Below are 137,769 nucleotides of genomic sequence, written 5' to 3' on the forward strand. Positions count from 1 at the left end.
CTCTGATGGCACTCTTCCTCTTCCTCCTGTCAAAACCAGCCGTGGCCATTTTTTTTTTTTTCCACAAAACCTCATAGACAAAGGAACAATCCAAAAGAATCGTTCCAACTCGATTTTATTAATTTGGAGAGCCAAGAATCGAAATCGTTATCAAAATTCGATTAATTGCACAGCCCTATTGTATAGCTTCATATTCATGCAATATCTTTAAACTCATTGATGCTAGGTCATCTTTTGCTTGTATAACCTAGAAGAACACTGACACAATATTAACAACTCCTTTTTCTCATTCAGGGTCCGTATGGACGGCAAAACGGGAAACTTCATCTTCGCACCATGTAATGGTAAAGGTAAAGGTCAACGTCAAGTTTTCAAAATCTCAGGCATCAACAGAATTATCTCTCGAAGCAAAGAGAAGGGAGATGAGCTACACACAATCTTAGCATCTCGTGTTGCTTCTGAGGGAGACAGTCTTTCCATTCATGCACATAAAAATAATAAAAAACTCAGTCAATTCTGAGTCATGTAGGCCAGCAATCGAATAATCTCTAAGATTTGTAGCAGAGGAAATGAAGGGAAACATGCAGGAGACGTGGACCATGTGTGAGTTGTATGAAATATACAGCACAAACTTAGGTGCATTGAGTCAGAAGCAAATGTTTGCAAATTGATGTGAATATTTTGGTAAAGAAATTGTAGTTCTGAATGTGGAAGGCTGTTAAACTGTAGTTGGTTTTGAGAATTACATAGCTAAAACACTGAAAATGGTCAAGCGGTCAAAGATGGATGATGAAGATGAAGTTGTCAAGCTCATCAGGAGGATCAAGTCAGAAGTGGCCAGCATACCTAAGCCAAAAGATTATGATCTGAGCAATTTCTGCTTCACAAAGATCATAAAGGACACAAGTGCTTCCTTACTCTGCTTTGTGTCAAAACTTGTTTCTGGGGGAGCAACGACTAAGGCTTCACTCACCCTGACACAATCCATCCAGCAGCACATCAGTGGCACACACAATCATACAACACTAGGACTCGCCGTGAAACTCCACCATAAGTATGGTAGCTGTACATTGATCGAGACCCTCAATGATCATGGCCTTGTAACCAAATATGATGAAGTTATACGCTTCCGCAAATCTGCAGCTCAGTTTGTTTCAAAGAACCCTGCTGATTATCACAAAAATCTTGGTCTGACTACTGAGTTGGGCCCCATATTCAGCTGGGCAGACAACTATGACCTCTACATCGCCGAATGGAACCAAGAGCACACATGCCATGGTTTCTGAGTTTACACAACATCCAGCACCCGGCACCATCATGACAGGAAACATTGGAGTGATGCAGCTGAAGATCCCAAGGCTAAAGTGGTCTGAGGATAGGTCTTTACGACTCACTCACCAGTCTCTACAACTGGAGCACTACACTGGTCCCCCTAAGTTGAAACCACCAGCACTTCCCGTGAAGATTCTTTCTCCAGAAGAAGCGCACCAGGTTGCCGCCAGCTTGACACAAGCAAAGAAAAGAGACCCTGCTTGGCTATCACAGCTCTTCTTCCACTCAAATCCAGTGGACGGGGCTGGCTATAAAGGTACGGCCACACCAGACGCGTATCTCGCGTAATTTTTACGTGCGTAACGCAGCTAAAATGTTGCTTGCCCATTTTGTGTAAAAAATGGGCATACGCTCCAACGCGCCTACGCTCCTAACGCGCCTAGATGAGTCCATGTCCATGCAAGTGAACGGAGCGTTCCCTCTTCGTCATAACTATCAAACCAAACATCCTTCACATTCACCGAGCGAACATTACGAAAGTAAAATGCACATTTCTCGCTAAAATTTTTTCCATAAACGCATTTAATGGCGTAACTATGTTACTATTTCCACCCAGAATAAAGAAAGTTGTCGGCCGTGGCTGCGCTGGAGTCCGAGGTAGGAAACCCAAACGCCGCCGTGTTTGGGTGATAGAGTTTAGATCGGGTTAGATTAAATAATCTCGGATATAAATAACAATAATCGGGTTAAATAACTTCACATGGTATGTCTGGTGTTTCCAGCATTCGTAGTGTTGATCAGCAGATATATAGTCCGCCAAGACGTTGAGGTTGCTTAGTAACCAGAGACTCTGTCCATGCAAGTGAACGGAGCGTTCCCTCTTCGTCATAACTATCAAACCAAACATCCTTCACATTCACCGAGCGAACATTATGAAAGTAAAATGCACATTTCTCGCTAAAAATGTTTCCATAAAAGCATTTAATGGCGTAACTATGTTACTATTCCCACACAGAATAAAGAAAGATGTCAGCCGTATGCTTCTGTCCAAGCTCACTACTCTCTGCCAGTGACGTCGGGTCAAGCTCAACGCTGATTGGCTATTGCGGCGCTTATGAGCGTAAAAAGTTAAATTTTTTGAACTCCTCGCGTACGCGCGTATATGTACGCGCGTATATTTACGCGCGTATATATACGCGCCTCATACGCCCCTAACGCGAGTAAAATGTTGCTTATACGCATGTGACGCGTGTACGCGTCTCATACGCGCGTAAACCAATGGTTCCCTATGGAAAAAATGGCGATTTTATACGCGAGGTACGCAAGATACGCGTCTGGTGTGGCCGCACCTTAACGCGTGTACGCGTCTCATACGCGCGTAAACCAATGGTTCCCTATGGAAAAATTGACGATTTTATACGCGAGGTACGCGGTTAACGCGTTTGGTGTGGCCGCACCTTAACGCATACGAAGTTAGAAAATCACAAACTACTAGTGGTGCAACGGTTCACGGGTTACCTGTGATCCGTACGGATCAACCCTCACGGTTCGGGACCCAAGTGATCGGGACAAAAAAAAAGTTGTGCGTTCACGTGATCAGCGCATGTTGGACAATTCCAGTATTAACAACATCATCTAGTATCGCAGCGAAAAACTGTTTCTGTTGTGTTTTATTTGGCGTTCCATAAATCCCATTGAAACGGAAACCGGAACCGGACATGTTTATATTTGGTTGTAGTCTATTCGCTCTGTTCTCCGTATCAACAGTAGGGATAGAACCGAGCGAAAAGACTACAACCAACCTCCCTTGCAATGAGCATGAGTCTTCCAACCGAAATCAATGGATTTACAAAATGCTTGATATTGGAACACGGCGATGTAATCATGAAGCGGACGAGGTCACGGCGAAGTCTGGTGTGGGACCATTATGATTAAAAAAATGACTTCTTGGGGAGCACTATACCACTCAAGGCAAGGTTAGCATCGAAGCAGAAATAAGGAACTTTCTGAGCCCCTGGATTGTGGAGAGTTGTTCCCCCGCCTTGCCAAGTTAGCACAGAGGTATTTGTGCATCACGGCAACGTCGGTCCCCTCAGAGTGGGTGTTTTCGGCGGCTGGACTGACGGTCACCAGGCTGCGGTCGCGTCTGACCCCAGAGCATGTCAACATGCTTATCTTTCTGAACAAAAATCCGTAGACTGGTTGGTTAAGTTATAACATGATTGTTTTTTTGATATTATTATTGTTATTATTTTGGGAAGAAACTAGGGTTGTGTTTATTTTTAGTTATGTTTATGATCACCATGCATGCTCCGTTGCTTAGGGCAGAGTAGCGCATAATAACTATTGAACGGATCTGGTTTAACTGAGTTGTTCATCTAATAATAAAGATCCCAATGAGGAAAACACGCAGCATTTGTATTTTAATTTCATTTTAAATATATATATATATTTTTTAATGTAAAATATTAACGATTAATCGACTAATTGATCGTTAATTCTCCCGACGATCGACTAAGACTTAATCGAATGCCCATCCCTAACGTGCATATCGGATGCTTATGGCTGTACTCCTGCAAGATCTTCTGCAAGATGGACCACAGACTGATGCTGCAATCACAGAATATCTTGACACACCCTACAGGCAGGCTTTGGGTGGACTGCCTGATTCGTCCCACCTCCATCGCACTTAAATTCCTTCGTGCAGAGAGACAGGGAGACTTACTCCTACAGCAGCACTGTCTCGGGCAGATGATCCCATACTTCTTTGCTGCTGGGCACCATAATTATGGGCGGTATATCACTTGATACCTAAGGATGGCAGAACCTTCCACACGACGCCAAGGAGGACCTCTGAGCAGGGGCTCACGTCTGACACCATTCTGATGGTGGAACTGCTGTACCTGCTGACCAGTTTGGTGAGCAGACCTACATTAAACAAGGGAAAGGACAAGGTGGACTGGAAGGCATCTCAACCAATGAAGTGCAAGTTGCAGTGTGGATCAATTCCCATCCCATTTGCTCCAACCTTTCCCAGACAGTGGAAGAAATGTATGTAAATCAGGACATTCCAGAAAATTCAGAGGAGGAGGAAAATGGAAATGTGAATGGAAATGTGAAGCAGAGTAGATGGAAACATAAGGAGGAAGGTGAGAGAAGACAAGGAATTGATCGAGGAGATCGCAATAAAATCATGTAGAAGTTCCAGCAACATTCTCATCCGTTAAAAGAGAACCAGCAAATTCTTTACAAAATCGTGAATGGACAAGGGGCACCAGACTCGGTGAACGTGCAGAATGCTCTTCACATTGGTGAACAGCAGAGCAAAGATTTTGCAGATTCTCTTCTTGAAGGCTTCCATAGCCCCATTGGTAAGAGAATCACAACCATGGAGTTGATGAAGAAAACTTTGACTGTGAAAGGCAAGCCTACCTACGACATGGAAGCCCTCTCTGCTCGACTCTTAGGCCCCGTCCACACGAAGCCGATTTCATGGCGAAACCGCAAAGGTCTTGTACGGTTCGGCCTTCCGTCCACACGAAGCCGGCGAATCCGCTGACCGAAACCGTAAACTTCTGAAACCGCCCTCGGAGAAAATCTACCCGGTTTCGTTTTAGATTAGTGTGGACGCCTTAAACCGACTGAAACCGTAAACCATGACGTCATCGCCCCACCCCTCGACCCTTTAGCCAATGTCTCAGAACTCGCAACAACAAAGATGATGGCGGACTACAGGCTTGTAATCGTTCGGCAGCAGATCATGTCCCTTGTTGGGTTGCTAAGCCATTATTTATTGAGACTGTTGACTGACTATTTGTTTGTCAACAAACAGTTGACAAACTTTGTGTGGACGGGGCTTCAGTCGTGGGGCAGCAGCGTGGCATAGAGTTGAAAGATGTTTTTGATAGGGATTCACCGAATATTCGGCCACCGAAAATGTTCGGCCGAAAATGACCCAAAACATAATTTTCGGGTTCGGCCGAACGAGTAGAAAGGCCGAAAAAAATAAACCGATTATTTTATTTTTTATTTAAAAAAAGAAAAAAAATGTTTTACTCATTTATGGAATGTTAGAAAACGTTCGGTATTCAATAAATATTTTGTATCAAATTTGGAATTGATTTTTTTTTGACATTTAATTGTTTGATTTATGCAATGGTGAAAAATTAAAGCAAAATGAATGAAAAACAGCAAAAGCCAAATTCGGTATTCGGTTTCGGCTTTTGGCCGACTGTTTCAGTAAATTCGGTTTCGGATTCGGCCAAGAATTTTCATTCTGGTGCATCCCTAGTTTTTGATCATGAGCTCAGTCGAGTTCCACCATCACTCATTCATGAATTTGGTTGCCCATGAGGAAGGGTGACAAGTCTGTCCTTGTCAAAAGATTGGGAGTACCTGTTGAAAATGCTCCACTTCCCAATTAGGGCTTGGACAACGCGTCGACGTAATCGATGACGTCGATGCATAAATTACGTCGACGCGAAAAATGCGCGTCGAAAAACCCAAAACAAAGATGGAGGCGCCGGAGCGTAGTAGCAATGCGAGTGGCTCCTCAGACTTAGACTAAGTGCAAGGCGCGTTCCTCTAAAGTATGGGAATTCTTTAATGTAAAAGGAAACGATTCCGTGAAATGTCGTCTTTGCAAAATGGAGATGGCTTTCCATTCTAGCAACACGGCAATGCACAAGCACCTGTAGAGGGGCCACCCGGGAGCAGCTGCAGATGACCAAGCACCGTAGAATTCTAAGAATGCATTACTTTGCACTTTTATTTTGGAATTTAAAGGCAATAAACATGCACTACAATGTTAAGGAATTCATGTATTTTTCATTCAGATATGTAAATCAACATGTATAAATTGCAATTAGTCAATTAATGGGGAGATAATCGATAATCAAATCTAAATCGAATCGGACGGAAAAAATGAATCGTTAGATTAATCGATGCATCGAAAAAATAATCGCTAGATTAATCGTTTAAAAAAGAATCGTTTATCCCAGCCCTATTCCCAATGTTGTTCTAGTTGATGGAAGTCAGTTGCTCCATCACATTGTCTGGCCAGTGGCAGGTACGATTAAGGACATTGCCTCAAGCATCAATTCACGCCTCTCCAATGCCTATACTGCAGCTGGAGTTAATGAGACCCCCGTCATCTTTGACCGGTACAATGATGAATCCACTGCTAAGGATCATGAGAGGAGAAAGCGAGGAGGAATTGGTGCAATTGATTATAAGCTGACAGTCAACACACCCCTTCCTTGTCGAGAAGCTGTGATGAAGAGCACATCAACTAAGACCCAGTTATCGCGCCTTCTGTGCACATTTGATCTCACCACTAATAACATCTTATTTGTGCACCACACAGACTGCATTGTGAAGCATGAGGAGGCTGACATCACCCTCATAAGCTACATGCTGCAAGCAGCTGAAGCAGGGGCTCCGACAAGGGCGTCAGTTTGTTTTTAGAAGTGGTGGGGACAATAACCATAAGCTTGAGTGTGGTTTGAAAACTGCTGGGTACCCTTATGTAAGCTATTCATCCATTCAACGCTGCATTACAATATGCTCTACAGTGTATTGTCAGGTAAAAGTGTCAGGTGAAAATCCTATTCGAACAATAAAAGTTGAAAACCACAGTTTGTGTTTTGGCTTGTTTTGCAAAACAGCGTTGGAAACACCAGGGTATTGGCTCGGGATATGTAATACTAATACACACAGGACAAAGAACAGTGTTGGCAATTTAACAGTTATCTTGACATCAACTAAGTTTACCAGACCAACAATGCCAGACTGTAAAGAGGGTACGAAACGAAACGAGGTACTGAGCATCAGCGTTTTGAAGACGAGCAAGGGCTGCTTATAGCATATATGCTGCATTAAAAAAAGAAAAAAAAAACAAGCGCCCAGAGGAGAATTGCATCTGCCAAATCCTGACCACCAGTAAACACTCGCGAAGGACCAATGTAGATTTCAAGGTATGGCCACACCAACCGCGTTAAGGCCTAAATACACCGGCGCCGCAGCGGCGCGTCAAAAAGTCGGCCCCCATTATTCCGGATGTACTAGCCCACACCGGCGCCGACTAGCAGCCCAACTAGTCTTCGAGCCAATGTTCTATTCCCTAGCGTCGCCGCCCCTGAAAAAGCGCTCTATAAAAGCTGGTTTATACATCCCGGGTCCCGTAGGCACCTCCATATCTACCCCTCACCCCTGGATGTCGCCCTCTTTCGTTTGTGAGAATGGACGATGAGAGAGTGGTCGTCGAGGTGGAAAAATATGTTGAATTGTATGACCAATGTTCCCGTCATTACAAAGACAACTCCAAAAAGGACATTGCCTGGCGAGCCATAGCTCTGGAGATTGGCTCTTCAGGTGAGAAATCAACAATGGTGGACTAAGTACCCAAACCATTAACCATAATGGGAAATAGACGAAATCAAGTCACATATAATCACACCATGTAGGTAGAAACCAGATTACTTGTAATATATATTTTTTTATTTAAGGCAAGGCAACTTCATTTATATAGCACTTTTAATACATGAAGCAGACTCAAAGTGCTTCACATAGAAATACAATAAATATACAATACAATAAAATAGATAGGCTAAGTAAAATAAAACACAGGCAAAGTTCAAAAATGCAGTATTAACTGTCTCTCTGGGTTTAAGGAAAAATCACATTAAGTGTCTCGAGCACTCAAATAAAATAGACTGGCTACTGAGTCCAGCACAGCAATAACATCACTGTATTTATTCCGAGGGATAAAATATATGTGTATATATATATATTATATATATAAATATATATGCAAAAGAGTATACCAGAGAGTGATAATAACTAAATTATAGGTCATCATGGCTAGGTTACACCATACGGTTCTGCCATTGCACACTTCCTATTGGCGAATTGAAATATTGGCGGTGCCTCTCTGCACGGAGCTCCTGGACCAGATTGTGGTATACCCCCTGTTCTTGTCTCCGTTCATTGATGGGGTGCACCCAAACCCTTCGTCTTCTCCTTGCCCGCCTACGGCGCAGCAGAAGAAGGGCAGCCACCCTCTGTCTGGCAACAATTGTTCTGTTGAAATAAAAAAAACTCAATCAAATGTGAAATAACTTTCGTGTTCAATTATAATGGATAACTCCTGGCTGCATACATGTAAATGTGTGGCTCTGTTGAGCCGCTATATAGATGGATAGATAGATAGCTACTTTATTGGTCACAATGGGGACCAATAAAGCCATCCAGTAGCTCAATACAATAAATACACACAATAACAATTGGCCTTAAAAGGTGACTGCACTATATACTAAAAAGGCTTCATTCTCTCCACCCTCACCAACTGCCTCACCGACATAAAAACCTGGATGAACCACAACTTCCTCAAACTCAACAGCAATAAAACTGAAATTATAATCTTTGGCCCAAAATCCACACTCCCCACCTCCCAGAACTACTCACTCTGCATTGATGGTCACTCTGTCACTCCCTCCGCCCTGGTCAGAAACCTTGGCATCTACATGGACCCTGCACTCTCCTTCAACTCACACATAAACCACGTCACTTCTTCCACCTCCGGAACATAGCACGCCTTCGACCCACTCTCTCCTTCTCAGCTGCTGAAACACTAATTCATGCCTTCATCACCTCCAGACTCGACTACTGCAATGGCATCCTGTATGGTCTCCCCTCCACTGTTCTTCAAAAACTGCAATATGTTCAAAACTCCGCTGCTAGACTGCTCACCCACACTCCCTCCAGAGAACACATCACGCCCGTCCTACGTCAACTTCATTGGCTTCCAGTAAAACAACGCATACATTTCAAGATCCTCCTCACCACCTACAAAGCCCTAAACAACCTTGCCCCCTCATACCTGACAGATCTCCTCCAACGCCCCATTCACCCACACCGAACACGCTCCACTGTTGCCAACACCCTCATCCCCATCACCAGGACCAAATACCGCACCATAGGGGACAGAGCCTTTGCCATTGCCGCCCCTACCCTCTGGAACTCCATCCCCCTGGCCATCCGTAACTCTGATTCACTGCAGTCTTTCAAAAGTCATCTCAAAACACATCTCTTCAACATCACTTACAACACCTGACAAAATTTTTTTCACCCTCTCTCTTTCTCATTGTCCTATCTTCCTCTGTATTGTTGTTTTTGGAGTATTTGTATGTATGCATGTATGTACTGTACTGTTCATTTGTATCCTTTTTGTTTTGTGTTTTTTGTAAAGCGTCTTTGGGTACCGAGAAAAGCGCTATATAAAACCTATGTATTATTATTATTATTATTATTATTAATAGAAGGTGCTGCACTTGTTGAGATTGTTGATGCAGTAGATGAATAATTGCAAAATATAAAATAAATAAGATGACAGTAAATAAAACGATAAAGTGCCCTACAAACTAAGTTGATCTGATGCTTGAAAACATACTTTCACTGCGCAGATTATACTTTTTTCAAATTACTCAGCCAAAAAGATGGAAAATAAATAACAAGGCTACAATAGGCTACTCACCCATTGCGTTTCGTCTCTGTGCTGCGGTTGATTGACAGGTGACTTCCTGCTTTTATACTGCAGCGCGGCCGTCGCGCCGCCTCCTGTTGGTGCTAGGGCTGGCTTTTGACACGCGTAAAATGTGTGCTGCAGCGGCGCCAGTGTATTTAGGCCTTTTCTCGCGTTAGGGGCGTCGAAAATCGGCATATTTGCATAGGGAACCATTGGTATAGGCGCGTAGACGCGTTAGGTGCCGTGTCCACCAAAATCCTTTTTAAAAGGCGGAGCGCCTGTCTGCAATGCATTCTCTATGGCAGGACGCGCTTGCAGCGCGCCTTTTAAAAAGCCGCCCGGGGCGGTTAAACGCTCCGCGCGCCTCGCGCTTTTAGACGTGCGGTCGTTCGATTGGTTTCGAACGACCAATCAAAATCGAGGAGGAGGCAAGGCTAAAAGTATCAACAGAACACAAACTGAAAACAAACTGAAACATGTCGGACGAAAGTTTAATAACAGCTGTGAGTGAGTGTCCGGTCCTGTACGACCTCACGTTAAAGGTGGTATTTCCCGTACTGCCTCCTGCCACGATTAATGCTGTGGACCAACACTCTCCTCCGGGCAACCACGACAGGCGCAGGGGATCGTCCGCAACCTCCGCTGCCACGGCAAGAAGCGCTAAATCTTGCGTTCATTTTCTAATAAAATTGTAGGAGCAACCAGAGAGGACGTTCAGGTGTCAGATGCCAGATGATGGAGCCAACGGATAGAAGCTGTATATCTATGGATACAAGCGATGATGCGTATTAATGACGTAAACGAAAAACGCTCCGTGCGCCTTTTTTGAGCGGCGCGCACAAACGCGTTGAAAGCAGTACACGGAGCGCTCCGCCTTTTAAAAAGGCTTTTGGTGGACACGGGCCCTTACACGCGTTGAAGCGTCGCGTTAAGGTACGGCCACACCAACCGCGTTACTCGCGTTTGGGGCGTCGAAAATCGGCATTTTTGCATTGGGAACCATTGGTATAGGCGCGTAGACGCGTTACATGCGTTGAAGCGTTGCGTTAGGGGCGTTAGACGCGGCAGACGCACGTACTTACGCACGTAAACGCAGTAACGCGCCCAACGCACCAACGCCCGGAGTTCAAAAGATTGAACTTTCAACGCTCCAACGCGTGATGCTTGGCCGCGATAGCGAATCAGCGTGGAGCTTGACCCGACGTCACTGGCAGAGAGTAGTGACGCTTGCACAGAAGCATACGGCCGACATCTTTCTTTATTCTGGGTGGAAATACAGTAACATAGTTACGCCATTAAATGCGTTTATGTAAACATTTTTAGCGGGAAATGTGCATTTTACTTTCATAATGTTCGCTCGGCGAATGTGATGGATGTTTGGTTTGATAGTTATGACGAAGAGGGAACGCTCCATTCACTTTCATGGACAGCGTCTCTGGTTGCTAAGCAACCTCAATGTCTTGGCGGACTATATCGCACCTGATCGGGGCCTGCCTGTAATTCAGACAACACATTGATCCGACGTCTCAATGGTCCGAAATATTTCCCATTAGATCGACATGCCACTATGCCGACGGTTCAATGTTCCAAAAACGGAACCCATTGGTCCGTTTGTCCGACTTTTCAAAAAGGAGGCGCATTAGGCCGACGGCCGAATAGGCCTACATATAAAGAGTTTTTTTTTGTTTTTCACTCACCGTTTGACTTCTTTACGGGAAAAGTAGTCCTTGTATAACGTGCGCTTCATAAATTCACCTCTTGTGACCGTTCAAGCCCACAGCAATAGTCTGGATTGGTGAAGTGCACTGCTGGAACTTAGCCTACATCGTCTTTTATTTTTGGTTTCATAATCACACATGTGGAATTGCCTCCTTTTTGAAAAGTCGGACAAAACGGACCTTCGGACCAATGGGTTCCGTTTTCGGAACATTGAACCGTCGGCATAGTGGCATGGGAAATATTTCGGACCAATGAGACGTCGGAATTACGGCATGGCACCTGCTGATCAACACTACGAATGCTGGACACACACCAGACACACCATGTGAAGTTATTTAACCAGATTATTGTTATTTATATCCAAGATTATTTAATCGAACCCGATCTAAACTCTATCATGCACCCAAACACGGCGGCGTTTGGGTTTCCTACCTCGGACTCCAGCGCAGCCACGGCCGACATCTTTCTTTATTCTGGGTGGAAATAGTTACATAGTTACGCCATTAAATGCGTTTATGGAAACATTTTTAGCGAGAAATGTGCATTTTACTTCCATAATGTTCGCTCGGTGAATGTGAAGGATGTTTGGTTTGATAGTTATGACGAAGAGGGAACGCTCCGTTCACTTGCATGGACATGAACTCATCTAGCTGCGTTGGCGCGTTGACGCGTTGGAAGCGTTGAACCACCACACACTGATCAAGCGTCAGGTTAGGCGCGTCGCGTTATCCAACGCGAGTAACGCGGTTGGTGTGGCCGCACCATTAGTTACGTCTTTGTTGCATATTCTCGAAGAAAGTTGTCCAATCCCGGGTTGCTTAAACTCACTTCATTCATTATAAAGTCGTCGGCATGTTTCGGCATGGTAAGTGAAGCTATACGGAGGGAATTGTATCTAACACGTGGAGAGGAAAATACCGTGATCTACTTCAAGCCCCCGGGCCTAAGCCCGGGGGCTCTCTGCGCCCTCTACCTATTGAACTCTTCTCTTCTTCTGGCGATCCCCACCTCGTGTCCTCAGGTAGAGACCGTCAAGTGGGCGTGGCCTAGTGGGCGTGGCCGGGGTGCCGTACTGGCTTCGGCTTCTTCGTATATATAAAAGCGCTGCTATCTGTGGCTGGAGCAGCCTCCAATAAGCTCTTGCTCCCCTTGTGGCTATGTATAGTATTTACGGCTTATATGTTTGGTCCTGCTTCATTTTGGTCTATGTGTGGGTAGCTTAGATTCTTAAAATACGTAACATCTTGAACAGTTGAAGTACGAGGCTCTGCCGTCCTCCCATTGACTCCCATGTTAAAAAAAAAGATAGTATTTTAAAAGTAGAATAGGCTATCTTAAAAAGTATAGAATATTTAAAAAATCTGAAAAGAAGCAAGCGATTCCAAGCTACTCTGAACATTTTAATTTGAATGGTGTCTCTAGGAGATAGGTCCCAAAGTTTGTAGAGAATAGAGGAAAGAAAGTAATAAGTAAACTTATGAAGAACAATAGTTAAGCGCTGCATGCAGCACTTACCTAATTACGATGGAAATATATAGCAGAAAATTAGTTTTCCTTGCATGCGTATGCTGTGTACTGTTTGAATAAAGTATAGCCTTCCAGTGCATTACATCCCAGAGGTGGATAACCGCTCAAAAGCAGATGTACTTGGGGAAGTCCAGCAGGGACGTTCAAGTGGGTTGATGATTCAGTAAATCATCTGCATTGAGCTGGTGAACCAACCTTTATTTATCATTAAAGAAACTCCCAGTTTAGAATTTTTTATAAAGGGCAGATCTGCCAAGTTCTGCAGGGACCCGCGGTGGTTTCTGATAACTCTACTACGGGCCAACAGCCTTTCCCTAACAATCCAGCGGCTGTGTTTGCCTCTGAGTCACTCAAAGGCAAACAGCTTCTGCAGTAAACAGATCCATTCCGGGGGTTCTTGTCGCTACTTGGATCGTTAAACTAATAGTGGACCGTGACGCTACCGGCGTGTTTATGCTCATAACGTCGGTGCCCGAGGGGGGTCTGGACCTAGAAAGAGTCCCAAGCCCGGCCATTGAACAATGGCTTCTCGAGATTATATTTAGGAAAGCGAATTCAATTTACAGACATGGTCACATCACATGCCTATAAAATTCAAATTACACAGTTAGGAATTCCCTCAGCTAGGCTTCTTGCTGATGCTCGCTTCTTAGAAGTAGGTCTAAATAGATATAAACAAAATAAGACTTTTGTCCACTAAATAGCGCCTTAAAGGTAATTCCTGTTCAATATTGATCTTTATTTTACAAAGATATCAATAAATGCCATTTGATGATTAATCAAACTGCACCTAAATAATGGAACTATTGGGTTTGCTTCAACCAGCCTCACCATATCGACAATGAACTCAATTAGTTAATTGTCGATATGGTGAGGCTGGTTGAAGCAGCCTCACCTTGCCCGAGTCAGACGGATTGGACTCAGGCTGGGTGAGGAAGCACCCCTGTGGTGCGTTGACCAATCAATTCACACAGGTTAAACCAGCCATCATCACACACATAGCAGCGTACTATATGGCGTGGAGGAGGAGGGACCATTGCTACAGTATAGTGATGCATTTACGGAAGCACATTTGAAAAAAATATATATTTAAATGTTTAATAACCAGCATGGTTGAACAATGCATGTTTATAAAAATATATGTGCAAATGTATATATTCAAGATACACTTTACATCACCTAACCTCTACTCAGTATTAAACATTGACATAAATCTGTTCAGGCTGCCACAACACTCAATGCAGATCCATGGAAACAAAATAATCATCTGTTGAGTTTATGAAATATGACACAGAGCGGCGGGTTGCAGAATCGTTCTGAACAACTTATTTTAGATATAATTGTTAATATAGCCAATATCAGGACAAACTGAAGTGTCTTAATAGTTTACATGTCCAAATTTTTTTGTATGAACCGAGAACCAACTCCCCCCACTAGATTTGTTTTGGCGATTCTTGTTTGGGAAAAGAGCGAACTGTTGATAAGACAGATGGACTCTATAATGTCTATAATGTTAATAACTATTATGTCCTCTACTGGAATATTTTGGATGATAAGAACCTGTCTCCATCAATACATCTGTGCACAATTGCTTGCTTAAATATAAAGTCTGATTGCATTTTATATTACTATAGTAAATCACATTAATATCAGATTTTTCCATTGATTAGTTTAAGAGACATTTAATTTCGTAGATTTGTTTCAGACAGACCGACCACAGAACATGATATCCGCGATGATGAATTAGTTTGACCTTTAATATCCCCCCCCCCCTTTTGCTTCCTATTCTCAATATTTCATTGAGAGATTTATTTCAGATAAATCGTTAGAGAATCTTTCATATTATCCCATGTCCAGTCTTCAGAAAGCTGTCCTATTTCAACTAGCTATTTTGTTTTGTTAGCGTTGTCAAACAAAAGTCACTGCGGTGCGCTTCTATCTAAACCTTCAATAACCTTTTAAAGGCAACAAAGTTATGGGAATGACCGAATCATAGCGAATCAAGCTATTGCGACTCTAGCCATAATCTGCGTGCATGGCGATGCGCCTCAGGCACAAGAAACACAGTTTATTGTGTTTTATATCGGTCTATATATAAATATATATTTTATAGCTCTTCAATTTGAGAGACGACTTCTCGCTCCCATCAGCAACCAGGGCTAACGTCACCGCAGGGTGGGGGGGGGGGGTCAGACGCTGACGAGGGGGCAGACGGTCCATGTTGAGCGCGACGCAGCACGCTTAAACTGCTCACGGAGACGCAAAGGATACGTCATGGTCTGACTCAGCACGGCAATGATGATCCCAGTTTTGGTCACCATCAGTTCACCATCAGGCATAAATGATTTGGATTGCTTTTGAATTTGGAGTAAAATATTCAAGAGAGGAATCAAAAAAGAGGAAATCTGTTTCTCCATATTTGACTTAAAAGAGGTTCAACTCAAACAACATTGGCTGTGTCCATAGCTTAACAAGTCGCTGGTGTCCCTCTGAGGCTGTCGAAGCGTCCCGTCCCCCCGTCCCGTCCCGTCCTGTCCCGTCCCGTCCCGACAGCACAGATCCACAGCTGCACCAGGCGGGCCTCTCAGTACCCCGCCGGGTAGCCGCCCTTCCTGGGGTCGGACTCGGCACAGAGGCGGTCCCCCTGCCGCACCACCGCCTGCACCACCGAGTCGGGGACGGGCTGCAGCTCCGTCACGTGGTTCTTCAGGGTCAGCCCCTCCAGGACGCTCTGGGGAGACAGCATCACCACCATCATCTCCATCATCTTCATCATCACCATCATCACCCTCATCCCCATTAACATTTACATTAACATGTGAATATAAGACCACATTGTTATTAGTTATCGGTTATTTTTGTAGTTATGTGTTAGTTGAACCGCCCTTCAGTCTTCAGCCTCACTGTATGTTTGTTATTCACACACTAATGAGGTGAGCAGAGCCATGCCAACGAAAGGCCTGAGACACACCTCCTCGAAGCCCTGCTCCACCACCGTTATGTTGGGGTTGAGCTGGTTGTGGACTCTGGGTTCTGTGACGGCTCTCTTCAGGTCGTAGTTGAAGAATAGCGAATTCAGGATCACCTGTGAACAGGAAAAAATAATATAAAATGTGTGTGTGTGTGTGTGTGTGTGTGTGTGTGTGTGTGTGCGCATGTGTGTGTGTGTGTGTGTGTGTGTGTGTGTGTGTGTGTGTGTGTGTGTGTGTGTGTGTGTGTGTGTGTGTGTGTGTGTGTGTGTGTGTGTGTGTGTGTGTGTGTGTGTGGGTGGGTGTGTCTGGGTGGGTGTGTGTCTGGGTGGGTGTGTGTCTTGGTGGGTGTGTGTGTGCATGCTCACTAAGGCAGTGGCTGTGGTGATCTTTGTTCCCCCGGAAGCTCCAACCACCATTTTAACTTTGTTGTCTTTATCGAAGATGATGGATGGACACATGGAGGAGAGTGGCCTCTTGCCTGGATGAGAGCATTAACCAGCATTGTAGGGTGGACAGTTTTATCAATTAAATCATCCTTTGATCTGCTTTGATAAAGTACATTATGAGCAATAAATGTGTCCCTTTCACTCACAGAAGATATAGTATCCCTGCCATCCCCTCCCCCCCCCCCCTCCCTCGCTCCCTCCCTCCCTGCCATCCCTCCCTCCCTGCCATCCCCCCCTCCCTGCCATCCCCCCCTCCCTCCCTCCCTGCCATCCCCTCCCTCCCCCCTCCCTGCCATCCCCTCCCTCCCCCCTCCCTCCCTCCCTGCCATCCCCTCCTTCCCTCCCCCCTCCCTAGCATCCCCTCCCTCCCTCCCTGCCATCTCCTTCCGCTCTCCCTCCCTGCCATCCCCTTTCGCTCTCCCTCCCCCCTCCGTCCCTCCCCCCTCCCTCCCTGCAATCCCTTCCCTCCCTCCTTCCCCCTCTCTCCCTCCCTACCTCCCTCCCTGCCATCCCCTCCCTCCCTATCTCTCCCTCCCTCCCTCCCTCCCTCCCTCCCTCCATACAGCAGGGCATCCTGAAGCGTTGCAGTCAAGCGGTCTGTTTCTAGGGTCCCGACCTGGTTGGATGAAATTGCTTGGTGATGGGGGGACACCAAAGCCGTTGGTTATGTGCGGGGAGCCAAAGTCATCCATCTCGTCGTTGAAGATAATCCCGGTGGTCTTGGACATGACCTTTGAACCAAAGCTGAGGAATGTGGGAAAGCGGAGAAGATTATGCATGAAATGAATAATACAACAGTAGTAGCAGATCCCTTCCATTTTAGCGAAAGTCCTCTGCAACTTTCCAGAATACGATTTCCCATTGAATGGAAATGCACGGTTGACTGATGAGTCTGCGTGCATTCGAGCCGTCAAACTGTCTTACTAGAAGTTAATGGTGCTAGTGACCGCCACCGCACTGCCGTCCTCAGCGATGACGGACAGATGGGCCGTCCCGTGGTTGTCAGGGACGAAGTACTCTGGGTCGTAATAGCTGTCAGGGTGCGTGGTGTCGTCTGTGATCCGGCTCCTAATGCCATCGCCAAAGTAGTCCGACGTCATGTTGTGGATCAGCTGAGGAGAACGTAGCACAGGTTGACATACCGGAACCAGGGGTACGGATCCCCTCGGTTCCACGGGTCCCGTTGTAAAAGCAGCTCCCTGATGCCTCTGTGCTCACCGTACTGGTGGGATGTTACAATATCTGCAAAGATTTGTACACAGCAGCAGTAACAACCTGCTGTTACATGCAATAGGTGGCCAAGCCCTTAAGGTACACTTGTAAGGACCACAAGTGTGACTCATCATGACCCCACTGCAGACTGGCAGATAACCGCTGAGTCATCGTGTACAAATAGTAGTTAGGCGTTTGTCGGTCCAGACGTATCCTTCGAAAAAGGTCTGCTTGTTGGGGACACAAACACTTTCTCCGCAAAATCTTATCAAATATAAACCGAAGATAAACTGGTTCAAATCCAAGTCATCGGATTTACTCAGCTGACCCAAGAGTGCCCTTAAGCAAGGCATTTTAGTGCAAGATTTGTATTAAGATTGAGGTCTCATTGTTGTACCATTCAGCACCAGGTGTCTAACCACAGGAACGAGTTCAAGTTTTCTCAGTTCCATTCACATCTTAGCCAAAGCACTTACATCTGTGATGTTCAGGTAGCGCGGGTCGCCCAGTTTGCTCCTCTTGGCGTAAGCGAAGCGAAATGCTTCAAGGATGCGGTGGTAGGTCAGGGTCTTCTTCTCCGCCGTCGAGACGCTCCTCCCCGTGAAGTTATACCCTATAACATACAGGAGACAGATCCTGTTGACACCAGATGGCTTCTCTCTCATAACTCACTAAAGGCGCTGTCAGCGCACAACTATGACTGTGAATAGGCTGGAATCACAAGAACCAGAAGAAAACAAAGGCAGGGCAGCTTCAGAGCATATCTTGAAACATCATGGATAACATTTCCTGGGGACACCTAAAATAGAAATACATTGATTAACCATTAATCAGCATTAGTTAATGCAGTGATAGGCATTCTTATATAGCATTGGCAGACGTGAAGAGTTATGGGTTTTACTCTGGTTGCATTGGACCACCATCTCCAATCCTCCAAGTCGGTTAGGGTAAACCCTAACCCATACCGTATTAGAACACCATTACCTTTATCAACATGAACACCAGTAGTTAACATGAACACCATTACTTTAGAAAATATGCACACTAGTTGTTAACATGAAGACCATTACCTTGGTTAACATGAATACCATTACCTTAGTTAACATGCACACTAGTAGTTAACATGAATACCATTAGTAAATGATGACTAGACCGAGAGATAGTTGTTAATTAGCTGTTAGTTAATGATTACTGACGAACGTTACTTAATTGTTATCTTAATTGTGTCATGATCTCCCCTCTCAGTCATCTCATTCTCCCCTCACAGTCATCTCATTCACCTTAGCTCCCAGGCTGTTTCCCAATGTCAAGGAAGCATGCTCAACGGCCGCCCTTTTAACGCTACGTCATAGAACGCCGACAAGCACTGTTCCAATGTTGAGGACACTCGAAAGCCGCGCCATTTTTGCGTCCTTTGTTTTTGAGAATTCAGAGATTTTTCAAGGATGCATCGCTGCATCCTAGACGAGCCAAAACTACCCACAATCCTCTGCGTTCACTGGGCGGGTTCTTGAAAATGGCATAGCAGTACACGTTCAAACGAAGTGAAGTTATATTAGTTTTCAGAATTATTTTGTGCCGTATTGCTTTTTATAGATTCATCATGTTAATGCAAATAACCAAGCCTAAAGACCTGTGCCACTTTTCAAACGTTTTTGCAACTTAATGATACGTTGCTATATTTTGCATGGACGTAGCTGGTGTTAAACACCACTGTCACCAATGTCAATTTACTCGCTCACAAGATTACATTATTTATGTATACCTATTTATGTTTGTGTTGAATTGTTTTTTTTAGGGTCAGCCCAGCAAACGGACGCTTTTGTGCGCCTTAGGGTGGCGCACAAACATTTGTTTACCGGTGGAAGGGATAGTGCCACTATCCAATGTTGTAAAATTAATGCACAACCGATCATTTGCAATGTTTGTAATTTTTAATGAACGTATATAATTAGTATTTTAGATGATATACTTATGTGTTCAAAGCACTGGTAGATTGTAGGCATATATGAATGAATGAATCAGATCAGTTAAATAATATATCCAAATAAATACACGTTTATCATCTCTTTCTTTGTCTTTTTCCCCCTGCATAATAGTAATCAACCGTACTGTAAATGTGATGCATGAATTAAGTTCTCAGACAATTTCACTTAGTTTTATAAAAATTGAATGGATTTTCCTTTTAATAAAGACAATTCGATCAACCACAACAAAGCTTTTGTGACTTCCCCAAAGAGGCTCCATGCGAAGGAGACATGACCGCATTCATAACAGACAAAAGTCAAATAAATATCGATCAGCTTGATTGCTGCCATGTTTTATTCATAAGCGCAAATGTGTTTACAAGCGGACACGCAGTATTAAAAAGCGGAAGCGGAAGCGCTTCCACACTACCAAGTCGTTCCCAAAGTCCGACGATACAAACGCTAGGAAGCACTCGAGCTAGCACTCTAGTCTCATCTCCATAGGACGCGACTAGCAAGGACGCGTCCTAGCAAGGCTGCAGCCTTTACTTTGGGAAACAGCCCCAGTGTCTTTCCACTGGCCCCTCCTTCTCCTCACCTACCTGCCTGCCACTCTCTTCTCATCAGTCCAACTCTCTTCACCTGTTACGCCCTGCTGCCTCTGATCACCAATCAACCCGGCATATGGACTCTCCTCTCAGTTCACTAAGTTCCAGATTGTCCTATGTCATCCATACTAGTCTCTCCGACGTTTTCCGGACTGATTCCCCGGTATCGACCCTGCCTGTCCCCGACCTGCCTGCCCTGTCTCTGTCCCGGTGATCGACCCTGCCTTCTGCCTCCGACAACGGATTCTGCCTGTGCCCTGCCTGATATCTTGGAACTGTCCATTAGTAACGACTGTCTGCCTGCCTTCGTGTGCTGCATTTGGGTCCTCTTCCGACCCGTTACAAATTGTTCTTTATAATGGTAAAAGCTGAGGCTTAGTGACACAAGAGGAAAGTGACGTGTAAGGGAACACTATTGCGGAGGAACAGTGATGACACATCTAGGGTCCCTGTAGGGCTCCTGCTGAGAGGCCCAGGGCCAGGGCCTGAGGCTCACCATCTAGGATGTTGAGGATGAGGGCCAGCACGGGGCCGCTGGAGGGGGCGTCTGGGACCTGCATGGTGTAGTCCCCCACGTTGAGCTTCTGGGGACTCTCATTCAGCACTGGCCGGTACTGCAACAAGTCCTCCAACGTGATGATGCCGCCTGAAAACACACACACACAGGCATGAACACATGCACACACACACAGGCATGAACACACACACACACACACACACAGACAGGTACACACACACACACACACACACACACACACACACACACACACACACACACACACACACACACACACACACACACACACACACACACACACACAGGTACACACACACACTCAAGTAAATTAAAAGTCAAGGTCAAATATTTCCTCACTATCCATAATATAATATAATAACATAATGTCTAAATCCATCTGGTATACAGAAATGTCATCAGGAGTGAACATTTAGTTCCTGATGGCTCAGGTCCTGATTCGTTCGGACAGCAGTGAGCGTCTGTGCAGCAGGTACCTGCTTGCTGGACATCGTCCACGATGCTGCGGGCCAGGGAGCCGCTGTAGAAGACGTCGGCCCCCCCGTCCGCGATCCGCTCGTACGTGTCCGCCAGTTTGGGGAAGCGAAGAATGTCGTTTTCTTTCAGGATGTTTCTCTCAGAGTCACAAAACACGTCGCTGGAACAGGAACACAAGGACAACAGCAGAGGAGAACGTCCTGTGAGATGTCTAACATTGTGTTTACTTAACACTAGAACTAATTCTGCAGGAATCAACAAAAATATAGTGTGTATATTTAGATCATACGATTAAAACAATTTTGTGAACATCAAGAGACAAAAATGCAAAACATCCTTGAAAGGACTCCCATGTCCAAAATCCTACGTCAGGAAAACCTCCACTACTTTCACAGCACAGACTGGCCAAAGTCGGGTGTCGTATTTCCCTCTGAACGCTCACCACAGGGTGCCGTCTTGCTGAATGGACTCTTTGCTCTTGAAGATGGCGTGTGCCAGGGCCTTTCCGACGGGGAAGCCGTCGCGGGCCAGGGCTATGCTGGGCTGGAACAGCTCCCTCCAGGGCAGCCTGCCATGCCTCTTGTGTGCCATCTCGTAGCCGCGGATCTCCCCCGGAATGGCGATGGACAATCCGCCTGTGGTGCAGAAAGAGCGAACCCATTGGCGACGTCCCATGAAGCCCCCGCCCCCTCTCTATTATGCAACCGTATGTCGCCCCCGCGTTCCGGTGTAAGCCCGGGTAACAGTGTCCTGAGGGTTGAACCGAGGCGATGCAGAGGGGTTTCGACTGAGTTCCTCTGTCTTTAAGAGGAGGATACAAGCCAAGGTGGGACGGTAGGGCGTACACGACACTGCCGTGTCTGTGCTCATCATCCCTGACTCATCCTGCTGATGCCGATGTGTGCGCTCACCTGGATTACAGAGGCGGTGGGAAAATGACAGCAGAGGCAGCTCATTCTCATAGCCATTGAGCTGCCGGCCTCCTGCGAAGCTCCGGTCTGGTTTTAACCGCTTGGATGTGCTGCTCCTACCTTTATGAGAGAGCTGGGTGTCATTGCCGAACATATCTTCAGTGGCCTTCATCGGCGCTGTCTCTCTGGCGTCGATGGTCTCGGTTTTACCTGTGGAGGGAGGACAGTGAGAGAGGGTCCCATCGTGATGATACGGGACGGGGCCCCAGACCCCAACAGCGGACGTGGACTGGGCTCACCGGTGGAGGCATTGTGTATGACGAAGAACAGCCCCCCGCCGATGCCCATGCTGTGGGCGTTCAGGAGCCCCACGCAGAGCAGGGAGGCGATGGCCGCGTCCACCGCCGAGCCGTTCCTTTTCAGGATGTCTCTGGGAAACCAACAGACAGGTCACGGCCACGCCCGTGAGCTTCTCTCACGGAGCACCACAAGCATGAAGATTTAGACGCGGGCGTGCATCCTCGACACGTGACCGCACAGAACCAGGAGGTTATTATGGTAAATTGACTGCATTTATAAAGTGGCCACTCAAAGCGCTTTTTACAATATTGCCTTACAACCACCTATGCATACACACAGATTCACAGACACATTCACACACCGACGGCGAAGTCCACCATGCAAGGCAACAGCCAGCTCGTCAAGAGCAGCTAGGGTGAGGTATCTTTCTCAGGAACACCTAAATACTAGGAGCAGCCAGGGATCGAACTAGCAACCTTCCATTGACCCGCCAATCCGCTCTACCTCCTGAGCCACATGCCGCCCTGTTATGTTGGCATCTGAACCACATCAAACAGCTTAAAACAACAACAACAACAACAACATTTTCAGGTAAGACTAGGATGCATACACACACACACACACACACACACACACACACACACACACACACACCCACACACACACACACACACACACACACACACACACACATACAAATACATACAAATGATAAATTCACACACACACCCGGACAAACACATTAGCAATGAAACATTTCACCGGGGGGAATCGAAAGCTGCAGGCTACATACCTCCCCACTTCTGAGCATGTGCCAGCGTCGGCTGCCACGGCGGCCTTGGAGTAGAAGTGGTTGTTGGGAGCGGTGCGCTCCCTCTTCCCCATCCCCAGAAGCAGGCCCAGGAGCAGGCCCGCCGCCATCACAAGCACCGCCAGCAGCCCGGCCACCAGGGACTTCCTGACCATTCTTCTTCCCGACAGCATCCAGCAACACAACCAACAGAGAGGGTTAGACCAGTGAGGAGGCAAACGTTCTAGCCACCGAAAGCACCTCCACAGCAGTGACAGCAGGACAATGGGCCTCTCTGCTCCAAAAGTCTTTACCTTATAATCATTGGGGGGAGAGTCATCGTCCCTTATTTAGCTGTTGTCATCAGAGTCCTCACAGGGAACCCGCACAATTGCGCAAACGGGGCGAGGCCAGGACAGAATGAGACAGTAGTAGTTCTGACGAGCGGTGATTAATGCCGGTTTCGTGTACCCGGTGTGTCATCTGTTAACTGGAAGATCATAGACTGTACTCCAACCGCATGAGCATGGAGGATAATGAGTTAAATGTAAAATATGTACATCCAAGCTAGACTCTAAAAGTAATTTAGGAAGTGGGAAAATAACTTAACAAATCTAGTGCACGCCTTTATGTAATAGTAGAGCCGTGTATATTTCAGAACTTTCCTCACTCTATCTTTTCCAAACAAATTTGTTTTTTTACAAGACACAATAGAAAAACACAGTCAGTTATTCTGAAGCAAATGGTTGGTTTCTTCACCGCCCAAAATCTCTGAAATCCTGCATCTTAGCCCGCCGCAGAGCTGACAGACTGGCCGCGGAGGAGAGCGAGAGCTGTTTACACATGCAGACATCGTTCAGACCCCAGTCGGCCCCCCTGATTGGCTCTGCCTGAAGCTCTGCTCTGCAATAGCATTGTCACATCCTATTTGGCCTTCTCCTCCAGCCCCAAATGAAAGGTCTGGGACTGTACCTGGCAGTGACACCGGCAGCATTGTGACCGGTTCTTCACAGTGCTGCAATCTTCACCGGCAAACACGCATTCACTCCTACAGTCATTCTGTGTGTGTGTGTGTGTGTGTGTGTGTGTGTGTGTGTGTGTGTGTGTGTGTGTGTGTGTGTGTGTGTGTGTGTGTGTGTGTGTGTGTGTGTGTGTGTGTGTGTGTGTGTGTGTGTGTGTGTTCATGCCTGTGTGTGTGTGTGTGTGTGTGTGTGTGTGTGTGTGTGTGTGTGTGTGTGTGTGTGTGTGTGTGTGTGTGTGTGTGTGTGTGTGTGTGTGTGTGTGTGTGTGTTTTCAGGCATGTTAACTACTGGTGTTCATGTTAACTTTCACTCATTACTCCAAATGACTCAACATTTCTGTCTAAATGATGAATGTAGAAAGAAATGTCTGATGATGGATAGTGAGGAAATATTTGACCTTGACTTTGAATTTGTGTGTGTGTGTGTGTGTGTGTGTGTGTGTGTGTGTGTGTGTGTGTGTGTGTGTGTGTGTGTGTGTGTGTGTGTGTGTGTGTGTGTGTGTGTGTGTGTGTGTGTGAATGCCTGTGTGTGTGTGTGTGTGTGTGTGTGTGTGTGTGTGTGTGTGTGTGTGTGTGTGTGTGTGTACCTGAGTATGTGTACCTATGTGTGTGTGTGTGTGTGTGTGTGTGTGAATGCCTGTGTGTGTGTGTGTGTGTGTGTGTGTGTGTGTGTGTGTGTGTGTGTGTGTGTGTGTGTGTGTGTGTGTGTGTGTGTGTGTACCTGAGTATGTGTACCTGTGTGTGTGTGTGTGTGTGTGTGTGTGTGTGTGTGTGTGTGTGTGTGTGTGTGTGTGTGTGTGTGTGTGTGTGTGTGTGTGTGTGTGTGTGTGTGTGTGTGTGCGTGTGTTCATCACGTTGACTTGTTGCAGTACCAGCCTGTAGTGAATGAGAGTCCCCAGAAGCTCAACTTGGGGGACTACACCATGCAGGTCCAAGACCCCCCCTCCAATGGCCCCGGGCTGGCCTTCATCCTCAACATTTAAATGTAGGGCATTTAACCAACGCTTTTATCCAAAACGACTTACAATGACTACATTCGTCAGAAGAAAGCAAACCAACAATTACTCGCTGTCGGTACAGTATGTAAGCTAACCCTTACAATTGTTAGATTAACCCATTCCCCGTATGCAACAAAGATAGCTAGGATAAGATGCTACACAATGCTAAGTACTATTTTTACAAAAAGTGCCTAAGAGGGGTTTGGGGGGAGGCTATGCAGAGTCTAGATCAGGTCTATTCAACTTGCGGCCCGTGGGCCAAATGCGGCCCCTTTTAATTTTTTTCTTGCATGCAAAAAATAAATAAAGTGTAGGAGATACATAGTTGCATGCAAATCAGGTTTCTGTGTGGTGATACTAGCCAGTATCAGTACCCCACAATCAGGAACTGGCATCACTTATTCTGACAATGTTTGGCTCAACCGATACGTGTGAGTCTAGCTTTTCTCATATGAATGCCATCAGAACAAGGGCACGTTGCTCCATGATCTATAAGAAGCTGCATGAGTGTCTCAGGATGAGCCAAACTAGGCAAACAAGGCAGTGCAATCTTTCTCACTGACTCACTGGCTCAAAATGTCTCATATGTACAGTAGTTCTGTTTTGTGATGATAAAAACAACATTGTTGAATTCCAAATACGTGTCCAAAATATGTGAGAACAAAATCTTTTATAATGATACGATTAAAAGTGAAGAAGGAAGGAATGCGTCTGACAAGTTTATTCCATGTAGTAGCACTATATATATTAAGTTAACACTACTTTAAGTACAATTTATTTGTAGCGATTCATTCATGTAGTTTTACTCGGTGTGGCCCATGAACCCCCAGTGGTTTTCCTTTTCGGCACATCGCACTTGTTAAGGAGGTTGAATAGCCCTGGTCTAGATGAACTCTGAACAAGTGAGTCTTCAGTCTTTTAGGTAATCTGGTGAGAGACTCTGCGGTCCTGACATTGGCAGGGAGCTCGTTCCACCACTGCGTTGCCAAAACGGAGAAGGGTTGTGACTTTAATGATGGACCTTTGCTTTCTCTTAGCAATGGCGGAACAGGCGTCCAGCTGAGGTAGTTGAGTGGAGCGCTCGAGCTGGGGTGCACATACATACAACATACATACAACCCCAGTACTGGGCGTGGGCCTCAGCCCTCTCAGCATCAGGGACACTAGAGGGACACTAGATGTGTCAACGCTCAGCCTCCGCAACCTGCTCACTGGAATCAAAAGAAAAAAATAACCATAGTGTTCCCCTAGGAGTCACTTACCTCTTGTGTCATACAGCCTCAGCTTTTATCGTTATTCAGACCTTCTGCGAAGGAAATGGGTAACACTTTGCAATAAGGGGAAATGAATGAACAATGAAGTAATGTTAGTTAATAAGCATTAACTAACAACTAACTAATGGTCTAGTAATCATTTCCTAATGGTGCTCATGTTTACTACTATTGTTCATTTTTTCTAATGTAATGGCGTTCATGTTACCCAAGGTAATGGCGTTCATGTTAACTAACTTATTTAAAATGAACACCATTACCGTAGTTAACATGAACACCATTAATGGTGTTCATGTTAACTATGTCAATGGTGTTCATGTTAACTAAGGTAATGCATTATACTAAGGCATTCATTTATCCATTGTTTATTATGGTATGGGTTAACCCCAACCCTAACCCTAACCCACTAGGACTGCCGATGGTTGGCCAGTCCAACCAGAGTGAAACCCCTAACCCTTATATCTGCCAATGCTATTTAAGAACGCTCATTAAAACACTGCATTAAATAATGTTGATCCATGTTTTAGAAATGTACTTCTATTTTAGGTGTCCTCAGAAAATGTTATCACCAATGTTTCAAGATATGCTCTGAAGCTGCCCTGCCTTTATTTTCCTCAGATTCTTGTGATTCCACCCTACTGCAAGTGCTAGATGTGATCTGAGAGGCTATTTGTCCATCTTGTGTGTCTGTCTGTGAGTTTGTTCTTGCCAAGTAACTGTTAATACAACTAAATAATACAGATTTTATTGATTTTAGTTAATAAAAAAAGTTGATGATCTCAGGTGCTTAATTTTTGCTTCCGCAATCCGAGTGATGTTATTTATTTAAATGAACGAGACATTTACTAAATAACGATTTGTCTGATTCAACCAGTGGTAAAGCTTGTGCTTGCAAAAGAATGTCGAAGAAAAATGCACAAAACAATTTTCCTTTATCCATGCTACATTTATTAAATAGTATAGTTATTTATGATTACAACCATGATTATAACCATGATTATTATATCATGAATAAAAACCATAATATAACTGTGATATGTAATATGTTTAATTATGACTCGTGATTTAATTTAAAAAATATATATAGAATTGGAGAATCATGCTCCCAGCCGTCCGCGCTTTGATTGGCTGGCCGCCCCCCCCCAGCTCGCGCGGCACCCTGCAGCGCTGCACAAAACACAAACAGCAGCGCGCGATGTTGACGGTCACACGTGACGACCACCAGAGCTACGTCCTCTCCATCCTTCAGCACGCGCGCGTCCCCGCCACGGAAGACGACCCTTCGGATCACGTGGATGACGTTCACGCGCTAGAGTCGTCGACGCGTTGTTTGGCTCCGGAGGAGAGCCCATCTGACGACAGACACACAGCAGGGGTCACGTCGAGCAGACAGGGCAGTGTTGCGTTCAACCCTTATGGAGATATGTTTTTGTTGTTGTTGTTGTTGTTGTCAGCGTTTTGAAGACAGAAGGGCGCGTGCATTCAGGTTTGCCCGTTTGATATATTGATAGCGCGCTTGCTTGCAAGAATTCGAGTTTGCATTTCTAGAAAATTAAAATGGGTTCTAGACTGAGCAGACAGAGTAGTCTGGACAACGATCACTTCACCAAGAAGCGTCGCCAGCATCTAGACAGCACCGGACACGGCGACCGGGGGAACCGCGGCGGCGGAGACTTTTTGTTTGCGTTGATGCTGAAATCGGATAAGCTGCCCGGGATGCTGCGGAGAGCCAACCACAGCCCGTACACCCGGCGGGTGGCGTGGATCAAGGAGATCCAGAAGCTGCTTCGTGATCGCAGAATAGAGCAAGCCACCGACGTGCTCAAACTCTTAAGGAAGGTGAGAACAAAGTGCATCTTTGGGATTCGATCAAGGGTCAAATTGAACTAGGTCAGCGAGGGGTTATAGGTCAACACTGTTTACCAATTAGTGAACAACAGATGAAGAAAACCGGCATAATAGGATTTGCCTTAGCATCAGCCTCTGGTAATCCATGGCATCAAGTTACGTTACGACCTTTGGCCGCCAAATCAGAGATGTGGAGACGGTTCAGTTGTATTCGATTGTGATTATTTAATTAATTTGTCTCACACTTGGATTCGGTTGTGCCATCCACAGGTGCTCTGCTGCAGTGTAGCCTGTGTCGCCAACAGGACGCTGGTGGTGTCGCCGGTTTAATGTCACCACGTCTCTCTCTATGTAGTTTCCGTTTTATTTTTGGATTGGTTTTGAATGTTCTTTTCTACCTCACTGCACGTTGAGGTATATCAGTGAATATATTCATAGTGCGATGCAGGGCCGTTGCTACGATTCCTGGGCCCCTAGACAAGATTTACTGATGGGCCCCCCTGCGCTGACTTGTTGACGGGGGGGAGGGGGGGGTGTAAGGAGCAATTGTTGATGGGGGGGGGGGGTGGAAGGAGCAATTGTTGACGAGGGAGAAATTGTTGAGGGGGGGGGGGGGGGGCGCTATGGTAGTACTATGGGCTGGTAGTAAAATAAAAAAAATAAAAATATATATATTTTTTTTTGTGGGCCCCCCCTGGGCTGTGGGCCCCTAGAATCGTCATCACCTTTCACCCCTTATCGACGGCCCTGGTGCGATGTGCTGTGTAAGGAGACAGGAAGATAGTACCTTCTTCATTCTCACGTTCACGTAAAACATATCTAAAAACAACTGGAAACTTTAGCACTTTTTCTCCTCCCCGTCTTCAAATCCACTCCTCCTCATCCTACATGGTGGTCTGACCCACCGCCCCTCCCCCCTCCCCCCTCCCAATAATGGACCAGTCCACCTGCGATATTACTACCGAGTCGTTAATTACGGCCTCAGTTGTTGCCCTTGTAGTAGAACGGTGACAGAGGATTGAGTGACCTATATCTTGGGTTTTTTGGTGGCCCAGCATAGCAACACGTTGGCAATCAGGTGTAAACTATAGGAGACAGGATCCTAAGGTCATGCCATATTGAGTGATTGTAGACCCACTTGATGGATGGTTCCTGTGTTCAACCAGCTGATGATGATGATGATGATGATGCTGGTGTGTGTGTGTGTGTGTGTGTGTGTGTGTGTGTGTGTGTGTGTGTGTGTGTGTGTGTGTGTGTGTGTGTGTGTGTGCGGGGGGGGGTCCTGGTGTGATCAGTCTTTTAATTTAACAAGTAGAAGAATAAAGCTTAGAAACATTAGCTTGGCTAGTTTCTGTTTCTCTCTCTCGTGTTTTGTCCTAAAAAATGGACTATGGCCATGTTTTTAGCTATGTGACAACGGTTAACTTCATAGATGAAACGCATCAGTCATGTTACTTCTAAACCGGCAGCACCTCTCTCTCTCTCTCTCTCTCTCTCTCTCTCTCTCTCTCTCTCTCTCTCTCTCTCTCTCTCTCTCTCTCTCTCTCTCTCTCTCTCTCTCTCTCTCTCTCTCTCTCTCTCTCTCTCTCTCTCTCTCTCTCTCTCTCTCTCTCTCTCTCTCTCTCTCTCTCTCTCTCTCTCTCTCAGAGCCCAATCAGATGTTAATTAGCCCTAGGCCTGGGGAGGGAGGTGAGAGTGGGGCTGTATCTGGGAGCTCTTTAATCAAGCCAACCAGATAAACCGGCCAGCCCAGAAATCGGCATGGCGACGGAAAAGACATCGGGGGCCTGAGCTCTTTCCCCTTTTTCAAATGAACCCGGCTCTGTTCAATTTGAAAAGAGCCTTGTTTCCCCTCGCTGCTCCGAGTAAACATGTCAGAGGATTCTACTCTGGTATCCATCTCCATTTAAAAACAAAAGTAGGGCTCCAATAGCAAATCACCTTTTAATTGGCTTGTTAAAGCTAGCTGCTGCCATGGATGGATGGGGGCTAGCCCTTTAATTCCATCGAAATAAAGCAGGGGAGCCGAGGATTGAGGCGTCAGTGGGATTCGTGCATTGATCCTGTCTACACTGCAGGTTATTTTTACACCCTTGGTTCTGCAGCGTCTCACTTTTCATCGCTGTTTACTGGGGCCCTTGTTAACAGGCTGGCCGCTTATGAGGAAACGCCTGCCTCCCACTCCTACTGTCCAACACCATCAACACCACTGGGCTTTGATTATCTGTGTGTGTGTGTGTGTGTGTGTGTGTTTGCGTGTGCCTGTGTGTGTGTGTGTGTGTGTGAGTTTGCGTGTGTGTGTGTTTGACGTATTGTTTCATTACAGTGCGCTGGTCAGTATAGGATGGCCGACGCTTCCCTTACATGGTTTACCTTATTAGGTAGCCAGACAGACCGCATGGAATCAGATTCTGAAAGTCAGCCGGCCGAAAGGATTCAATTTAATTCACACAGCTCACCAGATATCCATCCCTCTCCCTCTCTCTGCCTCTAGCTCTCACTCACTCTCTCGTTTTCTTCCTGTACCTAACATTATTATATATTTATTTCTTGCTGATTTGATTTATGTGTTGTCCTGACCCCAATCTGTCATTTTCCCTCTATCTCCTTAGAAAAACATTGTTATTGCTGCTAATGGTTATTGTTAGAATAAGTTATCCTTCTGTGTGTGGTGGGGTCCCACGCACAAACTGAAATCCCGAGCTTAAAATAGTTTTGAACCCCCCCCAGACGGTAGAGGATGTTGATGTTATCTGTTCTCTGATCGCTCAGGACCTGGGCCTGGAAGGCTCCTCGCTGAACGACATCCTGTACAAGAACGCGGCCTTCCTCAACCTGGTGGACCCCATCTCCCATGACCTGCTGCTCAGCCTGGCCCGGGAGATGCAGTGCCCCAAGAAGGTGAGCTTCCAGAGAGTGGCTCCACTGGCCTCCTCCTCCTCCTCTATGTAACACATGAGAGTATAATGTATGGGTTCCTCCTCAGTCTCCTGACCTACAGCTCATTTGACATTCAACACATTGACATTTGTGCACTGTGTTGATTCTGCCCTCCATATATATTCATGATTTGATTATGGATCCGTAATATATCCATATATTGGATATATTATCCAATATATGGATAATATATCGTATTACGTATTATATATACAGCATGGATGGATAACAGACCAGGTTGGGGAAAACGGTCATGAGTTTTGCCGTGTGGCTCCCTGGGGTGTTTGGTATGTTGTATTGAAACAATGGCACTTTAATTCGGCAAAGGCACTTCAATTGAAGAAAGTTAGATTGGCATTGTCATTTGCCAAATCAACAACAAAACAAGAACAAACACAACGGCTTGTGCATCTTCAGTGTGACCTGGTGAATGGTAAAAGCCGCGGGTACATCAGACGCCCGGGGCTGTGTCCCCGGCGGAGGAGTGAAAGCTCGCAGTGAATCGACAACACATTGTTCGTCATCCTCGCACTCTTCCATTCGGCCGGGCTTCTGAAAGCTTCCCTCTCCCCTGTTGCTCCCACAGGACGCGGACACCATCAAGTCCTCAGACAAGATCTGCAGGCAGCTCATCTACCACCTCACCCCTCACTCCAAGTGGCTGAGGCAGAGCATGTCCAGACGCAAGTCCCAGGCCTGGTGAGTTGGAGCTTAACCGTCGGGACTAGTGATGAATTTCCTTATTATTTTCCTTGATTCCATTTGCATCGGTCTGTTCTTCAAGAAGAATCGTTCAGAATCGTTTGTTAGACTCAGCTCCGCCCTCGTTCTCATTCTCAAACGATCGTGCAAGTCAGTCATCAATCAACACAACATTACAACTTTAACCAAACGTAACGGGATGGGGGGGTGTAGTTGATTATTGGATGTCTAACATATCAGCAAGATAATAGACTTGATTTATCAATGATGGACTTTAAAAGTTTGATGAGACATTCAAATATTGTATTAATCTGGCATGACACAGAAAATACAAAGACAGCATGCATTTACCATTTCACTGATATTTAATCGTGTTAACGTACGCTCGCTCACTAAGCCCATTTGTATTTTTTCCAAAAAAACGGTTGATAAACGAGAGCGTCCTAGACTCTGTCCTAGAACAGCATACGATTGGCTGGCTCTCGTGAGTCGAGGCATCTCTCAGTCGGTCCTTCTTCACCACTTAAGAGTAAGTGAATGAACAGCGACTCAGTGGCTAGTGGGTCTGGGAGGAGTCGAGTCTGAGAACGAATGAGACGAAAGAGAGAGAAGAATCAGGTCTGTTCGTTCTTGATAAAGATTTGTTCATTCAAACTGATTTGGTCGCAAACAACCCATCACTCGTCGGTTCCCTTGCTTTGGGCATCGTGATGATGGAAGCTCAGAAGACCGTGATGGCGTTTTTTATACGTACTTATTGTATGTTGTACGTCTTTGCACTTAAAAATAGTACTTAGCATTGTGTAGTTTCTTATCCTAGCTATCTTTGTTGTTTATGGGGGAATGGGTTAACCTAACAATTGTAAGTGCTCTGCGCTTATTTCTATGAACATCCTTACTATACTGACAGCGATATATTGTTGTTTCTCTTTCTTCTGACAAATGTACTTATTTTGAGTCACTACAGCTGAGTCACTTCCATCTTTGGAGCTGACGTTAGGGCCCGGGAGGAGGGCGGGCAGATGTGGCCCGATGAGGGATGCCATGGTGACCTGTCAGTCCTCTTTCAGTTAGCGGCTGTGGTAATGTCTCTGGACAGAGCGGGACAGCCGCAGACTGTCTCCCATCATGGTTATGGGTCTGGTTTTGGACCACGACAGCGACATGTAGGGAGGCGATGCTCGGAGGATGAAGCGCATCCCGTGAGCGGATCGCTTTTGATGTGCAAAGCGGTGAGTGTAAGTCAACCTTTAGGAGGGGGGACGTTGCGTTAAATCAACACTGACAGTCAGTGTGCCCGCATCGCTCTTCATATAAGAGTCCTGCGCTGCCATCGTCATGAGACGCTGCCGGGAGCCGGAGCCTGGAGTCTGCCACCAGCTGAGACAGCAGGGGCTGCATGCATCATTAATGATAACGGGAGAGAGAGAGGCTCCGACGTAACACAGGACTCTCAGTGGTCCCGATCTGGGACACGTCCTCTCAGTCGTGTTGCCAACCGACAAATAGATCTATCTCCACCAGATGGAAGTGCTTAATAACACCGATACTAACACCGATGATCATAATGATTATTAAATAATATAATTATAAACCAGTTATTATTATAAAATAGTAACTGCTGTATGTGGTCACACACACACACACACACACGCACACACGCACACTCACACTCACACTCACACTCACATTCACACACCACTTCCCACTTATCTGTCAGATTAAATTGGTTCCAGAAGTTACATCGGAAATACTTTTTGAGTAAGTTAACATAGCGGGAATGTTTTGGAATGTATTTCAAATTGTAACAAGCGTTCGCTGTCAGGCTGAAGGCAATTTGTTCATCCATATATACTGTATACTGCATGTGTGTGTATATAGGGAGATAAAGATCTCTGAAACAATATTGTTCTGCCCTTCATTATCTAGCATCAGCATTAGCATTGCTGCTGAGGATACTGACCAAGTGGCAGTCTTAAATAGAGAGGATTTTAAGGTAGAATAAGATATTCAAGCTTAGAATAGCCTGCCACACGTTATATATGTTGTTTAATATTTCATGCCTCTGATTCATTGTGTACTTTATATTCTCTACCAGGCAGGTTAGGTTTTCTATCGTTCTGCCTGTCTGTCTGTCTGTGTGAACAAAACACATTAGAGACATGCTTGGCTTTCATTAAATATAGCAGACGCCGGCTATAATGAAGTAAAGATTTACTTATTTAGAAGACTTGCTGGTATATATGTTGGTGTAGAATCCCATGGCTCCTATTGTATGATATGAGTAGTTGAACAATATATAGGCTCAACCAGAGTAGACTGTGTAGATCTCCTTAATATCACTTAATGAATGGAATCTTTGCTAAATATTGCTCAGTTAGATGAAACAAGCCCTTTCAAGTTGTCTAATTACTGCTGATTGAAGCAACCCTTTGACTGGATAGCAGTGTTTAGGTTTATATAGCATCTGCCATAGCATATTGCATACTTCTTTCTTTTACATATTTCATGTAGACTATTATCCCAACAATCTTACTTCTATAATAGCAGGCCTGTCGTACCAGTTACTGAAGTTACTCATGTGCGCATGTGCCAAGCAGCCAGCAGCTCACGCACACACAGCATGCGCAAAGGCATACATACAACGCAAGCACGCACATACACACCGCATACACACACTGCACATGCGCACGAACATACATGGGAACACACACACCGCACATCAAGACAAAGGCAGCGACAAATACACGGAAGCACAAAGACACGCACGCACACACACCCGCACGCGCACTCAACGTACGTCAAGACAAAGGAAGCGACACACTCGCCGAGCTAAGTTGTTATGTTAACATAACGGCTCCTCCATCAACACACGCGCAGGTTAGAACACACGCACGCGCACACACCGCAGCGACACTCGCTCAGGTAAGACGTTATGTTTTTAAACATAACGGCTCGACAATCGACACAATGCGCAGATAAGAACACACACGCACGTGCACACACCGCAGCGACACACGCCCAGGTAAGACGTTATGTTTTTAAACATAACGGCTCTTGGCCACGACACTGGAAGAGATGTTTAATCTCACTGATGATTATTATTTTCAACTAATAGCAGTTGCCTTGCATTTTAAAATGTCATGGCACTTTTCAGCCCTGAATAACAGAAAAAGCTATTTACTAAATGATTTGCATGCATAGTACACTACACTTTCAATTAAACAATTACCCCTGTTACCATAAATTGACTAATTTTATAATGTAATCAAATGCTCACACACTAGCTGCTTGCAGACACACGTGTAAGTCCTGATATTCTCCTGATGGGCTGTATGTGTGAACAACATATCCTGACATTTGTACACTGAAAATCTCCTGAATAATGCAACCCCTGAGGTAGTATTTTCTCTGCAGGAAATATAAATTACCTTATATGTGAATGAGGAGTAGAAAGTCGGTATTTCTCACACCAGCGTGTTGATGACGCTTCTGCATGTCGAGTGGCCTTCTAAATGATAATCAGCCTGTTGCCTTTTATTCGCTGAATTGTTAAAAAATATTTAAATGTTGGCACTGCTTTTAAGTCATTTGTGGTGAACGAATGATATACGTAGTAAAATGATAGGCAAAAGGTTATTATATTATGCTCTCAGAAATTTGTAACATTATCGACTGGGGTTTCCACATTATTAATATGGGTTTAATTACAACTAGAGGTTGAGCGAAAACTCTAGTTTCTTTAAAAGTAGAGATAAACAATCTGATACACACAGGTGTTTTGCGTGCGTGCGTCCGTGTTTGTGAGTGAGTGCGAGTCAGAGTGTGAGTGTGTGTGTGTCCGGGTGCATGTGCGTTTGTTATGCAGTGTCTCCTCTCATTAATGTTTGCTGGATAGTGTAGGCGGCGCACCCGCGCGTCGGTCCTGTCTGATAGAAAATGGCAGGTAATGCAGGCCGTGCCACCTTAGCTTTTGTCACACATCACCCTTTCTGCTCCAAGCTCTCTGCTTCCAGTGTTTTCAACAGCCAAACCTAGCATTCAGAACCAGAGCAAGGCTAAAGAGTTGATCGACCACATTGGACTTAAACTTGATTCAATTTTTACTAGATTAGGTTTAAACTAGATGCAATAAGTATTTGGAGGTTTATTTGTTTGTTATTTCACAGGTGATTTTCTTCTATTTTTTGCCATGTCTTGAGACAACGCGTTGTGTAAAATTTAGTTGCACTTATTCAGTGACTTAATTTAGTTTTGTAATTCCGACTCTTGAATAGTGGGTTTGCAGGTATATATTGCTGCACTCTGTTCAATGCAACACAAATGGAGATTGATCATCCACAGCCTGAAGGTCCCTTAAGAGATATAATACAAGCTGTGCTCTCTACTATCTGGAGGGAATATCTAGTAGCTTCATTAGTGCGCTTGTATCATGCTCTGTGGACAACAGTAGGACAAAAATAGCGATTTAAAGGGGAAGAGGTTCATCATTGTTTTAAAAGGCTGACATTTATGCTGACATATACAGTACTGTGATTATAATATAATAGATAATAGTTAATGTAATTATAATTCATGACGTTGAACTTGAGCAAACATGGAGCATGTTTGATTGGCTACATCCAATGTGCTTTAGCTCATTTCCTTCACCCTTTCTTTTTAGTTCCATGTGCCCATAAAAGAATAGGCAGTGAACCCATCAGAACCCATTCACCCTTGCAGGAGAGTCCAGGTGGGGAGAGACCATTCGGCCCTTTGTGCTTCTGGTTGCAGATGCTTTATTCCTTTGGTCTGATGAAGGACAGAGGGGCGGGAGTGGGACAATAGAGCTGAAGGAGGGGCGTTCGTCATTAGACCTGTTCACCTTTCTAACACAGCAGCGGCCATGTTGACCGGATCTGTAGATTCGGCGCCCACAACCCCCCCCGTACCCAATGCATTCTCCCCTATTGTTAACATTCCCCGTGACGTGCTCAGGTGTGTTCATAAACAACTGTACTAGAAGGGGGTCGCAAGTTCAAATTGTGATATCTAACCAAACTCTACTCTCCTTACTCTGCTGATTCACTGTGCCTCATTGGCTATATCCTAAGCCAATCAGAGTGCTTCATTTACTTGGGCATTTTTATCTCTAAACACAAGATGAAGATTAAAATATGACTTAAGGCAATTATGCTATGAGGCTAGCGATATCCAGTTATGTACTACAGGTTTCACAAATGGGAGGGTTTTCAGGAATGTATTCATAGTTGCCATGAGGCTTTATCGACAATCTGAGCAAAACCTCCCCACCGCAAACGGAAGGGTCAGTGGCAACACCAGTGACGGGTGCCGTAATGGATCTCTCACTAAGTCACTCAACACGCGAGGAGGCTATGATTCACAGAGACTACATCAGCAGGTCACAGCCCATATTCACCACACGGCCGAGAGAACACACACCCCGCTAAATCCCTTGTGAATTACATTTTAAGAGTGCACAGGTTTGAGTGAATAGCGAACCAGTACCAATCATTGAGAGTCAAGGCATAGCTGATGGCAATATACAACAAATCCTGTTTTTGCTATTTCCATGGCCCATTTTGCTGAGGTTACACCTTAACAGACATCTTTATCCCTTGAAAATCCCTGCAGCAATAGATAAAGATTACGTTTGGTTTTTCCTTTGAATGAACATAATGGTTATAATGAAAAAAATATCTGTTATATAACCTGGTAATTTGTACACGATTATTTTTTTAAAAACTAATTTAGTTTCACACAACAGAGCTCGCACTCCAGTTCTCTGAAGGCAGAAGCTTGAGCAGTCTGCAGTTCACTTACCGGCCAAAGAGGCCAGTATTGAGTGGGAACATCCTTGCACATAGTACTGTCAAATCCCAAAATATGAACATCGTTGCTACATTGACATCCATGTGTTATTTTGCATGCACTGATTCTCAGAATGGTAACACTATGTGACATGAGGGGGAGATCTCTGACTTGAACCCAGCATGTCAGGGCTCCATGGCGCGTGGTGTGATAGGGCTCCGGCTGCTGGCCCAGGGGGATGTTATGGCTCTCCTGTTAACGAATCCCTACGCCCGCGTCTCTGCGTCAGCGTTTCGCTGCTTGCCTGTCCTCACTCCTTTTTTTCTGCTCCTTTTATGCAACACGAGAAACACCACATGGTGTCGCAGATCTCAGATATGGGAATATTAAAAATCGGAAAAGTGACAAGTGAAATTTGTTTCCCTTTTAATACGCCTCATTGGAAGAATGAACCATGCTCTCTCCCTCTCAATCAGCCTGAAGACCACCCTGCAGAAGAAGCTGTCCAGCGACGGGGTGGACCTGTCTGGCATCCCCTTGTCCAGCCGGGACGTGCGGCAGGTGGCCTTCTACCTGCAAAACAACGGCGACTCCATCGTCTCCGTGGACATCAGCTTCACGGAGCTCACCGACGACAACCTGCGGCTGCTGCTGCCCCTGCTGGGCCTCATGCCCAAGCTGGGCACGCTGGCCCTCAACGGCAACCGCCTCACGCTTGCCATCATCAAGGACCTGACGGAGATGCTGAAGGAGCCCAAGCAGTTCTCCAGCCTGGCATGGATCGACCTGGGCAACAACGTGGACATCTTCACCATGCCCCAGCCGCTGCTGGTGGCCCTGCGGCGGCGCTGCAGCCTCCGGAGCAGCCTGCCCACCATCTACGAGTACACGGAGGGGCAGCCCTACTGCTACCACCTGGAGACCTCCATCGAGGACCCCAGCCTCTACGAGGAGGAGGAGGAGGAGGAGGTCGGGGAGGTGGAGGGGGCAGACGAGGAGCTGGAGGAGGACGACGGCGTGGGGGGCAAAGCAGGTCTGGAGCCGTGGGGCCTAGGGGGCAAGCGGCTATCCAAAGACTTCACCCTCCACTTCTGCCAGAGTTGATGGGGGCACGGGCCCGCGCTCTGTGCTCGCCACTGCGGTCGAACAGGTCTTCCCGCAGCACCCTGTTAGTTCCTTTGCCCTCCCGCCCACACACCATGAGCCCCGTCACCCTTTGAGGGGCCAGTTCAGTTCAGCGCCCCCACCACCACCACCCGGCCTCGACTTCTCACACCAGACCTCCACCACTGTACTCCAAAGTCCTTTTCCCGGCACTGAGCGGCCCGTGACGACACGCAAACATCATCCCTGAGTAAACCCAGACAAGCACACGCGACGACGGCGACGGAGGACTTACTGTGTTGGCGGAGGGTGCTCTTGGGATTCAGGCGTGGTTTCATTGGAGGGGGGGCTGGACGAATTCCTGAACAGGTGGGTCCTCTCTGTCACCTCTCTCTTTGTGCGTGCGTCTCTCCCGCTGCCTCGGCGGCGACGGCGGCTCTGGGAGCTGATCCTGAGGGGTTTAGATCAGTGGGTTGGGCCGAGGAGCGGCATGACGGCGACAGACGGGGGTTGAACCTGCGGTAGGCTTCAGACGGTAAAATAAAAAGGCCCAGCGGATCTCTGTGTGTTCTCCAGCGGGAGACCGGGGGCCGAGTCGCTCTCTGACAGACGCTGCCCAGCGCCGCATTGTGTGCATGTCTGTTAATCTCCCAACAAAAGCTCGGACACAAGTTCAACCGACTACACAGCCGATGGGCCGTCACGTGATGCCAGCGAAACTGCTGGGTCAAGACTTTTATTGCACCCCTCCTCCCACACACACACACACACACACAGGACACACACATACACCGTACACACACACACACCGTACACACACACACAAACACTGTACACACACACACACACACACACACAAACACACCGTACACACACACAAATACACACACCAGACACACACACTCAACCCCCACCTTTGCGTCCACCTTGTGAATACGTGTGCGTCACTCGTGTGTCGACCCCAACGGTAGACACAAAACACGGCTCTGTTCGGTACTTCCACTCTGTGTGTGTGCCTTTGTGCGCCCAAAGCAATCCGAGGAGAAGAGGCAGGTACTTGACGACCGGTAGCCGACTCCTCTGACTTTGTCCTTTTGGTTTTTGTACACGCCCAAACCGATACGAACTGGAAGGTTATGTGTTACTTTACGTCGCGTTCTTCATCCATAAAGTGTTGGCACACAGCCGTGACCCAGACACGCACAGCCGGAGGCTCGCTGTGCAGCCAGACAACAGACGGGCCCCTCCAGCGTAGGCCCTTCATGTGTTAGGTGTACTTCAGCGTTTACGTTTTCTTCTTCTTCGTTGTCCTGTGTTTCGTGTGAGGCTCAGCCATGTTGTTGTCCAGAGCTGGAAGCCACCAGACTATTTAATATTTGAGTGTCATGTTATTGACCGTAGCGCAAGAATATTTGCATTATACTATTTATATTTGACTTTTGCTGTATTTTTTAAACGTGACAGGTTATTTTTTATATTATTTAGGGGGATTTACAGTGATAGAACACCCAAGGAATCCATCCATACCATTGAATATGTTCCCGTTTTTAGGTGAAATTAACCACGATTGTTGGCAATGATCACAGAATAATGATCATCCGCATTGTTGATGTGCTATATGTGTCTAATTGTGTATCGTTGTGTGTGTCTTTGTCAGATTATAGGTATGATTATTTGTATGGTTGTTTTTAGTAGCTTGTCCTTTGTCTAGCAAGTTAAGTGATAACTCTGCAGAGTCCACAAAGAAGCACAGAACGCTGCAGTAATGATAACCAAAAGCAAAGAGGGAAACGTGTCGTTGTGATTGAAACACAACGAACTGTTACAGGAACACGCTGATACGATGACCCGCAGAGATGGGCCGTCTGGGCTCTGAACCGCTCAGAGCTGCGTAGGAATACTACACCAATTAATGTTCCGTGGGTCAATGTCAAGCGCTCTGTCGTATCGCTTTTATCTGTCACATCAAATTTTCATTGTTGACGATAATCAATAAAAAGAAAAAGAATCCTTTCTCCGCTTAGGGCTTCATCTCCTTCTTGGTATGAGTTTCTGCAGGAGGCCGAGACCCTGACCCTGACACCAGACCAAGACCCCAGACCCCAACCCAACCCCGACCCAGACCCAGACCCTGACCCTGACTCAGACCCGTTCTCATGGGCGTCTCTCACCAACCAACCGCTGCTTTCTTTGCAATTCATTTCTAGTTCTCTATGTCAATTTGTACGAGCTGGCTGGGGACTGTTTCGTACTGTTTGAGCTTTATAGGGCTCCCAAAGGCACACTGAAAGCCACTGGGTTAGATCCCCGATGGTCTGCAGCCTACCTGCAAGTAGCCAAGATACCCAACCACCTGCTTTCCACACCTGACCCGTGTGTGAATTCCCTTTGGATAAAAGAGTCCGCTAGCTAGATGAGACCTTTGTGTGTTGCAGATAGGCTGGTCACACAGGGGACCCCCAATCCACCACCCCCTTTGGGGATCTGACTCTGGGAGACCTTTGCTGCCCAGCTGCCAGGGATGGTAATGTGGCATTTGTGACAGGTGGCTGCTTTAAGGTCATGGCACAGTGTGGACGGCAAAGACACATTTGAAGACCAATCCACCCAGCCTCCCTTATCTGACCCCTTCACCACTGGGGTGCACCCACGTCTGGGGTCCCCTCATTTGTTTAGATCTGCGGAGAATGCCGAGGGCCAGCATCTAGGACGGTACAATGCTTGTTTGCTACATCTGAATTGAGACTCTGTTCGAGCCCTGACGATAGATTCATCACGTTCCTCTGAGGGAATGCAGATAAAACTGCGTCTGTGTGACTCATTCCCTCATCTGATTATCCTCCCCTGGCACAAAAACAGATAGGATACAAAAACGACTGTATGCATAATCTATTGTTCATGCAAAACAGCGGTTTAATCAATCAGTGAAATGGCACAGGAGGCTGTTGAAGGATCATTTGAATTGATATGACTTTGAAGATTGTTAAATCACCATATTATCAATTTGTTGAATTATTAGTACAATAATGGCAATAATTTCAGTATTTTAATAATGATAAAAATATATAATCCCTTTACTCCTGATACCCTTTTATTAAACACTCATTACCAACTTTGGCCGCACAACAAAAGAGTTCTATATCATTGAAAGATATTTAATAGGTTGTTAGCACCATTCATTTGCAAAGAACCGTTTCTCTCATATTTCAAAAGCATAAAACAGTCTTTTTTGTCCATTTCATAATTGGTATTTATTTCATACTAATGAAGGTCAGTCAATTACAATATCATTCATCATTTGAGGCAAAAGAAGTGATTGAATATTAAACGCAAAATAGTAAATAAATAGTTAAAGCTTAATTAAAGGAGTAAAACAAAATGGCAGGTTTAATAATCTGCATATTTAAAAATAAAAATACACACAGGTGTACCTCCCATTTGCTACCGCCACCCTCCCTAACTGGCCATGTGTGATGTGAGACAAAAATCAGCTAAGAAAATAAACTTAAATACATGATCATCACTCACTATTCAATGCCCTCAACAAAGAAAAGTAGTACAAAATCAAAAAGAGAGGCTGAGGTAGAAAAGTAAAAAGAGGATTTTCTCTTCCTCTATATTAAGGGAGGCAAACAATCACAGAAACAGTCCTATTGTTTAATGGTGCCTCTTTTAAAGGTGAAGAAAACACGAGCACACAAGTTAAGTGTGACGTGCATTCCGTCAATGTTGAACCACGCCCCCTCACACCTGCTCCAAAACAAATTCGTCAAGTTTTTTCTAATGCCATTTCAGTTTTTCTTTGACCTCGGACCACAATCTTTTAATCTACTGGCCGCAAATTCTCCCCGACTTTAATGTAACAATTGTAGATCTCAAGATATGTTAATATCATCTCCGGCTTCTTCCCATTGGTCCCAGATTCTCCTTATTAACAACCAATACGACCTCTCGTCAGTAGCCGGCTGCTTTCCCCTGTTTCCGGAGGTCAGACACTGCAGCGATGCAGCCGTTGTCCTGTTCCACAGAATTCACCACATTGTAGAAGTACGATGCGTTGGTCTGGGTGTGTCCCATTGAGGTGAGCGCCTCTATCAAAGACTAGGAAATATACAAGATAGAAAAACACACACAAAAGAGTCATTGGATTCATATTGATCACAGGTTATAATTTGTGAGATGTAAAAGTAGCATATGCATCCTTTTTTGTTTTTTTGGCTACTAAATTTAGATTGATTGCTTTGGTTGTTCTCAGCCTCAGCTCTAAGTCTGTTAAATGACCTTGTGTCAGAGTGGTGCATTACCTTGTCAAAGCTGGGTTCGAAATTCAATTCATTCTTGGAATCAACAAAGACCACAGGGCTGTCTGTCGCCTCTTTGAGGCTTTTTCCAAACCATAAGTGGTTCATGATAGTCTGCAAGAAACCAGACACACATGAGCCCCTATCGGAACAGGCGGGTACTGAGGCTGAATCACCAGGGAGCACTGTTCTGTACATGCTGTCCTCTGGTACTTCCTGTGACAGATAGCCGGCGTGTGATTACCAAGGCGGTGCCAGTGATGATCATGCTGCCCCCAGACGCCCCGATCACCAGCGTCCTGGTCTTGGATCGCAGGATCGATGGAGACATGGAGGAGGGGGGCTGCTCTCCTGTTCACCACCCAGAGGATGACATCATCGTACAATATAAAGCTATGGTACAGCATACACAGATCTTACACAGAGGGAATAAGCCATACATCAATGTTTACATGAAATCATTATATATATATATATAATCAATGTTAAGGATAGATAGATAGATAGATAGATAGATAGATAGATAGATAGATAGATAGATAGATAGATAGATATATATATATATATATAGATATATATACACACACACACACACACACATACTTAACATTGATTAATGGAAAACAATTATCATACCAAATTATATTTTGTACGATTTGTTTTCTAATGTTCACCAGATCAGAAATGTCTTGCTCAAACATAACAGTGTATCATCTTGTTGCATAATGGCACTAGACACTACCAATTTAATGTTTAGGGCCATTGGTAATGCAATGTTTGTAATGTCACCAACAGCCTGTTTAATATTATTCTTTAAGGGCCAAGACAGACCATATGAATCAAAATATGTTTATTTTATATGCTCATAATACTATCAACAAGGAATCTGTGATAAAAATCCTCAATCCTCAAAATCCTCAAGAATCCTCAAAAACACTCAACCCTCTATCCCCTGCCCTATATATCTCACATGGCTTTGCACTCAATTTTAGCATAATGATGAAAGCTAAAGCCAATACCTGCAACAATGTGCTCTGCTTTACCACAGAAGTCTGTCAGCTGATTGTTGAGGATGACCCCAGTGCTGGGGGAATACACCTTGGATCCAAATCTGAGTGATGAAACAAAATGTACTGAACTCTAAATCCTAAATCCTGCTCGACACGAGGCCTTCAATCCGCCCGTGCTTTAGTCGTGATAGTGTCACAAACATTAGGTTGATGCTGCTGGTCGCTGCCACGGCGGTGCCGTCCTCAGCCAGGACGGACACGTGTGTGGTCCCCATGCTGTCCAGATAGGGCGTCATGTTGTAGTACTGAGCATTGTGGCTCCTCCTCCCACTGATCAGACTCCGAAGGCGGTCGGCAAAGCTCTCCTCTGTGATCTTCTTCGCCACCTAGTGACATCAAAAACAAGGTCTACGTGGACAAAGGCACAACACGAGTACAGCGTCTGGGATAGTGTGGTGGGGACTCCTGGACCAAAGACTGTTGATCCCCGACCTCCAGTATACAGCTAAAGCATCCTTCAGCAAGATGCCCCAACCCCTACCTGCTCCTTAATGACCTGTATCGGTCTTTGACAAACACTTTCTCAATACAATTGAGGACTTTAACATGATGTAATTGGCTCCAAAAGTTATACATACTGCTCCTGAGTTGAACTGTGGGTCACGGAGGTGTTTCTTCAAACCATTGGCAAACTTGCAAGCCTCCACAAAGCGATGATAGGTTTGAGCCCTTTCCTCCCCCATCATAGACTCTGGATTTGGAGCATACCCTGTGTGGGGAAAGGAGGGGGATCAGAAAGTGTGTAAGTAGGATCAGTCCAGTGTTGAAGAGATTGCACAGTGCAGGGTTTGAGAAGTGTACATTATATTATAATTATATATTATAGTGCAGAGACACACACAATGGTGAGATTCTTTAGTGCATGGTGGTCCCCAAACACACACCAACACAAAAAATTCCTCCTCTGTATTAAGCCCTTATTAGGAGCTTGTAGCAGTGGACCGCCACAGAGATGAGCCCAGGAAAGTCTACCATTTTTGGTGGACTCAGGATGCAGTTTAGGGAATCTCTGTGTGACATCTCTCCTCTCAACCCAGAGCGGAAGTGAACCATCACTAATGCATGAACAGCTGTTAGCCTGAGACCACCTGCCCTGTAGATTGCCTGGATAGGCTTTACGCTCATCTTAAGTGTAAGTTCATCAATAAGGGCCTTTCTTTAATGCTGATTGGCTCAGACCATGCTTATTTGGTGGGGCACATAGGTGATTTGTGGACAAGCCAATGTTGCTGTTCATGTTGAATTTGCCTGGGCACTTTAAGCCCTGGCCAGCATGCTGCCCATCACAGCAGGGCCACATAACCAAAGGCCCCCGTTTTAACCAGCCAACATGGTGAGATCGTCAACCTGATGAATGAAAACAGGGGATGATTCAAACTTCTAGGGGGAGACAGCAGAGAGCATGGGTCGGAAATCAGATACCGCAAGAGTCTGAGTTATGCGTTGTTTCTTGTTAGCTTACGAAGATATTCTATCGGAGAAAACTATGTTGATGAAGCTTTCAGAAGGGTAAACTTAAGAGACACTTTGTTACAGTTAACATCTGCTGGTCAAGTTTGTGTTTGCCAATTACGCACTAACAGATCCCTGCCTCCAGCCTCATGATTGCTCAAAGCAAATATGAATATGAAAGCAGTGTAACACCGCCTTCCCCTCGGTTTGAGCTTGTCTGAAATTTGTGGGACTAATCAAGCAGAACTCTTAGGTTCCGGATTCTGGTCAGGACCCGCAGCATGGGGATCAAGACCTCACTAAAATGTGCATGTGGACAGCCAAAACAACCCTGTCCGAGGCATTTACTCCAGGGGGTAAAACCTGAAGGATCTTAATCCCCTCAGAAGTGGATTTCAGGAGCTTTCATAGGAATATGCCCATTAGTCCCCCTCTGTGTTACCCCTCTCTGAACCAACTCTACCTCAGGCATGGCAAGAGCTGGTCACGCAAATCAGACTAAACTGAAGTCGTCCTTTTCCCTCATAGCCGAAGCCAAGCTCCTCCAGCAGGCCCATATTGTTTCCCAGATGAGTATAAAGCTCTGAGGAAGAGCCAAGCTATGGAAGTTGAGACAAACGTGATACATTCCTTGGCCTGGATTGCCACATCCCATAACCAAGCACCTTATCCAGTCTCAGTATTTTATTCTAGCCCTAAACAGATCTATCAGGAGATATGCCCAAAGTACTGGATGATATGGGAATTAATTTCAACACCATCCACAATATTATCTCAGACTGTAAAAAACACCTTTCTGGATGAGATCATGTGCCTGGTGGTACCTTGGTTAACTTTAATGTGTATTTATTGTTCTTCTATCTTTAATGCAATGAGGCGAGTTTAGACACACAAGTAACCATACTTCTGGTATTTGGCCATTTTGAAAAATTATCTTCCATGGCCCCTAAGGGCCAGATTTGCCGCACCCTATGCTATAGCTTTTCATAACATTGAAAATGTACATCTGTGTCAAATATGAGGCTCGTATTTTAATTGAGCAAACTGCTGAATTTGGCCTAACACACCAGCTAGGAGTGGCACCACCCTGTCCATGTGTAAGTGGGAACGTGTATTGAAACCTTTCATGATGTTGAGGATAAGGCCAATTAAGGCGCCCCCTGAAGGAGGCGGAGCCAAGTAAATCTGATACTCCCCCAGGGAAACGTTCCAGGCATCGCTTACTCTGGCCTTGTAAGACGCCAGGTCCTCAAGGGTGAGTTCGACTCCTGGTTGGAGAAGCAAAATGGAGAAACAATGATCTGCAGGGGCAAACCGAATGCGTTGTGGATCTGAATCATTTGTAATTGAGATGGAACCAGTGAGCATCTGACTTTTTGTAGCTGGCTTTGCCGACTACAATTGATTTACATTCACATTTACATTAAGGGCATTAAGCAGACGCTTGTATCCAAAGCGACGTACAATAAGTACATTTGTCAGAAGAAAGAGTGGTCATAGAACCAACTACCAAGCACTTACCATTGCTAGGTTAACCCATTCCCTGTATACAACAAAGATAGCTAGGATAAGATGCTACACAATGCTAAGTACTATTTTTAAGTGCAAGGACGTACAACATACAATAAGTGCGTACATTAAGTGCCAGGGCGTACAACATACAATAAGGCTTAAGAGGGGTGTGGGGGGCCCCTAGTCTTCAGTCTAGGTGAAGTCTAGGCTGAAGTCTAGGCTGAAGTCTAGGCTGAAGTCGAGCCTGAAGTCGAGGCTGAAGTCGAGGCTGAAGTCGAGGCTGAAGTCGAGGCTGAAGTCGAGGCTGAAGTCTAGGCTGAAGTCTAGGCTGAAGTCTCTGCTATGCAGAGTCTAAGGTGAACTCTGAACAAATGAGTCTTGAGTCTTTTGCAGATTCTTACATAATTATATTGTCTCTAGGGTCTACACAGATGGGAGACTGAATCAACAATACCTTCATTTTGTACATCGCGGATAAAATCCTCTGCGATCTGTCCAGTGTAGAATGCATCTGCTCCCTGTTTAGCTAAAATCTCCAGTGTGTCGGCCAGTTTCTCAAACTTCATGATGTCACCAGCTTTCAGGAGGTTGCCATCCTTGTCAGAGTACAACTTGCTGTTGGTCAAAAATGATACAATATATCATTACTTCTTCACTATATGGTATTATCTGTGACCTAAAATCTGTATGTACTTTCATATTCTGGTGTTAGTGGAAGGGGGGGTTCTCACCGTAAAGAACCGTTGGTGTTTTCTAAGAAGGGGATGAAGCGAGCCTGGACAGGGGGAATGGGGAACCCGCTCCGAGCAAGTTTGATAGTGGGCTGGAAGAGCCTGGCCCAAGGAAGCTTTCCATACAGTTGGTGTGCAAGTTCATAACCTCGCAGTTCCCCTGGAACCCCAATCCACTGACCCACTGCAAGGCAAACACTCACATGATACATCTGTATCTAATACACAGGTGGGCAGACGGGTACACAGACGAAGAAACAGACAGGCAGAAGCAGGCAGATTTACACATTGTCTAAAGCAGGCAGACAGGAAGGCAGGCAGACACCAGAGACTAATATAGCCAGAGCATTCGGTTGTTGACATTAGTGACGAAACATTGCACCCAGCTCTTGTTAAACTAGGTGTTTAGTGAGATGTGTATGCATTCCAGCAAGATGAATGGTTTGAGCTGCTGTTCCTCTATGTGTGGTCTTGGCAACCCCCCCACCCTCTTAAACCAGGTCTGACCTGGGGCCATCAGAGAGGAAGGGTAGTGTACACAGATGATTATCTTGATAAATAAAACACAATTATAAATTATATTTGGCAGCATTCCAATCTCCTGAGGTTGTTGCGTGCACAATGTCTGAAGTCTTGTGCCATTTTTGAAGAGATTACAAGGTCACACCGTTAAAAACAAACGGATCACAGACACAGACACAGACACAGACAGACAGACAGACAGACAGACAGACAGACAGACAGACAGACATGCTCAATACCTGGAGTCCAGCTCGGTGTTTTAGAGCAGTCCTCCATTAAGTTTCTATTGAACATCTTGGGGACGGTCTCCCGTGCATTGATGATTTTCACCTTCCCTTAAAGAAAGAAAAGAAAAGAAGTAGTAACACTAAATATCATATCCGGACGTCAATTATAGTGTAATGGAAGTAAATTGTGAAATGATTAATTGTGTGAGTGAGGGATGTGTTCCTGGTGCGTGTGACAGCCCTACCACTGCCATCCATCACGGTGAAGATGGTCCCTCCGCCCAGACCCATGCTCTGCGGGTTGATGACAGACGTGCAGAGCAACGCAGCGATCGCGCCATCTACCGCTGAACCACCGCTTCGAAGAATATCTCTGAGAGTCACGCAGAAACAAAGTTGGAATCACTTTTAATGTGAGATACGTAGTCCTAGATCACGGAGAAAAGTTGCCCACTGAGAAATGTGTAATAATCTAAGGTAGGAAAGCCCAGTGTAAACAGAAGCGTTTAACTGATGTTCAAAAATGCAGCCACTCACCGTCCAACCTTGGAGCAGGTCTCGGAGTCTGCGGCTACAGCTCCCTTCGTGAAGCCCCCCTCCGGACACGGGCTCTTCGCAAGCATTACAACACAAACTATCAAAACGACCAAAAAACTAACCAGAAGTAAGCTACAAGTCCATATCCGTGCTTTTGAACGCGCCATTGCAGATCATGTAGTTAGACTGATGCACTGAGGTTTAAATACTGTCGACTCTGTAACTTGCCTGACTGACTGACTGACTGACTGACTGACTGACTGACTGGAACAAGAAAGTATTCTCCCTCTCTTTAGCCAATGTTTTGCAGGTAGACAATGAGCTCGCAGTTTGGAAGTTCAGATTCGCCAGCCAGCTTGAGCATGCTCCTGGGCGGCGTCTGCTTTATATAGGGGGACGGATCCTGACGCACCGTCCTACCGCGAGGGGGGTCGTGCAGGCGCGTGCCGTCCATATGGGCAGGTGGGGCGGCGAACTCCCTGCAAAAGCATGCTCGCAAAATAAATAGTTCCTCAGTAAATCATTGCTCCAAGTTCATTTTTAATAATGTGATTGTCGCATTAACTATCTATAGTTTCTGTAGGCTTTCAGACTATTTTTGGTCTGTTGATATCAAATTGATGGTGGCGATTCTAGTTGAGTTTAACGTGTCATGCAATGTGGGGCAGGGGAGCTCAACGACTGCGTCCCTCCGTATGTTTCTCGCATAACCCTGCAGGCTGCAATAAGAATTGCAATCCGCGCTATAAGACGCCCATATGGTCGTAAAGTATTCTGCCCCATGGTCATATTATAGGAGGGTTGTTGTTTAAAATCGAATTACTCCGCCTGTATCTTTCGAATCACTCCGCCTGTATCTTTCGGAAGCCTATTTATTTATTTATTTATTTCAGCAGGTATTAAAATTCTTCCTACCTGATTTCATACCTACGGAAGAGGATTAGGGCCACACGTCTTTTAGTCACCCACTGGTCAAGAAATTGCGTTGGGCTAGCCATGTTGACATCAGAGTGACCATTTTTTCTTGCTTCGTAATCAGGTATTTCTCAATAACAGCTGTTTAAATCAGGTATGTACGGAAGAGGATTAGGGCCACACATGTAAAAAAAAATTAAGTTCTGACTTTATTCTCAGAATTCTGAGAAAAAAGTCAGAATTCTGACTTTAATCTCAGAATTCTGAGAATAAAGTCAGAATTCTGACATTAATCTCAGAATTCTGACATTATTCTCAGAATTCTGAGAAAAAAGTCAGAATTCTGACTTTAAAGTCAGAACTACGGGTATCTGTAAGGACCAACCTCCGTGGGAGAGACACTTTGCTTTATGCAGTAGGAGGAAACCTATGGAAAGCCTGCTTTGAATTCTGAATACTGGACTTGGTTAGCTTAAATAGGCTATTAAGTGACCTTATAGCCTACTTGTAGTGAAGTATTTTTAACAGTGTGTGGATGGAATACAGCTGATCACTTTAACTGGCTAAGCAAAATGAATCCCGAACAGTTGAACCTCTGAATTGATCCTGAAAGCCTATGTCCTAGAATAATTCATTTGTATTCCGTTTTAGGCCATCTCACTAAAGGTCACTTAAATGTAGCCTATTTAAGCTCACCAAGTCCAGTATTCAGAATTCAAAGCATTTATTCACAAATCTATTTTTTTGACAAGCGGAGCCGACAGTCCTGTGCAAGTATGCAAATTAGCCATGTGTGCCAAACAGAAGATGGACGCAATGTATAGAACTGATTGTTGTGCATTGTTGTGGATATGTAGGCTGGTTAGTTGTGGTTGTTTGTGGTCTTAGTGAAACAGCTTTGCCTTGGAGTTGGAGAAGTTGGAGTGATTGTGTGAATGTGCAAGAGAGAGCACACCTGCCGTGGTGATGTTGGGCTTATTGTGGGCTTATATGTGGTATCTGTCTGATCGTATTAGCTGTAGATGGATGGTTAAATAATGTCACAAGATCGATCATACTGCAGGCTCTCATTTGCAAATGCACTGATTGTGTGCCCGTCTCCGATATGCTATATACCTGGCATTTATTCAGTTCATGTTCTTCTGAGTGCGCAAGAACGGTGCCAATTATTGTTGTGTTTGCATTGTAATGCACAACTTTGCCCCTCCCTGTTATAAAATAACGTGCATCCCAACAACTTTAGCCAATGCAGGCTCCTATTGCTTTACCAGTGTGTTTAACGTGTGTGTGTGTGTGTGTGTGTGTGTGTGTGTGTGTGTGTGTGTGTGTGTGTGTGTGTGTGTGTGTGTGTGTGTGTGTGTGTGTGTGTGTGTGTGTGTGTGTGTGTTGTCATGTAGGCTATAGATTGATTGTCTTGGCTTGCTTGCATCCATGAAATATTGTAATGTTATGGCCGAGCTGGCTACTGCATATCGAGAACAATCTGGGGATGAGGGCATCCCCGAATATTGACGGGTATTTCGCACACTGCCATCTCAATATATAGCCTAACATATAGAAATATATCACTGTACTAGACACAAATGTATTTTCCACTAGCTAGTGGTGGTCATTACATTGTAGTGAAACTAGTAAAGACAACACAGCTTTATGTTACGGCGAAACATGGAGGCACTGCAGCTCTAGTCTCGACAATGCGTTACTTTAGTCTGGTATTTCTCTTCACTGATTGGTTAGACAGCCTTCAAACTTAGTGGTCAAGCAAAGAAGAGGGAGGGCTCGTTCAGCATACCTAATAGCCGGAGTGAATAACTAATAGCCGGAGTGAATAACTAATAGCTGGAGTGAATGACTAATAGCCGCGGCTATAGTCATTCAAACCCGTATTCCGTAACCGAATTCTTGCCAAACCGCACGGAATCCGTGCGGTTTTGCACTTTTACCGCGCCATTCTAGGGCCGGATTGTGGCCTTCTTGGCATTCCATAGGTTTCCTCCTACTGCATAAAGCAAAGTGTCTCTCCCACGGAGGTTGGTCCTTACAGATACCCGTAGTTCTGACTTTAAAGTCAGAATTCTGACTTTTTTCTCAGAATTCTGAGATTAAAGTCAGAATTCTGAGATTAAAGTCAGAATTCTGATTTTTTTCTCGGAATTCTGAGATTAAAGTCAGAATTCTGACTTTTTATCTCAGAATTCTGAGATTAATGTCAGAATTCTGAGATTAATGTCTGAATTCTGACTTTATTCTCAGAATTCTGAGATTAAAGTCAGAATTCTGACTTTTTTCTCAGAATTCTGAGAATAAAGTCAGAATTTAATTTTTTTTTACATGTGTGGCCCTAATCCTCTTCCGTACAGTTCACCCTCATAGCCTACGTAGCCAGTCGAAATGGCTTCCGCGTAGACTTTGAGGATGGAAAAGGCCAAACCTTTCTTCAATGAGCATAGAGAGATGGGACGATGTGATGACTGTTACACCACTTATTAGAGACCTCAGTTTGCAGAGTAGATAGATGAAGTGCATGGGCGCGCCCGGCAATCTGGATAGTGTTGATAACCGCTGCCTCACAGAAACCAACCAACAGCCGCCCGACACATAAGGCGCCTGCTGCACTGTCCTGTCCCCTGGTGAAAGTGCATCCGATCTGGCCGACAAAGGCCAGGGTGCCATGCATGAGACAGCAGCAACAGAATCACTCTTCATCCCAGTGTAACGCTGGGACACCACCAGCTGACAGCAGAGATAGGCTTAAGTATAGAGCAAATTTACGAATAATAACAAGGGGCAGGCCGAGTGAGGCAGAGTGAGCCTCTGGACGTGTCCAACATGTAAAAGTGGACAAAGGGGTCGGGGGAAGACCCATCATGCAGCCGTGCAGATGTCTACGACCGATACGCCCATGAGCAAAGCCGTAGAAGTGGCCACAACCCGTGTTGAGGGAGCTCTAACATCCATTGGTGGTGTCATGCCAAATTTGTACCGGCTGCCAAATTTGTACCGGGCGCGTCATCCATACGTAATCCATTCCAAACCTGCATGGCAGCAGATGATCGCGTCGTCCGTTGCCGGGCAGGTTTCAAAAAACATTCGCGCTCATGTTGCCAAAGAGGAAATAACATAATACAGTTAACGGATCGCTAGATAATGTAATGTTTTGTTGGGTTCCTTAATAAACACACGATGTATCTTGGAACAGACATCAACATGCAGCGCGCCAATCCAACTGCGCATGCTCCGTGTGACGGTCTAATAACTGATGTTGATATCATTACAGATTACACTTGTTTTTACTTTATATTTGTATTGTATTTAATTGTTTAATCAAATTTAGCAAGTAAACTGAGTGTTTAAAGCAGGTCATGGACGAAATAGCACAATACAGATAACGGATCGCTAGATAGAATGTTCGCGAATGTTCACGTCATTCGACGCGATCGTCCGTTGCCAGGCAACGGACGAAGCGATCATCTGTTGCCAGGCAGATTTGGAGTGGATTACGTATGGATGACGCGCCCGGTACAAATTTGGCAGCCGGTACAAATTTGGCATGACAGTGGCGCTAAACCTACCCATCCCAGTGTAGGCTAAAAACTCCCTCAGACCCGCAAGAGAAAACGCCCCACTTTGCAGAGTAGAGGGATGTAGTGGGCGCACGCAGGCACTCTTGAGTGTTGATAACCGCTGCCGGTAGAGCTTTTCCCGGCAGGATCATCAAGCCAAAATGGCTTCTAGCATTCTAGGAAACTAAGAACGCTTCCCACCTCACAGATTGATAGGACAACGTGGATGTTACACCCACTGTAGTAGAGGGAGTAGAGCGATAGAGGTAGGGTTGAAGTGGGCGTAGGCTACTCTAGTTAGTGTTGATAGCCTCTGCCTCTAGAAGCGGCACGTAAAGAAGCGGAAGTGGATAAGTAAATAGCATTTGACTTTACAAGCAACAAGTGATTTGTTGAAAACGCAAGGATCCAGAATGGGCTTGTTGAGAAGAGACAAGCCAGCTCCGCCATGCTCGCAACTGGGTCCTGCAACCTAGTCTCCAACCGCCGCCCCATTACAGGGTGGGGGATGGTGCTTGAACTAAATGGGATGTCCCGACTTCAGTGTGTTATCAGACTGCTTTGGTAAACGCGTCACCTTATACATTAAACTGATATAAAACACACATCACACTTGTGAGATTAAATTGTCAGTCTACCATCACTGGCTTGAGGTAGTTTACGTGTGGGACAAACACAATCTTGACTAATAAAAGAAGGCATGCCTCTACCACATAAATGAGTTTGCATTAAGATGTGACATGGATAAGCACTATAGCAAAGACTTCTACTTAGACAATAAGCATACAATCAAACAATTGAAAACAATAATGTGATGGTGCAATACATTCATAAAGCAGGTAGTGTTTGGCTTTGACTCTAGCATTAACTAGCTAACCTTAACGTATGTGTCAGAATAAGTAAAGTGAGAGGAAGAATGAAGGGGGCTCCTTTATTTTTTGTGGTTGTCATGAAGCTCCCCCCGTCTCTTCCTGTCGGTGAGCCAGGTATAGAGGGGTTTACAGCTTTCAGGGGTCAACTGGGAGTCAGCCGAGTAACCGGGGTTCATCTCAGGGGCAGCAGAAGATATAAATAAGTAACACTCGGAATGTAGACCTTTGTTTTTCCACATTTATTTAATTCATGTAGGCAAGATAATGCTTTTATTTTCTTTAAACCTACAGTCAATTTCTCCCATGACGTTAAACTTAAATGGAGATTCTGTATTGAGGTGATGTATTGTAGTGCACATCATGCACCAGCAGAGTTCAGTCTCTAGTCGTGGAACAGGCAGCTGAGCTGAGAAAGATGTTGACGGCAAACGTTACAATACTACTAAGGCATGTTAATATGAAAATAATATCTTGAGAGGTCTTCTTCCAACCACAAAAGTAGTTTATTAGTCACATGATTTTATTCAAGGCCTGTCACCACCCACACAAAATCTCCGTTCAGTTTACTGAGTTGGTTTATGTCACGGCAACAAGCGTCATCGGTTCCTCCATCAGTAATCTATGGAAGAGGGTGGTTATTTCTTATCCATTCATTCTGCTATGGGCCATAAGTATTTAAACCCAACCAGACTTGTCTAAGTAGGCAAATTGCACTTTAGTCACACGACATTGTAGGATAGACAGTGACCTTCATTTTACAATGAATACCATCATCCACTTTAATATATTGATAAATTATATATTGCCCTGGAAATAATTGCAATAAACAATATTATTTTAATTGTAGGACCATATGATATGCCACTGATATGATATAATGATGACATTATAAGTACATAAGTAACATCCTTTCAAAGAGCAATTCACTATTCATTCTTAAGTATGTTCAGACATTGAAAGGGGAATGTACATTCATATATTAGGGCCACATAGAAGGTTGGTAATACATTAGCCATTCACTGAACGAAATGCCCTAGCCTGTTTAAACATTCATTCCTAGTCTAATGTGATGGCTCGGTACCCTATTGGGATGATTTATTGTCACATGACGAATCGCAAGGACAGCAATACCACACAGCTTGGGCAAATGGGACGTCATAAATCCACATCGATCCATTTAGAGATAATTTGTCTGTTGCCTGGCAATGTTTGATTGCGTACATTTCACTACATCTGCATTTTCACAAGATTTTGTAATTTAAGCAAACCCTATTTTGTCCAGACCCAGATATTGACTGGGAGGCTATAGTGAAGACCCCTGACATTTTAGACTGTGAAGATCTGGCCAACAACATAGGCACCGCTCTCTGACAGAGCGATGACAGCCCTGGGGCCTGGGGTTAACCCCCTATATCCTATAAACCCCATAACCAGATGTGATAGTCAATCAATCAAACATTTCAGGAAAGATTAATCTACATGGATCTCTGTGGATTTATGATGTCCCAATTGCCCACGCTGCGTGGTACTGCTGTCATTGCTTCATGTGACAATAAATCATCCCAATAGGCTACCATGCCATCACATTATGAAAAGGAATGAATGTTTAAACAGACCAGGGTATTTTGTTCAGTAAATAGCTAATGTATTAACAACTTTCGATGTGGCCCTAATATATAAATGTACATTCTCCTTTTAATGTCTGAATATTCTTTAGAATTAAAGTGAGGTAAAATTTCTCTTTGAAAGGAAATACCCAGAGTATTTTGTTCAGTGAAATGCTAATGTATTACTTCTCGCTAACGTTTTTACAGGATGTGTGCAGATCAGGCGGGCCTATATCTCTAGTCGCTGAAAAACACCTAAACTAAATAGCTAACTTTATCAATTCAATGCCACGTTCATTGTATGGCAACATGAAGCACACATCACCAATCTAGGCCCTTTCTTGAATCCATCACAGTAGCAAATGTTCTCTTAACAGCGTGTGTACCAGGCCGCTGCTCACCAAATAACGTTAGATTCAGAAGCTGACCTCGACCCTGAAGACTCTGATGTATCTAAGTATGTGTCTCAAGAGATATTCCAGTTTTTATTAGCAGGCTATTTATCATGAGTTAATCTGATTGTATTCATTATGATCACATTTGAGTGACTGGCCCCAGATGATCTACACCTTGGCATGTTGCAAGAAAAGGCTGCTAGAAAGACTTGCACCCCTGGCTCCATGATTGGATAGTGAAATGATTTGCCTTCTTGGATAGACAAAGGATATGTTTATCTGCGCACCCCTTTGAAATGTGGGAAAACCTGATGTGCAGCTAAAAAACGCTTATGTGTAACTAAATAAAAATGTGTAGGTTCAAACCTTTGACGTGCAACTGCAAGTTAAATAGCTTTGTTGAAATATAGTTAACAAATTCACACATTTGAATGCATTCACAAAAAATGTTTTCACACATAGGTGTTACACACACAATAGTGTTGGCCCTTATTTGATTCCATACACATCAACAAGCGGTGCTTCATTGGTGTTTGAATGGTGCTTCATGCGTTTGAAAATTTCAAATTAAGAATTCCTTCCTCACGTGTTTCCCGTATTTCCCGGAAGATAGGGATTAATGGTGCATTGAATTCACATCGCTGGAAATTATGGGGAATACATTTCCACGACGTCGGAAAGTTATCGTGAACGACACACCTCATGACGCTCTTAGATTCTACATCCTATTCGGCAACTGGGGCTGGATTTTGATAACAGAGATGCTCCGTTAGTGACGTATGGTCTACTAGTGACGCGCATGAACATGGCGGAACGTTAACGTTTTACTTAAAGATCCCATGCCATTCTATTTTATGATGCTTTAATATAGGTATTAGTGGGCCACAAACACAGTATTCAAAGAGGTCCCCGAAATTCAGCCGTGGTGCAGAGTTACAGTCACTCCGAAACAGTCGCACATTGAGCTTCCCCCAAACGCGCTGTTTCTGTGGGCGTGTCAAGGCAGGTCAAGGAGGGGGGTGGGGGTGTGGCCCTGAGCAGCTTGTAGCCACTGACAGTACCATGCGCTCTGTTTACGGTGGATGTATCGCAATGGCTCGTAGAAACCCATATTATACATATCTATATCATATAATATAGAATATATATTATCACCTGGGCCTGAGCAGCTTGTAGCCACGGTACCATGCGCTCTGTTTACGGTGGATGTATCGCAATGGCTCTTAGAAACCCATATTATACATAGATATCTATATCATATAATATATAATATATATTATCACGGCCAAAAGCTGTGTGAGCCTCCAGACGATAGGTTATTATGAATCTCAAACGACCGCGTCTACTTCAGATTGATGTGGAAGTGGAAGAACCAGAGACGTCGGAGAACCCGACGAAGTCCTTTGTGATTCATTATATCGTCTGGACGCGCACACAGCTTTTGGCCGTGATAATATGTATTATTTGATATAGATATCTATGTATTATATGATATTATTTAGATATAGAGCTCCAGGACTGTAACGCAAGTGTTGTACACTTCCTTGTTATTTGGATAACCGTTCTGCTGTTGGTGTGATGGCGCATAACACGTCGGACTCTCGTCTCTGGTATTTCTACAACGAGACTCGTAGTGGGGGTTATCTCAGCCATGGTTGAGAATGAATTGGGGAAAAGGAACTTTGGCTTTGACTCCCTGAAGTCATGACCCACGACATGGAGGAGAAAGGGATTGTTGACCGCGGTCGTCTCCCGCCGAAGCCTCGCTGCCGATGGACCACCGCCTCGGCTTCAGGATACGGTGATTAGCGCTGACCGCTGCCGAGGCGGCGGGAAGCAGGGCTCAAGCGGGATACATTCGCGGCCAACAATCCCTTTCTCCTCCATGTCGTGGTTCATGTAGCCTACTTCAGGGAGTCAAAGCCAAAGTTCCTTTCCCCCAATTCATTCTCAACCATGGCTGAGATAACCCCCACTACGAGTCTCGTTGTAGAAATACCAGAGACGAGAGTCCGACGTGTTATGCGCCATCACACCAACAGCAGAACGGTTATCCAAATAACAAGGAAGTGTACAACACTTGCGTTACAGTCCTGGAGCTCTATATCTAAATAATATCATATAATACATAGATATCTATATCAAATAATACATATTATCACGGCCAAAAGCTGTGTGCACGTCGAGACGATATAATGAATCACAAAGGACTTCGTCGGGTTCTCCGACGTCTCTGGTTCTTCCACTTCCACATCAATCTGTAGTAGACAGAACCGTGCGCTGCCTGCTGCCTGCTGCCTGCTGCCGGCGCGTGCTTCGCGGCGGTGGTGCCTCGCGGCAACCGGCGGCAGGCAGCATGTCGCAGTTCATGTAGTTCGATGTCCTTCTGCCATTGCATTCAAAATTCTGTAACTAGCCTGTTACTACGAACTAAGCAACTACCGTACACGTATTAGCATTTAGCACTAGCTCAATCACGACTCCTTCAGAATTCTTGTGGGTGGTTACGAACCAACCAAGTGGGCAGGGCCATGAATAATAATTTGACAACGCTACGTCACAGTGTCACCTTATCCAGATCGGCTCATTTCTTCTGCCTTTTTCCTTTCATTGCCTATTGCATTCAGCAGACAAACTGCATAGATTTCAAACTTACCACAGCTCACAAACTTATTCAGACCTATGTTATTTAATAAACAATAGGAAAAATGTGATTTTAATGGCATGGGCTCTTTAATATAAAATAATCAACCATCATGTCACATATTTTGCTATTGATTTACGTTGTAACCGTCTGTTGGCAACGACTTTTCTCAGTTTTAAACGTTGAGTAGGCCTACTGGTAAACCAGCTCTAGATAAGGGGAAGTGTAGCCTACCATACGTTGGCAATACAAGTTGCTTCTCATAGCCTAAATAAAAGCAAAAGGAGAGTAGGCTAGGTGATTGGCTACAATGAAATAAGGGCGTTTAAACTTGAAACTGATCCTATTCCCAACGCAGTGCACATGAACGGTCTCTGTCAGGAACACGCGTAATGGTGAGCGTCATCGCTGTGGCGAGCCGTCTCGTAACATAGGTCTCGTCGGTTTTAGATATTTTAATGCGAACAATGCCTAGGTGTTTAAAGGGTTTAGGATTGAGAATATGAGAAAAAGAAGAATATCTTTAATTCACGCTCTTTAAAACACAACTCTTCTCTTAGTCTTCCCTTCATAAGGAATGACACATGACATCTTTTCCCCCGCATGTTTGGAGAAGCGAGTGACACGTGCGCCCCCGGGGGGCGGAGACGCATGTCGCAACGGGAACATACCGCTGCATCACACCTGTTAACCGTCAGTGAATAGTACCTTTTTTGTTTTCATCTGAATTTCTGCCTTTCAGGTGGATTGTTTTCTCCCCCTTTAAGTTTTTTTTTTTTTTTTCGTGCTGATTTATTTTCCATTTGGAATATGTTTTTATGGAATGCCCCAAGTTTAGGGTCTATAGGGCCTATCAGTTAAACCGGTCTCTTTCATAGAAGTCATTATGTGTTCAAATTGCTTTCCTAAAATAATCTGCGGTGACAAATTGCTATATTTCCAACATCGTATCTTGCTCTGTGGAGAACCTTCTGCATCGCAGCAACACGTGCTCTGCAGTCTCCTTAATTTGCATACTCATGTTGTGTGTTTTCCAACTATATGTAGTGTTTGATTTAGCCCTGTTTGTCCTAACCGGTTATGCCACCTTCTTCTCTATGATCCCTGCCAATTCCTTCTGATGTGAAGTTTCATGATTTTGCTTTCTAGTAGCCTGTTTCACTAAGGACCCAATACTTTTGCCAGATACTTTATATAAATTGTTTGAGGTAGGCCCTAGCTTAATTATTGCTCAATGATTTGTTATTCTATACTATAGCCTACGCTGCTTTTTCCATGGTTTGACTTGCTATGTCCACCTTATCCTAACTATGACTATAATAAATTGTGGAAGCCCATTGTCTCTGCTTTTACACATAACCATCTTCTTTCCTTTAAAATGACTCTTCCTATGCTCCAAACATACCTTCAGAACATCCTTTGGGGGATGAACACACTGCAGATTAACCCAGTTCCCTTGCCAACCACATCTCGCGTGGTTCTGTGTGCTACCAGTCACGCCCCCCGCTACAAGTCACGCCCCCTTACCTTACGCCACTCTGTTGCAGGTTCGTTTCGCGTCGTTCGCCCGTTTCGGAACAGGCAGACGGTGTAGTGATTGGACGTCCAGCAGATGTCATCAGTGAGATGAGTTGTCAAACGGTTCATAGCGCCGAACCGTCCCCTACATTTCGACAGTGTTTCGGAAAGCTTCGATCTTGTCCATCACTACGAATATTTGTTTCGTTACGACTCGTCTATGCATCAGAAAATCGACAGGGCTGAGTTCACGACTGCTGAGGAGGTATGTCTCGTCAGATATAACGTATCGCAATGTTTAGATTCCTTCAACGGAAGAGATCCTCATGTTTTTGCTCGTCTCTGTAGCACACTTTGTGTCTTCCCTTGTCTCTTAACGACGGGGGAGGTTGTGCGTCTGTGCCCGACAAACACCCCACAGCGAAGCACTGCAGCTCTGTAGACGGTGTTACTTGTTTGATCGCCTTGTGAATAGTTCGCATATGTGATGGTGAAGGTCGGCGATGATCAAACAGTGGTCGTTTTACATTATTCGTCTTGGGCTGACGTGTTGTGTAACGTGACGGTGTGTCCTGGAGCGATGTCCTGGGTGGACGGGTTGTGGTGTTGTTGGTGGGCATCGTGCTGCTGTCCAGTAGGATCCGTTCGTGGTTCAGCATCGCCGACCCTTTTTTGGTCAGGATCGATAACGTAGCGTGGTGGAGTTGTGGTTGCACGTTGTTGACGCATTGGAAACGACACCGTGCTTATGCTTTATGCGTGACGTAATGACACAGCCTTATCCGTGATAATATATGTAATTCGTTCAACAAAGGTAGGCAGCAACCCGATTTAATGTCCTGCAGTTCAGCAGGGTCCACCCATTCCCAGCCCCCGAATACGGAGCCCCCTGGCCTGCTGACGTGCCACCAATGAATGTCTGTAGCAAATAAATGCATATTTGCGCGTTGTTTATGTTTGGATTACCACTGGGGGTTTAAACCTATGCTTGTTCCATTCTCTATCGAATGCCTAAACTGTAGCTATGTATTCTACTTTTATTTTTAAGTCGGATGCTGTGCTCGCATGACTCATGGTTTTACACAGTTCCCTGTGTGTGTGTGTGTGTGTGTGTGTGTGTGTGTGTGTGTGTGTGTGTGTGTGTGTGTGTGTGTGTGTGTGTGTGTGTGTGTATTCGAATCCAGTGTGCAGTTATTTCTAACTATAAAGTGTGTGGGAGAGCTTCCGGCATTTAAGATTGTGTGTGTGTGTGTGTGTGTGTGTGTGTGTGTGTGTGTGTGTGTGTGTGTGTGTGTGTGTGTGTGTGTGTGTGTGTGTGTGTGTGTGTGTGTGTGTGTGTGTGTGTGTGTGTGTGTGTGTGTGTGTGTTCTCTTGAATTGTAGGTGGAACATGGTTCCTAATCAGACCCATTGGACACGACTGATCATGAGATGTGTGTGGTTGGATGTGTGTGGGTGGGTGTGTGTATACTGAGGCTCACTTTATGCAGACACTACCCATGTCAGTTTCAGCATGTAGCATCACTTCAGCCCGCTGTGCTCTCCACTCCCTTTCTCTTCTCAGACTCCAGATGCCCTAAGATGCAGCGTCTGTCTGCATTTGTCTAGAAGGACGCGAGAGGGAGCAGCACAAGCAGCCAGACGCCGCACAGGGAAGAGGGGGGAAAAAACACGGACCTTCCCCCAGTTCCAGCGTGCTGAAATGTTAGGAGCCCGCAGCAGCAGCCAGAGAGCCAGCTCCCATTACCCCAGTCTGTGCAGGAGGAAAGCGTCCGGTACCAAGTGCTTTAGACTGTGCTTGCAGAGGTCCTACTACGGGGCTTTGTAAGGTGCAGGGGGAGTAGAGGAGAGACTGGTCCGTTCCCCCCACCTCCCACCCACCCACCTGCAGCAAGAGGAGTGCTCTCTGGAGGAGCCCAGATGGAGTGGTCACTGGGAAGGGTGCGGGAGCTGGTGGCCGACGGGATGCAGTCCATACGGGACTGCGAGTCGAGCGCTGTGGGCACGGCGGCCTGCCTGCTGCTGCTCTTCCTGTGGTACTGCTACCGGGTGGGCCGGGAGCACGGCTCCAGCCCCCTGCGCGGCCGCTACGGCGCCGAGTCCGGCCACCTACGGGCCGGCGTCCTGGGCGGCGCGGAGGCGGCGGGCGGGGCCAAGGCGCCGCCGGGCTCGCTGGACGAGCAGAACGGTCTGGCCTACTGCCAGTCGGCCGAGTGCTTCCGCTGCACCGCCCCCGGCGAGGGCCTGAACCAGCGGCTGTACCACAGCCTCCAGGAGTACGCCAAGCGCTACACCTGGTCGGGCATGGGCCGTGTGCACAAGGGGGTGCGCGACCAGGGCCGGTACCTCTCCAGCCGGCCCACCATCCAGCGGCCCGAGGTGTTCTTCCTGCCCGACCTGCCCTCCGCCCCCTTCTTCTCCCGCGACGCCCAGAAGCACGACGTGGAGCTGCTGGAGCGCAGCTTCCCCGCCCTGCTGGCCGAGTTCGGGAACGTGTACAACCAGCCCCCCGTCCGCAGCGGCTCCCCCCTGCCCCCCGGCTGGAAGGCCAACAGCACCCCCCACGGCCAGTGGTGGACCTACTACCTGGTGAACCAGGGCACGCCGCTGGCGCTCAACGCCCGGAGGTGCCCCCGCGCCTGGAGGGTGCTGGGGCAGCTGCGCACCTTCATCGCTAACAACGTGTTCGGGAACGCCTGCTTCTCGGTGCTGTCGCCCGGCGCCCTGATCTCGGAGCACTACGGGCCCACCAACGTGCGGCTGCGCTGCCACCTGGGTAAGCTCAAACCAGCTGCACCCTGGGGACTCTGGTGATGCAATGAACAAAGGGCATCTTATGTTTGTTCGATTCAATCAATATCTATTAACAGTACCGCTTTGAATCGTTTCAGAATAGCTTGAGTGCAATGCTGTTTTGTTTTCATTCGAATAGTATTGAGTATTATATTATTATTATATATTTATATATTATATGTATTATTATTATTATTTTAAAGACATGTTTCTCCCATTCTCATGAAAAAGATTGTCTTCCGTCACTCAATCCTATCAATTTTTCATTGTGCAAAACTTCCAAGCCCAGCGTTGTTTGAACGTTACGAGTGACCCCTGAGGTGTGATGTGTGTGGACTATGTGCTACTAGGTCTCAGAGTGACCTCTAATGTGGGATGTGTGTGTGTGTGTGTGTTACGTGCTGCCAGGTCTCAGCGTGACCTCTAACGTGTGATGTGTGTGTGTGTGTGTGTGTGTGTGTGTGTGTGTGTGTGTGTGTGTGTGTGTGTGTGTGTGTGTGTGTGTGTGTGTGTGTGTGTGTGTGTGTGTGTGTGTGTGTGTGTGTGTGTGTGTGTGACGTGCTGCTAGGTCTCCGCGTGCCCTCTGCCTGCGAGCTGGTGGTCGGGGGGGAGCCGCAGTGCTGGTCCGAGGGGAGCTGCCTGCTCTTTGACGACTCCTTCCTCCACCGAGCCTTCCACGAGGGTACTGCCATTTACATCACTCTATAACATCACATACATTTACCTCGCACTATTACATCTCGTAGAGTTACATCACTATAACATCATATACAGTTACATCACTCTATCATCCCAGTTACATCACATTTTAACGTCCCATACAGTAACATCACACTATAACATCACATACAGTAACATCACACTATAACATCAGTGAATCACATAAAGCTACATCACACTAACATCACGTCCAGTTACATCACACTATAAGATCCCAGTTACATCACATACAGTTACATCGCACTATAAAATCACAGTCACATCACACTATAACATTTAAAATGCATCATGCTCTGAATCACGTCCTTCCACAATATCAAATAGAACGGTCTGAGTAACTAAAAGAACAACAAGAACATTATTTCACAACTATTTACCTAGGCTGTAAGCCTAACATTGTTTGAGGCAAGTGTGGATGTTAATGGATGTTTCAATGTTGGTCATGGTGTTAAACCAATTAAGATTCATTAATTTATAGATCAAGACAATCCTCCTCGCTGTTTGTGTGGCAAAGATATCAGGGTCATACCAAACGGGATATTTTTTAATTGATTTCAGAATAACGGCGTGTGTAGCTCCACATTTTCGCCATCCTTTCAGACGGCTTGGTAATCCAACGGAGGAGTGTCGAAAAATATGCAGGCTCAGCGCGTTTATTTCGGAACCGTGCCCAACTTTTGCCGGTGGAAACGCTGATATAAGCGAACCGAACCGCACCAGGCACCACTCGACGGAAACGGAACAGAGACACAAACTACCGCAACGAACAGTAAACGCACCGCTCGGTGGAAACGAGGCATACGACTGAGCGCCGGGTTCGTCGGTTCTCGTAGCCTAAACTTGAGGGGATAACCCCTCCCTCCGGGCTGCTCCAAAGCCAGGCTTATGCTTATTGGTTCAAAGCATACTCTGCTCCAGCCTATTCGTGAATGGACGTTGACGCGATCTACATCCCTTAGCTAGTCAAACCCACTCAGAGGAGGACTTTCCTCCTCCCTCCCATTGAACCCCATGTTATTCACCGGCCGCCAACACTTTCGGGGAAATTAATGGGAGTCAATGGAGGCTGAGGGAGGAACGTCCACCCTGAAGTAATTGTCAATAGGCATTAAGGAGGATCTTCCTCCCTCTCTTCCCTGGAGAAGCCTCCACTGCATCACACTATAACATCACATACAGTTACATCACACTATAACATCACATACAGTTACATCACACTATAACATCACATACAGTTACATCACACTATAACATCACATACAGTTACATCACACTATAACATCACATACAGTTACATCACACTATATCATCACATACAGTTACATCACACTATAACATCCCAGTTACATCATATACAGTTACAACACACTATAACATCACATACAGTTACATCACACTATAACATCACATACAGTTACATCACACTATAACATCACATACAGTTACATCACACTATAACATCACGTAGAGTTACTTCACACTATGACATCCCAGTTACATCACATACAGTTACAACACAATATAACATCACGTAGTTACTTCACACTATAACATCCCAGTTACATCACATACAGTTACAACACAATATAACATCACATACAGTTATATCACACTATTACATCACATACAGTTACATCACATACAGTTATAATACACTATAAATTCACATACAGTTCCATCACACTATAAAAAAAGCATGCAATAAAAATTGTATACACAGAGTTCTGTGTAGCCAGAGGAATCAGAAGGTTCATATTTTATTAGTGGGGGAACCACTTCAGTTGTTGTTGTTGGCGGGTGTACAGACTACAAAATGGGTCCCCCTTGAAATATCTCCAATCAGGGAATATAAACAAGGAAAGTGGAGCCCGGTGATTGCAGTTTATATCTTATGTTGCTGCAGCAACAAACCATCGGGTGGGAGTTGAACTCAGTGTTTTGTGTTGCTTCTGGCCAGGCATTGCAGAGGACGGCCCCCGGGTGGTCTTCATGGTGGATCTCTGGCATCCCAACGTGGCCGCGGCTGAGCGGCAAGCACTGGACTACATTTTCACCCCGGGTCGCTGAGACGGGGTCCAGGGAAGAGACTGCTGCTGACGACGAGAAAACGGGCCTGCGGGGGCTTCACCCCCCCTCCCACCCCCCGCACGCTCAGACCCACTGTGTACGATGTGCTCCTGCCCGCCAATCTTCTTCAAAGGCGTCCCAGCGAAGTATTGGGCCTCCTCTATCGATGTGTATGTTGCTTGATTATTTAATTTCTACCAAATGGCCTCTTGAAGATGTGATACCACTATATTCCTTTTAGCCACTTTCAGCTGTAACTGTGAACATTATCCCATTGATATTAGTTGATGTGTTAATGGCCTTTTGGTGCGTGTGTGTGTGTATATAGCTCAACGGCTGCAATGGACGAGATTTGTCGGTGTTGATTGCGAGCACGACAGTTTTACACTGCAGATTGGTCTTTCGGGGGGGGGTGTTCGTTCGACACGATTTAAATGTTATCGGTTCACTTCAGTGTTGCCCTCGGAGAAGGAATAACCATCATCACTAACACTATGATTCTATAGGAAACTAGGCTGAACACTTGAAGACGATCATTGTTTTCTAACACTTTAGCGCTTAGAAAGGGCTACGAGATATTCGACCGATGTCCGCTGAGTAGGCGATTATGTATACACCTTTTTATTGTCAATGAATCAAAACATTGCGATGATGCAATCTCCTATAACACAACTTTCAACATGTCCCACTTGCTACGGGCTCCTTTGCTATTGGTTGGCACAATACAACAACATTGTGCTTCACAAACTAACACAATAGTTGTTTTGCACAGATAAATATTAGGATAAACAGTTTATAGTCAAGTGGATTGTGGCACTGGTTCGACCTGAAAACCCAACAGGGATCAAAAAGATTTGATGACTGCTTGCCTGTAGGATTTCAAAATGTGTTATACTTTTCATGATAAAACTCCACTAATAATAGTACATAAATGACACCATAATCGGTCTGGGAATTTTGAGCCCACGTTGAGGTTCAGTATTCTGATGGCATCCTGTTGGCCATTGGGTGAGGTGTTTGCGTAATGATTGAATCAATTCACATACAGAAAATAGCGCAAATCTCTACCTCTGTTCAGAAATGTACAGAAAACAGCCCATGTTTCCAACATGATCCGTCGGTTCAGTAACATACAGAAAATAGCCCCTGTCTCCACCGTTATCTGAACCGTCTGTCGGGAAGGTGATAGCGGATGTCCTCTCTGAAAAAAGAAATCGATACTGCTTTCACAATGCATGGTTAGATAAGCACATTTTTATGATAAAATTGTGTGAGTCAGCCTTGTTCTCTTGTGGCGGTGGAGGTGGAAGAGAAGGAGGAGGAGTGTTTTTAGTAGATTTGACTAAACCCTTGTACTTTGGTTGTATTTGATATCAGGTTTGTACTTGCAGTAGGCAAACGAAAAATGTCGGTTGATATGTTTTTGAAATATTAACTATTGTCGCTATGGTGTTGTTTATTAAAAGTAATGACATTTCACTCAATATTTTCGGAAACAGTATTGCATTGCTTTTGATCGTTGATTGGTAGATTATTTAAACGTGAGTTAATATCTTTCTTGTTCAGTGGTGTTTTCCGTTAACTCAATCTGGTATTTTGCAGCATTGTACGGTGATGTAATCAGTTGTTATGGCGATCCCTAATTCTTATTGATCAAATCATGCGTGTATTGAATTTTCCCCACCCATCACTCAAAAGATCCAATCAATTCATAGAGACTGTTTACAAGTATTCTTAATGTATGGAAATTGTTTACAATATTAAAACGCGTTGAATTTTTGACGATGTCCATTATCAGGCCTTACAAGAAAAGCACTGTCAATTCACTTTGTAATAAAAGCTGTGATTCTTGAGCCCCCTAAGAGGGCATCAATCCTTTGTTTACAGCTGGATTATGAATTATAGGAATCAGGAGTGTGATTGTAACTCATGTTAGTCTGATTTTCTTTCATACATTGCATAGACCATGGTAACTAGTCCTATAATAAGCGTTTGTGTGACTGAATCGAATACGCTCCAATAAGCCTTTTAAATTATGAATCCATTTGGCAAATGATTGACATAATCTGAACGTTTTATTATGGAGGAAAAGGATTTACTTTTCTTTGAATTGATATGGTAACTGATGTCGTACGTGTGGGGTATTCTGTATTATATTGGAAATCTATAATTACAGCATATTTCTTTAATGTAGTGGCTGGCCAATATATCATCTCTGATTTGATCCGTGGGTCTAAACAGAAGCCGCTCTGATCAGATGTGTGGATAGGCTAACGATTGGCTCTATACAGTGTGGCTCGTATGGAAAAGCAACAACTCTGTTGACCTGATGAAGGGAAAGGTGTACGCGGCGTCACGCCCTTCGAGGCGCTCTGGCTGCGCGCACCCGCGCCGCGCAGTCAGGCGGAGGAAGGACGCGGGAAGCAAGCAGCGCACCCGTGCATCTGCAGTGATGCACGAAACCGCTCAGTGATGAGCTGGCGGCAGGTAAATGCAGACCAACCACTAGGCTACACAGGAACCAAAAGACTGTAGGAGATGAGCTCCTCTTTCCCCAAGTCTGAATCCAGGACATCCTTACTGAAATCATCGACCAGAGGACCCTCGTCACACCTCGATCGCGCGCCCGAGAGCCACAGGAGTCACCATCATCACCACCACCACCACCGTCCCGCGGCTCTAGCGAGCGGCCACCCGGCGGATGAATCCTTCTGGTCGGCACAGTGCGACGTGAGACCCCCGTATCACCACTCTGCCCCAGGCAACCGGGACCCCGCGCCCCCCCGGGACGGGAACCGGTACCACTCCCCAAAGCATCACCACCGGGTGTCCAGCGCTCCTTCCCAGGAGGAGGAGGAGGAGGACCATCCGCAGGATTCCCGCGAAAAGGAGCGACTTGTAAGAGAGAGTTGCAAGGCATCCAGAAGCACCCACCGACACCACCGCAGAAGGCCTGACCGGGATGAGCCGCCTCACGCACCGCAGCGGTCCTACACGCACAGCGTCCGGACCGTCCCCAGGATCCCGTCTCTGTCCGAGACCGACGACACGGCGCCGTTCTTCAAGCGGACGGACCGCCAGGAGCCCGCGGAGTCGGGCGGCGGTGGTCCCGATGAAGGGCGCGCGCCGTCCCCCTCTTCCCTCTCACCGCCGTCCTCCAGCCAATCCTGCCGCCGCTCGCGCAGGTCCAGCACCACATCCTCGACCATCGGGTTAAATCTGCGCACGGTCCTGAACTCTCTCTTCGGGCAGGTAAGGCACTGGTTCGGGGGCCGTTGGCGTAAGTTTAAGTCAGGCTTATGCATCCATCATTCATTCATGCTGCCCTAGAACTTCATGCATTTCCTCTGATATGTGCATAATGTGTGTCTCTCCGAACAAAACCGGCATCGTTGCGTCTGTAGCCCATGAATTTGAGAGTGCTCAAATAACACAAAACAATAAATGACAGTAGGCCTACTCAGGGTAAAAGTTGTTGCAAATGTGAAGCCAAACTGCACGGCGGTCCCCCTCAGTTTCAGTCAGTAGCCCTACTATTGGGGCATAAGGTGATAATCATACATACCGACCTCATTTAATACAAGTACTAATACAAAACAAACAACACCATGGTGGGGTTATAGGCCTATATAAGTGACTGAGATGATTTAGGAGACGAGAACCTAGTAAGAGGATGATACCTTGTTGTTGTTTTGGTTTGTGAACCAAGGGGACAGAAATGCTTTCCCTTTCTTTTGAAATAACGGGAAACCCTAAACATACACACACACCTCCATCATCCGCCTTTCAGACAGGGCTCCAGAATGTAATTACAGGATGAATGCATTGACCTTGAGTACTATCACCCTCTCACTCTCCCCCCCCAGCAGCTCCCCCGTCAGCGAGGTCACTATGACCTTGTCAGGTTCTGCAGCCAGAGGGCACTGGTTAATAGATTGTTAGGCATCCGTGTGTGTGTGTGTGTGTGTGTGTGTGTGTGTGTGTGTGTGTGTGTGTGTGTGTGTGTGTGTGTGTGTGTGTGTGTGTGTGTGTGTGTGTGTGTGTGTGTGTGTGTGTGTGTGTGCGCGCGCGTGCGTGTGTGTGCTTGAATGTGTCTTTGTGTGTTTCAGAAGGTGTTATTGCTTGTGGTATTTAAAGAAAGAGCCACATACAATTTAGTTTGAATGATAATAATAACAATAATAATAAATACAATTTATATAGCGCTTAATATGGTACTCTAAGACGCTTATCATGATCTTATGTGAGATTGTGTGTATCTTTGAATCATACAATACATCAAAAGCAAAGATGGTTGAAAAGTGCCACAGCAATCATGGAAAATATTAGCTTTGGAAAAGTCCAAGCCCATTTATAAATTTGATATTCAACCAGATATGATTTACTTCTATTTCACCATGCAATTTTATAAGCCTTTCTCAACACCGATCATTGTTGCTTTTTCCTTCCCCCTTTATTATCTCTCTCTCTCTCTCTCTCTCTCTCTCTCTCTCTCTCTCTCTCTCTCTCTCTCTCTTTCTCTCGCTCTCGCTCTCCCTCTTTCTCCCCCACTTGCACTGTCCCCCCTCTCCCCCTCCCCATCTCTCTGTCCCTCTCGAGTGTTGGACATGCTCGAGTTAGAGTTCACAGTGATTGGAGTAAATTGCAGTTTGCTATTCTCTCAACTGATCCTCAAAGCAAATATAGCATTTGATTTATTTTTATAATTATTATTTTTGTATTATTATGGGAAACGGGCTAGAATCTCTCCTCATGAAGGTAAGCCATTATCTTTCTCCCCCCTGGTCACTGTTGAATCTTCTGTGATTTAATCTGGAGAAAATGTAGATGTGGAGTAAATGTTAATTCTAGGAACGTTTTAAGCTCTGCAGCCTCTAGCTGAGCAACCATCCATTGTTTCAACAGTAAATTACCACTCTAGATGGTCATGTTTTTATCTATTGTAGCTCAAGTTAGAAAAAGAAACGTTTGGGTTTAGCATATGGAGTTGTTATTTTCAACCACCCCATGCTTTTGTTTTTCCAGTGTTGCAAGTCTACAAATCAAATCCTCCGTTCATTGTCAGTTCACAGTGACGTTTGCGTGAGTAATATGTTGTCAAACTTGTTTCAATCATGACCTTGGACGACGGCAGATTTTAATATTTTAACCAGAGCAAACTCTGCTCAGTTGGCGTAAGTCATAATTAATTTCTTCTGCGTCTTCAGTGCACAAAAGGCTGAACGTCACGTTGTTATACCGTGTGGTGTGTGTGTGTGTGTGTGTGTGTGTGTGTGTGTGTGTGTGTGTGTGTGTGTGTGCGTGTGCGTGTGCGTGTGTGTGTGTGTGTGTGTGTGTGTGTGTGCTACGGTCTGTGTGACAGCATGGGGTAGCAGTCCCCCCCACGTCACGGGTATACTGGTATGGTTGAGTGGAAACTTGGCCAGCTGTTTCATTATTGACCAGCTCACGTCATACTTTCCACCTTGTCCTCTTGATTTTTAAATTCTTTCACACTCTCACAAAAAAAACACAAAGCCCCGGTTCTCTCTCTTCTCTGATGTTTCCCGTCCCCTAAATACCATCTGTTTTTTTGAGCCAGGAGGAGAGCAGGTTGTAGATGAGCATGTGTTTTTGAACACTTTACTTTTTAAGAACACATAATATCGTGTTATTACATTCCGAAAGTAGTACCTCCGCTACTAGGATATATAACAAATATATAAGTCCAATATTTCTTCATTCATTGAAATAACGTTATTTACATTGACACTAGCCAGCTTCTAGGAGTGCCTTGGCTCCCTCGTCCTTTTGAGTTCTCATTGTCTGTGGTTCCAGTTGGGTCTGAGCGTTGTGTCACAGAGTCTGTGTTTTGTTTACATTCTGCCTTGCTCCTGCTTTGACCCTCTGAAGGATCTGGTGTCTCTCTCCTTCTCTTTGTGTCCTTTAATGGTGGGCTTCATAGTAAGCTCCCCAGACAAACTGGTGTCACACAGAAGCATTTCTCGGTTATTGTTTTGATAGGGTTCCTGGAAATATCATTCAGTGAAGTACCTGAAACGTCGCTCCCAGATCCAGCGAGAGTCCATTCCGATTAGGATATTTGTTTGCAATACGGTGTTCTGCTATGATTCACAAGCAGGCCCGGAGATAGATTGTTTGTTATGGAAGGGTTTACCCGTTTGTCTTTAGGGTTGTCGCGAAGCTATGGGGTAGTATGTTGACTGTCCATAATGGGAGGCCAATGAAAGGTTTTGTGTGTGTGTGTGTGTGTGTGTGTGTGTGTGTGTGTGTGTGTGTGTGTGTGTGTGTGTGTGTGTGTGTGTGTGTGTGTGTGTGTGTGTGTGTGAGATTATCAGCTCAATTATTTTTCTAAACCTTCTTCATATGTCATTGCAGGACCGAGAGCTGAGGCCAGAGGAACTGGACGGTATGCTATGTTTAGTAATTCAAGTTTTCATCTACAATTTCAACGTCTCAATAAAAATGTATTCGCAAATATTTAGCTTCCTTCAATTTAAGTTGTAAATAATGGCGTTTAGAAGAACAAAAACAAACTCACAGCATTTAAACAACTCAAATTTGATTTTTTAGAAACAGCTCTTTCAGATTTGAGAGTTTGGGATGTTCAATATTTTAGATTATTATATGAAAAAATGGAGAACTCAAATAGATTCATTGAATATTTGTTTAAGATTCACCATATTTATTCAGTGTTGACAAAAATAAAAGTAATTATCTCTCTCAACCACTCTGTGTGATTGCTCCACAGAGTTGCGGGATGCTTTCAAAGAGTTCGATAAGGACAAAGATGGCTTCATCAGCTGTAAAGACCTCGGGAACTGCATGAGGACCATGGGATACATGCCCACCGAGATGGAGCTCATCGAACTGAGCCAGCAAATCAACATGAATCGTTAGGGCTATACATTCTATGGTTTCCATACCAAACCATTGAACAACATGCTAATAACATTGTGCTCATTGGTCGTTACTGTTTTCTGATTACATCCAACTTAATAATGTTCTTTGTTTCTGAAGTGGGTGGACATGTGGATTTTGAAGATTTTGTGGAGTTAATGGGACCCAAACTTCTGGCTGAGACCGCTGATATGATCGGTATAAAGGAGTTGAAGGAGGCCTTCAGAGAGGTAGGCCACTCCCGACAGACACTTTGCAAGTCAAATGATGGCTGCGGTCAGCTCTCAGCTTCTATTGACATATCTCTCCTTTCTATTGTTCGGTGGGTCTTTATCTCTTCTGAACACACAGTTTGACACCAACGGGGACGGGGCAATAAGCCTCTCTGAACTGAGAGAGGCAATGAAGAAGCTGCTAGGTCAACAGGTGAGTGTTCCGTTGCTTCTCAGATACTAGATAACTTTTCTATGGCTACACCCTAATTATTGCTGTTATACCCCAAGGTGCATTATTGGCTAAGACGGCCAGTTAGGGCTTTAGACAAGATACATTTAGAAATCTTGCGGGTGAGAATTTGAGAAAGGACATTTCTAAACATTAATTTACCACGCCATTTATTTTCAGCAGGTGTGTCCTAAAGACTTGGAAGACATACTCAGAGATGTGGACCTGAATGGAGATGGGCTGGTTGACTTCGAAGGTAAACTCTCTTATCTTTCCTCCCAGTGGTCAGTAAAAGTCCTCCATATTTGTAGTTCTTCATGATCTCCATCCTCCTACCCTTCTGTTACAGAGTTCGTCCGGATGATGTCTCGATAGGACAGACTGATTGATCACATTCTGTCCAGTCCCCTTTGCCCCATTTTCCGCCCCGCCCCCCCCCCCCCCCCCCCCCCCCCCTCATCCATCCATCACCCCGGGTAGCGAAGCGAGCAGCGCTGCTAAGAGCTCTGAGCCATTCAAATACAAAGTCACTGGATTAAACTAAAACTGCTTGAACTTTCTAGAGGAGGAGGAAGCAGAGGAGGAGTTCCCCCCCGTCTCCTCAAAAGGTTCACCTCGAAGGGTGTTCTTCCTTGAGATGCTCTCAGTTTAACTGAGGCCAAACCTTTTTGTAGCCATGGCAGATGAGATTGTCAAGGACGAGGGGCGATCCTTTTGCACCTCAGTTCTCACAAGCTAAATAATAGGATTGTCAATGCTTTTCGTTTCTGTTCGACCTCGACATGGCAATACAATGTGTCCCGTGGAATATGTAAAATATATATGTAAAGGAAGGGTTGATGGCCACGGTTTGGGTCTATGTCAAACAAGCCATCGTCTTCTCCACCTGAATGTGACATGGCTGATTGTCCTGCAACCAAGAAGTCTGCTTCTTACGTAGAGTGCATCACTGCTGTGTATCTCTGTAATGTGCCACGTGTTGAAACTCTGTAGTTTGATGGAAGCTTACTGTTTTGTTTGTACGTTAGCTCATGAAACCAGCAGCTGTGGTGTTTCACATTGAAAACTGTCTGATACCAGTTGTGTTTGTAATTTCAGATGTAACATCCAAACCTGTGCAGGGTATCTCCAGTGCATCTCATAATACTATCCAATGTGTTCATCTGACAGGGGTTTCATTCAGATCCATCGAGCCCCTATCTTCTGTGTCACCTGGGTTAACCTGTTGATCTTCTAATGGGGGTGTGGTCCAAGCAAGAAGAAATGCATGCTGGGATATAGTGAAGTCAGCAGGTTGCCCTCACTTAAAGTCAAGGGGATTGTACAAAGGGGGCAGGAGTTCCCCAGGTGATGGTAGCTCTGCACGAGTGTCTTAGCAAAACAAATGTGAATACCATATGTTCTTTGGTTGTTTACCAAATCATACATATCGGCTGTGCACAGGATATCACATTAAAATGAACTCAATAGCAACATTTTTCCCGAATCGGAGCACAGGACTATCTGAGACAACCGTTCTGCCTCACACTGCCTCTTCCTCCTGGTCTGGGGGAACCACAAGACACACACATTGCGTTCTGATTTATTCCTGAAGCAGAATGGATTTACTGTCGTAGCTGTTTGGTATATCGAATTATAAATGTTGATGTCTTTAGTGGTAATTGTCATGCATGCCAAAGAGAGGTTTAGGAATTGTAATATGCACATTTGCATTTGTGTCATAAAGAAGAAGCAAAAACTAATCTTGCCAAGATAACCCGAGGGTATCAACTGATGTTTACACTGAAACACAATTGAGTGTTGTTTATGGGAACACACACTAGATAAACACGCAAACGTGATTCTGTGATTATGCTTTGATGAACACATGTTGATCAACAAATAACCGTGTTAGTATACTATTGTGTGGGTGTGTTTGCGTGAACACGTGTGTTCATAACATTTGGAGCTCTACGCTAATCAAGGTACGAGAGGTTATTTTGGTCATACAAATAAGGATACACTGACTACGCCCATAAGCGACTCAAATGTCTGTTACTACGGCAACAATACCCATGCATATCTTTCGGCTAACCAAACCCAGAGTGCACCGCGTGCACGCTGTGTTGGACTCGTCTGATTGGGTACGATTCTGAACATTCCAAAGTTCGTGAGGATCAAACATCCACTAGACCTTTAATAACGAACGCATGTCAACAATTGCTGTTATTTTATACTTTAATTTCGAGATGTAGGACTATTCCTTTTGTCGGGTTTTGTCTCCCGCTGATCCAATAAACAAATTGCCTGCTATTTATTCATTCATGAATTATTATTATTATACAAACATAATCGTTTATTTAAGTAGGCCTACGTTTTTTGTTCATGTAGGCCTATGCATGAAGAATTGTCGAAGCTGGGGAAAAGACGCCGCCAAAACCCCAAATCTATTAATATGAAATATACATTTCTTCCGCCTGCTGCCAGCTAGATGAATATTTCTTGAGCTCTCAACCAAACTACACTGCCCCTGACCAAGGGGGCAGGCCTTGTCCTCTGGATTCCGCCTCCTGCGTCTTATGATACCAGAAAAAACGATAAAGAGAATGAATGGGAGCTTTCACTTTTTAGTTCATATTAGAGACAAAATCGAAATATGGGCTTTTATAAAGATGAAATGATCCGTCTCTCAACGTTGATGCAACATTGTTTTCCAGAATATGTATTTCAAATCGTTAAATATTTAAATGTCATATAATTGTAAAAGGTAAACCATAGTATGCCCGTTTCCTATGTATGGTAATTGCACGCGCAATGATGGGTAATTCATATAGATATCTGATTGGATAGAAAGGCTGTCACTTATTAGGAATAGTAGCTAGCATGTTAGGTAGCACTGCCCCTTCCCCGCTGTAGCTAGAAGCTAGCTAATGGTTGAATGCACATTGAATGAAAGTCAACGTCAGTTTATTACAGTGAGACGACCAGCGACCAAATAAGATCTGCAAATTGAGTCATCGTAGGCTATACGCCGTAGGTAGCTAGCGAGTCTGTTTTTATAAGAGATACGATTACAAATTGCAAAATATAGGCTGACTCCAGTTTTGAAAACGAAGGTAAAGGTAAGACATTGGACGTTTCGGTGTAGCTTTCACAGCCCAGTGGGTGAGACAGGTGACGTTAGCCGTCGGAGGAACCAACACGACAAACTTATTACACGTGTCCGTTTTAACCCGGTTAACTGTGGGCTAACACCTATGTTTTGATGGTGGAAGTCATTATTTTATTGACTATTTCTTGTTTTTAGGCCGACGATTTCTGCCGGCGACTCGTAGTGTTTCCATTAGCATGTCTGCTATCAATATCATGTTACATCCAGCGTAAAGTCATCCTGACGGGGGGGCTAGCAACAAACGCTTGACATCTGTCTCCATTGGGACTCGGAATTCATTTCGGGAAGCTGTGCATACTGCAAAAAAAAAAAAAGACCACCAGCTAGCTAGTCATCCAGCTCCAGTGGGCACCGACACAGGCTGTGTTTCTCCCGGCGTCCTAGGACCAAGCTCCGCATGGCCACGCAGCGAGCCACGGCGCCCTGGGCTGCCTGGCTAGGGACCTCGGTGCTGTCGCTGCTATTGTACCGGTGTTGGGCTGACGGTGGGGGGCCCAGCCTCGCCGAGCGAGTTATATGGGCAGTGAACGCTGGAGGGGAAGCGCACACAGACATGCACGGCATCCATTTCAAAAAGGATCCCCTGGAAGGGAAACTCGGAAAAGGTGAGTGCATGACAACCGGCGATGTGCTCGTATTAACAAGTGCTTTATTCAAATGGGTGATTTTAAAACGTAATGTTGAATGCATGCACAGTGGCTGGCTTCCTCGTAGGAATGTATTGCCGTTTTTCGAGAAGCAGATTGTGCCATGGTGGTTTCCGCATTTAATCAAAAGCCAATGACAAGTCATCATAGCCTGCTTTGGCTCCGCCTCTCGCGTGGCTGGTGAGGAAGTAGACACTACAGGTTTTCCCATTTGCCTCAGGATTTGTGTGCTTAGCAAGATTAGAAATGACCATCAATATAAACTAACAGAACGACAGGGATTATTTACATTTCAGGACAGTATTTTTACCGATTGTGCTAGAGCAACCGACAAAAGGCCAACACATTATTTTAAGTCAGAATACTAGAATGCATTAAATTAATGCTTATAAGCAAGCATTGCCTTCCCATCATAAAGATGCATTTTACAACCAAGATCTATGAAATAAACTGCCATTTTTAGAGAACCACTCTCAAAAAGCCTAGTTTAAATGCAACATCTATCAATCCTGTAACCACTTTGGTGTACCGTACTCTCCTTGGTTGATGGGTGTGGAATTAATATTAAAATAATCATCTTCTTACTTTCCACCCTCTAGCCTCTGATTACGGCGTGCGCCTGCCTATCCTGCGCTCGAGTCCAGAGGACCAGGTTCTATATCAGACGGAGCGCTACAACGAGGACACTTTCGGCTACGAGGTGCCCATCCGAGAAGAAGGGGACTACATATTAGTCATGAAGTATGCAGAGGTCTACTTTGCTCAGTCTCAGCAAAAGGTAGGCTATTTATAAAAAAAAAGCGTCTTATTCAACCCCTGTAGCACCTCTTGATCTCTGTAGATTGTCTGTGCATTTTTTTTACAAGATTGTTGTGTAAATTGTGTTGATCTGACCTAGTGATACTGAAAGATAGAGGGCACTCCTCTTAGTCTTTGGGTGTGTGTGGTGGGTGTGGGTTGTTTATGTGGTAGTCTTACCATCTAGCCCAAATGTATGACTTTTAATGGCATGGCAGCAAGTCTATCAAGTCCAACCACATAGGGAATGTTCAAAGCAGCGGTCGGTTGTACACACGGCCGCAAACTCTTGCTTTTCGAGTTGCGTTGGAGCTCATTCTTTTTTTATCTATATTCACAGGTGTTTGACGTGCGTCTCAACGGCCACGTGGTGGTAAAAGATCTGGATATCTTTGAGCGTGTGGGTCACAGTACAGCCCACGACGAAATAGTCCCCTTCTCCGTCCGCCGGGGCAAGCTGAGCGTTCAGGGAGAGGTTTCCACCTTCAATGGCAAGCTCAACGTGGAGTTTGTTAAGGTGAGCGTTTGTTTTGTGTGTCTTTGCATATGCACATAGGCGTAACACTGTATTTTGTAAGGCTTTGATGTGGGCACAGTCCAGTGAACATCCAGATGTTGATGCGGCTAATGAATAGCCTATCCCTGAGGGATATGAGTAAGTTGTAAGTGTTACTTTCATTTGGGACTTCCTGTTTCTGTGGGCTGTTTTGGTTCGCTACAAGTGCAGGTGAGGAAAGCCATATTCAAATGACTGAAATAACGCTGATTACAAATTGATATAAACATGAACATATCCAATATTTGCCGTGTCTGAAGATGTGCAGGGTCAGCTCTTGTTATTCCCGCCCCCGAGAAGCTCTGAGGGACTTTTCTTTTTTTGTCGTCTACAAATGTAATCCCAGCAGTCAATATTCACACGCTCAGGGAAAGGTGACAGCTGTGATCATGGTAATAATATGATGCATTAAAACGGTCATTTGTACTGTTTGCAGCGCTATGCTAAGTATTGCAGGGATGATCAACTAGATAATCATTGATATTGATATAGGTTGGCTAACTGGAACATGGGTTGGGTTCATAGACTAAACACTCATGTACTTTGGGATGGAAAAGTCAGAGGATCTGATGGAGTTGTACATTGAATGTAATCATGCACTAGGTAGGTATACCTAGTGCATGATTACTAGGTATACCTAGTAATCATATATCTAGTAATCATGCACTAGGTATATGATGTGCACAGGTTATTATAAATGTTACCTAATTGTTACCTAATTGGGTAGGTAGGTTATTAGGTAACCTACCGGTACCTATTGTAGGTTACCTAATAGGTAACCTACAAAAAAGACTGGTATTTAGAGAGCAGTATTTTTCTTTTTAAATGAGTTTACACAGGGTAGGATAAGCGGGATGATAAGGATGTCTTGTTTCCAAAGAGAGGATGTTTTTATCTTTTGATATAGAAATGTTTTGCCCAATCTGAATCTACAAGGGATGTTTTTTCTAACACCGTCACTATCTCGTGTTTTTCAGGGTTATTACGACAACCCCAAAGTCTGCGCTCTCTACGTCATGAAGGGAACACTAGAAGGTGAGCCCCCATATCACGTTCAGCGGAGCTAATCCTTGCTATATAATCCGAACAGATTGTTGACAAAATGCTCTTCCTACATTGAAAATGGTTTTAAGCCCCCATCTTTTCTCGTGCCACAGATGTACCGAAGCTCCAGCCCCACCCAGGCTTGGAGAAACGCGAGGTGTTGGTGGAGGAGGAGGAAGAGGAGGAAGACCCTGAGGTAGGGGAGGACAGCGGCAAGAAGAGCACCTCCGCAGCGCCCAAGAACCGCGTCCAATCAGGGCCCCGGACACCCAACCCCTATGCCGCCGACAACAGCAGCCTCATGTTCCCCATCCTTGTGGCGTTTGGCGTGTTCATCCCCACACTGTTCTGCCTCTGTCGGCTCTGAGCATCTGGCAACCAGAGGAGGAGAGGTGGCGGGGAGGGTGCTAGGGCAGGGGTCTAAACGGACAATAAATGGAATAGCGAGAGAGACGGAGTGAGTGAGGGGGACAGAGAGAGACGCCATGGGATGAGTTGAAGATGACATTACTGCTACAAAAGCATACATACAGGAGATGGAGGCAGGAGGATGGTGTTTGTTCTCAATTGTTTTGTTTTTTTAAATATGGTGAAGGTGCAAACCAGTTACCAGGGTGTGTTTCTTTTTTGGTTTTTTGGTTTTGCAAGAAAACTGTAAGGGGAGGCGGTTACCATGGGATTTTACTGTTGAATGTGTAGGTGCTGGGGTGATCGTGTGATTGTGTTCAACATCCATTGGCGCTGGCCCTGAACAAACTTACTTGCATCCTTTTCACCAACACAAGACGTGGCAAGATCTAGAGTTAATCTGTCTTAAGTTGAACACCACATGTTTTCTTGAGTTGTACAAAACATGGGTTACGGTTGTGGACCTATGTTCTAGTGCAGGGTTTAGTAACTCAAACATTGGACACTTGCTCTGCATAAGTTTCAACACACACTCACTGAACTCAAACTTCTAAAGGAGAACTAATTGGGTGTTTTAACAGTAAGCACAGTAATTGGCTAATGAGAATACAGTGGCCATTTGATACTGTTCATATTTCATTTGTGAATGATTTTGGCTCTCTGTAGTGTGCTACTGATTATAACTGTGTACAATCACATTGGCCAGTATCCTTCCCCACATCTCTTAGTTGTTATTCAGGGAGTATATACTCCCTGTCAGCTTTTTTTTTACAAGATTTATGCTTTTACAAACATAAAACAGTTGGGCATCAAAAATCAGTTCAGTCCTTGACAAACAAAAATTCTGTCTAGTTATTTTTTTTTAAAATTATTTTAGATGGAGCTATAAACTATGAAGTTATAAAAAAAAGTTGCATTCACTTTTTTTAGGGCAATCGTTATTCAGGTCCCTTAATCGCAGTGGATGATTGGCCATATTTTCATTGATGTTTGAATGGATTACGTTGCCATTGCTGTCCTTACCTTCACATTGCATTAACAGCTCTGAGTGCTACATGGACACTGCCTTGTTTTGCTGATAAGCACACGCCTTCCATTTGTTTCACCAAAGAAACATTTCTGTTATTTAATGGAGGAATTGTTCAGCATTCAGTCCCCCCAAACCAGATCAAGGTGTGCGAGTGGAATCCCAGGATGAGCATGCTTAGACGTATGCTGTTTTATTATTTATAGAAGAATCGATCTAAATGAAAATGAGCTGCTCGCCAGTCTTAAAACAATGTTGCCAAGCGTTTGTAATTGTAGTCTTAAAATAGTTTTGTCTTTCTTTTCGTTTGGCGTTGTGGAAATGGACAGTGGATCTGAGTTGTGGACATGACGGTGCTGATCACGGCTATGAACTGAACACAATTATTTATTTAGGGACTGGTGGCGCAGCGATTAGCAATGTTTCCTCGCTGGCAGGACGTCCAGGGTTCGAATCTGACTGCAGGCTGTTCTGCCTGTGTTAATTTTGGGTTGCTCTGAGTGCTCCTGGTTACCGTGTCCAGTCCAGGGCCCTTGGCAGGCCGCAGGCCCCCGAGCAGCCATCAGGGCCCGATCTTTCACCACAGCTGAAACAGGGCTATCTGAAATTAATAGTATGTGCTTTGATAGACCCAACAGCGTCTAAGAAGGTATGGTGAACATCATCCACTGTTGGGCCATGCTTCCTTTTTATACATCAAAATTGATCCCATTGAAATAAGTTTCGGGGTATGTTTTGTTTTAACGGTGAGGTATAGGGGTAAAAAACGGAATTATTCAAAACCAAAACGTTAGCATTCGTTAGGTTGACTTATTTTTAATTTTTCATTACTCTTGCTTTAAGCTTTTTTTGTTGCCTGTGAGGTGTGCACTGAAAGCATGTGTATCGTGTGCGCTTTGGGAGACGGCTCAGCTGTGGAGTGACTCGGGATCCTCTGTGGGTTCTGAGCACTAGCAGGGTCGCTGTTGCTTCTGGGTGCTGTCAGAATCTCAGTCCACTTGAATGGACCCTGGAAACAGACGAAAGCCTTTACTGTGTCTGCCTCTTTCTGGTAGATATGGTAGCAGGCCACCTCCTCACCCTCACCATGGGTCATGTCTGCACACACTCGGCCCCTGGACGGCGACAGCCCCCTTTGGTTCTTCTACCGTAACTGAAGACGGGTTTTTCTTCCGCTCCGTTGGCGAACAGTGGTTTTTATGTATCACATTACTTCCATTAAGTGCTAAGCTCTTCACCAAGGAGGATGAATGTTGTAACTTTGCCTGTATACCTTTTCCGGTCTTCAAAACCCCCAAGACTGTTCTACTATTGGTTTGGCTCTTCGTTGACAAACGGTCCAGGTCCTAAGTATTCCCCTCCACCCCTCAATCCCCCCTCCCTGTTTATTGCTGCCACAAAAATAGTCGTTTTCCATGTCGGTTTGTTATTGGCGTTTTGTTTTCTTGTTTTTAAGATATACCTAATGCGAGCACCTTTTTTCTTTCCCTTAAAGGTTGCAAGAAGTTAATTTAATTCAGCACCAAAGTCACCACTTTGTTTAATAAATCAAATCTTTCTACACGGTTGCTTGTGTATATAAGGTACAAAATTATTATTTTTATAGCGTAACAGTAGTCACCCTTTTTTTCTGTTTAATAAAAAAATGATGTTACTCTTTTCCATTATTTGTTTTTCTGTCATGTTAAAACATACATGAGGCCTTTTTGCTGAAGTAGAAGTATTGTTGGTACGAAATAAATCGTGCAAAAAATGACCAGATGGTCGAAACTCAAAAGAAAAGTAAAATATTTGAATTTTCCGATCTAGTATGTTTTAAATGTAAATTTTATCAAGAGCGGGGCTAGTCTGGAGAGATGTTGATTCATGCTCAGATTTATATGTTTTGAATTGTTTCCTCAGGATCTTTAATTTGTTTTTATATGTTTAACTTTTTATTGGTATTGGTGTTGTTTTGCACTGCCTCATTTATGTTCAGATCACGTGTCATTCTGTGTATGTTTTTTTTTTTCCTTTGTTGCCTTGATTATTGAATACATTGTGCTTTGCCACCATGTCGCTTTGTGTCCCTCCTTTGTTGCCCTAACATTACATGAGTTGAGCTTTTTTTCTGTTCCACCTAGATGTTTATCACACTCCGCCCCTATGGATAGTGTGAGGGAAGATCAGTACACAGTAAACCTGTTTTTAATAACTATTCAATGAAATCAAAATACTTCAGTGCTGCAAAGGATAAAACTTATTTTTTAAGGAGTGAGTAACAGTTAAATGAAAGCAGTTTTAGCAGCAGATTTAAACCCGCCACTGCCAGAGGATAATGTAGGTGTCTTCAATTCTTTCAAAATAAGAGCAGAGTGAAGACAATGTTTTCTCTCTTCTAGCTCCAGATGTTCCTTACCAAAGAACAAACTTCCTTCTAGGTCACATAAGTCATATTCCAACAAAAATATCCATGTATTTTCTTGCTGGGGAATAAACGTGGAAGATTTTGGTATGTGTTGCTTATTTTTATTCTATAAAGAACCCATTACTTTTTTTAATGCGGTTTTTGATCAAATCTTATGTTCAGCAGTCCAAACTACATTATTGTATCCTAATATTGTAGTGGTTGGAGACGGTTTTGAAATAAAACCTTAACACCATCATGAAACCTGTCCCACACCGGTCTCAACTGGTCTACCATCATGTATATCTCATTGTATTAAAGAGAGTCAAAACAAGAGTCCCATTGAGATGCAGGAGTAGTTCAACATTGCCTCCGAGACCCCTGCTCTCACTCACTGATGTTGCAAAGTGGGGAAAATGTGGATAAATGCTGTCTCTTTTTAATAAATGTGCTATTTTATCTAACTTGTTTCTGCTGTTATTTATATCGGTGGTTATTTTCTTGTGTATGGATTAGTCTAGATGACCAGATTAACATTTGTATTCAAATAACCTTAGTCAATCGTAAGAAATGTGAGCTCCACTGCCTTGTTTTTATCATTAATGGTGAACGGTCTGATGTGAGGATTCTAGCATTCAACAGTACTGCCTTGTGTTTGTCCAGATGTTGATCCCTGCAACCACCACCAGCTAACCTCGTAAACAAACCAAAAACGGCTGCTCCATAGCTTTTCACATATATTTATTATTGCAAATGTAACGTAATACAATCTGATCCTTTCATAAAATTGACGAAAATATACATTTAAATCTGGGACATCTGGTTTTATAATGGCATAATAAATCCAAGAAATTTATGTATGACCATCAAAAAGTTAGTCTATATGAAATATACACTATTTACATACCAATTACACATGAATAAAAGTACCATAAACACATTCATAAATAATATATCTGCCATCGGTGAAGTGCATTACTTTGCCCGACATTGTATGGATGTCGGTGACTTGTAGCCCCAGTGAGAGAGAGAGTTCGACTGTGACTTCACTCCATGAAACCCAACTAGAGTCTTTAACACATGCTCTATACGTGTTCCATACGCTCCTTTTCAGTACGATAGAGCGATGAAAGGCATGTGCGAGAGACGCAGGCCTGCATGCTCACAGGGGACGGCCTGTCCCTCATGGCTGCAGCTGAGGGCCAGGCCCAGCTCTAGAGGAGGGGGTGGCGGCCTGCGGCTCAAGCCTTCCCCCCACACATCATCCTCGTCAGTGTCCTGCAGTGACTGCTGGCCTGGTGCTTGTGGGGGACCCCCCCTGGATCGCACCCCCCACCGCAGCATGTTCATCAGGCTGGAGGCCCCCCCCCTTCCTCCACCAGCTGCTGCGGTGTCCGCCAGCCCCTGGAAGAGAGGCAGTAGGTCCACCTTGAGCTCCACCATGTCCCCCCGTGGCCACACCTCGTATCTGGGGGGTTGGGAGGGAGAAGGGGGTTTAGAAAGTGTTCTTTCATAGCCTTTGTGTTGAGTTTTCAAGGTGTGTGTGTGTGTGTGTGTGTGTGTGTGTGTGTGTGTGTGTGTGTGTGTGTGTGTGTGTGTGTGTGTGTGTGTGTGTGTGTGTGTGTGTGTGTGTGTGTGTGTGTGTGTGTGTGTGTGTGTGTGTCAACACGTAGATATGAGTCCATGAGTGAAACCATTTTGTTGACAGTAAACACGCTCTGCCCTTACCTTGTGGGGAGATTGCGCTTCGCCAGGAACAGCAGCGCAGGGTGAATGGAAAGGTGTTGTTGGTGGAAAATCTGCAGATGAAGTTCAGCTCTCACTATGGGCATTGATAGCACATCTGGGCTTAGGAGGAACTCTGCGTGTGCACCTGGGGGGGACAAAACAAAAAATGAGTGTTCATTCTTCAAATGTATCCTGTAGGGCTTTACAAGGTTTTTGGCACATATAAGCACAATACGTAATAGGTAATTTACTTTCTAGTTGAATGGTGCGTAAGGTTTGGTCTACTTTAGCTTACCTTCGCGCAAGTGTCCTTGGATGCCTTTTACGTTTCTGCACAGGAACCCTTCCTGACAGCAGCGATACGCCCGTCGGACGAAATTAAAAAGCGACTTCCCTGGGAAAACAGCGCTCCGAGGTCCTCCCTGAGCGAACGACCTAACGCGGAGGCGTAGTAACGTGGCCCCTTCCGCGGGCTGCGCGGTGCTCTCCCTCCAGGGAGCGTTCAGCTCAGCGCAGGGTTGCCGGTGCGCATCCATCACCTCCCTCTTCAATCTCTTCACCATGTGTAAACGCGGGTTCGACCTGTAGGATTCCTCTCCGGTTTGTGGTAACGGTGACATATATTCCCTCGTTTCACCTAACCGATCCATAAGTCCACTGGCGCTTGTCACCACCGTGAAGAAACACAGTAGGGTCCGGGGGCACGCCATGGCGACTTCTCAGGGGCCTCTTCCTAGGGGGAAACTTGTTGGGGTTGTGCGATGACTTGGGGGTTGCCCCTGTGGCTACCCTATATATCTCCAACCACAATGGGGGACACTTGCTACTTAGAATTTGAATCCTGGCCCTCGTCATTGTCCCTCCCCTCTTTTTGTTCGGGTTCTTCACCACCCATTGATCCCCCGCTGCTCTCTCCTAATGCGCGTGCATAATGACCCCCCGCCGCGTCTTCTTAATGCGCGTGCATAATGAGGCGCCTGGGATGGCCCGCCTCCTCCATTCACATTCAGCCGCTCGGCTAATGACAGCCATTACGCTACAAGCCTCTTGTACTGGACGCATGTGAGGTTGCGGAGACTCATTCTAATAACCTCAACTCATGATTAGGACTTTATATGTGCATTTTGTCCTACTTTTAATTTGTGCAAAGTCAAAACACACAGATCCCTAACTACTCTTAAACATTTCGCCTCCCAACCCGCCATTCAGGTGACGTGGGTAATAAACAATGAGGGCCGCGGCGGCCCGGTCACATGCAAACTACCGGGGCCTAATGAGGCGACGGGGCCCTGTGGATCAAAAACAAGCGGTTACAAAAATAGCTCTACTGCAACTCCACAAAGCGGATTATTTATGTATTTAATTTATTTATCGACGTTCGGTTTCGAATAAAGGCGTGAATCGAAAAAGTAAACCTGTTCTTTTCGCAAAGCCTTTAAACTATTTATGAACGACACACAATGACATTGTCCTATGGTTGTTTAAGCTTAACACTTCATTTACATTAATAAATACTATTTAAACTCTCTTCTGGGTTATTGTCATTAAAAAAATGCATGTTAATTAGCAAAATGCATTGAAAACACTGCGTTGTATTTATGCAATACTGTTGGGATTTTATAGAAGACTCAATTAATTAGGCAGATTGGAACATAATTAGTCTATTATGCTTCAATAAAACACAAAAAGAAAAGTATAAGATTTACATTCAACACACGGCCTGAACTGAAACGTGATTTTTTTTGGTTGACAAATGTTAACTTTTACACACTCTGTCCTCAAAATGTCAAAGCAGGCTTTCATCCAGAATTAGTTAGTCAAATCCTTCCCAGCAGAGATTAGCGGAAGCTACAAAAGACCCTTGGGACTCCTGCAGAGGTTCAAGCACCAGCTTTCACCTCCCGCTTAACACTGTGATCAGAGCGTCGGGGTGGGTGGGGGTCGGCCCCCCTCCCCCGCCCCGGGTCAGAGGAGGCTGACCCCGTGTTTGAGCAGCCTGTGGCGGGCCTTGCTGGGCAGGGTGAAGGCCGTGTCCTGGTGGTTGGGGACCCCCGAGTTGCGCAGCGCCCCGCCGTACTGCAGGAAGTAGGTCTCCTGGGCCACGCTGCGGGTGGCGTACACCGCCGTCCGGGCGCTCCTGACACACACAAACACACACACACACACACACACACACACACACACACACACACACACACACACACACACACACACACACACACACACACACACACACACACACACACACACACACACACGTTAAGAAAACATTCTCATGCATAATGTGCATGAGACGCTTGTGATATGTTTTTTTCTGGGTTTTAAGGTGAGCAGAATGGCCTCCATGGTAGGTAAATGCTGCCATGGTGGATAAATATATACAATGAATGAAGTTTGACTACTGGGGGTAAGGGTAAAGCCGTGGTTGAATCCCATGGCTACCCTGTGACATCTTGACAAGGGACACAACAAAGTGTTCAATATTTCACAACCCCCCCCACTCCCAACACACACACACACACACACACACACACACACACACACACACACACACACACACACACACACACACACACCTGTGCCTTGCTGACCTGATAATAGCCTCCTGCAGAGCGTCACTGTTACAGAAATGCGTGTGTAGCAGCGATGTGGCGCGGACAAAGGAGTGGTCCTGGTCTCCCCCTGCTCGACCAGACACGTTGGCTGCAGGGAGACACAACAACAAGGGGGTCTCTACTGGAAAGGCTGCGGCTGTGCACATACATGCATGCTTTACAATGCGTTACACAGAAAGGGTTGGACAATATGAAGCACAAATTGGAAATCTACAAATGAACTACAGGGTTTTACGTTTCATCTCAAAACCCCTTTAACAAGGAAGGGATTGAAAACCCATTCAACAAGGAAAGGAGTGAAAACCCCTTAACTAGTTAAGGAGTGAAAAACACTTAACTAGGAAGGGGAGAAACTCCCTTTAACTAGGAAAGGAGTGAAAACCCCATTCCTGGTTCAAATTTAATAAATAATAATACCAGTACAGTACTGGGGAAACTGAAAGTCAAAGAAGGTTATTGGGTCTCACAAATTGAGGGTTGTACACAAACGATCATGACTTTTAAAAAACAAGCACTCACTTGTCAGGGTGTTCTGAACGCAGTCATAATGAGCAAAGGTGTAGGGCCCCTGAAGTCCGGGGGGCCCCGGGGCCACCGTCCTCAGGTGGGCCTCCAGTCCGTTTAGGGACGCCAGGCTGCTGTGATACTGGATGCAGAAAAAACACAGAAAGAAAAGGGGCGGGGCTTACTAGCTGATAAATAGCAACATTAGCATGATAATGCTGAACAACTGCTACTTTATACTCTATCTCTGAGATGAGGAGTCCTTAACTCACTGTTTGGGGTTTGGGTTAACTCGTTAACTAAGTTTGTAAATCTATTAATTAAGCTAAGCTACAAATGGGCCATAATCTGCACTTTAAAAGCAACAACATGAGAGATAACACTTGTTTCTTATAGTTAACCGCAGATCCTTTTCATCTAATCAATATGCTGGCGATAACCTAGTGTGGCACTGTGTAAATGCTGCCGCAAACACTGTTCCGCAAAACTGACGCTACTTAAGTCCCATTCACTAAAGTCCCATCCACTACTCCTCCTCAAAGGAGGAGCAACGTTAACATGAACCACTCACCACTTCCTCCATGGCCTCCGTGTCTCTCTGGAGGTGGGGCTCCACCAGTAGGGCCAGTAAAAGGCCCTTCACCCTGTGCTGGTACAGCGTCATGGGGACCACCGTTCTGTCCTTGACCCCTGCTCCGGGAAGAATGTCGCCCCCGCTGCCTCCGGATGCTGCCCGGCCTTCTGGAGACCCCTCCCGCTCCGGGGCCCGGTGGCCTGCCGGCGGGGGGTTCCCGAGAGGGGAGGCGTCGGTGGGCGGCGGGGCCTCTCCCTGGAATTCCGTCTGGCTGGTGTTTCCGTCCGGGCTGTGAAAGCTGTAGTAGCGCGACTTTTCCAGCGGGCCGTCTTCCTCATCCTCCTCTTCCTGGCCCCCTCTCCGAGGCCCCTTTTGGTTTGTGAGAGGAGAGATCTCCGGGAACCGGGGCGAGGCTGGGGACAGCAGGGGGTCGTTGGTCGGCGTAGCGACCCTCTGCTCGGCCCCCCGGCTCAACCCCGGGGAGAGGGGGGCGTCCAGCCTCACGGGCTTGCCGGGGGGCTCCGGCTCCAGGTCGGGGGTTGACTCCGTCGACGGCGTGTCTGATAACGTTCTGGACAGACGGGTCCTCCGTGGCCAGCTGCCCTGGCTGGGAGTGGAGTGAGGTCTAAAGAGAAGGGGAGGGTGAAACACAGGAGGGTCAGGGGGCCAGTGGAACCAGAAAGGGTCTGGGTTCGAACCCCAATGTTCACTTTCGACCTGTGGGCATCTTTGAACTAGACAATTTACCACAATTTCAAGAAAGTCTTACTTTAAAGGTTGCTTTAACTGTTAAATAATACTAATAGTTTTAATTTAAAGAAGCCTTCCACGCTATTTCTAAGCCCATTGTGTGATTATCTTCATTGTGTGTTCCACTTCATGAACTGAGTATGGTCTCATGACTACACTAGCAAGGCCCAACAGGGTAACACAATCAAATAAACTCAACTCAATATCCCAGTAGGCTGTAATAGTAACCATTCATGTCCTGACTTTAAACAACATCATGCATCCCATTCTAGGAAATAATTTAATGGCCCTCTTCTAGTCTGGATATGGGCGTACTTTTATTTTAATTTATGATAAACTAAACCACAAAAGCCCTCTCTCTGATTTTTTTTAGTTATTCAGCTTCCCTCTTCATTTTAACAAAAGAGCATCAGAAAGGGAAATAGGCGGTCTACCTGGATTCTCTGTCCACAGTAGTGGAGCGCAGGTCTTGAAGTTCCGACAGGGTTAGATGCACGGTAGTGGAAGTCACAGCCCTGGAGAGAGGAAAACTGGAACTCACCCCGTTTAGTCTCTCATCCTGGTACCATAAAAAAATAAAAAAATTGTTAATTAAAAAAAACATAGGACGCGATTTGAGGCCAAATCAGGGGACTGGATTATTTTGCAAAGCGTTATACAACAATGAGCAAATGAGCAGCGCAAAATAATTCAGAAATGAAATGTTCAATTTCAGATGTAAAAGATGTACTAGATAAATAAAAATAAAAGTTAATAAAATAATGAGATTTTGATCAAATAATATTGAGCAAATCGATAATATTGTGTCCAATACTGTTGTGTTGTCCACTTAGGACGAAAGACACCAGTGTCTTCCAAGTAAGTAATCTTACACACACCTTATTGTAGGTTTGAGTCTCGTGGGCCATCACCCTCACTGTAAGACATGGAGGCATCTGAGTGCTCACCACCCTGCGGATACGGGAACGTCAGTTACTCTTTCCAACCAAGCTCTCGGAAATACAGGTTATGTTGAACGTGAAAATTCCTGCTCACCTTCCACGGAATAAAATACAGCCTGCTAACACTAGAGGGCAGCGTTGGCAAGCTTGCAGTATGAGGGCAGCTTTCAGTAGCAGAAGAGGGTCAATCTGAGAACAAGCAGCATTATTAACTGGTGACTTGGTGGATACATTATTCAAGGGGCCGGTAAGGTTAGGCCTTCGGGCCTGTGGACATGGGGATCGAACCCAGGACCTTTTTGAGTGTCAAACCCTAACAACTAGATCCCACGTTAATAGCAGAAACATTTTTGGTTGGTTTACTTAGGATTCAATTATAGGTGAAATCTGATAAAGGAATTAAGTATAGCGTATTAGTTGACATTTCGTTTTATCTGAAAGTGAGTAGGAAACTTAACGGTGAAAATACCTGATGAAATATAATGATCTTGAACAGAGATTTACTAGTAGCCTAATCCCATTGCTTATGAGAGCCACGTACGTGGGTTGAGTCGATGGTCCGCAAGCAGCTGAAGATGTGATGCAGCTCCGTGGCTCCGGCTTGTAGGTAGAAGAGGTACCGGGACCAGCACAGAGCCAGCGTCTCCCTGCTGTTCGTCTGCAGGAAGAGAGTCGCACTGTCTTGGGTAGGACTTCAAAAGGTACCCCACAGGGAACAAGGACTATTCTGTAGTGTTTTTTGCAATTAAGAAGAAGAATATCAACAAGCACTTAGCGCTAGTTGATATTGTACTTTTTAATTGATTGTATACAGTTGAGGTTGTTACCTGGTAGCTTTGGCGGACGGGGCCGTTGTAGAAACAAAACAGTTTGATCAGCTGGTCCAGACGGTCACACATACTCACTGTGGGGAAGTCCATGGCGCAACCGAGAGCCTATGACGAACAGGAATTTAAAAAAAAAAAAGGGATAATGTCCACTATCCAGAGGGGGATGCAACAATTCACATTAGAGGCCATTACGCTCACCCAAAAAAAGTCATCTTCCATTTTAATGGCAAACTTGCTGTGGCGCAGCCGGAGCACCCGGACAGGCGAGGAGGAGAGCTCGGACACACAGCGGCCCACCCCGGCCAGCTGGCCGCACAGCAGCTCTTGCTGGTCCACGGGAGTCTAGAAGAGAAAGAGACGCACCGGTATCGTTAAAACCGTATTCAGAACACTGATCCAACAGGAAGCAGGTCTGCACACTAAAAGACTACAATGCATTTAACTGAGTTTCTGATTAACACTATAAAGGAATAGTCCTGGTGGTATTTCCATGCTTTTGTCAGACCTGCTCTGGGTAGAAGTAGCAGATGCCTTCCCTCGTAGGGTCTCCCTCTCCTTGGACCTTGGTTCCATCGTAGAGGAAAAAGTAAGTGCACCTGTAAAAGTAATAGGGAACAAATTAATTAATTAAAAGCACTCAATAGCCTACACATTTCAAATCATAGAATAGAGAATAGAATACGAAACAGGCACATTGTGGATTTAGGAAAAAGTAAGACGGAAGCCAAATAGCCTACAAAACTTGTCTACGTTTAGCAAAGACGAGTCAAATAAATAGCGCACCTTCCTGAGTTGGCCATCAGTTCAGCCATCACGGAGGAAAAAGCTTTTTGGAACAATGTTTTCCCCTAACTTTACTGCCACTCAGTTTGCCATTGAAACGATGAGTCAAATGACTATTAACGCATCACGATTACCCCTACAACCATGAAACATGGGCAAAGTAACACTTATATCCACGAATACATTCCAATCAACTCAGTACGGCTAAGTTATATATGTAATAAATGCATTAGTTATCCTATTCTTCTTTGGTAATCCAACGTGAGACTGGAGCAAGTTTTCAGGGCGAAAACTACAAGAATGCAAGTAGTCACAAGCAGTGGTCATGTGAAAGTACGGCAAGCAAATGGGACAAAAATTAAATTATCGTTCTACGCGCTATGATCTCGAGCAACCTCTGTAGCAATAAAGCGAGCATCACCCCGGGGAAAACGGCATTTCTTAATCTGTTAATACTTTATAGTCATGGTCTTTGGCAATATTTACTAAAAGTACCAACTTGTTCACCAAATGTGTGATTATAATGTAAATACACAACACATAACCTACCATACATTCAAAATTGTGTCCACAATATATTTAACACACCATTTTTGGCAAAATACATGAAATAATAGGAAGAAAACACATGAGATCAGAGAATTTTTTTTATTTTATTTTCGTTAAGATACATTTGAGCAGACAATTTGATTTCTGGTACAGGACATTGGAACAGTTTGGAGTGCCTTACAGGAGTAGAAGCACAGAGGTAAACAAGATGTGAATGATCAAGTCGACTGCATTGGGAGGATGGTCCATTGGAGACAATGAGGGAAGCTGGTCCCAGTAGGATGGAGGGGTTGTGGGAGGAGGTTGTCACTCGTCGTGTCCCTCATAGCCACCAGGGAGGGCGTTCAAGTGGTCGTTGTGGAAGAGGGAGTGGTTGCCATCTCCCCAGGGAAAACGCTATGAGGAATGGAACAGAAACACTTTACAATATAATTCAATAGTTACACTGAAGGTAAATACTTCCGAATATAGATATTGGTTTGTACATTGATGCACTGAGCACACAGGTTCTTGCGTGTCCAACATTATGATGCTCCGAGTTCCGAATAAGTTAATTTAGACTCGTCCACCTCCCCTACTTATTAGTCTGCTCAGTAGCACCCAAGTCAGTGATATTGTCATATTCTAAATTTGTCAAGGGTTAGACACCTTGTTGGACTACAAGGTGTGTAAACGATATGAGTGTATGTATTGTAGACGGAATACAAGGTGTAAACGATATAAAGTGTTCATAGTGAAGACAATTGTGTACTACAAGGTGTGTAAACGGTATGAAGTGTATGTGGTGAAGACCTTGGTGCGGATGCGCAGGTGGCTGTAAGGGATGAACTCGGGCTGCTCGTGGTGATGCTCCTGCATCTTCAGATACATGTTCAACATGCACACGGCAACACCTGGCAGGGCCACCACGAAGCTCAGGATCTTCCACGTCCGGGCTAGTGGGGGAAACCGACCATTACTAATTTTGGACTAAATAAATCAGTCAAAAACAAAAGAATTGGAGTTGAATTCAGGGAATACCGGATAAGGACACAACTAGACGATTGAGCTTTATACATGGGTTTATGTCACAACTATTACTAGAAAGTAACCAATGGAGTTACAGGGTTTAGTTCCTCTGGTGTGACTATTGTGCTGAATGTTGGTCAGGCAGCAGTGTTAAAAAACATTGAAAACCAGATCCAATACATACTCGATACTTTAACAAGTTGCAAGCATAAATGTTTAGGGCAAATGCAAGTATAATTTTAACTCAATTATTAATATTTTATTCCTATTAACTAAAGTTGCTTTGAATATAGCATAGAATGTGGACCAGGGTCAATATCAGTTAAAGCTTCCTTCTACTTCTATAGCAGAGTGAAACTCCTCTGACTGAGCTGCACTCTCCCAAGGATATTAGCCTGCTAGTGCTAGCAACCTCAGCAAGGTCATTATTCAAAGGAATTGCTGTAATTCTAAGGTAATTTAAACCAACGCAACTTGTATTCTGAACAAAACTCCAAACTCACATGCGTTTTCGGCATGTCCAGCGGAAGCTGCAGCCGAGAGCTGACGCCTCGTTTGGCCAAAAGAGGACCTTAGCAGAGCTTGAGAGAGCTTTCCCAAAGCAGCCATCTTCGTTTCTTGACCGATGTGTGAAGCGGAAGGTGATGCTAGAACCTCTGGGTCACGTGAGAGATCGTTAAACTCTCGCGATTACAGACCCCGCCCTCTAGCGTCAGCCAGAGCTATTTAGACAAGAGAGAAACGGCTCTGGCGTCAACTATTTATAGTTTTTCTGTAAAAAATATTAATAAATGGGACTAACCTGCTCGTACATTCAAAAAAAAATAGTCCCCTATCAAGAACACTTTATTTTAAGATGTTACAATTATTAAAGATTTATATTTGGTGTTTCTTGTGCTTGAATAATTTGGAATCTCACATCGTCCCACTGTAGCCTGGGATACAAACGAATTAAGTCGCATTAACATTTTTATATATAAAAAAGGCTTATTAAAACATCAATGTGGTCCTATTGGTTACACATCAGATATCACACAAATGCCGTGATTTTTACTGGGTTATATTGGTTTTTATTTTTTGTGATTCAATAATAGCTGACGACCATAAAGGTATACTCAATATTTGCATTGAAATGGTTCGACTTTTAGTGCTGCTTTGTTCAGGGAACAGAAAGTGACCCAAAGATATTTTAATGCCGATGAAGGAAAGATACAATTATTAATTGAATATCCGTGGATTAAACTTCCTTGGCTTGTCAGTTTAATAGTTTATAAATATACAGATTGCCAAAGCTTACTATCACATATGTCATATTACATTTACTCATAGACAAACCTTATCTGAATCGATATAACACTTTTCTGAAGTTTTTCGGAAAACAATAAAAAACAAGTATTTGAAAGCATCAAAATAATGTATGTTATAATATGTGTTGTTTATTTCTCTGGTTCTGGATCATCTCTCTAAGCAGAGCAGCGAGTTCAAGAATCAAACGGACACAAGGCAGTTTTGCTCAGAGATTTAACATTTATTCAGACACATAAAGCTTAAAGGGGACATACCACCAGGTGTGAGTGTGATTAGCCTTACAAGCCGTTTCGAAAATCTGCCCCATATGACATCACGAGTGGGCGTGTCCACCTAGATCAGTGCTGGATAGATGAGCAACGTTTCCTTCAGTCCACTGGGTAGGTTCGTAGATTGATCTATCCAGCACAGATCTAGGTGGACACGCCCACTAGTGATGTCAGATGGGGCAGATTTTCGAAACGGCTAGTAAGGCTAAAGGTACGGCCACACTGAACGCGTTACACGCGTAGGATTACGAGTGTAATGCGCCTAACCTGCTGCTTGATCTTTGTGTGTCACAAAAATGGTTCAACCCGCCTGACACGTCTTACGCGCCTACGCAGCTAGATGAGCCCGCCCAAAACTTATTTTCCCCCTCTACTTTTCTTTTGCTCCACAAACATGGCTGAGATCACCACCATCGCTGCGCTGTATTTGTTGTGGGAATTCGAGGAGAGTAGGAAACCCAAACGCTGTCGTGTTTGGGTGCATGACATCCTCCGTATAGGCGCTCACAGCTGGTTGAGTTTCACCACCTCCTCCAGGAACTCAGCCTGGATGACGGCCGGTTCCAGCGGCTAAGCGTCACGCGTAGGAGCATTAAAAGTTACATTTTTTGAATTCCACTCGTAGGTGCGTTGGGCGCGTAGGTGCGTAAAAAAAACGAACTGCTTTTTAACGCATCTTTGCGCCTAAACCAATGGTTCCCTATGCAAAAATGCCAATTTTCTACACCTCTAACGCGTGTAACGCGTTCAGTGTGGCCGTAACTAAATGGTGTGTTCCTGAATACTCGGACGCCAGCCTTCCGAGTTGCACGTTTGACGTCAATTCCGGTCTCGGAGCATTCATAGCATTCCTGTTTGTCTTTGTGATTGTGTCATGAAATTGGCTAGTGGTTGTTTATTGGTAGCTACATTAGCTTCTTTTGCAAACCAGCCCGAAAACAAACAACACAACTTTAGATTGTTTGCACACACAGCAAGACCATGCAATGTATAAATTGGTAACCTTAATATAGTAGCAATGTAATCAAGTGTATACAAAAAATAATAATCTCTGCAAGGGCACAGCCATTTTGTAGAGAGCATCATCATTGCTCTTGGTCGACTCTCAGATCTCCATTTTTTCCCCGCAGCGGAGCAAAACACCAAAACGAAACATCTCTCTGTCTTGACTTCAAGCTGTGGATGCGCGTCTTCTCCGGTGCTTGAGCTGTCCTTCACTCTATGCATCAATCACGTGTGCAGTGCGTCTTCTGTCAACAATGTGCCATGCTTGATTGTAACGAACAAATATAACTAACATATGAACTAAGTAACTTACATATGCATGTCCTTTAATTTACGTGTCAACACTTGCTATATATTATTTATAAATATAAATTATATAAATTATAAATTCCAAAACTTTTCCTCCAGAACTGAACTCCGGCGCATTCGGTAATCGACTTGTGTGGACTTCCTGTAAACACTGACCTACCGGTAATGCTTGTTAAACTGTATTTTTAAATAAACTCTGGGTTTGCAAATTAAGTTGTTGGTGCTTCGTTTACGTGTAGGGACCCTTTAGCAATATTAGTGGTTCAAAAATGCAGATTTGGAAGCGAAACTCTATGCTAAAAAATGCCCCAAGCCAATAACATGGACGCCAAACATTGCACCGGGCAAACTTTAATCCTCGATTTTCAAAGAAAAAGGTATCTGGAGGGCTTATTTGATGGGTTTTCATGCCAAAACAAAGACCCCGGGTTAAATTTTCGCCGGAATTACACTTTAAGGACCACCACAATTGGTTTGGCCAATCCACAACTGGAATCCTGGTGCCGTGCCTGCACTGCACTGTCTGGAACCCTCAGGGTCCAGAGTATGGACTCAAATCAAATGAATATACACAATGCTAGACGTATATATTTATTATATTAAAGGAGAGAAAACAATAACCAAATAAATGATGTGGAGTTTTTCTTTATTCATTTAATTGAGGAGACGTATTGATCCAGTGTGGGCTAGCTCACTGGCAGCGGTAACTTGGGAGTTCAGCGTTTTCTGGGTTGTACTTTGATCGAGCGAAGCACATGGCTGCCAATCGGTCACACTCACAGATGAACATCTCACACGGATCATTTTTACCTGTGCGAATAAAAAGAAAAATATTGCAAAGGATATCTCAGTAAAAAATACCCTATATTTAGTAATTATAACATTAAGTTACTGTGATCAACATCATGTTGTTGATCACATGTTGAATGGTCATAACGGGAGAGACTCACGGCGGCAGGTGATGTTCTTGTTGTGGGAGTCACAGTCGTAGCTGTACATCTCTGTGTAGGGGTTGTCCAGGATGGGCCAGCAGGCATCGTTCTGCATTGCATCGTCGTAGCACTGGTCATGAACCTGACAGCATCTAGTGGAAACACTTCAAATTAGCTCCTTCCTGCAGACCAAGTTCAAGTTCAAAATACATTATCGTCCCCCAATGGGGCAATTTGTTGTGCAGTAAATAGTATACAAATCCAAGTCACACACAATCACACACAATAAAAAACACTATACAATCAATAAATAGTAGTCAATAAATATGTAAAAAAATAATAATACACATAATATATATATATAAATATATATTATATATATATAGAAAGGCAGAGGCTCAGCATATCCAAAAGTGTGAGTTGGGGGGGGGGGGTTTATGGAATTTAGAAGTAGGGTGGCTGTGGGAACAAAATAGTTTTTTTTGAGTCGCGGGAGTTTAAAGCGTGATCCGGATGGCAACGTCTGAAATTCAGCCTGTAGGGGATGAGAACTATTTGACAGGATAGAATCAACCCTTTTCAGCATCTGCTTCTGATAAAGTTCCTCCAGGCCTTTCTGATTAGAACCTGTGATACGGCTGCTCACCTTAATTAACTTGGAAAGGGAGTTTTCTTGTTTTACGGTGATAGACCCATACCAGCAGATTAAGGAGAAGGTGACAACTGACTCAACAAAGGACCTATAGAAAAGGGTCATCAGGGTCTTGTCCAACCACCGGCACAATTACTTTCCAGTTGACAGACACCTGGTAGTTTTGTTTAATAATTAGCTTCCCTTAGTTGCAAACCCTATTCCCTTTTGGAGCAAATGTACCATGAAAAATCAGAACTAGTATACTGGACTCACGATTATTGACTTGACCTATTTTTTTAACATTCCACCACCACCACCGGCCTTGGTTCCCTTCAGTAGACTACCTGTCCAGCTCATCAACAGGTGTGCCGGAGCCCCCCTTCCCACACCAGCATCCGTAGTCAGCGTAGTCCAGCACAGGCCAGCTGTCGGGCTTGATGCAGAGAATCATGTTCCTGAACTGCCACAGGGCTTTGTAACTGGGCACGGCCAGAACTATGCACAGCCGTAAAAACCAATGGAGAGACAATCAGAAATGTACTGGATTATCACAAGTGTACTTTGTATTTTATCATTTGATAATGAATGACTAAATACTTACAGCCTGGGAGACACAAGGCCAGCAGGAAGAAAGAGGGACTCATTTTGCAGATCAATGTTCAAGCTTGCTCTTCGACGGTTCAGGTCAGGTTGATGTGAGTGGTACTCACGACTGAATATAAACGACTGTAACATCGTTTATATTCACAAATATCGGCAAGAGGCGGTGCTTATTAGTTGACTAGCGAAGCTACCTCTTAACTCTTTCCTGGAGCAATACTGTGACCCAATAACCCTGCCAACGCACTATGACCTGTCCAACAGATCCAAATGGTAACCATTCAGTTAAATGTGTATCTTATAAATAATGTTTTTATATTGTTTGTCTGGTTTATTCAAGGGACATGGAACTAAGAAACTAAACTGGGAATGTTGTTCATCCCAACAAAGAAAACATCAATCTGGCAATATGCGCTGCAAACATTGGACAATTAAAGTCAGCTGATGAATATTAATAAACAAAACCCATAACTAGATTGAGGTTATGGGGAAGGGAACAAAATGTGATAGTTGGAGTTTGTGGAACAGGAACTTTCCATTTGTATCAATGTCCGATATCGAAAGGCAAACTAGATATGCTGCGGTTGCTTGTCTAAGAATAGACCCAATGGAGCTGTCCACAAAGCTTTTCTTGTGATTCAATACAGGTGTTGCATCTTTGCTCCCTGCTATTCTGGGAATCTCTTGGATTTTGGTCTTAATAGTTAATTATTAGGGGTGTGACGATACACTCAGCTCACGAGACGAGACGAGACACGATATTCGGTTCACGAGAACGAGACGAGATTTTAAGAATACTACAATGACAAAATATATGGCTGGACCAACAGACTTTTATTTAACCCAGTTGCACATGCATTTTGAAATGTTTTAGTATAACTCTTCTTTACATGCATTCAATTGAAACTAAAACTCAAATTTATAAAAGTTGAAGTAAAATAAATTAAATTAAATAATTCTCTTTTTTCCAAGTGCAAACAATATTATGTGCAAAACCAAATCAAAGTTCTACTCCATCAATACAGAGTGCAAATAGTGCAAACAGAGTCTGACCAAGTATGCCACTGCCATTCATTCATTCTTCCGCCGGGTACCCAAAATACTGCCAAACCAATGATTTAAAAGTGGCGGGGGCATTTTCAACGGTAATACAGGTATTTTCCGACGTCATTCTGGCTGCCTATGGCTGCTTCCTCTGCTTCCCCTCCTTCCCTTCTTCTTTTCCTTCTCCTTCATTAGGTTCTGGCAGGCTAGACGTAGCAAAGGCGCATTACTGCCCCTACAGGCCACAAATAGAAGTTTGGATAGCTCACAAATCTCACGAGACAGATTTTTAACGCGACGGGTAATATCGTCGAGTTTAATCTACGAGATCACGTCACACCCCTATTAATAATTAATCATTGCATCATTGAAAATGTTTGATTGCCACAGAGCTAAAAGAGATGAATGCTGAAAGCAAGAATATTAGTTATGTTCAACGTTCGAGAAGATGTAACTTCCCTTTCCTAGCATGACTCACATTAAACCACAGCTTTTGTAAGTGTTACCACATTACACTTCCATGGAAGTATATTGTTCATGACAATCATGTTAGTTCCTGATTTCAAGGTGTAATTGTATTGTTTACTGTTTACCCTGCGCATATCTGTATCGCCGGGTCCCAACCAGGCCTATACTGTAGTCGTGCCTTACATTTCTGTAAACTAACACTTACATATTGTGGTAACCCGGTTCTATCAGCCCGCCTCCGATCAATGAACAAGAGTCTCTGATGCTCAAACTGCCAACAAGGAACGTTTATTAAGTCCAAAAAACAGAAAAAAGGGGAATCACCCGTCAATGCAAACTAAAAAGAGTCTGGGCTCCGTGAGCCACTGGGGATGCTGTGGTCGTATCTCACGCGCTGTCCCGGTATCCAGGTGAGGAGGTCCTTCCGTGTAGTCCTGTGGTCGCCTCTAGACCGGGTCCTGGGGCCAAGGTCCGTCCAGGTAGGGAATCTCAGTCCGCTCTCGGCTCCTACATGGGTCCCATACCTCCTACCTTTAGACTACGTCTCAGCTTCTCTTATATAGCCCTCACCTGGGTCTGATTGGCCTGGTACACGGGTGTCTCCTGTTGGCGTTGAGTGGGGCCGTGCCAATGCGGCCCTTGGCGCCCTCTGGGGGGAAAAGATTCAGATTCAGATTCAGATTCAGAAGACTTTATTGCCATGACATGTAAACACGTTTGGAATTTGTTTTGGTACAGGCTGGTAGACTTCTAGTATTACCTGCCCTCTGGGCTTCAAGGGCCGCCCTGTCGGGGCCGGGTTGCCACACTCCTCCCCCCTTAGATGTAGCCCCGGGGCGCCTCTGACTGCCCAGAGGCATGTGTCCCGACGGGACAGGGCATCGGCATTGGCGTGCTCCCGCCCAGGTCAGTGGTCCACTTTGAAACGGTAGTCCTGAAGGGCCTGGAACCACCTTGTCACCCTGGCGTTGGTATCCTTGGCGGTGGCCATTCACTTGAGCAGGGCATGGTGCGTCACCAGGGTGAAGTCCCGGCCCAGGAGGTAGTACCGCAGCTTGTCTACGGCACACTTGATGGCCAGGGCCTCCTTCTCCACGGTGGAGTACCTATCGTGAGGAGTTTCCTGCTAATGTACGTCACCGGGTGTTCCTCCGTGTCCCGGACCTGCGAGACGACCCCTCCGAGGCCCACCTTTGAGGCGTCGGAGTGGACTATAAGGGGCAGAGTAAAATCAGGCGTTAGTAGGATTGGCTCGGAGTAGAGGGCCCGTTTGAGGAGACTGAATGCTCCTTCTGCTGCCTCCGACCAGGTAACGCGGTCCGGCAGGGCCTTCCGGGTCAGGTCAGGTAGGGGGCTTGCCAGGGTGGCGAAACTGGGAATCAACCTTTGATAGTAGCCTACCAGACCGAGGAAGGACTTGACCTGCTTCTTGGAGGTGGGGCGGGGCCAGTCCTGGATGGTCTTCACCTTGGCCTCCTGGGGTCGGACGTTCCCGCGTCCGACTCTGTAGCCCAGGTATGAGGCCTCCTCCAAGCCCAGACGGCACTTGGCGGGGTTGGCGGTGAGACTCGCCCTCCTCAGCTCCCCCAGGACCGCTCTTAGGTGTCTCAGGTGGACGTCCCAGCTGGCACTATGGATGATGATGTCATCAATGTAGGCGGCGGCATAGGCCTGGTGTGATCGCAGGAGACCGTCCATCATGCGCTGGAAGGTGGCCGGAGCTCCATGTACCCCGAAGGGGAGCACCGTGTACTGGTAAAGTCCCCCGGGGGTTGCGAACGCCGTTTTCTCCAGGACGGTCTTGCTGAGGGGGACCTGCCAATATCCCTTGGTAAGGTCATGGGTGGTGAGGTATCGAGCGGGCCCGAGCCGCTCGATGAGTTCGTCGATCCGGGGCATTGGGTACGCGTCGAACTCCGAGACCTCGTTCAGCCTCCTAAAGTCGTTGCAGATTCGAAATGATCCACCTGCCTTCGGGACCAGGACGATGGGCTGGACCAGGCGCTGTGTGATTCCTCGATCACCCGGAGCTGGAGCATTTTCTTGACCTCCTCCCGTATGGCGACCCGACGGGCCTCTGGAACCCGGTACGGGGGTACGCGTACCGTGACGCCTGCCTCTGTTCGGATGTCGTGTTGAGCGACCGTTGTTCTCCCGGTTACCTCGGAGAACACGTCCTTGTGCTGCAACACCACGTCAGTGAGGTCTTGTTTCTGGCTGGGGCTGAGGTCCTCTCCAAACGGGACCTCCGGTAAGCCTTGCCGGGCGACGAGGACCACGGGGGCCGGCACTGGTGGGGTTGTCCCGGCCTTCCACTGCTTCAAGAGGTTCACATGATACAGCTGGGTGGGCTTGCGCCTCCCCGGCTGCCGCACCCGGTAGTTCACCTCCCCCACGCGGTCGACCACCTCATACGGTCCCTGCCACTTGGCCAGGAACTTGCATAGGGATGAGGACTAGGATTCACTCCCCCGGCTGGAAGAGATGCAGCTGGGCCTCGCGGCTGGAAGAGATGCAGCTGGGCCTCGCGGTTGTAGGTCCGCGCCTGGGCCTGCTGTGCCTGGTGCAGATGCTCCCGTACTATGGGCCAGACCTGCGCCATTCTCTCTCGTACCTGCTCGACATGGTCCACTAGGGTACGATGGGGGGAGGGTCGGCTCTCCCAAGCTTCTTTAGCCAGGTCTAGTAGTTCCCTTGGCCGCCGTCCGTACAGCAGTTCAAAGGGGGAGAACCCTGTGGAGGCCTGTGGTACCTCTCGCACCACGAAGAGGACGTGAGGGAGGAGCTGGTCCCAGTTTTTCCCGTCTATCTCCATGGCCTTCTTCAGCATGTGGTTTTGTTGAACCTTTCCACCAGCTCGTCCGTCTGGGGGTGGTACACTGAAGTCCTCAGCTGCTTCACCTGCAGGAGACTGAGAAGCTCTTTTAGCACATGCGACATAGAACATGACCCTTGGTCCTTTAAAATCTCCCGTGCTATCCCCACCCGACTAAAAAGCATCATTAGCTCCCGGGCTACGCCTTAGCGGTTGCGGCGCGGAGGGGTAGGGCTTCCGGGTACCGGGTGGCATAGTCGACCATGATTAATATGTATCGATGTCCCCGGCTGGTCTTGGGGAGAGGGCCCACAATGTCTTGGGCCAGTCGGTCAAAAGGTACCTCAATGATAGGCATCGGTATCAGCGGACTCCGTATCGAGGGTCTCGGGGCCGTCCGCTGGCACTCCTGGCACGCCTGGCAGTACTCTGTAACGTCCTTCTTTATCCCGGGCCAGTAGAACCGGTCTAGGATCCGTTCCCTAGTTTTGTCCATGCCTAGGTGTGCCCCTAGGACGTGTGTGAGCCATGAAGAGGACTTTACTGGTGTACGGGCGAGCCACCACCAACTGCTCTACTATCACTCCCGCCCTCTCGGTTACCCTATACAAAAGGTGGTCTGACCTGGTGCAGAAGTGCGGGTACGGTAGGGTGCTCACCGAGTCCCTGGCGTGACCGTCATGGGCGAAAACGTGGCTCCAGGCGTGTTTCAGGGTGTCGTCCTGCAGTTGGGCGGTGGCGAACTGTCCGGGACGGTCCGACCCCCTCCCGGTTGGGGGGAAGTCCGAGAGCTCCGTGAGGGGGGAACTCTCCGTCTCTCCTAACCCGGCAGGTCGCTCCGACGCTGTCAGGGTGTCGGGGGTCCCCGGTGTGTCCAGGCGATGAGTCTCGCTGGCTCCGTAGGCGTGTCGAACCGGTTGTCGTGTCGCCTCGGCTGCGGTCGGGGCGGTCGGGGTCCTGGCTCCGCGTTCCAGAGCCGGTGGAAGATGGGGCAGTCTCTCCCGATCAATAGGGGTACCGGGAGGTTGGGTACGATCTCGGCCCTTACGGTGAAGGCCCCTCGGGGGGTCCGCACGACCACATGGCACGTGTCGTAGGTGCGGGTGTCCCCATGTACGCAGGCGACCTCCATCGGCTCCCCCGCCCTTCCGACGGCTAGGTCGGGCCGGAGGAGGGTGACGACACTCCCCGTGTCGATGAGGGCCTGAGTGTCCTTGTCGCCCACCCGAGCCGGGAGGTTCGGGGCTCCGGCCTCCTGATGCGCCCAACAGGTGGTGAGTAGACATGGTCCTGGCCGGCCTTCGCCCGCGAAGGCCGAAGGCATAGACACATCCCGGTTCTCCGGGCAGTGACGAGCGAGGTGTCCTGTCTGGCCACAGATATAGCACCGCCATACCTCTCTGGCTTCCGGCGATTGGGTCTGTGGTTTCGGCTGATCTATCCGTCGAGGGGGTTCCGGTCCTCGTCGGTCCCTACGGGTCTTGATCGGGTTCTTATCTGTGATTGTGAGCTTACTAACTGTTTAAAAGTTCCATGCTTCTTATTTTATTCAGGCATGTTACATTACGTCTTTGTCATCTTAGTGTGTGTCCTTGTCCATGTAATGTCAATGTCAATCATCTGTCTAACTATATGTTGTGCTTGCTTTTATGCTTTTTTATGTTCTATCTAACATCAACCTGCCAGGGACTACAGATGAAAAATTGTTTGTACAACTAAATCTACATTTACATGTCCTATGCAATGGACATGTTGATTAATGTACACTGTCCCTTTTAAATAAATTAATAAACAAACACACACACACACACACACACACACACACACACACACACACACACACACACACACACACACACACACACACACACACACACACACACACACACACACACACACACACACACACACACACAAACATTCACAAACATTCACAGACGTTCAAGTTCATTGAAACCTTGGCTATGTAAGATTTTAGCATTAAGTTGTCATTTAAACAGCGTATCATTGACACAGCTCTGTGATAAAATGAAAATGCATATTTATCTACTTTTAAATACATGTTTTCAAGTGTGCTGACCAACCACCACAAGGTTATAAAAGCTGTTATATTTGAACAAAGCAAACCAACGACTGCGGAGAGTCTCACTGCATGTGCTGAATTATTTATTTATGCCTATTATTTATATTTGAGTCACATTCCATCAAGATGTTGACCATTTATTTACTATCCAATGCACTTTAATACTGGACTTGTAGTTTATTAAAGAGAAAATAAATAAATATATAAATAGAATATTAGCACAAAAAGTAAGGACATTTGTTTATGGTTGATTATTTCCTGGTGGGAACAATGCTTTTTGGCAATAAATCTTATACCGTTGGGGCCCAAATTGTAAGGAACATGCACTTGTGGGATGAGCAGCAGAGCTGAGTATGTGGGTTGTGCCCATGAAAAATTTGCCAAATCTCTGCCAATGCCAAACAGCTTATTCTGCTATTGACTCGTTTGGTGTTTGGTGGATTGGATGATTGAAGTTTGAAGAAACAAGACAGATTGGCAATTTAACAATTTATTCATTTCACAAACAGGAGCCTCAGTAGCTTGTGGAAGAACCATACACAGCCACAACAGCCTGGAACCTCCTCCTCATGCTGGTCTGGACTCAGCACTGAACATAACGTTCCTCCACATGTTCAGGTTCCAGTGCACGTGTTGCCGACCCCAGCGCAAACGGGCCTGACGGTGAAGGGCAGTCCTATGAGACCGGAGATTGGCTGCGTCTAGTCTGTTCCAGATTGTCTAGGCAGAGAGCCGTCGGCCATATCGTCCTGCAAACCTGGACTGCAAATCTGTAGAAGGCAGCCTACGGCACCTAAGTGCTGACAGGGTGATGAAATGGTCTTCTTGGGGTGTTGTCTTCTTGGGACACCCACTTTGTGGCCTGTCTTTGACATCCCCCGTTATATGGTACTTGGCCTTCAGTTTGGAGGGGTTACTAGGGCTCACTCCAAATAATGCCGTAACTTGGTTTTGCGGAACACCAGCTTGAAGTTGAGTGATCTGGATAGGGCCCTATCCAGATCAGTCAAACTCGGCATGGCGATTCTTGGAGCAGACACTTACTGATTGTAGCTGTACTTACAGTAGTAGGGCCCATGCTCACAGACACCTGGGGGTACCAGAAGACCAAAACAAGTGTCAATAGCAACAGCAAAATAACCTGTTTGGCAATGGCCGAAAGGATTTGGCAATTCTTTCATGGACGCAACCCACATTCTCAGCGCTACTGCTCATCCCACAAATGCATCTTCCTTACAAATGGGGCACCATTTGAAAGGGAGCTAAACAGGCTTTCCAATGATATACAATTTATTGCCAAAAAGCATTGTTACCACGGATAAATAATCTACCAAACACAAATGTCCTTACTTTTTGTGCTCAGTTTATATATGTGTGGAAGTGTGTGGACGATGGCCGGTTTAATTCCGTCTGATTGGTGAGGCTGCACACCTGTTGCACGTTAAGTAATGCACATTGAGCATGTTAAATCATCTCCACACAACAGCTGGGGAGATCTCCTGGATGCAATTTTTTAAATTATTAAGCCGTTGCAATAAACCAGATTTTACCCACCCACTCTACCTCCTGAGCTCCTGCCGCACTGCCTCCCCCTCGGTGACTTATTTTGGGTCCTTTGTCTGGAGGAGCCCAAAATAAGTCACCTAGGGGGAGGCAGTGCGGCAGGAGCTCAGGAGGTAGAGCGGGTTGGCTGGTTACCGCAAGGAATGTCGAGGTGTCCCTGAGCAAGACACCATAACCCTAACACTGCTCCCGATGAGCTGGCTGTATGTATGTGTGTATGAATAGGTGAATGTTAGTCAATATTGTACAGCGCTTGCTATATAAATGCAGTCCATTTCCCATTATGGTGTGTGGCAAGCACCTAGGGAGGAGGACGGGGGGGGGGGGGAACCATCTGCGGCTAGCCGCCCCTGCACTCGGCCCACAGCGGCCCAGCCCCAGCCAGCCCTCGGCCAGCCAGCACAGGAGCAAAAGGCCCTGTGCTCCATGAGGGGGAGGGAGGGGAAGGCCCCGTCGCCCTGAAAAAGAGACCAGAAGTATTTATCTTATTCACAAGTCCTTCGAGGCTCCTATTAATGGTGTGTTTCTTTCATCCTTTATGTCCTCTTTCATATACATGAAAAAAACATGTCTTCATTCCTAAGTGTACTAGACCCCTAGATCACCCACCAATTCATCAGGTTCGGTCGGGCTAGCCTCCAAACACATCATTTTAGTAGAGTTTAATGCCCTCTTTCCTATAAAAGTGGTCAATATGAGTTCAGCCAGCCTCACCCTTTAATTTGTGACCATAACAATGAATAATAATAACCCCTCAAACGTGCGGCGCTGTTCTGTCTGGCGCACCTTAGAAAATGTGTCTATTTCCTAGTAATTGGAACCTGGTTTACAACAAAAACAAAACAATTGATGGCAGCTAAGCTGCCCACTTATATTATGGCCCCTCAAAATTCTCAATAAATCATGAAAAATGCCACGAACAGTTGACTAACTTTACAACGATAAAAAAAACAGGCATGTCACATTTTTAGAGACGTTATTGTAAAACTAGTGTAAGTTTGAGACTGGGTTTAGGGGACGTGGTTGGTTTCAGTTTTTGACCCTTTGTTGCATTCATTGTTTTTGACGTATCCATAACTAGAGGGCGCAATGTACCATCTGCAGACCCCCCTTACCCTCCTCATGGGTTTACATTGTTTAACTTCAATCTGACTACATTGAACATTGAAAGACGTGGGGGCCTTCTGGCCATACAAGGAGATGTTCTCATCATAGATGTAGGTATTTGGGTCTCATACATGGTGGTTCTGGGAATGAGGGTTTTCCGAGAGGGGCAGGCACTTTATTATGCAGAAAAAGGCTGTGACACTTGTCATGCATCTGACGACTTCTGAGTCACAATATTTTAGAATCAAATACAATTCTACAATTTTATGTAATTATGAAAGTTTTCTTTCAGTCATTGTTTCATCCTAATAAAATATGCATTGTGACATCACCTGGCTAATAGATTTTTGACGATTTTTTAACGCCTTATTTATCACACAATCTTCACAACAATAACAAGATGTCTTCATGAGGAACAATTAGAATAAAACAGACAGTTATTTTTGATTATTTTATTGACAAATAATTTGATAAATGAACACCTAAACATCTTCTCGCCCTCTGTGTGTGTCCAAATGATGTATTAGTTATGGCCTCAGGAAGTGCAGTTGCTTCTTACAGAGCTTCAGTCCTAGTCATCTTATTTACTGCAGAGCTCCTGGTTGTAGTGGTCGTGAGCTGGGATGTATTTTGCCGTGGCCATACACATGGCTATATGCTTATCACACTCACAGATGAACATCTGACAGGCATCATTGGAACCTGTGTGAAAGAAGAGGCGATGGAGGGAGGGAGAGAAGTGGAGAACACAGTATGATAAGCAAAAGGGATTTCTATCAGTTCTCTGAATAAAATTCTCAAAACTCAAATCATGACAATGTTAATGTCATCATAGGATTCACAGTAGCGGTCCATAATGCACTCACTGAGACAGGTGACGGTCTTGGTGCTCTTGTCACATGTTTGGTGGTAGCCATATGTGTAAGGGTTATCCAGGTAGGCTATGCACGCCTTATCAGCCATGGCAGCTGTGTAGCAATGGTCGTGAGTTTGGCAGCATCTGTCAATCATCATTAACAGTTTATCATAAAGGCACAGAATGGGCTGCAATGATATATACACAGCTAGAAAGATCACTTGCTGCAGCAGGGACGCAGGATGGTTTAGTGGATATGGGGGGGTAAACTCCCTTCTGAAGGTTGAGCAGGGAGTGTGTTTATGATGTGTTTATTACTAAAACTAATAAATAATACATCTACTTGATGAATAGTAACTTCCAAAGGTTTTCCACTTACATGTCGAGGGCATCCACAGGTATTCCAGAGCCTCCCTTACCACAATAGCATCCATAGTCAGCATAGTCAATGAGTGGCCAGATGTGAGGCATGGTGCACTCAATCTGGGACCTGAGCCCCCATAGGGATCTCTTGCTGCGTGAGGCTAGCACTGGGAAGAGACAAGGAGCCATCAATACATACAGCAACCAATCAACAACTCTCTCCTTCCTTTTGTTTTTGATTTTGCTGCTATATTACGTGTTATTCAATGAATGATAGTACATTGAAGAAGAAATAAATAGAAAAGCAATGAATAGAAAATTAACGTAAAGGTTGGAGCGTTTGTTTAGTATACTCACAGACTGGAAGACAGACGGCCAAGACAAGAACAACGTGAGACGCCTTCATGTTGCAAATTAATAAGCAATATTCCTGCTGCAACTTGGTCCATATTCTATATTTATAGCCTACAATACATCTCCAAGTTCCACCCCTCTGCGATTTTCCACCACTTTATCAAATCTCTTTGAGAATACATTTTTATCTACAACAACATACATTTTCTCACAGCAAGATACATTGGTTTGCAAACGCACCCACACACGCACACACACACACACACACACACACACACACACACACACACACACACACACACACACACACACACACACACACACACACACACACACACACACACACACACACACACACACACACACACACACACACACACACACACACATCCCAGTCACATGAGTACATTCACAGACGTTCAAGTTCATTGGAACCTTGGCTATGTAGGATTTTAGCACTAAGTTGTCATTTAAACAGCGTGTCATTGACACAGCTTTGTGATAAAATGAAAATGCACATTTATCTTCTTTTAAAAACATGTTTTCAAGTGTGCTGACCAACCACAACAAGGTTATACGAGCTGTTATATTTGACCGAAGCAAACAAAGCACTGTGGACAGTCGAACTGCTGAATTATTTATTCATGCCTATTATTTATATATGAGTCACATTCCATTAAGATGTTGACAATTTATTTACTATTCAGTGCGTTTGTAGTTTGGGGCCAAGGAAAATGTGCCAAATCATCTCTGCCAATGCCAAACAGCCTACTCTGCCATTTACTCTTGTTTGGTGTTTGGTGGATTGGTTGATTGAAGTTTGAAGAAACAAGACTTATTGGCAATTTACAAATGTATTAATTTATGAAACAGGAGCCTGATTAGCGTGTTGGAAAACCATATACAGCCGGAACCGCCTGGCACCCCTCCTCATGCTGCTGTGGGATGGCATCCCATTCTTCAACCAGCATTTGTCGCATGCCAGCCAACCTGGTTGTGTTGGTCACTCTTGCACGAACAGCACGCCCAAGCTGATCCCACAACTGTTCAATGGGGATGAGGTCAGGACTGCTAGCAGGCCGTTCCATCCTCTCCACTCCCACATTCTGGAGGTATTTTCTGATACAACCCGCTCTGTGGGGTCGAGCGTTGTCATCTTCGAGGATAGAGTTCGGTCCCAGACTGAGGAGATATGGGATTGACACTGGTTGCAGAATGTCATCTCACTATCTCTCTGCATTGAGATTGCCTCCAATGATGACGAGCCTCGTTTTCCGGTGAGGGAGATGCCGCCTCACACCATAACACTACCTCCACAAAAAGATGTTACTCTATTGGTGCAGCAGTCAGCATAGCGTTCTCGAGGTTTTCTCCACACATTGACCCTACGATCCAAATGCCGTAGGCATAATCTCGACTCATCACTAAACATAACGTTCCTCCACATGTTCAGGTTCCAGTGCACGTGTTACCGACATCAGCACAAAAAGGCTTTTGGGTTAAGGGAAGTCATGCAAGAATAAGCAGTTTGGCATTGGCAGAGAAGATTTGGCAAATATTTCTTGGGCCAAACCTGCATACTCAGCTCTGCTGCTCATCCCACAAATGCATGTTCCTTACACATGTGGTACCATTTAAAAGGGGAGGCTTTAGGCTCTCCAACGTCATGAGAGTTATTGCGAAGAACCATTAATATATATATATATGTATGTGTGTGGGAGTGCGTGGACGATGGCTGGTTTAATTTTGTCAGATTGGTCTGACTGGGTACAGATTGGTCTGACTGGGTACCACTTTGTCTGGAGGAGCCCAAAAGAAGTCACCTAGGTGGAGGCAGTGCGGCAGGAGCCCAGGAGGTAGAGCGACTGGTAACAGCAAAGTTCCTAGTTCGATCCCCGGCTACTCCTAGCTGAATGTCGAGGTGTCCATGAGCAAGGCACCACACCCTAACTGCTCCGGACGAGCTGACTGTCGCCTTGCATGGCTGACACCGCGTCGGTGTGTGAATGTGTGTATGAATGGGTGAATGTGAGGGAATATTGTACAGGGCTTTGGATAAAAAGCGCAATCTTATGCAGTCCATTTCCCATTATGGTGTGTGGCAGGCACCTAGGGAGGAGGACGGTGGAGGCAACCATCTGCGGCTAGCCGCCCCTGCACTCGGCCCACAGCAGCCCCAGCCAGCCCTCGGCCAGCCAGCACACGAGCAAAAGGCCCTGTGCTCCATGAGGGGGAGGGAGGGGAAGGCCCCGTCGCCCTGGGAGAGGGTGGCCCTACCACGGGCTGTTTCCGGCCCTCGAGGAGCTAGCACCGCAGCCCAGCTAGACCTCAACTCCAGCAGACCAGTCCACTCAGCCCTGAAGTTGAAGTCGGCTTATCGCCCTTGCAGTGCTCCTAAAGAGGATTAATGTTTTCTCGGCCTGAGAAGCACATGGATGCCCGCCCAACACACACATCAACATCTGACCTGCATCATTGTTAGCTGCGTGAAAAAGAACCGCAGAAAGCAGGAGGCAAAGAATGGATGGCTAAAACGGAAATTAAAGATGGTGTAATCCTGTTTTGAGCTATGTCATCAAGTTGGATTTCAGGACATGGGGGTAAGTTGTGCATGGTTGGGAAATGGTGAGGGATATAGAGGGGATTTACCGGAAATGATTTGAAGGTGACCCAGGATAGGGAGAGACACGTACTGTCTGAGGCTTTCTAATTTATATAAATTTTAGCAGAGCCCTATGCCCTGTTTCATGTAAAAGAGACCAGACATCTTTATCATATTCACAAGTCCTTAACATCACTTCCGGTTGGGCTAGAACAACCACATTTACAATTTTGCATGTCCTTTAAGTCCTCTTTCATATTTATAAATCAAAAACATGCCTTTAGCTTGGTCCTAAGTGTACTAGACCCCTAGATCGCCAAACAACTCATCAGGTCCGGTCGGGCTAGAGCCTCCACTACATTGAACATGGAAAGACGTGGAGGCCTTCTGGCCATACAAGGAGATGTTCTCATCATAGATGGAGGTATTTGGGTCTCATACATGGTGGTTCTGGGTGTGAGGGTTGTCCGAGATAGGCAGGCATACGTTATTATGCGGAACAAGGCCATGGCACATCTGAGTCTCAATCCTTTAGAAACAAATACCATTCTACAATTTAAGGTAAATCTGAAAGTAATTTTTTAATCATTATCCAACAGGGTATATTTGAACATTTTCTTTCCAAATCAAGAAAAGCTGTAGAAACATCTACAATACATTTGTTTTTTAACATCCTTTTACAAAATGCATTGTGACATATCACCTGGCAAATCGTTTTTTTACATTCAAGTTGCCTCAAGTTGTCCCCAAACCCCGGCTGTGGTTCGCTTAAACACCTGCTCGTCAACAGGTGAGCCAGAGCCCCGCCTTCCCACAGGAGCAGCCACAGTACTGCAGTTCAGCACAGGCCAGCTGTCATTTAGCCAAGAATCACAGATCTGAGGCCTGTTTCAGGTAGCTGGTTTAACATACTCTGAGTTTAATCCTGCGCTCTGAGTTGGTTGACTCAGAGTTCAGGGTTGAAAAGCAACTCTGGGTTTTCAGTTTCAGAACAGGTGATCAGCGTTGGGTTAATCAACTCTGAGTATGTTCACTCTGGGTTGAGGGCGTGCCTGTTGACTATGAAGAGCCATCATCAATGGATCTCTGATAACATGATCAAACATGGACCAAAAGCGTATCCACTTACTTTTCCCCCACGGAATTGGAAATTCTAATGAACGTGTATGCCGAGCAGTTAGGCCTACCCATTTTAACAAAAAAAAGCAATACCGCCGCGGCAGCGAGAGCGCGAGAGAGAGCTTGGCAGGAAATAGCTGAACAAGTCAATGCGTGAGTCAAATAAATTAGTAAAATAAAATAAAATAAGAGGAAAGTTTAATATCTTCCACTTATTCAATAGGTAAATTGTGTGTGTGTGTGTGTGTGTCAATTTACGCAACCCCGAGTGGCCCCACGAGGACTTGGCAGCAAATGAAGTACAAAAATATAGTTTAAACAGGTAAACTAATGTTTAATTGAAATCAAATAAATTGTGCTGTTTTGCCTGCTCTACCTAATTTAACAGCTATGTTCAACATGTATTATATATTTGTATACTATATTTAAGCAGTAAATGTAAGTAGTAGGCCTACATTTCCCAGCCACCCCAACACTGCCAATATTTAATAGGATTTAGATATATTAGAAGGCTACACCTAGGCAAAATGCATTATAAATATATATGTGTCTTCAAAATAGCGCTTACTGAATATTAGGGTTATATTTTCCTCCATGTTAGCAAATCGAAAAAATGCAGAGGCCCGGCAGACTGGAGGGGGTCCACCACCTGCAGCCCTCACAGAGGCTGAGGAGATGGCCCTCAGCCAACAGAGTATGCGTCCTGTGGCTGAGGGCATCCCTGGGGGGAGCTCCTCTGATCCCCCCCACCCCCCAGGATAGAAGTGCCTTTACAGTATAAGAGGTTGGTTATTCAAAATAATTAAATATGTACACGCAACCCAGCGCGTTGCAAATTAGATGGGGCAATATTCTGGCTCAAGTAATAATTGCACTGTCTAATCATCTTCTTCCAGTTACTGATGGCGTCATCGCCCTACTTGAACCAGTTGCCCTCACCAACCTCCATGCAATTGTAACAATTCAAAAGATGCAAAAGGATGCTTTGGAGATCCACATTTTGGAACATAAGTTATAGGTGGGTGAGGTGCAAACTGGGATAGGCTACTGTTCCCTGCTCTAAAAACATACCCAATATAAATGACTTTTTTTTTTGTGCTTTCAGGAAATAAAAAAATCCTCATAATAAGTAGATTGTATTTATTAGAACACGGGCTGTGGTGGGACAAGTTATTTTGTTGAACAGTTTACTCAAAGGGTTTTACTTCAGTGAACAATGCAGACGATTATGCTGAGCATGTGCATGTAGAGAAGAACAGCATCTGGTTAAAAGCAGTACCAGGGTCTTTTCTGCCTTGCATTCTTAAAATGAGTTTCTTGACTTGCAGCAGTTATAGGTCCGTGGTTAGTCAGCTACTCTGATCATGGGAAAGCCACAACGTTGAAGTGACTGTAGTACAGAGCGGGTGGGATGCACGGGACGGATCATTCTGCACATGCGTTAATTGCGATAAAAAAAAAAAAAAAAACTTAAAGCATGCCCCCGGTGCGTTTGACAGTTAACATGGGGGCTGAGAAGGTGGTCTAAATAAATGATAGATTGCGCTGAAAAACGATAGCGCTCGTGAAGAAAATTATCAGGAAAATAAAGTATATCCAACTGGGGTCTTAATAATCGTTCCTCACGGAGATTCCTTCTGAGGATCGCAGCCTCTACGTCCACAGGCTCTCGTAGAAAAGGACATGCCATTTCTAACACTTCCTTCTGTCGGAGAGCTGCCTTGAGCCTTATAGACAACAAACTCAGAGTAGGGCCCAATCTCATTCCTTTGCTACATAGAAAATCTCAACCCTAACCCTCGCTGTTGCGCGTTCACGCGCCGTGGAGCAACGTCCCAATACCACTTTAAGGTAGCTTGAGGGGTAAGGGGGAGGGCTAACATCCCCTCAAAATTGAGATTTTCCATGGGCACCCTCAAAGCGCTTCAGTTCTGACTTGCTCCCACAATACCTTGCGAGAAAACTGAAAATCAAGAAATATCCTAGACAAGATGGAGGGCGAAAAGATGCGACAGGATTGGAAAAACCCATATGTAAGTGTTTTCTCTGTAATTAACTAGTAATTATTTTATTAATTATACTCTGCAGCCCGGCTGCGGGCTTCGAAGCCCGGCCGTGGACTCTCGGAAGATCGCGAAAGTCCGCGGCCGACTTTCGCGGAAGATCGCGAGGCCGACTTTCGCGGGCCGCCCGACCCCGGTTCTCGGCCGGCAGCCCGGCCATCGACCGGGCTCTGCAGCCCGGCCGTCGACATGTTCCATGTTCTAGTGACTCCAGGTTAAAAAGATTTATACTAATATATTATATTATATTAGTAATATTCTATAAGTAATATTATATATACTAATATATTATATTATATTAGTAATATTCTATAAGTATTATTATATATACTAATATATTATATTAGTAATATTACATGGTTAATCAATGTATTTTTTGGCAGTACTATATTGTGTACATAGCTATTATATATTGTACATAACATATGGCCATATCAACCAGTTCTGGCATATAATTCCTAATTCCTTCTTATTCGTTTTCTTTCAGGACTTCGTTGAGTCCACTGCCACCAGCCCCCCCCCCCCACCTCTCCCTCATGCTCCTCCACCCCAGGCACCTCTTCCACCACCCCAGACACCCCTTCCAAGAGGAGAGTGCCAGGGAGCAGGCGAGGCATGAGGAGAGCGAGGCAAAGTTGGCGGAATGGTTGAGAAGATGTGATTCTCCACCATTCTCTCAAAAGCTGAGAGAGAGAGTGTGTGTGTGTGTGTGTATTTTTAGGTGTGCGTGTGTGTGTATTTTTAGATGCGTGTGTGTGTATTTTTAGATGTGTGGTTCAGTGTTTCTTATTTAAATAAAGTGTTTCTTCTAAAGTGTTCTTGTTCATAACAGATTATTATCTAAGGGTGCACTCACACTAGGCCATCTGGCCGTGGCCGTGGCCTAACCATGCTCAAATCTGCCAGTGTGAGTGTGGCCAGTCTGGCCAGGCCGGGCCAATTTGGCCACTTGGGAGAGGTGTGCTGCTACGGCACGGGCCGCTACGGTACAGATGCTAATGAGCCGACACGCGCACACGCATGGCTACGCAACCTGAGCCGGATGACGTATAGTCAATGCGACGACCACGGACATAATAAAGGCGACGAGCCTTCTTTCCCATTAAACGGTAAACATCGCGTCAAGCAGTTCAACTGTTGGTGTGTTCTCTGTGTTGTTGTCCATTGTTGTTAAAACTCTGACTGGCGGCAGACTTTATTATGGTCCATGCAGCGGACGCTTGGTGATGACGTGTTACGACGTGATGACGTATGTACAAGAGCCTTCCGTGGCCAGGCCACAGCTGCGACGGCCAACGGCCACGGCCAGATGGCCTAGTGTGAGTGCAGGCCAGAGAACAATGGGGCCATTTGAGCACGGTTAGGTGTGAAAACGGCCAACGGACACGGCCAGATGGCCTAGTGTGAGTGCACCCTAATACCACCTTTATGGAGTCAGTTTCCTGCCATATTTCAAACCTGAAAAAAAAAGTTTCAAAGGCTTGTAAGTCTGGGTTTGAAAACTCAACACCTTGTAATAAAGGTTTTGCAACACTGAAAAAAGAGATTATAACCTGAAAAAAAATAAAACTAAAATTCAAACATCTGTAAACATGATTTTGTGTTCTATTTTATCTTCTTCATCATTTTCACCAACACATTTTCAAAGTTCAAACAATTTCACCAGCGCATTTGCAGAGTTTAAAATCTGGCACTGTTCTAACAGTGTATTTCATCGTTGCCCGGTTTTGAAACCTTGTAAATGGGATTCTGCAAACAGGTGTTCATACATTGAGAAATACGTTTTGAAATGTTGAATATTTAGTTTTAAAAACTTGTAAAGGTGTACGTTAACGACATTACAACGTATTTTTTCAGAACTGACTTTTCAGCACCGACTTCTCAGAGATTTGACCACACAGGCGCAAGCTTTGAGTCACGTGAATATTGGCAGTGTTCTGACGCCACTCGTTTTGAAACTCCTGACAGTCGAATCTGAAAACGTTCCTGGGGGCCGGACCATTTAGCTCTAAACCTATTGGTTGCTCTCGGCTGACGTACATTCCAATCACATGTGCCGTTCACCGGGCTGTGCGTGATTGACAGTGCTCTGCCGATGACACAAATAACAAGCGACTTTCGCGGTTGATTTTGATTTCCATTTTCTGGAACCATGGCTGTTTCCCAAAGTGAAGGCTGCAGCCTTGCTAGGACGCGTCCTTGCTAGTCGCGTCCTATGGAGATTCGTGTCATCGGCAGAGCACTGTCAATCACGAACAGCCCGGTGAACGGCACCTGTGATTGGAATGTACGTCAGCCGAGAGCAACCAATAGGTTTAGAGCTAAATGGTCCCGCCCCCAGGAACGTTTTCAGATTCGACTGTCAGGAGTTTCAAAACGAGTGGCGTCAGAACACTGCCAATATTCACGTGACTCAAAGCTTGCGCTCAAATCTGTGAAAAGTCAGTTCTGAAAAAATACGTTGCAATGTCGTAAACGTACACCTTTACAAGTTTTTAAAACTAAATATTCAACCTTTCAAAACGTATTTCTCAATGTATGAACACCTGTTTGCAGAATCCCATTTACAAGGTTTCAAAACCGGGCAACAATGAAATACACCATTAGAACAGTGCCAGATTTGAAACTCTGCAAATGCGCTGGTGAAATTGTTTGAACTTTGAAAATGTGTTGCTGAAAATGATGAAGAAGATAAAATAGAACACAAAATCATGTTAACAGATGTCTGAATTTTAGTTTTATTTTTTTTCAGGTTATAATCTCTTTTTTCAGTGTTGCAAAACCTTTATTACAAGGTGTTGAGTTTTCAGGTTTGAATTATGGCAGGAAACTGACTCCATACACCTTTAACATGTAGCTAAGTGACATTCAAAATAAAGGTATATTACGAGGGACAAATAGTATTATTATTATTATTATTTATTTTTAATACTTTATTTAAACATGCCAATTACAAAATATAAATACCATTTCAGGTTAAACATCTTTACCATGGGTCTTGCTCGTTGCCCGAGACAATGGCAGCCAGTCTGTCTCTTGGTTATCTGCTAGGGGGCTCGGGGAGGCCATGATGACGTCACAGGGTAGGGTTGTCCCATTTGGTAGGGGATCGGTTAGGGGTAGCAATGAGGGGTAGCAATGAGGGGTAGCAATGAGGGTTAGGGTTGAGACAGTGAGCAAAGAAACGGGATTGGGCCTAGGTCTAACCACCTCCCGAGCAGGTTAGGTCCACGGCGTGTGTTGCCGCAGCAACTAACTCTCGGTTGCGCTGAACCTGCTACCTGAAACGGAAAACCCAGAGTTTCCACTAACTCAGAGCGAACAAACTCGGGGTTGCCTCAAAACCAGCTACCTGAAACAGGGCTCCGGTCATAGTAATCTTATTTACAACAGAGCTCCTGGTCCTGATCATCTTATTTACTACAGAGCTCCTGGTCGTATTCATTTTATTTACTACAGAGCTCCTGGTTGTAGTGGTTGTGAGCTGGGATGAATTTTGCCTGGGAGAAACACATGGCTGCCTTCTTGTCACACTCGCAGATGAACATCTGACAGGCATCATTTGAACCTGTGTGGTGAAGGAAAGAAGAGGGAGGGAGAGAGGGAGAGATGGAGAGATGGAGAGATGAGGAGAACCCAAAGAGTAGGATAAGAGAAAGGAATTTAGCTTCACTTAAAGGTTGGGTATGGAATTCTCTTTTTTGGCCATTTTTGCAAAATTACTTGAAATCCTTATCATCACCCACTTACAGCCACTGAGTTAGAAGTACTGACATGAAAATTAAACAAGTCAATCATCTGTGGAACGGGCAGGGCTCGAATAACTCCAGCCAATGATTTCCAGACCCACCGAATGGCATTGGACAGTAAGTACGTCAATCAAACGGTCGTACTGCACTCCCCCTCCCCCGCTCCCCGCACAACCCCTTAGTGCACGTACTCAAAGCTCGTGACCCAGAGCGAGCTTCTGTTGTTATTCTGCGGTAGCTACTGGAGCTAGCTAACTAGCTGGCTGTTCACTCGTGCATGATTGCGCGTCCATGTACTTGGAATGGGTGGAGTCAGAGTCAGCGTTGAAGGAGAAGGGGTAGGACCATTCGAGTTGTGTATTTTCAAAATCTGTTGGCGTTTCGCAAATCCCATACCCCACCTTTAAAACCTGAAGTCAATACATGATATATGAAACAATTTTGAAAAATAATCTATTGCCATTGAAGCTCATTATCATCAGTAGTCTGAAGGATATTCTCAAAACTAAAATCACACACACAGAGTACATTGCATGTAATGTAATGTTACTCATCGCAGAGGTTTCCAGTAGCGGTCCATAATGCACTCACTGAGACAGGTCACGGTCTTGGTGCTCTTGTCACATGTTTGCTGGTAGCCATGTGTGTACGGGTTATCCAGGTAGGCTGTGCACGCCTTATCAGCCATGGCAGCATCGTAGCAATAGTCGTGAGTTTGGCAGCATCTGTCAATCATCATTAACAGTTCATCATAAAGGCACAAAATGGGCTGCAGTGACAAATGCACATCTAGAAAGATCACTTGCTGCAGCCGGGACGCAGGATGGTTTAGTGGATATGGGGGGTTAACTCCCATATCCACTAAACTGCTGAAGGTTGAGCAGGGAGTGTGTTTATTTTGTGTTTATTACTAAAACAAATAAATAATAAATCGACTGGATGAAAAATAACTTCCAAATGCTTTCTTCGTACGTGTCGAGGGCATCAACAGGTATTCCAGAGCCTCCCTTGCCACAGTAGCATCCATAGTCACCAAAGTGAAGGAGGGGCCAGATGTGAGGCATGGTACACTCAATCTGGGACCTGAGCCCCCATAGGGATCTCTTGCTGCGTGAGGCTAGCACTGGGAAGAGACAAGGAGCCATCAATACATACAGCAACAAATCAACAACTCTCTCCTTCCTTTTGTTTTGCTGCTATATTACGTGTTATTCAATGAATGATAATACATTGAAGAAGAAATAAATAGAAAAGCAATGAATAGAAAATAAACGTAAAGGTTGGAGCGTTTGTTTAGTATACTCACAGACTGGAAGACTGACGGCCAAGACGAGAACAACGTGAGACGCCTTCATGTTGCAAATTAATAAGCAATATTCCTGCTGCAACTTGGTCCATATTCTATATTTATAGACTACAATCCTTCTCAAAGTTCCACCCCTCTGCGATTTTATCAAATCTCTTTGAGAATATTTTTTTTATCTACAACAACATAACATTATCTCATTATCAACATTATCTCACACCAAGATACATTGGTTTGCAAACACACACACACACACAAACATACACACGCACACACACACACACGCACACACACACACACACACACACACACACACACACACACACACACACACACGTGTGTGTGTGTGTGTGTGTGTGTGTGTGTGTGTGTGTGTGTGTGTGTGTGTGTGTTGAACAGACGTTCAAGTTCATTGGAACCTTGGCTATGCAGGACTTTAGTACAAGTTGTAATTTAAACAGCGTGTCATTGACAGAGCTTTGTGATAAAATGAAAATGCACATTTATCTTCTTTTAACAACACGTTTTCAAGTGTGCTGACCAAGCACAACAAGGTGATACAAGCTGTTATATTTGACCAAAGCAAACAAAGCACTGTGGACAGTCAAACTAAACGCGCTTATTATTTATATATGCTGGCATATATAAATATTCCAGGACTGCTAGCAGGCCATTCCCTCGCCAAATTCTGGAGGTCTTCTCCACACATTGACCCTACGATCCAAATGCCGTAGGCATAATCTCGACTCATCACTAAACATAACGTTCCTCCACATGTTCATGTGTGTGTGTGGGAGTGTGTGGACGATGGCTGGTTTCATTTTGTCCGATTGGTCTGACTGGGTGAGGCTGCACACCTGTTGCACATTGAATAATGCACATTGAGCAGGTTAAACAAGCTGTCTCCACACACACACTGGGGAGATCTCCTGGATGGCAGCGGAGCACCCTTGCCATGTTAATTATCAAGCCGTTGCATTAAACCAGATTTTTAACACCACCACCCTTTGTCCTTTGTCTGGAGGAGCCCAAAAGAATTAACCAAGGTGGAGGCAGTGCGACAGGAGCTAAGGAGGTAGAGCGGCTGGTAACCGTGAAGTTTCTAGTTCAATCCCCGGCTACTCCTAGCTGAATGTCGAGGTGTCCATGAGCAGGAGGCAAAGAACGGATGCTTAGAGCGGAAATTAAAGATTCTATATTACTGTATATTGCTTTGTCATCAAGTTGGAGTTCATTGACATGGGGGTAAGTTGTGTATGGTTGGGAAATGGTGAGGGATATAGAGGGAATTTACCGGATATGATTTGAAGGTGAACCAGGAGAGGGAAAGACTCGTACGGTCTGAGGCTTTCTAATTTATAGCAATTTTAGCAGAGCCCTATGCCCTGTTTCATATAAAAGAGACCAGACATCTTTATCATATTCACAAGTCCTTCGATGCTCCAATTAATGGTGTGTTTCTTTCATCTTCGTATGACCTCTCAGGGAGGGATAACATCACTTCCGGTTGGGCTAGAACAACCACATTTACAATTTTGCATGTCCTTTAAGTCCTCTTTCATATTTATAAATCAAAAACATGCCTTTAGCTTGGTCCTAAGTGTACTAGACCCCTAGTTCGTCAAACAACTCATCAGGTCCGGTCGGGCTAGAGCCTCCACTACATTGAACATGGAAAGACGTGGGGGCCTTCTGGCCATACAAGGAGATGTTCTCATCATAGATGGAGGTATTTGGGTCTCATACATGGTGGTTCTGGGTGTGAGGGTTGTCCGAGATAGGCAGGCATACGTTATTATGCGGAACAAGGCCATGGCACATCTGAGTCTCAATCCTTTAGAAACAAATACAATTCTACAATTTAAGGTAAATCTGAAAGTTATTTTTTAATCATTGTCCAACAGGGTATATTTGAACATTTTCTTTCCAAATCAAGAAAAGCTGTCGAAACATCTACAATACATTTGTTTTTTAACATCCTTTTACAAAATGCATTGTGACATATCACTTGGCAAATCGTTTTTTTACGTTCAAGTTGCCTCAAGTGGTCCCCAAACCCCGGCTGTGGTTCGCACACACACCTGCTCGTCAACAGGTGAGCCAGAGCCCCGCCTTCCCGCAGGAGCAGCCATAGTACTGCAGTTCAGCACAGGCCAGCTGTCATTTAGCCAAGAATCACAGATCTGAGCTGCCCCCGTGCACGCTAACCCCGCAGGGCCAACACTAGAAGTGCAAAAACAAACACCATCTCCTTATTTATCACATAACCTACAACAACAATAAACAAGGTGTCTTCATGAGGAACAATTAGAATAGAACAGACAGTTCTGTTTAATTATTTTATCGACAAATAATTTCATAAATGAACACCTAAACATCTTCTCGCCCACTGTGTGTGTGTTCGATGGATGTATTAGGTATGTCCTCAAAGGGTGATCAGAGGTTGTGGTTGTTTCCTTCAGAGCTTCCGGTCCTAATAATGTTATTTACTACAGAGCTCCTGGTCCTAGTCATCTTATTTACAACAGAGCTCCTGGTCCTGATCATCTTATTTACTACAGAGCTCCTGGTCGTATTCATTTTATTTACTGCAGAGCTCCTGGTTGTAGTGGTCGTGAGCTGGGATGTATTTTGCCTGGGAGAAACACATGGCTGCCTTCTTGTCACACTCACAGATGAACATCTGACATTTGTCATTGGAACCTGTGTGGTGAAGGACAAAAGAGGGATGGAGAGAGGGAGAGATTGAGGGATAAGGAGAACACAAAGAGTAGTATTAGAGAATGGAATTTCTTTCAAATCAAATTCCATCAAATGCATCATAAAACTAGCCCTTAAATGAGCCACGCTTTGAATTAAATAAATTACCAAACCAGGGCTTAGATTCAATGTATCATTCATCCACACCTTGAATCAAACTTTTAACACGTAAACAAAAACTAATTTAATCCTTTGGATATTAGCTTCACTTAAAATCTGAAGTCAATACATGATAACAATTTTGAAACCTAATCTACTGCCATTGAAGCTCATTATCATCAGTAGTCTGAAGAATATTCTCAAAACTAAAATCACACACACAGAGTACATTGTATGTAATGTAATGTTACTCATCGCAGAGGTTTCCAGTAGCGGTCCATAATGCACTCACTGAGACAGGTCACCGTCTTGGTGCTCTTGTCACATGTTTGCTGGTAGCCATGTGTGTACGGGTTATCCAGGTAGGCCGTGCACGCCTTATCAGCCATGGCAGCATCGTAGCAATAGTCATGAGTTTGGCAGCATCTGTCAATCATCATTAACAGTTCATCATAAAGGCACAAAATGGGCTGCAGTGACATATGCACATCTAGCAAGATCAATTGCTGCAGCCGGGACGCAGGATGGTTTAGTGGATATGGGGGGGGGGAAATGCTGAAGGTTGAGCAGGGAGTGTGTTTATTATGTGTTTATTACTAAAACTAATAAATAATAAATCAACTGGATGAAAAGTAACTTCCAAATGCTTTCTACGTACGTGTCGAGGGCATCAACAGGTATTCCAGAGCCTCCCTTGCCACAGTAGCATCCATAGTCACCAAAGTGAATGAGGGGCCAGATTTGAGGCATAGTGCACTCAATCTGGGACCTGAGCCCCCATAGGGATCTCTTGCTGCGTGAGGCTAGCACTGGGAAGAGATAAGGAGCCATCAATACATACAGCAACCAATCAACAACTCTCTCCTTCCTTTTGTTTTTATTTTGCTATTATAATAAATGTTACCAAATTAATGATAATACCTTGAAAAATAGAAAATACAAAGAAGAAATAAAATAGCAGGAATAGAAAATAAAAGTCAAAGTTGGAGCGTATGTTATACTTACAGACTGGAAGCCAGACGGCCAAGACGAGAACAACGTGAGACGCCTTCATGTTGCGAATTAATAAGCAATATTCCTGCTGCAACTTGGTCCATATTCTATCTCCACCCGTCTGCGATTTTCCACCACTTTATCAAATCTCTGAGAATGCATTTTTATCTACAACAACATACACTATCTCACACCAATATACATTGGTTTGCATACACACACACACACATACACACACACACACACACACACACACACACACACACACGCACACACACACACACACACACACACACACACACACACACACACACACACACACACACACACACACACACGCACACGCACACGCACACACAGCATGAGTACATTCACAGACGTTCAAGTTCATTGGAACTTGGCCATGTGGGATTTTAGCATTAGGTTGTCATTTAAACAGCGTGTCATTGACACAGCTCTGTGATAAAAATGAAAATGCATACATACTTTAAACATGTTTTAAAGTTTGCTCAAGTGTGCTCGAGTGTGTTGACCAACCACCACAAGGTTATACAAGCTGTTATATTTGAACAAAGCAAACAAAGCACTGCGGACAGTCTAAATATGCCTGCTGAATAATTTATTCATGCCTATTATTTATATTTGAGTCAGATTCCATTAAGATGTTTACCATTTATTTACCATCCAATGCACTTTAATACTACTATATATATATATATATATATATGTGTGTGTTTGTGTGTGGGAGTATTATGTGGACGATGGCTGGTAGAAGTATCCTCCTTTGGCAGAGTCTGATTGGACTCAGGGGCTGGGTTAGGCTGCACACCTGTTGCACATTGAGTAATGCACATTGAGCAGGTTTAACCAGCGATCTCCACCCACACACTGGGGAGATCTCCTGAATGGCAGTGGAGCACCCTTGCCATTGTAATATAATAGAATAAAATAGAATAAATACTGTGGCCTTTAGGTGGAGGAGCCCAAAGTAAGTCCCCTAGGTGATGTGGCAGTCCCCTAGTTGGAGTGTAGCAGTCACCTAGATGGTGTGTGGCATTTGCTACACTGGATGTTGGGCCCCTCCAGACTGCTGGGAACCCAAAAGGGATGTCCAGGGACCCACTGGGACACCAGTAACGGAGATGGACAGCCACCACCCAGCTCCAGCCCTTTCCAAAGCAGCAGAGTGGGAGCCCAGCGAAGGACGGAGGAGGCAACTGCCTGCAGCCACCCGCCCCTGCACTCGGCCCGCAGAGGCTCAGGTCCAGCCAGCCCTCGGCCAGCCAGTACAGGAGCAAAAGGCCCTGTGCTCAATGAGGTAGATGGAGGGGAAGGCCCTGTCGCCCTGAGAGAAGGTGGCCCTACCCAACCCAGTCGCCAAGAAAAAACGTCAGTGGTGTACGTTTCCATGAACACTGGATACGTAGCATTTCAACGTAAAAAATAGCGTGTTATACCTACAGTATCCACGTGTGCCGCTGTGGAGGCGGGTTTCGGGGTTTGGGTTTCACGGCTTTCGCGGCAAATTGTGGACACGATTGTTTAGGGGGGGGGGGGGGGGAGACTGTTGTTGACCGGGGAGGGGGGGGGGGGGGGAGAGACACGTTTGTTGAGGGGGGACGACGACACACGATTGTGGGGGGACGACGACGACGACGACACGTTAGTTGAAGGGGGGGGGGGGACACGTTTGTTGAGGGGGGGGGAGACACGTTTGTAGGGGGGGGGGGGGCACGCTCGACAACGAGAGTTGGTTTTTATTGAACGAGACTTCAACACGGAACAGCTGCGCGAAACGATGGTCACGTCACTCTCGGTGACGGTGTCGACAATAATGAACACACGGACAATGTTAATAGAACAACACACAACCACATAACATCCCGAACCCATTAACCCCACTTAATCCTAACAACAAAACAAGTTAACAAAAGCCCCATTTGTCAACTGAGAACCCCAATTCCCAGAATCCCCCGCGGCTCCGGAACACGGCGTAGCTTATATTAATCTTTATTATCTGAATGGGAAATGCAATATTTTAGGACAGATACACCATTAAACGCGTTTCTAATGACATTTCTAGCGAGAAATGTACATTTTCCTTACATAATCTTCAGTCAGTGAATGTGTATGATCTTTATTAATCTTTATTATCTGAATGGGAAATGCAATATTTTAGGACCGATTCACCGTTAAACGTGTTTCTAATAACATTTCTAGCGAGAAATATACTTTTTAATTGCATAATCTTCAGTCAGTGATTGTGTCTGATCTTTAGTTTTATAGTTATTAGGAGTTGATCGGCTCGCTCGCATGTTTCAACGACGTCAGGTTGCTTTCGCTAAACTAGCAGCTCACGTGCTTCCTGCGTTTGTGTTATTAAACTGTTACTTTATGTAACTTTTAATGATATCATCTTGTTAGAAACACGTATATCTGAGAGCCAACCCAGTCGCCAAAAACATACCTACGTTGACAGTGTACGTTTCGTGAACACTGGATTACGTCGCATTTCAACATAAAATAGCGTGTTATACACACACACACGCACGCACATGCACAGACACACACACACACACACACACACACACACACACACACACACAAGCACACACACGCACGCACAGACACACAGACACAGACACAGACACACACACACACACACACACACACACACACACACACGCGCACACACGCACACACGCACACGGTGCATTTCGCTGCTAAAACAACAACAAAAAAATATTCCCTCAAATATTATTACTTTCAAAACGTTGGCCAAAATGGCCAATAATATCTTTTTTTTTTGGGATGCTTCTAGGACATTTTGGGTGGATTTTGAACGGTATGTGGGGGGCACGTTTTTTGCAGGACCTGGCTATGGAGTTAGATTCATGCCAAAACCCCTCACACACGTAAAACGTGTTTTGCTCACGCAAAACGTGTTTTGCTCACGCATAACGATTCACACGCACACAAAACGTGTTTTACTCACGCAAAATGATTCACACACACGCTCAGTGTGGTTTGCAAATGCAAAACATCATTCACAAACTAAAGCATTTTGCTTCAGAAACAAATACAGTATGTTTTACACAAAGTACAAAAAAAAATCCTTCAAGTACACAAAACAATTCTACAAGTACGGAACACGAAAGCTGCGCGTGGATCGGAATGCATTTGCGCACGGATCGGATTGCATTTGTGTGAGGAACAGCAAGGCGGAAAATTAGTGCCAAAAGTCACGTGACAAATAAATGTCCTGTTATTCACACTACACAACAGCAGGTGGCGGTGTTGAGTCAGTTTAAGGACGCCAGGACGATCTTTTTTCTCCCCAAAATCTTTATTTGATGCCGGCCAAACGTGTGTGGATTCAACTCCATACTATGCGACTTGCCGCCCCTTTGTCACGGAATCGTACGACACGGAGAAAAGCTAGTTTGGGAGATTAAATTGAACAAAATGAGCGGCCAACAGGTGAGTCCAATGGAAGTGTCGCCACTCTGTTTTGGAATCAAATAAAGATTTTGGGGAGAAAAAAGATCGTCCTGGCGGCCTTAAACTGACTCAACACCGCCACCTGCTGTTGTGTAGTGTGAATAACAGGACATTTATTTGTCACGTGACTTTTGGCACTAATTTTCCGCCTTGCTGTTCCTCACACAAATGCAATCCGATCCGTGCGCAAATGCATTCCGATCCACGCGCAGCTTTCGTGTTCCGTACTTGTAGAATTGTTTTGTGTACTTGAAGGATTTTTTTTTGTACTTTGTGTAAAACATACTGTATTTGTTTCTGAAGCAAAATGCTTTAGTTTGTGAATGATGTTTTGCATTTGCAAACCACACTGAGCGTGTGTGTGAATCATTTTGCGTGAGTAAAACACGTTTTGTGTGCGTGTGAATCGTTATGCGTGAGCAAAACACGTTTTGCGTGTGTGAGGGGTTTTGGCATGAATCTAACTCCATACCTGGCAACCCTGCGCTGTTGCCCGAGATCTGGGTCCACCCCGGCGTGGTGCTGTCTCCTTTTGACCTTTTGACCCCAGACTTCTGGGGGAATAGCTGAATCAATTCATTAGTCAATCAGAAGCATGTAAATATCTTTCCGGTGGGGTAAGAGGACGAACAAGGTGTCCTTCAACATCTACGCTTCCAGGCGATTGCAACGGTGCCACACATGAGCATATTCGAACATGTTTAATGGTAGTAATTAGCTGTCGAAATTGGAGGCCTTAATCAATACTGAGCAGCTATTGATTTGCTTCCCGATAAAGATTTGTCACAAATGACATGTTATTTAGCATCTACACGTTGAGCTGAGTCCAATGACACCAAGAACGACACTCTAGCTAATGGTAACATGTATTTTACATGGTACACCTAGGTCTAGGACATGATCTCGGTGTAGCAAGAGGCCAAGCTTGATCTCATTGGACTCAGCTTAACGTGTAGATGCTAATTAACATGTAATTTGTCAAAAATCTCCATCGGGAAGCAAATCTATAGCTGGTCATTATTGATAAAGGCCTCCAAAATCGACAGCTAATTACTACCCCAAAACATATTCAAATATGATCATGTGTGGCACTGTTGCAATCGTCTCGAAACGTAGATGTCAAAGGACACCTTGTTTGCTCTGTTGCACCACCGGGAACATATTTTCATACTTCTAATGGATTGATTCATATTTTAAGGTTCTCGGAGTGAGACTTTAAGTGGCTGCAGCAGAAGTGTTGAGACGAAAGATGATATCAAGAGATTTATAGAATATTCCCATTCACATTTTGTTTCTTCGTCGTAACATCCGACCAAACATCCTTCACATTCACAGAGCGAAGATTATGAAAGTCCAGGCTCAGCAAGTGCTCCATCTCGTTGCACCTGCACCCAGCGGCTCGCTTGCAAGATTTTATTACTAGGAAATTAAAGATAGCATTATACTATATATAGCTTTGCATTGAAGTTGGAGTAAATTGACATGGGAGTAAGTTGTGTATGGTTGGGGAGTGTTGAGAAATAGAGAGGGGATTTACCGGATATGACTTGAAGGTGACGGAGGATAGGGAGGGACGTACTGTGTCAGGCATTCCTGTAGGGCTAGAGACCCTCCAATTTATAACAGTTTTAGCAGCGCCTAATGCGCTGATTCATATAAAAGAGACTAGACATCTCTATCTTATTCACAAGTCTTTCTAGGCTCCCATTAATGTTTTTCATCTTGGTATGACCTCTCAGGGAGGGACGGATCACTTTCGGTTGGGCTAGAACTACCAAATGTATAATCTAGTAAGTCCTTTAGGCCCTCTTTCATGTAAAAAATAAATAAATCTTTAGTTCATATCCAAGTGTACTAGAACCCCAGATCACCCACCAATTCCATCAGGCATCAGGCATGCATACTGTGGCGAATATGAAAAGCAGAGGCGTACTATATTCTTTCAGTGACTTTATTGAAAAATCCCGGGTTCACCTTAACCACAACGAGGCTCAAAGAGCACCCCGTAACCAAAACAAAGCTCAACGTCTTTTTAACTCAACAACACAACAAACATGACCCCGGCGCTACATTGCCCCCCACCAGAATGTCGCCTGTCCTCAGCCGACAACAAAGTCCTGTTAGCGACGGGGAGGCCGCCGCCGCCTGTGAGCCCGTGGGGTCGCATGCCCCAACCCCCCACTGTCTGTTCGAGTCGGAGGACTCGTCGGTGTGAGTGGAGCCCTGCTGGGTGAGCTGGGTGTGTCGGGTAGTTCGGCCGCCAGGGGGCGGTAGGGTGCCAAGCGGTCTCTGTACACCACCACCCGCCCACGGGCACACATCTTCTACCGCTACACAACATCGAAAAGTTGTTCCAGCACCTCACCGGGCCTCACCCACTGGCTAGTCAGTTTGGGGGGGACCCCTTTTTTCCGGGTTGGGTTGAGACTCACACCCTCTTCCCAGGCATGAAGGAGCGGCCCTGGCAACGGAGGTCATACCCCCGCTTTTGTCGTGACCCCGCCTGTTCCTGACGCTGCCTGGCAAACTCGTGAGCCTCTGCCAGACGCTTCTTGATGTCCCGCAGGTACTCGAAGCCCGGTATCTTGGGGAGATCAGTGTCGGGGGGTTTCGCCGAAGGCTAGGTCCACAGGCGTCCGCAGCTCTCTGCCGAACATAAGTATGGCTGGCGTGCACCCCGTGCTCTCTTGCACCGCTCAGCCATAAGCCCACAGGACAAGGGGTAGGTGGCGGTCCCAGTCTCGCTGGTGTCGTGAGGTGACGATGGCCAGTTGCGTGGCAAGCGTCCGGTTGAACCGCTCCACTCGCCCGTCGCTCTGGCGGTGGAGGGGCGTTCACAGTGTCTGCAGTCCTCACAGGGGCGTCGGGACAGGGCATGCCACCGAGCTGTGCAGACGCCCAGCTCGGTGTTGGACTTCAAAATCGTAGTCCTGTAGGGCCTCGATCCACCGGGCCACCTGACCCTCAGGCTCCATGAAGCTGAGCAACCAGGTCAGGGACGCATGGTCTGTCCGGAGAAGGAACCGCTGGCCATAGAGGTAGGGGCGAAAGTGTTTGAACGCCTCAACCAACGCCGGGAGCTCACGTCGGGTGACGCAGTAGTTGTGCTCGGGGCGAGACAAGGAGCGACTGTAGTAAGCCACCACCCTCTCGCCCCCTGCTCCCCATTGTGACAGGACTGCCCCCAGTCCCACGTCACTGGCATCCGTGTCATCTATGAAGCTGCGGCCAGGGTCAGGAAGGGCCAGGATGGGTGCGGTTGTCAGAGCAGCACAGAGCTGGGCGAGGGCGGTTGCACAGTTGTCCTCCCAGCTGAACTCCCACCCCTTGTCCGTGAGACGGTGCAGGGGGGCGGCAATTGATGCAAAGTCACGGACGAACCGTCGATAGTATGAGGCGAGCCCCAGGAAGCTGCGCACCTCACCGACATTTTGGGGGATGGGTCAATTCCTCACCACCTCCACCTTGGCAGGGTCCGTAGCCACGCCTTCTGGCCCCACCACATGGCCCAGGAACCTGGTCTCGCGCTGTAGTAGGTTGCACTTTTTGGGGTGTAGGCGCAGGCCTGCACCCCGAATGGCTTGGAAGACCTGACGGAGGTTCTGCAGGGCCAGCTCGAAGTCCCTGGCGTGGACCAGAAGGTCATCAAGGTAAACCACCCACTGTTTTCCGTGGACGTGAGCCAAAACCCTCTCCATAAGTCTCTCGAACGTGGCGGGAGCATTGCAGAAAGGGCATCACCCTGAACTGCCAGAGCCGATGGTGAAAGCCGTCTTGGGTCTTGCATCTGGTGCCAGCTCCACCTGCCAGTAGCCGCTCCACAGGTCTAGTGAGCTGAACCACTGAGACCCTGCGACTTTGTCCATCTATGCGGGGCAAGGGATAAGAGTCCTTTCTGTTACATCGTTCAAGTGACGTTAGTCCACACAGAACCTCCAGGTGTCGTCCTTCTTTTTGACCAGGAGGGCAGGGGCAGCCCAGGGGCTGTTGGATGGCTCTATCACCCCCGCCTCAGCAATCTCCCGGATTGTCGTTCTTGTCCACGCTAGTCGCAGGGAGCGTGACGTCACATACGAGACGTGTAGTCTTTCTCATTGTGTTTTCTCTACAGCCTTTAACTGAACAATTGCACAATAAACGGTCAAACTGCAAAACTGCTGCAGCCAGTCCAACTTGCGCTAGGTACGGCTCCAGGGCTGTAATGCCGGCGTATCGTGGGAGCTTGAAGGTGTCCCGTGGTGCTGGGCTAGCGATGGGCATGCTGGCAGCAGCGGCCGGCGGCGAGGCGGTCGGCGGCGTCCTCCCAGCGCCGGTCGGCGACGTCCTCTCGGCGGCGATGATCAACAGCGAGCTCTCCGCATCGGCCCGCGAAGTACTCTCCACGGCGGCGGTGAGCAGCGGTAAGCTCTCAGCTCCGGTCAGCGGCGTCCTCCTGACGGCGGCGGTCAGCGACGCCCTCTCCTCGGTGGTGTAGGTCAGCGTTGGCAGTAGGGATGGGAATTGATAAGAATTTCATGATTCCGATTCCCATTCTGCTTATCGATCCGATTCCTTATCGATTATCTTATCGATTCTCATTGGGTGAGAAAATAAGTACAAATGTGTTTGTTTGTATTAAATCTCTTTAATATCTGATCAGAAGTGCGTCTAGTATTAGGAAATTGTACATTATCAAATCCATTGGTCTAGACAAAAAAATATATGTTTGGCTTTTTAAGCCCAAATGCCATTATTATGGGCCATAAAACTAAAAACACAGACTGAAAACAGTAAAGTAAGAGCTTGTGCCTTTTGGAATGCGAACAGTGCTCATTTGCATTCTACTTGTAACAAAATTCAACTGACAAAAACAAAATGAAGCATTGATTAGACAGAGATTTATTAGATGGGCCTACCTAATAAACTGTTGGAACACACAAGACCGGAAACCATAGCAACGCCGGTAAACAAACCCCGAGAAGCCCAATCCCTATGAGAGCTCCCCACGCTACAGCCATACGGAGGCGACAGATATTGTATATATATATTGTATATGTATATATTGTATCTGATATTATATATACAATTATATTATCTTATATAATATTATATATAGAGCTCCGGGAGTCGCAAACTGCAACAATCACTTTCTCCTCCATGCCGCAGTTCACCCCGGACTGCACTGCACTGAGTTTGAAGGTTGAACGCTGATTGGCTGTTACGTTACACATGTCACTCAGTTGTCACGCTGTTGAACGCTGATTGGCTGTCATCACGACAAAAACTTGTCGCCGATTTTCTCTCGCGAAAAATTCGCCCGATACGCGTCCCTACGTTCACATTGTATGGGATCTTGTCGCCCCGTCGCGTTTGGTGTGAACGCACAATGCGATTCTTGCTCGGCGGCGCCATGTTTGCTGCGTTCTGAACCAAAACAAAGCAGCGTGTGTGTGACGCATTTGCTGCGACCGGAACCGATAAGCGGAATCGTTAAGCAGGCTTGCTAATGATTCCAAGGAATCGGTTGACTCGGCACCGGTTCTGAACAAGAACCGGTTCTCGATTCCCATCCCTAGGTGGCAGTCTCTCTGGGCTGGTCACTCGCCAGCGGTCAGCGTGCTCAACTTCGGCTGACACCCGTCATGCATGGCGGCGGGGAGCACTGGCACCGTCGGGTCGAACACTCACCTCCGCAGGAAGATCTTCGCCGAGACGCTGAAGGACTTTGAAAAGTGGCACAGGTCTTTAGGCTTGATTATTTGCATTAACATGATGAATCTATAAAAAGCAATACGGCACAAAATATTTCTGAAAACTAATATAACTTCACTTCATTTGATCGTGTAGCCTACTGCTCTGCCATTTCCAAGAACCCGCCCAGTGAACGCAGAGGATTGTGGGTAGTTTTGGCTCGTCTAGGATGCAGCGATGCATCCTTGAAAAATCTCGGAATTCTCAAAAAATAAGGACGCAAAAATGGCGCGGCTTTCGAGTGTTCTCAACATTGGAACAGTAGCTGTTTCTCAATTTGCGTACTTGTGCGTGCTCGCGTGCTTGTGGACTCGTGAAACGTCATCAGTCGTTGCCCGAGCACTGTTCCAATTCGAAGCACGCATCAAGCGAGTACTGTCGTAAAACCCGGAAGTGTTCTTGATGCGTGCTCGATCTCGCCGTTTCACCGAGCATGCATCGGAGGTGGCTCGTGTGTACTTGCAACCGCTATAAATCCCAGGATGCATTTCACACTCGCAGCAGTACGATGGCGGACAAGAACTTGTGTTGCATGAATTAAGCTCTCAGAACATTTCACTTAGTTTTATAAAAATTGAATGGATTTTCCTTTTAATAAAGACGATTCGATCAACCGCAACAAAGATTTTGTGACTTCCCCAAAGAGGCTCCATGCGAAGGAGACATGACCACATTCATAACAGACAAAAGTCAAATAAATATCGATCAGCTTGATTGCTGCCATGTTTTATTCATAAGCGCACGTGTGTTTACAAGCGGACACGCAGTATTAAAAAGCGGAAGCGGAAGCGCTTCCACACTACCAAGTCGTTCCAAAGTCTGAACGTTACAAATGCTAGGAAGCACTTGAGCTAGCACTCTAGTCTCATCTCCATAGGACGCGACTAGCAAGGACGCGTCCTAGCAAGGCTGCAGCCTTCACTTTGGGAAACAGCCCCTCTGCCATATTTTATATCCCGTGCAGCGTGTGAACGCAGTGGATTGTGGGTAGTTTTGGCTCGCAAATGGCGCGGCTTTCGAGTGTCCTCAACATTGGAACAGTGCTTGTCGTGTTCTATGACGTAACGTCCTCAAAAGGGCGGCCGTTGAGCATGCTTCCTTGACATTGGGAAACAGCCATGTTGTGACTTAGATGAATGGACGCCATTTTGGAATCCGTTGTCCATTCTATGATATGTCCATGCATCTGAGTCACAATCTTTTAGATCAAATACAATTCTACAATTTAAGGTAATTACGAAGTTTTCTTGTAATCATTGCCCAACAAAGTATATTTGAACATTTTCTTAACAAATCAAGAAAAGCAATAGAAACATCAACAATACTACTTTGCATTTGTTTTTTAACATCCTTTTAAAAAATGCATTGTGACATATTACCTGGCTAATCGGTTTTTTAACGTTCAAGTTGTCTCCAACCCCAACCCCCAGCTGTGGTTCGCTTACACACCTGCTTGTCAAAAGCTGAGCCAGAGCCCCGCCTTCCCACAGGAGCAACCATAGTCGCTGCAGTCCTGCACAGGCCAGCTGTCATTTAGCCAAGAATCACAGTTCTGAGCTTCCCCCATGCGGACTAACCCCGCAAGGCAAAGTGCAACAACAAACACCATCTCCTTATTTATCCAAAACCTATAATAACAATAACAAGGTGTCTTCATGAGGAACAATTAGAATAGAACAGACAGTTCTGTTTGATTATTTTATTGACAAATAGTTTGATAAATGAATACCTAAACATCCCACTGTCTGTGTGTCCAATGGATGTCAGGGTTTCCCCCAGCACTATCTTGTTAAGGCGGCCGCCTTAACAAGACTAGGGCCCCGCCTTGACTACCAATGTATTGAAAAAAAAAAAAAAAAAAAATCAATTACAGCAGGGCGATGGAACTGTTCTTTGCACAGCCACGCAGAATTGCATGCACTGATGCCTCTTGTCAGCTGTGCCGCAAATAAGATCCAAAAAAGGAACTGTAAATAGTTGAATTTGCATACAAAAGTTAAGTGTATTGTCCATTATTTGTATTTAATTTGCACTTTTCTTTAATTTTATTTTGTAGTGTCTGCATGTTTGCACAACATTTGTACCTACTGTTGTTTATTTATATGGAAATAAACAGTCGTTTATTTCATTCATGCGTACTGGCATCTTTGAGCAAAATACCCCCAAAATTTTTCGGCGCGCCGCTTTGCGCCGCACCAACAACACCACCGACTGCTTACCACCTTCACTGAGACATTTACTGGGGGAAACACTGGATGTATTAGGTATGCCCATAGAGGGTGATCAGAGGGTGTGGTTGTTTCCTGCAGAGCTTCTGGTCTTATCACATTATTTACTACAGAGCTCCTGGTCCTAGTCATCTTATTTACAACAGAGCTCTTGGTCCTGATCATCTTATTTACTACAGAGCTCCTGGTCGTATTCATTTTATTTACTACAGAGATCCTGGTTATAGTGGTCGTGAGCTGGGATGTATTTTGCCTGGGAGAAACACATGGCTGCCTTCTTGTCACACTCGCAGATAAACATCTGACAGGCATCATTGGTACCTGTGTGGTGAAGGAAAGAAGAGGGATGGAGAAAGGGAGAGATGGAGCGAGAGAGAGAGAGAGAGAGAGAGAGAGAGAGAGAGAGAGAGAGATGAGGAGAACACAGAGTAGGATATGAGAAAGGAATTTCTATCAGTATTGATATCAAATTCCATCAAAAATGTATCATAAAACTAACCCTTCAATTACTGTGCCATGCCTTGAATTAAATAGAATACAAAACCAAGGCTTAGATTTAATGTATCATTCTTCCACACCCTGAATCAAAGCATTTAACACATAAATTAAAACTAATTTAATCCTTTGGATCTTAGCTTCACTTAAAATCTGAAGTCAATAGATGATATATGAAACCATTTTGAAACCTAACCTACTGCCATTGAAGCTCATTATCTTCAGAACTCTGAAGAATATTCTCAAAACTAAAATCACAGAGTATTGCATGTAATGTAATGTTAATGTCATCACAGGGTTCAGAGTAGCGGTCCATAATGCACTCACTGAGACAGGTCACGGTCTTGGTGCTCTTGTCACATGTTTGGTGGTAGCCATGGGTGTACGGGTTATCCAGGTAGGGTATGCACGCTTTATCTGCCTTTGCAGCGTGGTAGCAATGGTCATGAGTTTGGCAGCATCTGGAAATTGTTGCAATCAAGAATCAATCATCAATATTACTGTTCATGATAATCCATTGACTAAGAGTTTATTTTAAAGGCACACAATGAGGTGCAGTGATAAATTCACAGCTATAAAGATCACTTGCTGCAGCAGGGAGGAAGGATGGTTTAGTGGCTGGGGGGGGGGGGGGGGGGGTGTTCAACTCCCTCATGAAGGTTCTGGGTTTGACACAAGTCTCCACAGCCTACTTACAAACTGTATGTATATAGATTTGTGTTTGATAATAAAATAATCGTTTTGGAGAAAACTAATTTTCATGTGGTTTCTTCGTACGTGTCGAGGGCATCAACAGGTATTCCAGAGCCTCCCTTGCCACAGTAGCATCCATAGTCAGCATAGCTGACGAGTGGCCAACTGCCAGGAATGGTGCAGAGAATCTGGGACCTGAGCCCCCATAGGGATCTCTTGCTGCGTGAGGCTAGCACTGGGAAGAGACAAGGAGCCATCAATACATACAGCAACCAATCAACAACTCTCTCCTTCCTTTTGTTTCAATTTGCTCATTGAGCAGAGAATTGATGCTGACCATAAACCCTTGAGCATTTTCCAGCTGAATCATACATATATAATGGTTACCAATGTGCATTTAGTAAACTCTTACCAATATATTTTATCTTCTATCCTATCTGATTTCTGATAGTAAAATAAATGTACCTTTTTTATTGCATCTTATCTTTCAAAGCAAATTATCAAACAGAAATCGATTTGACTTCAAAAGCTCTGATTTAAACAAATAAACCGCCTCTAAGATAGATGATAAAAGCTAGATGTGTATTTAAATTATACAGTAAAAAAATGTATCCGATTAATGACAATACCTTGAAAAATAGAAAATACAAGTAAGAAATAAAATAACAATGAATAGAA

At 45.3% G+C, this 137,769-nt stretch overlaps 14 protein-coding genes and 1 long non-coding RNA gene across 22 annotated transcripts in view; 5 read left to right on the forward strand and 10 right to left on the reverse strand.

The window, feature by feature from the left end:
- Positions 1 to 15,626: 15,626 nt before the first annotated feature.
- On the reverse strand, positions 15,627 to 23,480 carry ggt1a (gamma-glutamyltransferase 1a). The gene is made up of 12 exons (XM_056592895.1): positions 23,264 to 23,480; positions 22,470 to 22,600; positions 22,291 to 22,380; positions 21,702 to 21,894; positions 21,259 to 21,419; positions 20,744 to 20,893; positions 18,149 to 18,285; positions 17,385 to 17,572; positions 17,077 to 17,204; positions 16,380 to 16,492; positions 16,014 to 16,127; positions 15,627 to 15,773 (listed from the first exon to the last, which is right to left on the reverse strand). Exons 1-12 carry the CDS (start codon positions 23,452 to 23,454, stop codon positions 15,627 to 15,629), a joined length of 1,743 nt encoding a protein of 580 aa, XP_056448870.1. The 5' UTR covers positions 23,455 to 23,480.
- Positions 23,481 to 27,815: 4,335 nt separating this feature from the next.
- lrrc75ba (leucine rich repeat containing 75Ba) lies at positions 27,816 to 40,668 on the forward strand. Its single transcript, XM_056592643.1, has 4 exons — positions 27,816 to 28,389; positions 31,171 to 31,299; positions 31,925 to 32,037; positions 38,328 to 40,668. Exons 1-4 carry the CDS (start codon positions 28,108 to 28,110, stop codon positions 38,953 to 38,955), a joined length of 1,152 nt encoding a protein of 383 aa, XP_056448618.1. The 5' UTR covers positions 27,816 to 28,107; the 3' UTR covers positions 38,956 to 40,668.
- Positions 40,669 to 42,052: 1,384 nt separating this feature from the next.
- Positions 42,053 to 50,347, reverse strand: ggt5a (gamma-glutamyltransferase 5a). 3 transcript variants are annotated; one of them, XM_056593071.1, is made up of 14 exons: positions 50,235 to 50,346; positions 49,720 to 49,786; positions 49,308 to 49,381; positions 49,016 to 49,143; positions 48,783 to 48,878; positions 48,022 to 48,205; positions 47,745 to 47,905; positions 46,900 to 47,046; positions 44,905 to 45,035; positions 44,468 to 44,652; positions 44,276 to 44,367; positions 43,501 to 43,607; positions 43,260 to 43,370; positions 42,053 to 43,056 (listed from the first exon to the last, which is right to left on the reverse strand). In XM_056593071.1, exons 1-14 carry the CDS (start codon positions 50,303 to 50,305, stop codon positions 42,910 to 42,912), a joined length of 1,701 nt encoding a protein of 566 aa, XP_056449046.1. In that variant the 5' UTR covers positions 50,306 to 50,346; the 3' UTR covers positions 42,053 to 42,909. The 3 variants fall into 3 exon arrangements, with proteins under 3 accessions (XP_056449046.1, XP_056449045.1, XP_056449047.1); XM_056593070.1 differs by having other exon boundaries at positions 50,223 to 50,346; XM_056593072.1 differs by lacking the exon at positions 44,276 to 44,367 and having other exon boundaries at positions 42,967 to 43,056; positions 50,223 to 50,347.
- Positions 50,348 to 60,846: 10,499 nt separating this feature from the next.
- asphd2 (aspartate beta-hydroxylase domain containing 2) lies at positions 60,847 to 69,145 on the forward strand. Its single transcript, XM_056592937.1, has 4 exons — positions 60,847 to 61,086; positions 62,385 to 63,596; positions 64,182 to 64,295; positions 66,291 to 69,145. Exons 2-4 carry the CDS (start codon positions 62,741 to 62,743, stop codon positions 66,398 to 66,400), a joined length of 1,080 nt encoding a protein of 359 aa, XP_056448912.1. The 5' UTR covers positions 60,847 to 61,086; positions 62,385 to 62,740; the 3' UTR covers positions 66,401 to 69,145.
- Positions 69,146 to 71,043: 1,898 nt separating this feature from the next.
- On the forward strand, positions 71,044 to 74,178 carry cabp1a (calcium binding protein 1a). Of its 4 annotated transcripts, none has more exons than XM_056592940.1 (8): positions 71,044 to 71,158; positions 71,426 to 71,482; positions 72,779 to 72,809; positions 73,152 to 73,295; positions 73,421 to 73,530; positions 73,652 to 73,726; positions 73,925 to 74,000; positions 74,094 to 74,178. In XM_056592940.1, the coding sequence occupies exons 1-8, from the start codon at positions 71,126 to 71,128 to the stop codon at positions 74,117 to 74,119; spliced, it is 552 nt and encodes a 183-aa protein (XP_056448915.1). In that variant the 5' UTR covers positions 71,044 to 71,125; the 3' UTR covers positions 74,120 to 74,178. The 4 variants fall into 4 exon arrangements, with proteins under 4 accessions (XP_056448915.1, XP_056448916.1, XP_056448913.1 ...); XM_056592941.1 differs by having other exon boundaries at positions 73,928 to 74,000; XM_056592938.1 differs by lacking the exon at positions 74,094 to 74,178 and having other exon boundaries at positions 73,925 to 74,075.
- A 2,431-nt stretch (positions 74,179 to 76,609) lies between these two features.
- Positions 76,610 to 81,118, forward strand: mlec (malectin). Of its 2 annotated transcripts, none has more exons than XM_056592647.1 (6): positions 76,610 to 76,839; positions 77,280 to 77,500; positions 78,142 to 78,320; positions 78,681 to 78,857; positions 79,874 to 79,931; positions 80,054 to 81,118. In XM_056592647.1, the coding sequence occupies exons 2-6, from the start codon at positions 77,293 to 77,295 to the stop codon at positions 80,305 to 80,307; spliced, it is 876 nt and encodes a 291-aa protein (XP_056448622.1). In that variant the 5' UTR covers positions 76,610 to 76,839; positions 77,280 to 77,292; the 3' UTR covers positions 80,308 to 81,118. The 2 variants fall into 2 exon arrangements, with proteins under 2 accessions (XP_056448622.1, XP_056448621.1); XM_056592646.1 differs by having other exon boundaries at positions 76,611 to 76,845.
- Positions 81,119 to 84,522: 3,404 nt separating this feature from the next.
- On the reverse strand, positions 84,523 to 86,384 carry si:ch211-170d8.2 (uncharacterized protein LOC571755 homolog). Its single transcript, XM_056593286.1, has 3 exons — positions 85,785 to 86,384; positions 85,490 to 85,634; positions 84,523 to 85,229 (listed from the first exon to the last, which is right to left on the reverse strand). Exons 1-3 carry the CDS (start codon positions 86,197 to 86,199, stop codon positions 84,872 to 84,874), a joined length of 918 nt encoding a protein of 305 aa, XP_056449261.1. The 5' UTR covers positions 86,200 to 86,384; the 3' UTR covers positions 84,523 to 84,871.
- Positions 86,385 to 86,532: 148 nt separating this feature from the next.
- Positions 86,533 to 93,027, reverse strand: hps4 (HPS4 biogenesis of lysosomal organelles complex 3 subunit 2). The gene is made up of 12 exons (XM_056592806.1): positions 92,487 to 93,027; positions 92,209 to 92,299; positions 91,902 to 92,045; positions 91,701 to 91,808; positions 91,415 to 91,531; positions 90,968 to 91,062; positions 90,811 to 90,883; positions 90,367 to 90,491; positions 89,180 to 89,807; positions 88,624 to 88,750; positions 88,081 to 88,192; positions 86,533 to 87,626 (listed from the first exon to the last, which is right to left on the reverse strand). The coding sequence occupies exons 1-12, from the start codon at positions 92,513 to 92,515 to the stop codon at positions 87,455 to 87,457; spliced, it is 1,821 nt and encodes a 606-aa protein (XP_056448781.1). The 5' UTR covers positions 92,516 to 93,027; the 3' UTR covers positions 86,533 to 87,454.
- Positions 93,028 to 93,124: 97 nt separating this feature from the next.
- Positions 93,125 to 94,779, reverse strand: LOC130384564 (cytochrome c oxidase subunit 6A, mitochondrial). The gene is made up of 3 exons (XM_056592808.1): positions 94,547 to 94,779; positions 93,828 to 93,970; positions 93,125 to 93,431 (listed from the first exon to the last, which is right to left on the reverse strand). The coding sequence occupies exons 1-3, from the start codon at positions 94,650 to 94,652 to the stop codon at positions 93,342 to 93,344; spliced, it is 339 nt and encodes a 112-aa protein (XP_056448783.1). The 5' UTR covers positions 94,653 to 94,779; the 3' UTR covers positions 93,125 to 93,341.
- Positions 94,780 to 97,498: 2,719 nt separating this feature from the next.
- LOC130384562 (phospholipase A2, minor isoenzyme-like) lies at positions 97,499 to 99,208 on the reverse strand. The gene is made up of 4 exons (XM_056592805.1): positions 99,102 to 99,208; positions 98,845 to 98,995; positions 97,885 to 98,018; positions 97,499 to 97,744 (listed from the first exon to the last, which is right to left on the reverse strand). The coding sequence occupies exons 1-4, from the start codon at positions 99,142 to 99,144 to the stop codon at positions 97,626 to 97,628; spliced, it is 447 nt and encodes a 148-aa protein (XP_056448780.1). The 5' UTR covers positions 99,145 to 99,208; the 3' UTR covers positions 97,499 to 97,625.
- Positions 99,209 to 108,607: 9,399 nt separating this feature from the next.
- On the reverse strand, positions 108,608 to 109,866 carry LOC130384688 (phospholipase A2-like). The gene is made up of 4 exons (XM_056593005.1): positions 109,757 to 109,866; positions 109,416 to 109,566; positions 109,047 to 109,180; positions 108,608 to 108,882 (listed from the first exon to the last, which is right to left on the reverse strand). The coding sequence occupies exons 1-4, from the start codon at positions 109,803 to 109,805 to the stop codon at positions 108,761 to 108,763; spliced, it is 456 nt and encodes a 151-aa protein (XP_056448980.1). The 5' UTR covers positions 109,806 to 109,866; the 3' UTR covers positions 108,608 to 108,760.
- Positions 109,867 to 113,542: 3,676 nt separating this feature from the next.
- Positions 113,543 to 114,403, forward strand: LOC130384691 (uncharacterized). Of its 2 annotated transcripts, none has more exons than XR_008895899.1 (3): positions 113,543 to 113,627; positions 114,076 to 114,258; positions 114,371 to 114,403. It is a non-coding gene; the product is annotated as an uncharacterized LOC130384691 (long non-coding RNA). The 2 variants fall into 2 exon arrangements; XR_008895900.1 differs by lacking the exon at positions 113,543 to 113,627 and adding an exon at positions 113,747 to 113,796.
- Positions 114,404 to 118,983: 4,580 nt separating this feature from the next.
- LOC130384890 (phospholipase A2-like) lies at positions 118,984 to 120,685 on the reverse strand. Its single transcript, XM_056593287.1, has 4 exons — positions 120,593 to 120,685; positions 120,259 to 120,409; positions 119,878 to 120,011; positions 118,984 to 119,105 (listed from the first exon to the last, which is right to left on the reverse strand). Exons 1-4 carry the CDS (start codon positions 120,639 to 120,641, stop codon positions 118,984 to 118,986), a joined length of 456 nt encoding a protein of 151 aa, XP_056449262.1. The 5' UTR covers positions 120,642 to 120,685.
- A 1,803-nt stretch (positions 120,686 to 122,488) lies between these two features.
- On the reverse strand, positions 122,489 to 124,563 carry LOC130384689 (phospholipase A2-like). The gene is made up of 4 exons (XM_056593006.1): positions 124,457 to 124,563; positions 124,110 to 124,260; positions 123,744 to 123,877; positions 122,489 to 123,295 (listed from the first exon to the last, which is right to left on the reverse strand). Exons 1-4 carry the CDS (start codon positions 124,503 to 124,505, stop codon positions 123,174 to 123,176), a joined length of 456 nt encoding a protein of 151 aa, XP_056448981.1. The 5' UTR covers positions 124,506 to 124,563; the 3' UTR covers positions 122,489 to 123,173.
- A 10,956-nt stretch (positions 124,564 to 135,519) lies between these two features.
- LOC130384687 (phospholipase A2-like) overlaps positions 135,520 to 137,769 on the reverse strand; it is a 2,397-nt gene continuing 147 nt past the window's right edge. Inside the window, exons 2-4 of the mRNA XM_056593004.1 lie at positions 137,176 to 137,326; positions 136,726 to 136,859; positions 135,520 to 136,224 (exon numbers count right to left, since the gene is read on the reverse strand). Of these exons, the coding sequence (XP_056448979.1) occupies positions 136,103 to 136,224; positions 136,726 to 136,859; positions 137,176 to 137,326 (407 nt within the window). The 3' untranslated portion in view covers positions 135,520 to 136,102. The remainder of the gene's footprint in view (positions 136,225 to 136,725; positions 136,860 to 137,175; positions 137,327 to 137,769) is intronic.

Source organism: Gadus chalcogrammus, chromosome 6, assembly GCF_026213295.1.
Source record: "Gadus chalcogrammus isolate NIFS_2021 chromosome 6, NIFS_Gcha_1.0, whole genome shotgun sequence".
Lineage (NCBI taxonomy): Eukaryota > Metazoa > Chordata > Actinopteri > Gadiformes > Gadidae > Gadus > Gadus chalcogrammus.

Excerpts from the sequence above, each read along its gene's own strand:
- asphd2 (XM_056592937.1), top strand. The coding sequence starts at position 62,741 with ATGGAGTGGTCACTGGGAAGGGTGCGGGAGCTGGTGGCCGACGGGATG. Across the intron at positions 63,597-64,181 it reads GCGGCTGCGCTGCCACCTGG|GTCTCCGCGTGCCCTCTGCC; the intron begins GTAAGCTCAAAC and ends ACGTGCTGCTAG. Across the intron at positions 64,296-66,290 it reads CCACCGAGCCTTCCACGAGG|GCATTGCAGAGGACGGCCCC; the intron begins GTACTGCCATTT and ends GCTTCTGGCCAG.
- LOC130384890 (XM_056593287.1), bottom strand. The coding sequence starts at position 120,641 with ATGAAGGCGTCTCACGTTGTTCTCGTCTTGGCCGTCAGTCTTCCAGTC. Across the intron at positions 120,410-120,592 it reads GGCCGTCAGTCTTCCAGTCT|TGCTAGCCTCACGCAGCAAG; the intron begins GTGAGTATACTA and ends GTCTCTTCCCAG. Across the intron at positions 119,106-119,877 it reads CAAGACCGTGACCTGTCTCA|GTTCAAATGATGCCTGTCAG; the intron begins GTGAGTGCATTA and ends TTCACCACACAG.
- LOC130384688 (XM_056593005.1), bottom strand. The coding sequence starts at position 109,805 with ATGAAGGCGTCTCACGTTGTTCTTGTCTTGGCCGTCTGTCTTCCAGTC. Across the intron at positions 109,567-109,756 it reads GGCCGTCTGTCTTCCAGTCT|TGCTAGCCTCACGCAGCAAG; the intron begins GTGAGTATACTA and ends GTCTCTTCCCAG. Across the intron at positions 108,883-109,046 it reads CAAGACCGTCACCTGTCTCA|GTTCCAATGATGCCTGTCAG; the intron begins GTGAGTGCATTA and ends TCTTTCACACAG.
- lrrc75ba (XM_056592643.1), top strand. The coding sequence starts at position 28,108 with ATGGGTTCTAGACTGAGCAGACAGAGTAGTCTGGACAACGATCACTTC. Across the intron at positions 28,390-31,170 it reads TGCTCAAACTCTTAAGGAAG|GACCTGGGCCTGGAAGGCTC; the intron begins GTGAGAACAAAG and ends CTGATCGCTCAG. Across the intron at positions 31,300-31,924 it reads AGATGCAGTGCCCCAAGAAG|GACGCGGACACCATCAAGTC; the intron begins GTGAGCTTCCAG and ends TTGCTCCCACAG.
- cabp1a (XM_056592938.1), top strand. The coding sequence starts at position 71,126 with ATGGGAAACGGGCTAGAATCTCTCCTCATGAAG. Across the intron at positions 71,483-72,778 it reads CAGTTCACAGTGACGTTTGC|GACCGAGAGCTGAGGCCAGA; the intron begins GTGAGTAATATG and ends ATGTCATTGCAG. Across the intron at positions 73,727-73,924 it reads AGAAGCTGCTAGGTCAACAG|CAGGTGTGTCCTAAAGACTT; the intron begins GTGAGTGTTCCG and ends ATTTATTTTCAG.
- LOC130384562 (XM_056592805.1), bottom strand. The coding sequence starts at position 99,144 with ATGAGTCCCTCTTTCTTCCTGCTGGCCTTGTGTCTCCCAGGCT. Across the intron at positions 98,019-98,844 it reads CCTGTTGATGAGCTGGACAG|ATGCTGTCAGGTTCATGACC; the intron begins GTAGTCTACTGA and ends TGTTTCCACTAG. Across the intron at positions 97,745-97,884 it reads CAAGAACATCACCTGCCGCC|GTAAAAATGATCCGTGTGAG; the intron begins GTGAGTCTCTCC and ends TTATTCGCACAG.
- LOC130384689 (XM_056593006.1), bottom strand. The coding sequence starts at position 124,505 with ATGAAGGCGTCTCACGTTGTTCTCGTCTTGGCCGTCTGGCTTCCAGTC. Across the intron at positions 124,261-124,456 it reads GGCCGTCTGGCTTCCAGTCT|TGCTAGCCTCACGCAGCAAG; the intron begins GTAAGTATAACA and ends ATCTCTTCCCAG. Across the intron at positions 123,878-124,109 it reads CCTGTTGATGCCCTCGACAC|ATGCTGCCAAACTCATGACT; the intron begins GTACGTAGAAAG and ends GATGATTGACAG.
- LOC130384564 (XM_056592808.1), bottom strand. The coding sequence starts at position 94,652 with ATGGCTGCTTTGGGAAAGCTCTCTCAAGCTCTGCTAAGGTCCTCTTTT. Across the intron at positions 93,971-94,546 it reads TGGACATGCCGAAAACGCAT|CCCGGACGTGGAAGATCCTG; the intron begins GTGAGTTTGGAG and ends TTCCCCCACTAG. Across the intron at positions 93,432-93,827 it reads ACCTGCGCATCCGCACCAAG|CGTTTTCCCTGGGGAGATGG; the intron begins GTCTTCACCACA and ends CATTCCTCATAG.
- mlec (XM_056592647.1), top strand. The coding sequence starts at position 77,293 with ATGGCCACGCAGCGAGCCACGGCGCCCTGGGCTGCCTGGCTAGGGACC. Across the intron at positions 78,321-78,680 it reads TTGCTCAGTCTCAGCAAAAG|GTGTTTGACGTGCGTCTCAA; the intron begins GTAGGCTATTTA and ends CTATATTCACAG. Across the intron at positions 78,858-79,873 it reads TCAACGTGGAGTTTGTTAAG|GGTTATTACGACAACCCCAA; the intron begins GTGAGCGTTTGT and ends CGTGTTTTTCAG.
- hps4 (XM_056592806.1), bottom strand. The coding sequence starts at position 92,515 with ATGGCTGAACTGATGGCCAACTCAGGAAG. Across the intron at positions 91,063-91,414 it reads GGACCATCGACTCAACCCAC|ATTGACCCTCTTCTGCTACT; the intron begins GTACGTGGCTCT and ends GCTTGTTCTCAG. Across the intron at positions 89,808-90,366 it reads ACTGTGGACAGAGAATCCAG|ACCTCACTCCACTCCCAGCC; the intron begins GTAGACCGCCTA and ends CCTTCTCTTTAG.
- ggt5a (XM_056593070.1), bottom strand. The coding sequence starts at position 50,305 with ATGGCTAGCCCAACGCAATTTCTTGACCAGTGGGTGACTAAAAGACGT. Across the intron at positions 47,906-48,021 it reads AACACCAACGGTTCTTTACG|CAAGTTGTACTCTGACAAGG; the intron begins GTGAGAACCCCC and ends TTTGACCAACAG. Across the intron at positions 47,047-47,744 it reads CCGCGATGTACAAAATGAAG|GAGTCGAACTCACCCTTGAG; the intron begins GTATTGTTGATT and ends TTCTCCAACCAG.
- ggt1a (XM_056592895.1), bottom strand. The coding sequence starts at position 23,454 with ATGCTGTCGGGAAGAAGAATGGTCAGGAAGTCCCTGGTGGCCGGGCTG. Across the intron at positions 21,420-21,701 it reads CAGCAAGACGGCACCCTGTG|CGACGTGTTTTGTGACTCTG; the intron begins GTGAGCGTTCAG and ends TTCCTGTTCCAG. Across the intron at positions 16,493-17,076 it reads AAGCAATTTCATCCAACCAG|GCAAGAGGCCACTCTCCTCC; the intron begins GTCGGGACCCTA and ends GCTCTCATCCAG.
- si:ch211-170d8.2 (XM_056593286.1), bottom strand. The coding sequence starts at position 86,199 with ATGGCGTGCCCCCGGACCCTACTGTGTTTCTTCACGGTGGTGACAAGC. Across the intron at positions 85,635-85,784 it reads CCAAGGACACTTGCGCGAAG|GTGCACACGCAGAGTTCCTC; the intron begins GTAAGCTAAAGT and ends TGTCCCCCCCAG. Across the intron at positions 85,230-85,489 it reads AAGCGCAATCTCCCCACAAG|ATACGAGGTGTGGCCACGGG; the intron begins GTAAGGGCAGAG and ends CCAACCCCCCAG.